At 42.9% G+C, this 112,321-nt stretch overlaps 5 protein-coding genes across 21 annotated transcripts; 2 read left to right on the forward strand and 3 right to left on the reverse strand.

Annotated features, from left to right (window-relative positions):
• Positions 1-292: 292 nt before the first annotated feature.
• LOC124045807 (AMP deaminase 1-like) lies at positions 293-26,607 on the reverse strand. Of its 3 annotated transcripts, none has more exons than XM_046365456.1 (16): positions 26,454-26,594; positions 18,995-19,000; positions 17,950-18,115; positions 15,594-15,759; positions 14,826-14,991; positions 14,486-14,708; positions 12,319-12,448; positions 11,382-11,576; positions 11,007-11,138; positions 10,757-10,920; positions 10,405-10,531; positions 9,986-10,149; positions 9,709-9,829; positions 9,420-9,593; positions 9,090-9,200; positions 293-841 (listed from the first exon to the last, which is right to left on the reverse strand). In XM_046365456.1, the coding sequence occupies exons 1-16, from the start codon at positions 26,473-26,475 to the stop codon at positions 686-688; spliced, it is 2,223 nt and encodes a 740-aa protein (XP_046221412.1). In that variant the 5' UTR covers positions 26,476-26,594; the 3' UTR covers positions 293-685. The 3 variants fall into 3 exon arrangements, with proteins under 3 accessions (XP_046221412.1, XP_046221411.1, XP_046221414.1); XM_046365455.1 differs by having other exon boundaries at positions 18,995-19,006; positions 26,454-26,574; XM_046365458.1 differs by lacking the exon at positions 18,995-19,000 and having other exon boundaries at positions 26,454-26,607.
• Positions 26,608-33,874: 7,267 nt separating this feature from the next.
• Positions 33,875-36,761, forward strand: rassf11 (Ras association domain family member 11). Its single transcript, XM_046365475.1, has 3 exons — positions 33,875-34,060; positions 34,558-34,667; positions 34,792-36,761. Exons 2-3 carry the CDS (start codon positions 34,565-34,567, stop codon positions 36,180-36,182), a joined length of 1,494 nt encoding a protein of 497 aa, XP_046221431.1. The 5' UTR covers positions 33,875-34,060; positions 34,558-34,564; the 3' UTR covers positions 36,183-36,761.
• A 37-nt stretch (positions 36,762-36,798) lies between these two features.
• LOC124045808 (cold shock domain-containing protein E1-like) lies at positions 36,799-72,189 on the reverse strand. 15 transcript variants are annotated; one of them, XM_046365466.1, is made up of 23 exons: positions 70,016-70,134; positions 55,479-56,148; positions 54,393-54,637; positions 52,410-52,568; positions 50,853-51,048; positions 50,366-50,475; positions 49,499-49,585; positions 49,311-49,408; positions 49,074-49,155; positions 45,549-45,677; positions 45,127-45,252; positions 44,766-45,005; positions 44,356-44,520; positions 42,989-43,159; positions 42,684-42,695; positions 41,613-41,720; positions 41,290-41,465; positions 41,065-41,177; positions 40,830-40,949; positions 40,521-40,699; positions 40,154-40,317; positions 38,377-38,509; positions 36,799-38,273 (listed from the first exon to the last, which is right to left on the reverse strand). In XM_046365466.1, the coding sequence occupies exons 3-23, from the start codon at positions 54,516-54,518 to the stop codon at positions 38,226-38,228; spliced, it is 2,742 nt and encodes a 913-aa protein (XP_046221422.1). In that variant the 5' UTR covers positions 54,519-54,637; positions 55,479-56,148; positions 70,016-70,134; the 3' UTR covers positions 36,799-38,225. The 15 variants fall into 15 exon arrangements, with proteins under 15 accessions (XP_046221422.1, XP_046221420.1, XP_046221417.1 ...); XM_046365464.1 differs by having other exon boundaries at positions 49,311-49,429; XM_046365461.1 differs by having other exon boundaries at positions 50,309-50,475.
• Positions 72,190-84,421: 12,232 nt separating this feature from the next.
• On the reverse strand, positions 84,422-86,328 carry LOC124045812 (MICOS complex subunit MIC10-like). The gene is made up of 4 exons (XM_046365476.1): positions 86,157-86,328; positions 85,504-85,551; positions 84,807-84,913; positions 84,422-84,640 (listed from the first exon to the last, which is right to left on the reverse strand). Exons 1-4 carry the CDS (start codon positions 86,218-86,220, stop codon positions 84,632-84,634), a joined length of 228 nt encoding a protein of 75 aa, XP_046221432.1. The 5' UTR covers positions 86,221-86,328; the 3' UTR covers positions 84,422-84,631.
• A 5,427-nt stretch (positions 86,329-91,755) lies between these two features.
• On the forward strand, positions 91,756-99,813 carry LOC124046862 (5-hydroxytryptamine receptor 6-like). Its single transcript, XM_046367651.1, has 4 exons — positions 91,756-92,620; positions 92,684-93,024; positions 97,270-97,404; positions 99,460-99,813. Exons 1-4 carry the CDS (start codon positions 92,050-92,052, stop codon positions 99,811-99,813), a joined length of 1,401 nt encoding a protein of 466 aa, XP_046223607.1. The 5' UTR covers positions 91,756-92,049.
• The last annotated feature ends 12,508 nt before the right edge of the window (positions 99,814-112,321 follow it).

Here is a 112,321-nt window from a genome sequence, read left to right on the forward strand (position 1 = left end):
ACTACCGTCCACCAATCTTGGACAGCAAGGAATAAGCAGGCACCAAAAAATGAGCTAGTGGCACAACTCGAACCAAGTGAGAGTTTTTAGGGGGCTCCATATTGATCCTGGGAGCTAAAACGTCACCAGCTCCTGCTGTCATCGACAACTGGATGGAGGAGGCAGATTGACACAATCACAGGAATATGTCATTTGTATCCGCTCTGAAATAAGCAATTGACGGGGCAAGGTATCAATTTAAGCAAATCAATTCAGTCATGGTTTGGTTTGACAAAAGAGATTCATACAGAAATCAAATGAAACCATTTGACATTTTATTTATTTGTTTTTAAATCCTTATTGTAATTGTGTCATCCCACAATATGGCACATTAAGCATGAAATCTGTTTTCACATAAACAAGTAAAAGACCAGTGAAACCAATTAAATGAAAAGATGGAATACATCATACAGGATGATCACTACATATGCAACACTTATGTTACATGTATGTTAAATTAAACATATGTTAAATTTAACGGGGTTGAACATAGCCACGAGATAACACTAAAAGCACACGACCCATTCTGATAAATAGACCATGTGGTTTGCCATGGAGAGAACACTAGTACACAATAAGGGTTTGTCTTAAAGAATCGATACATTTAGCAGGAGCTGTCAACATAAAACATCATATCTAAGATTTATCAGTCAGTCTTCAGACCCTCCTTGATGAGGTTGAGCTCATAGCACAGTGTCTCGTAGCGATAGGCCATACGGATCTGGGCCACATTGGTCTTGCGGATGTCGTTGCCCTCAGGGCCCTCCTTCAGATAGTCGGCACCCAGAAAGTGAGTCTTCTCCTGTAGATAAAAACCCAAGGCAACAAGGTTCAGAGGAAATTTAGCCATGGCAGTCTACGACAGTGTTGTGTAATCCAACACATTGCTTTATTGTGTATTGTAACGTAACAAAATGCTTGAAAAGCCTGAAATTAACCATGAATCATGGCATGTCTTGGTAAAAATATTTACAGTTGAAGTCGGAAGTTTACATACACCTTAGCCAAATACATTTAAACTCAGTTTTTCACAATTCTGACATTTAATCCTAGTAAAAATTCCCTGTTTTAGGTCAGTTAGGATCACCACTTTATTCTAAGAATGTGAAATTTGTCATATATTGTGGAAGGACCACTAGAGGGCAGGCTGGGCTCATGGATAGTAGCCCAACAAAGCATGGGAGACCAGGTAACCAGAGTCAATTAAGCACAGCTGACGGTACTAATGAGATACTCTCCTTCCCCTATAAAAGAGAGAATGGAACCAGCAGAGTGGGGGAAACTATCTCTGGAAGATGGCCACCGAGAGAGAGAAGCTGTGCTGAAAGAACCACGAAGATGGTGACAAACCCGTGATTTATGTTTGTTGTAGTTTAAAGATTATCCTATTGTGTTCTTGTTTCATCTGGAGAAGAAGATATGTTTTTTTCCTTGGAAGATTTTTCATTGATTATGTTAATGTTTTTGTTGACAAAATACCCTCAATAGAGAACCATGTTCAATCAGAAAAACCTACTCCTGACTCGTTTATTCCACCTTCCTGCTTTAGAGTGACGCCTAATTACTTGGTACGCTCACATTGGTGGAGGATGCGGGCATTAGGTGGACGAGTGACACAAGGATAAGTGAGTAAATTAATATTCTTCCAGAAGACCCGGAGGAACCATTCAAGAACGATGGATAACGCCCTACTACAACAATTGATCACGGCACAGCAGACAACCATAGAACTCCTGCAACAACAGCTGAGTCGACGAGAAGAACCTAGAGTTAGGCCAAGAGCGGCTGCTCACGCCATCTTACCTCGTCTCTCCAAGGAGGATGATATTGAGGCCTTCCTCATGACCTTCGAAAGGACGGCCACCTTGGAAGAGTGGCCGCCCACAGAATGGGCTAGCGCATTACCTCCTCTTTTGACCGGGGTGGCTCAGGAAGCCTATTTTGACCTGGATTCCCGCGAAGCTGCGGACTATGGGCGACTAAAAACCGAGATCCTGTCCCGGTACCTGCTGACTGCCAGAGATAGGGCTGTAAAGTTCCATCAATGGACCTATACAGCCGATCAACCCGTCCGTGCCCAGATCTTCGCCTTAATACGACTGACAAAACAGTGGCTAGAACCTGGAAAGGGAGTAGGACATGTGATAGAGACTCTCGTAGTGGACAAGATATTGAGAGAATTACCCAGTGACTTAAAAAGGGTTGTGGGGCAAGCCAACCCGTTGTCAGCCGACGAAATAGCCCAGGCGGTGGAAACATATCAGTCTACAGGGGAGTTGTTAAAAAGTGACAAGGAGGAACGGAAGGAGTCGTCCAATCCCGTACCACGACTCACCCCGGCGTGCCTGCCACCGAAACGTCCAAGCCCCCCCCGGAGGTGGGAGAAGTCAGCCACCACACAGCCGGGTCGATGTTATAAGTGTCAGTCTCCCAACCATTATGCCCCACAATGTCCTAGCAAGGATGAGCCCATGGTCACGGAGTCGTCACTGCCTACCCCCACACATCCCGTTTTGAGAGGGCAGGATCAACACTGTTGGTTAGCAGAGATAGCCCCAGCCTCATAGATTCCGGTGCGAGTTGAAGGACAAGATGTGGTAGCTATTCTCGACTCGGGAAGTATGGTTACGTTAGTAGAGGAGCGGATGGTGACCTCCGCAACACTGCTACCAGACAAAGTAGCTGTATCCTGTATCCATGGAGACACCCACTATTACCCCACTGTGAATCTGCCTATTCTCACTCCAAAAGGAAGGTGTACAGTCAGGGCAGGGAAAGTGCCCCAGCTGAAGGTGCCATTATTGATCGGGAGAGACTGTCCCCTATATAAGGAGCTTCGGCAGATGACGTTATGCACGGGAAGAAGGGGGACAGGAAAGAAGAGAATCTCCAAGCCCAAGGTAGTAGTACTACAAGGAGACGTAGCCGCGTCCTCGTCCTCTACTGCAGAGGAAGAAATAGCGACCCAACGTTTACGACAGATATTCCAGGAAACCACCGATGAAGACACCTGTGAAGGGTTATACACAACGCAGGAAGGAAGGAGCAACCAGGCACTAAGGGATATATTTGAAGCTCCATCCGAGGAGGGAACCTGGAAGGGATTCTCCTCGGTCTCCCCTGATGGGGATGTGGAACAACCTCCACATCCCTCTACTGAGGTTGACCTGCCCCAGGAATTGAAGGGACAGTTCGGCACCTCGCAGCATAGAGACCCAGACCTAAGGGAGGCCATGAGGAAGGTGAAGGTGATCGACGGGAGGAACGTCGATGGATCAGGTGAGCCCCCTCTTCCTTACTATGCAATCAGGCGGGGTCTCTTATACTGGGTCGTACGACGAAGGGGGGAAAACCAGGAATTACTAATGGTGCCTAGACCATACAGGGATACAGTTCTACAGTTAGCCCATTCCCACGTCCTAGGAGGACACCTGGCACGAGACAAGACTATTCACAGAATCATGCAGAGATTCTATTGGCCCCGTGTCACCCGAGATGTGGCCAGGTATTGTAAGACGTGTGATCAATGTCAACGTACAGCCCCACGGCCACACCTACGTAACCCTTTGATTCCTCTCCCCATCATAGAGACTCCCTTTGAACGCATAGCTATGGACCTCGTAGGACCCCTCCCAAAATCCGCCAGAGGACACGAGTACATCCTAGTGGTTATAGATTATGCTACCAAGTTCCTGGAGGCCATACCCCTGCGTAACATGTCGTCAAAGGGAATTGCCAAGGAATTATTCCTGATGTTCTCTCGTGTGGGCCTTCCCAAGACGATCTTAACCGATCAAGGAACCCCGTTCATGTCCCGGTTTATGAAGGACTTGTGTCGGTTATATCAGGTTCAACAGATACGTACAAGCATATTCCACCCTCAAACAGATGGGTTGTGTGAACGCTTGAACAAAACAATTAAAAGCATGTTGAGAAGAGTGGTGTCCCGAGATGGGAAAAACTGGGACATGCTTCTCCCACACTTAATGTTTGCCCTGCGAGAAGTACCTCAGGCATCCACTGGATTCTCGCCGTTTGAATTGCTCTATGGCAGACCCTGTCGAGGAATCCTCGACTTAGCCAAGGAGACCTGGGAGACCCAACCATGCCCCTTTCGATCCACAATAGAACACGTTACCCTGATGAGAGACCGCCTGTCAGCAGTGTGGCCCATAGTCAAGGAGCATATGGAGAAGGCCCAAAGGACCCAAGGCCGGGCCTATGATAAATCTGCGACCCCCTGTGAGTTCACCGTGGGAGAGAAAGTGATGGTGCTTGTGCCCACAGCCGAACATCGCTTGCTGGCGCAGTGGAGGGGGCCCTACGAGGTAATGAAAAGGGTCTCACCAGTCAATTACCTCATCAAGCAACCTGACAGGAGGAAGAAGGTCCAACTCTATCACATAAACCTGCTGAAGAAGTACCATGGACGAGAGGAGGAGGTGGCTTTGATGGCCCTGGAGGGCAAAGAAAAAAAAGAGGCTCTACCACAGGTGCGCCGTGGCCAAACTCTCCTACCGGAGCAGTCAAGACAGCTAGACAAGCTGATTATGAACTTTGGTCGAATATTCTCTCCATTCCCAGGACAAACAGATGTCCTGTTCCACCATATCCACACTGAACCCGGCAAGAAAGTGCATATCCGCCCTTACAGGATTCCTGAGGCTCGCCGAGTCATCGCTAAGAAAGAGGTGAGGGAGATGTTGAGGATGGGTGTGATCGAGCCCTCGACGAGCGAGTGGTCCAGTCCCATAGTCCTGGTCCCCAAAGCCGATGGTAGTATGAGACTCTGCAACGACTTTAGGGGCGTGAATGCCATCTCTACATTCGATGCGTACCCCATGCCCCGAGTGGATGAACTCTTGGAGCGCTTAGGAAAGGCCAAGTTCATCACTACCCTGGATTTGACGAAGGGATATTGGCAAGTGCCGGTGGCTCCGGAGGATCGCCCAAAGACTGCCTTCGCCACCCCAGAAGGGCTTTTCCAGTATGTGAGGATGCCCTTCGGGCTGCACGGAGCCGCTGCAACCTTCCAACGCCTCATGGATGCCATTCTACGGCCCCATCAAGAGTATGCAGCGGCGTACATAGACGATGTGGTCATCCACAGCGAGGACTGGGATAGTCACCTCCTGCGATTACGGGCGGTGCTCGTGAGTTTGGAAGCCACAGGGTTGACAGCCAATCCAAATAAATGCTGCCTGGGCCTGTCCGACGCGAAATACCTGGGGTATACCGTGGGGAATGGGAAAATACGCCCGCAGGCAGAGAAGACCAGGGCAATTCGTGACTGGCCTCGACCCCGGACCAAGCGAGACGTTCGGGCCTTCTTAGGGATAACAGGATATTATCGCCGTTTTATCCCGGGATATGCAACCATTGCCAACCCCCTCACAAACCTCATCAGGAAAAACCTGCCAAACCAGGTAGAGTGGAAAGACGAGGCGGAAGAGGCCTTTCAATTGTTAAAAGATGGCCTGTGTTCTGATCCCGTTCTACAGGCTCCGGACTTCTCACAAGAGTTCATTCGGCAGGTCGACGCCTCGGATACAGGGCTCGGGGCCGTACTAGCTCCGGGTGAGAGAAGAGAGAAGCCGATTCTCTTCATTAGTAGGAAACTCGGCGATCGGGAACAGAGGTATGCGACCGTAGAGAAAGAGGCCTTAGCCATCAAGTGGGCCCTCGATTATCTCCGGTACTACCTACTGGGTTGGAGGTTTGCATTAGTTACTGACCATGCGCCCCTCACGTGGATGGCTGGTAAGAGAAACAATAACAACAGAATAGCCAGATGGTTTTTGTCTTTACAACCGTTCTCTTTCCATGTCATCCACAGGGCCGGATCGAGGAACGGGAATGCAGACGCGCTGTCCCGATGCGACCAAGACGGTGCGTCTGGCGCCCGACCCTCCGGTTCGGTCCTGGGGGGGAAGGTATGTGGAAGGACCTCTAGAGGGCAGGCTGGGCTCATGGATAGTAGCCCAACAAAGCATGGGAGACCAGGTAACCAGAGTCAATTAAGCACAGCTGACGGTACTAATGAGATACTCTCCTTCCCCTATAAAAGAGAGAATGGAACCAGCAGAGTGGGGGAAACTATCTCTGGAAGATGGCCACCGAGAGAGAGAAGCTGTGCTGAAAGAACCACGAAGATGGTGACAAACCCGTGATTTATGTTTGTTGTAGTTTAAAGATTATCCTATTGTGTTCTTGTTTCATCTGGAGAAGATGTGTTTTTTTCCTTGGAAGATTTTTCATTGATTATGTTAATGTTTTTGTTGACAAAATACCCTCAATAGAGAACCATGTTCAATCAGAAAAACCTACTCCTGACTCGTTTATTCCACCTTCCCGCTTTAGAGTGACGCCTAATTACTTGGTACGCTCACAATATATATATAAATATTCATACACATAGCTCATATATCAAGCACACTCAGGCTGCTTTAAGAGCCTGTTTGTGACCATAGAATTAAAGATTGCACAACACACCTCATGAGCGCCAAACTAATCCGCCTGACTCAAGTCATTGCACATACCCCTGCTAAAACAGGAACCAACACACACAGCCAGCCACCAAATGCCCCTCTCAGTTCTCCTTATCTTATGACCCCGGGACACACAGACATTCCATTGCACGAACACACACACTTCACTCCCCCCTCTACTGGTCGAGTGCCCAGAGCAGAGGACTCTGCTGTGCACCAATGGGGCTCCTACTCTGGCTAGAGCAGGTCCGCCTCCAACCCTTCGGGACCATTCAGAAGGCGACACAACAAGACTCTACCTACATTATTCAATGTATAAAAACTACTGTAACCTCTGTTTAGGTCCCTTTTTCACCTGACTCCCTACTGAGTTATATGAATAAGGTCCGTGCACGTAAAAATGCAGGACAAGATATCTTTTGACTAAATAAACTGCCTTTTGTTACAACTGAAATCCACTCTGTCCAGCGTCATTGTTTTGCATTCCCTCTCCAGTATGATAACACCAACAGAAGTCAGAATAATAGTAGAGAGAATGATTTATTTAAGCTTTTATTTATTTGATCACATTCCCAGTGGATCAGAAGTTACACTCAATTAGTATTTGGTAGCATTGCCTTTAAATTATTTAACTTGGTCAACCGTTTCAGGTAGCCTTCCACAAGCTTCCCACAATAATGAGTGAATTTTTGCCCATTCCTCCTGACAGAGCTGGTGTAACTGAGTCAGGTTTGTAGGCCTCCTTGCTCGCACACACTTTTTCAGTTCTGCCAACAAATTTTCTACGGGATTGATGTCAGGGCTTTGTGATGGCCACTCCAATACCTTTACTTTGTTGTACTTAAGCCATTTTGCCACAACTTTGGAAGTATGCTTGGGGTCATTGTCCATTTGGAAGACCCATTTGAGACCAAGCTTTAACTTCCTGGCTGGTGTCTTGAGATGTTGCTTCAAATATATCCACATACTTTTCCCACCTCATGATGTCATCTATTTTGTGAAGTGCACCAGTCCCTCCTGCAGCAAAGCACCCCCAAAACATGATGCTGCCATCTCCGTGCTTCACGGTTGGGATGGTGTCTTCGGCTTGCAAGCCTCCCCCTTTTTCCTCCAAAAATAACGATGGTCATTATGGCCAAACAGTTCAATTTTGTATCATCAGACCAGAGGACATTTCTCCAAAAAGTACGATCTTTGTCCCCATGTGCAGTTGCATACTGTAATCTGTCTTTTTTATGGCGGTTTTGGAGCAGTGGTTTCTTCCTTGCTGAGCGGCCTTTCGGCCTGTCAAATCAAATCAAACTTTATTTTTCACATACGCATAGTTAGCAGATGTTAATGCGAGTGCAGCAAAATGCTTGTGCATCTGGTTCTGACAATTCAGTAATTTCCAACTAGTAATCTAACCAAACAATTTCACAACAATTACATTAAACACATAAGTGTAAAGGAATGAATAAGAATATGTACATTAAAAAAAAATATGAATGAGTGATGGTATAGAACGGCATAGGCAAGATGCAGTACATGGTATAGAGTACAGTATATACATATGAAATGAGTAATGTAGGGTATGTAAACATTATATGAAGTGTCATTGTTTAAAGTGGCTAGTGATACATTTATTACATCCATTTTTCCAGTGGCTGTAGTGGAGTCAGTATGTTGGCAGCAGCCACTCAATGGTAGTGATGGCTGTATAACAGTCTGATGGCCTTGAGATAGACGCTGTTTTTCAGTCTCTACCTTATATAATGTTACTTACCCTACATTATTCATCTCATATGCATACGTATATACTGTACTCTATATCATCGACTGCATCCTTATGTAATAGATGTATCACTAGCCACTTTAACTATGCCACTTTGCTTACTTTGTCTACATACTCATCTCATATGTATATACTGTACTCGATACCATCTACTGTATGCTGCCCTGTACCATCACTCATTCATATATCCTTATGTACATATTCTTTATCCCCTTACACTGTGTATAAGACAGTAGTTTTGGAATTGTTAGTTAGATTACTTGTTGGTTATTACTGCATTGTCGGAGCTAGAAGCACAGGCATTTCGCTACACTCGCATTAACATCTGCTAACCATGTGTATGTGACAAATAAAATTAGATTTGATTTGATTTGTTTTAGCCTATCAGAAGCTTCTAAAGCCTTGACATATTTTTCTAGAATTTTCCAAGCTGTTTAAAGGCACAATCAATTTAGTGTATGTAAACTTCTGATCCACTGGAATTGTGATACAGTGAATTACAAGTGAAATAATCTGTCTGTAAACAATTGTTGGAAAAATGACTCGTGTCATGCACAAAGTAGATGTCCTAACCGACTTGTCAAAACTATAGTTTGTTAGTGGTTGTGGTTGAAAAACAAGTTTTAATGACTCCAACCTAAGTGTATGTAAACTTCCGACTTCAACTGTATATATATACATATATATATATATATATATACTGACAATTCAGGCCACAGTGTGGATAAATTGTGGGTCTCTGAGGCAGTGTATTGTTTATCCTGTTTGTCGTCTGTTGGGTTTGTTACCTCATTAGACAGGCCACTCTGCAGCACACTATTCCTGGAGATCTCACACATGTCACAGGTGCTGAGCTTGAACACCTGGGCTGCAATGGCGTACTCCTCCATCAGGGGCTCCTGAGGACACAGTCAGAGCAGAGTGAGCTGGTGAGCTGGGCATCTTGCTTACTCTCTATCAACCATTGCCATTTTGAACTTAAAGGTTAAACTGATGAACGGCACCCTAGGTCAGTTGATTGGCACGTAATGCACCAACATGAACCAAGAGAGCCCCAAACATACATATCATCCTACACAACACAGACAGTACCGGACGGGAACCCAATTTGGCCTCACCTTGGTGTAGTGGAACTGCATAGGGTCATCAGTGGACAGGGAGACGATCAGGCCCTTCTTGAGGAACTCCAGAACAGGATTCTTGGCATACTCCAGGAAGAGACTGTTGTTGCTGAGTGGAGACATGGCAATGGGAATCTGGGCCAGGAAGTAGAGGTACTGCAACACGGGGCTCTGTTGGGTGGGAGTGTTAAATACAAACATCAACATTAAGACCGTAGGAGTTAGTTGTGTCATGTGTTGATGGTGCCAAAGAGAGAAGGCTATTTTGTTTGGAGAGGTTACTAACCTTCTTGAGATTGAGGCCATGAGAGATGTTGTCAGCGGTCATGAAGGAGGCCAGCAGATGGGTGACGGCTCCAGCCTCTCCACAGTGGGGCCTGAACTGGAAGGTGTTCATTCCCCTAGCTCTAGGAAGCAAACATAAACACAGACTCAGAGACAGAATGATGGTCATGCACTCTAAGACACTGATAATGACACGGGTGTATCATGTCTGATTTGTACTTTTTCTGAAACAATTTCTTGAAGGACATGTGGATTGTGATTTGACATGTGATACTCACTTGCGTAGCTGGTTGATGATAGTGATGTTGGCATACATGTAGTAGATGTAGTAGCTGTAGGAGGGGTTCTTGACAATGTCCCACTCCTCTGGCTTGGGGCTCTTGGTGCAGAACATGTGACCACTGTGCTTGGACTCGTCATCCACACTGTCGAAACCTGTCACCTACAGAACAGAGAAAGATGGAGAATTAAGAGATTGCCTTGATATTCAATGCATTTTCGACATACCAATCTTTCTTTTTATAAAGTGATTGAAAATGTCAAATTTAAAAAATCGAATTTCTCCCTTCTGAAAACATTTCCATCAAGGCTGTAAAACAATCATGAATTAGGACATTCGAGTGAAATACCCCTTGAAATTATAAATAAAAAATGTAAACCTCCTTTATCCCTGGTCTCTTATGCCAGTCTCACTCACATGCTTGAGGAAGATGCTGAGCTCAGGGTTGGCGTGGGGTTCGATGGTGGCCTGGAAAATAGGCATGAAGATGTTCTCCAGCATCTTTCCAAAGTGGGGCACAAAGTTCCTGCCTCTAAAGATGTCACTGAGGTGGAAGTACAGAGAATGAGCAGTTAGAAGTTAGTCAGACATTATTTGAAATGCACAAATATCATTAATTAGAGAGCCATTTAAAAATATATTCTGTTCAGGTTTTGTTTTTTACTTTGAGTGCCAACATAACGCTCATAAACAAGTATTTCTAACACTTCCTGAAGAATCTAATGGTAAAAAGGGTACATTCACTGATGAACAGAGGGATAGAACTTACTAGATCCTGGGCACTTGAATCATCCACTTGAGTTGAGGGGAGAAGACTCTATGCTTGTTGAACCAGCCGGAGAGCTTGGTCCACTCGTTAGGATTACAGCCATAGATGGAAAGACGGGGCTCGGCATATTGGTACCTGGCATCCTCCAGGTCAGATGCCACTTCCTGGGTGCGAAAAACATGGAAAATTAGCTGATTGTAATTAAGCAGTGTTTACAAAAGGGATACTAACTCAGCCATAGCAGTCTAACCTTAATGATCCTGGCAAAGTACTCTCCGTCGATGTGGTTCTCTGTTTTCATGTACAGGTCACGCAGCTCACTGGCTCCCACAGGGTTGTACTTGGCATTGAACTTGTCAAAACGCTGAAAGGTTTGTCTGCCCTTGAGAGAAGAGGGTGAGAGAAGCATGTAAGACCAGGGAATGTACACACTGGCAATGGAAAAATAATACAAATATCAAAGCTGCATATTGTTTCACTATATGGATTTGACTATATAAGCAATCTACAGCTTCTGCCAAGAGGTCTGGAACTTTATTACACAGGAGGTCGTATCACACTTTCACTTTGGCCACAGGACTGCATTTCCCCTTTGAACGCTACACTAGCTAGAGGTAGGACTCACAGCGTGCACATCCAGGGAATCGACAGTGAGATCATAGGGATGTAGGTTGAGGTTGGCAAACAGTTCCTTCATGGTCACATCTTTGCCCTTAATATTTTGCACTACACGGTCAGCGTCCACCCTGTATGACTTCTTGATGAAGCGCAGGAGGTGCTTCTGGTTCATGCAGGCAGCTGCATGGATGTGGGTGTCGACCTACAACAGCACACACAGGAGTTATGAGACAAAAAATAGTTATTATGAGTTCTCTTTGTGGTGTACTGACACTGCTTGAACAACAGGGGGAGAAGAGCACACAACATTTGCTATTTGCGAGCAGAAGCGGAAGTCGCACCCAGGTTGTAGGAAGTTAAAGTAGCCTACTCTAAAGCCCATAGACGTCTTTTGCATTCACAAATATAAGATATCTGTTGAACGGTCTTTTTTGTAATTTTGTTATTGCTGTCATTTTTATCAATGAAATGAAACTGGTGTAAACAGGGTGAATATTTCCCTGTTACAGGCAGTTCTTTTCAGTGTTGAATGTGCTCTGTGATTGACAATGTCTAGGGCCTTACTTTTAGGTGCAGAAATGGAGGCACTGTGCTTTTACGTTCATGACTAGGGAGGATACAGCTTATGTCAAATTGATGCCAAAAATGCCAAAAATGTGATTTTCATAAATTTAATCTAATTCTCCTAACCGGCTACAAAAAGTACACTCTGACAAACTGTATACTACCTAGCCAAAACCTGCTTTTACCGGTATTTTCAGCATTATCCACTATTGTTGCTACAGGCAGAAAATCCTAGTAATTGTTCTGTAATTTCCGATCAATAAATCAATGTCTGGTTGTGCGTGTGTGTTAAGCCAGCACCTTAACCATTACACCAAGAGGTCTTAGGTTTAATAAGCTAGGCCAATACTAATATGTTTTGTAAGGTGGCAGCTGTCTACCTTCCTGCAGTTGTAGAAGTCCCTATGGGGGTTCAGCTTCAGCTCCTTCATCTCCTCCATCTCGTTCAGCATCTCATGCACGTTGAACTTGGACATGAGGAACTTCAGACGACGGTGACTGTACGTCTTACTGCCACCCAGGAAAGAAAGACAAAAATGTAATGTGGATCTTGTAAAGTTGTTAGGCATTTCATGGTGTGATATGTAGTCCGTATGTTGGATTATTTGTTCCAGACCAGCCCTAAGGCTGCATTTATACAGGTAGCCCAATTCTAATCTTTTGCCCAATTATTGGCAAAAGCTGATCTGATTTGTCAAAAGACCAATTAGTTGAAAGAAAAAAAAGATCAGAAATGGTCTGCCTGTGTAAACGCAGCCTAGCTCACTTGATGCAAGTGTTTAAGCAGGGTTGGATCAAAAGCCACCACATACACACTACTGTGACTCTGCTGGGTTGGAGTTAACCTCGCTCCCAGGTTATTGCACACAGCACATATTACCAAATTCATAGATGCTAACTACCTTTAGCGTCTATTGATGAAGGTATCCTCTTCTAGGGAGACTTATGTGTTAAAATGCTCAATGCTCTGTCTGAACATGAACACGCATAGCTTGTGGAACATATCTTTGATATCATTTTCAAAAAAACAATTACTACACACCTTTATGGAGTTAGGATCTTATTAAGGAGTAACGCCTACATTCCTTAAGCGTACATTCTTGGACTAAGTGCAGATAAGCATAGGACATAGTCCCATGAGCTCAGTTGGTAGAGCATGGCACTTGCAACGCCAGGGTTGTGGGTTTGACTCCCATGGGGGCCTCGTATGAACAAAGAGGAAAATGTATGCACTCAAAGTCGCTCTGGATAAGCACATCTGCTAAATGACTAAAAATGTAAAAACATCAACGTTTAAAAGTTAGCTTAGTGGGAATGACAACAGAATTCAATGGGTGTGACCTGCCATTAATACAGGTAACGAGTGGAGGACAGAGGAGCCTCTTAAAGAAGAAGTTACAGGTCTGTGAGAGCTAGAAATCTTGCTTGTTTGTCGATGACCAAATACTTATTTTCCACCATAATTTGCAAATAAATTCATTTAAAAATCCTACAATGTGATTTTCTAGATTTGTTGTCTAATTTTGTCTGTCATAGTTGAAGATGATGAAAATTACAGGCCTCTCTCATCTTTTTAAGTGGGAGAACTTGCACAATTGGTGGCTGACTAAATACTTTTTTGCCCCACTGTATAAGTGATCCTGTACGAACCTTTGTGCTGAATACATTACGTTGTTACAGGTGTCAAGCTTATGGGCATGTGGCAGCAGTGTGTAGGAGGGAGGTTCCTAGGTGTGAGAAGTGTGCAGAAGGACATGAGACAAAGGAATGTATAGCATTGGGGAAAGTAGTGGTATGTGTTAATTGTAGGGGTGCCCATGGGGGTGGGGGTCAGAAATGTCCTGTGTGAGAGAGGCAGGTTGAGGTTTCCAGGGTTAGAGTAATGCAGAAGTTGTCATATGCTGAGGCAGTGAAGAATGTAGAGGAAGATGGGTCAAAGAGGAGGGATCCTGGGAGGAGTGGTGTGAGTAGTAGATCTGTACCAGTACAGAAGGATAGGACAACAAGTGATATATATTATTCCGTAAGATTGGATTTTTTTGCATTTACAGCAATGGTTATCAACTGTCCTGCAGGAATGGAACGTAAGTCACAGAAAGTTGAGGTTGTGGTGGCAGCTGCAGAGAGGTATTTGGGTGTGCGAGACTTGACATCAGAAGAGTTACAGGGTGTGTTAAGTGGTGGTGCCCCATCCTTTCAGGTTGTTGGCCTGAGGTAGGACTTAATAGATTTAAATAGTAGAGAAGTGTGGTGTCCTTTTGTATTATTTGTATTTTTTTGTGAGTGTAGTGTTAGATGGTAGGTTACTTGTTTATTTATTTATTCTTTCAAGCAAAGTATAAGGGAGTTGTACTCCAGTCTAGTAGGTGGCGGTAATGCAAAATGTATTGGATGCCAACCGCCGTTAAACCTCATCGAATAAGTTCTGTATTGGCTAACCAAGGCCAAGTTTTCCGCTTTGGTCCACCAGACTCTTCGCATTTGGCAGGAAGTGTCTTGTAATGAGATTAGGTTGGAGTTGACCTCTCATTGTGCAGTAAAACTCACGTTGGGCCCTGTGCAATCAGAGCAATAAGGAAGTTCATGTCGTCGATGAAGGTTTCGTAGTGGGGGGCGGGCATGTTCTCGATGGGTTTGTGTTGGTCGGCCTCTGCTGCGTCTTTGTACACGTAGATGACACCGTCCTTCATACGCGCTACCCAGCTCAGGTTTTCGGGCAGGCACTTGGTGTTGAAGGGGTCCTCGCCCTCCTTGGGTGGGGATGTGAAGACTGGCAAACAAAATGGTAGCTGTTAGATACTTTCTTGGCAGTAATCATCTGTCATGAGAAACTACTGCATGCATACCCCAGGCATTTACATTCACACTTGCCAGCCTATTCACTTACCTGGTTGCACGGAGTGTTCAGGCTTAAAGGGCTCTCCCTCAATGTCCCTCAGGTACTGGGATGTGGTGAGGGGGAAGCGCTGGTAGGCCAGCCTCATGTACTTCTCTCTGATGGTCAGAGCACGGTACACACCCTTACAGGAAAGCTCAAAGTCATCCATGGTCACCTATGAGTAGCGAGGGGAATGATGGAATAAGTGCCCTGTTCCCATACTTAAAAATAAAAAAATGCATCCCTCCATCCCTTGAAGTAATCACTGATCTAACACAAACGGATAATTGTCAGCAAGTTGTCAGTTTACAATGGGACCAAATAATTTGATAATATTCATAAGTGGGTTAGGTAGTAATGCTTAAGTTGGCAGAGGGGAAAGTGAACAGTTTGATAAGCAGGCCCCACATCCTCCTTATGATTTCTCTCTGTAAGTGTCAGAGACATTTTTTTAAACTTATACCCAGGCATCTGCTGTGGGCTCCTAGTCTCCAGTGTAGAGGGATCTATTCCTTGAGGAGGCTTCCCTACAAGAGGTTAATGACCCAGACCCAGAGACACATACTAGCCATAGTCGTCAAGTTCACACCCGAGCCACAAGACATTTGCTGCTTTTTGAGGGGGAGAGGGAGGAGGCAGCATAGATAGTGTGTTATGTATGCGTTTATGAGCGGGTCCATCCTGTTGGACCAGGTCTCTCTTGCAAAGGGGATTTGATCTCAATAAGTCTAACCTGGATAAGAGAGAAACATAGGCTACATAGCTAAGATATAATACCCCAGAGGCGTAGTCTCCAATGATGGCCACTCTCTGGAAGTCAGGCACTTCTAGGTAGGTTGGGGTGTCCATCAACACCTCCGCCACAGGTGCCAGCACCTTCCTGGCCTGGTCACTCATGGACTGTGGCAAAGTCATGGTGCGACACTTTTGTAGTCTCTTCTTACTGCCGAGCGACAGGGGAGGTGCGACAGACAAAGAGTGGATTTAGTGATAAGGTAAAGGGCGAGACTATATGGACATGCCTGGTACACCCAAATTGATGACATATGTCACCTAGCTGAGACGAATGGATTCGGTTCAGTCAGTCATACCGTCGTCCTGATGAGCCCATCCCAGCTAGTTAGCTTATGCTGGTTAGCTGCCTTGGCAACAACAGCAGCATGGCGCTAGATAAAACTGCTAATATGAAGTGATATTTAGTTCAATCGGTGAGGGAGAAATAACTTGTATTGGTCACCATCTGGATATCACCGTGACATGCCAATTAAAAGTTCTACAGCTGCACCATCAAGTGCATCGTGAACGGTTGCATCACTGCCTGGTATGGCAACTGCTCGGAATCTGACCGTAAGGTGCTACAGAGGGTAGTGCATACAGCCCAGTACATCACTGGGGCCAAGCTTCCTGCCATCCAGGACCTATATAATAGGCAGTGTCAGAGGAAAGCCAATAAAATTGTCAGAGACTCCAGTCACCAAAGTCGTAGACTGTTCTCTCTGCTATCGCATTGCAAGCGGTACTGGAGAGCCAAGTCCAGGACCCAAAAGCTCCTTAACAGCTTCTACCCCCAAGCCATGAGTTTGCTGAACAATTAATAAAATGGCCACCTGACTATTTAATTTGACACCCCCTCTCCATTGGTTTTGTACACTGCTGCTACATTGACACTCCAACCTACATGTACAAATTACCTCAACTAACCTGTACCCCAGCACACTGACTCGGTACCCCCTGTAAATAGCTTTGTTATTGCGTTACTTTTTACTTTAGTTTGGTAAATATTTTCTTAACTCTTCTTGGACTGCACTGTTGGTTAAGGGCTTGTAAGTAAGCATTTCACAGTAAGGTTTACACTTGCTGTACTCGGCACGTGACAAATAAAGTTTGATTTGATTAGCTAACATAACGACAAGCTGGTGCGAATGACCAGTGCAAAGGTCTGTTTTCTAAGTGCTTCCCGCTGGGCATTTGTATCATGTCGCTGGCGGTAGCTAATGTATTTAGAACGACTGACTGAATTGAATTTGTTCATCACCATTCAAGCGTGACATAGAGCTTGTTGTAGTCCTAAAAAACAGAAACGAGTTACCTCTATGGTTCAGCCATTCGTATGGTTTTTGAGATAAACGCCGAGGTTAACACAGGCTTAGGAAATCTTATAAGTTTTGTCCTTTAATATAAGTCAGCTACAATGACCTTTATGAATTATGAAGCCTTTGTGCTTTACGTGCTTTTCACAATTACGTACATGCTTCAAAATTCACAAAAAGTTACGTTATCTGATGAAGATGATCATAGAACAAAACGTATAAGATCTAAGCCTGTGTTTACCACAGAAATGAAGGCTATTCCATGAGAGAAATTTACAAGAAACTGATGATCCCGTGCAACGCTGTGTACTACTCCCTTCACAGAACAGTGCTTTATCAAACTAGACACTCGAATGTACTTGTGCTCTTGCTCAGTTATGCACCGGGGCCTCCCACTCCTCTTTCTATTCTGGTTAGGGCCATTTTGCGCTGTTCTGAGAAGGGAGTAGTACACAGCATTGTACGAGATCTTCAGTTTCTTGGCAATTTCTCACATCGAATAGTCTTCATTTCTCAGTTCAAGAAAAGACTGACGAATTTCAGAAGAAAGTTCTTTGTTTCTGGCCATTTCAAGCCAATAATTGAACCCACAAATGATGAGGCTCCAAATGCTCAACTAGTCTAAAGAAGGCCAGTTTTATTGCTTCTTTAATCAGAACAACAGTTTTCAGTTGTGCTAACATAATTGCAAAAGGGTTTTCTAATGATCAATTAGCCTTTTAAATGGTAAACTTGGATTAGTTAACACAACGTTAACACAATGATTAGTTAACACAACAGGAGTGATGGTTGCTGATAACGGGCCTCTGTATGCCTATGTAGATATTCCATTTAAAAAATCTGTCGTTTCCAGCTACAACAGTCATTTACAACATTAACAATGTCTACACTGTTATTTTAATGGACAAAAAATGTGCTTTTCTTTCTATAACAAGGACAAACTTTTGAACGGTAGTGTATATAAGTTGATGAAATGCCATGTGCGTCCACTTATATCAGGAGTAAACCCTCTATTTCACATCTTCCTCTCTGCTAATACCCACCGTTTCTCATTATCTTCTTCAGTCTGCAGGTGGTAGGCCATTTCCTGTTTAAGGATGGGACAGTCATCTTGCTCTTCAAACAAGGAAATCTCATCGCGGACGCCCTCACCTTTGGTCTCCGATGCAAAGACTTCCTCTGCAAAGGCACGCATGTGCTCATCGGTCTCTGGCAGAAACATTTACAAACGTGTTACCCACCCCATTTTTCTGTAAGGTAATAGCAAGTTACTAAGTGTGCACTTTTCTTATGTCATATGCCACATCACATTTTGTTTCCCAAAAGCTTTTAAGTGTACTACACAGGACAAGATGCAATGAAATGGACAACATGGAGCGCTGACCTGAAACAAGCACTGAACATGAAACAAGCTATCAACAGCATAGATACAACAGGTGTGAATGATCAAGAAAGCTAGGATGGTCAAATCCATCATGATTTAAATTATTGGTTGAAATGATCTTGTAAACAACAAGGTAGTACCACAGAGGGAAACATTAGACATACCTTACTGCCGTTGAAAACACTCTCCAGCAGCGCATGCTTTGTGTGTGTATAAGACCAAGCAGAACTTGGTCCAACGTCAACTCACACAGCTCTGATCACTAGCTTGGACTGGTAACACAAGGTTCCATGCACACAGAGCTACAGTAATCCAGCACAAACAATAGGGCCCGACGACTCACATAAACACTCAAAGGCTTGCTCTACTGATACATCCAATATCTACAGTACAAACAAAACAGCCTTCTAGAGCCAAACAAGACAAAAAGAGGCTGTGATACTACACAACTGCAGAAACGCTTGGCCTATCTTGTTCATTGGAGTCAGAGTATCTCTGGACTCAACAAGGCCCAGAAACCTCATGCGCCATCAGACTGATACATTTATTGACTTATTCATTTGTCTAGCATCCACTGCAAACTCTATTCTATGACAAATAAGTGAGTAAATGAATGTTGGCAGTCACACATTTCAATGGTGGGACATAGACGAAGGGTCAGGCTACTCTAGCATTGCTGTCTTCTTCTCACCCTTCATACTTACTTTGACCTGATACTCCATTCCACAGCGGGAGAGAAGAGGATAAACCAAAAGGCAACCAATGAAACAAAATAAAAGTCAGGTTACGGATTCAATTAATGAGTTAGATCATGTTAATACACATTCAAATGAATGAGACACCCTTCCCTGGTCTGTTTTATTTGATCAAACGACGGAAAACCCTTTTCCCATTTTGAGATGCAACATGTAACCATCCAAGGATTCAGCATGAGATAATGAACATGATAGTCAATTGAGTTAACTCATGAATGTGTTGATGAAATACTAACAATGAATCACAACATGACTGAAAAGACACAACAAAATCAACTAAAGTGGCAATGGATGTTTATCGAGGTTAAACATGAATTAACAAGCATGAAATTACTTACAGAAAGAAGTAAGGCAACCGGTCATTGTTTTTGGTAGAATATGAATCACGATTTTTAGGGAACATGTTACGTTTAAATTAAGGTTATTGCAAAACAGTATGTCATGGTTCTAAAATAGTGGTCAGTCAGACACTGGTTAATTTCTAATGTTTAGATGTTTAGGTTCCTCCCCCTGACAGTAGCATATGGGCCAAGATGAACTGTAATCTATGGTTTGCTTGTTTGTTTTTTACCAGCTATTAAAATTGTAAGTTAAATTTAGCCAATGCTAGATAAAATCAAATGATAGGGGCATGCGTTCAATGTTCTAAAATCCATGGCCAAATGATTTCAAATCAACTTAGTTTGACGTGGTGATTTGGCCTTTTCTTCTTTTTTAAAACTTTTTTTTTTTACATTGCATGAATGTACCCCTATGGAATGTACCCCTATGAATGTATCCCTATGGAATGTACCCCTATAAATGTACACCTATGAATGTACCCCTATGGAATGTACCCCTATGAATGTACACCTATGAAATGTACCCCTATGAATGTACCCCTATGGAATGTACCCCTATAAATGTACACCAATGAATGTACCCCTATGGAATGTACCCCTATGAATGTATCCCTATGGAATGTACCCCTATGGAATGTACCCCTATGAATGTACCCCTATGAATGTACCCCTATGAATGTACCCCTATGGAATGTACCCCTATGAATGTACCCCTATGGAATGTACCCATATGGGATGTACCCCTATAAATGTACCCCTATGAATGTACCCCTATGAATGTACCCCCATGAAATGTACCCCTATGAATGTACCCCTATGGAATACCCCTATGGAATGTACCCATATGGAATGTACCCCTATGAATGTATCCCTATGGAATGTACCCCTATGAATGTATCCCTATGAATGTACCCCTATGGAATGTATCCCTATGGAATGTACCCCTATGAATGTACCCCTATGAATGTACCCCTATGGAATGTACCCCTATGAATGTACCCCTATGAATGTACCCCTATGGAATGTACCCATATGGAATGTACCCCTATAAATGTACCCCTATGAATGTACCCCTATGAATGTACCCCTATGAAATGTACCCCTATGAATGTACCCCTATGGAATGTACCCCTATGGAATGTACCCCTATGAATGTACCCCTATGGAATGTACCCCTATCACTTACATGGAGTTTTAGCTAGCGTTGGCTAAAGTTAGCTGAAGTTTGTAGTTTAATGAAAACCGAACCATGGATTACAGTATCTCCTAGCCCATAGACTACTTTCAGGGTGAGGAACCATCCAACGTTGAGTTGTAAAATACTGAACTTCTCCTTTAAACCCAACTTTAAATATAGATTCTCTATTGAGCATGCATTTTAGTCCAGTAATAGGCTTAATGGAATTATTAATGTTGTATCTCTAAGATCCATGCAAAGAGTAGAATCATCCATGAGATTTCCAACATTCAGGAGACGGGGGAAAGAAAAGATTTACTCATCCCTTCACAGCACAAACAAGTCTGGAGAACCAAGAGGATCGTGTCTGTTGAGTTTCCTGTCATGCATTCCCATGTACAGTGACTCACTGAGACAGGCCACCTTTGATTAATTTATTCTCTATACCCCCCTATACTCAACTGGCGGACCGGATCCGGACACAGAACAGGGTCAATAGGCCGGTAAATAAAACAATTAAAAATCATATAAACACACCACATTAGACATGGAAGAATGCATAGAATTGCAGAAAATGGGCTTTAAAACAATAACATTTTCTCTCCAACAAGAGGGGTGTGAAGAGTTTGGGGTTGCATGGGTTGGCGAGGTGGGGGTCTGTTACTACGCCGATAATTGACATTATCCATCCAGATGTTTGCCACCTAGGAAATGTGTGTGACTGGAACTTCTCAAATAGTACTTGAGTACTCCTGCTATATACGTTATCCTTGGATGAAGAAAAAATGTTTTTCACCTCTCTTGTGCTTGTCTCCACCCCCCTCCAGGTGTCACCCATTTCCCACATTATCCCCTGTGCATTTATATCGGTGTTTTTTGTTGGTCTGTTGCTAGTTTGTCTTGTCTCGTCAAGTCTACCAGCGTGTTTTATCCCGTGCGCCTTTTCTCTCTAGTCCCTGTTTTCTAAACTCAGCAAAAAAAGAAATGTCCTCTCACTGTCAACTGCATTTATTTTCAGCAAACTTAACGTGTACTTGTTTGTATGAACATACCAAGATTCAACAACAAAGACATAAACTGAACAAGTTCCACGGACATGTAACGAACATGAATGGAATAATGTGTCCCTGAACAAAGGGGGGGGGGGGTCAAAATCAATAGTAAAAGTTAGTATCTGGTGTGGCCACCAGCTGCATTAAGTACTGCAGTGCATCTCCTCCTCATGGACTGCACCAGATGTGCCCGTTCTTGCTGTGAGATGTTAACCCACTCTTCCACCAAGGCACCTGCAAGTTCCTGGACATTTCTGGGGAGAATGGCCCTAGCCCTCACCCTCCAATCCAGCAGGTCCCAAACGTGCTCAATGGGATTGAGATCCGGGCTCTTCGCTGGCCATGGCAGAACACTGACATTCCTGTCTTGCAGGAAATCACGCACAGAATGAGCAGTATGGCTGGTGGCATTGTCATGCTGGAGGCTCATGTCAGGATGAGCCTGCAGGAAGGGTACCACATGAGGGAAGAGGATGTCTTCCCTGTAATGCACAGCATTGAGATTGCCTGCAATGACAATGAGCTCAGTCCGATGATGCTGTGACACACCACCCCAGACCATGACGGACCCTCCACCTCCAAATCGATCCTGCTCCAGAGTACAGAACTCAGTGTAACGCTCATTCCTTTGATGATAAACGCGAATCCGAATATCACCCCTGTTGAGACAAAACCGCGACTCGTCAGTGAAGAGCACTTTTTGCCTGTCCTGTCTGGTTCAGCGATGGTGGGTTTGTGCCCATAGGCGACATTGCTGCCAGTGATGTCTGCCATACAACAGGCCGACAAGCCCTCAGTCCAGCATCTCTCAGCCAATTGCGGACAGTCTGAGCACTGATGGAGGGGCTGTGCATTCCTGGTGTAACTCGGGCAGTTGTTGTTGTCATCCTGTACCTGTCCCGCAGGTGTGATGTTCGGATGTACTGATCCTGTGCAGGTGTTGTTACACGTGGTCTGCCACTGCAAGGACAATCAGCTGTCTGTCCTGTCTCCCTGTAGCTCTGTCTTAGGTGTCTCGCAGTATGGATATTGCAATTTATTGCCCTGACCACATCTGCAGTCCTCATTCCTCCTTGCAGCATGCCTAAGGCACGTTCACACAGATGAGCAGGGTGTTTTTCAGAGTCAGTAGAAAGGCCTCTTTAGTTTTCATAACTGTGACCTTAATTGCCTACCGTCTGTATGCTATTAGTATCTTAATGACCGTTCCACAGGTGCATGTTCATTAATTGTTTATGGTTCATTGAACAAGCATGGGAAACAATGTTTAATCCCTTTACAATGAAGATCTGTGAAGTTATTTGGAATTTTATGAATTATCTTTGAAAGAAAGGGTCCTGTAATAGGGACGTTTATTTATTTTTGCTGAGTTTAGTTCTTCCAGTTTTGACCTTTCTACCTGAGCCTGCCTGCCGTTCTGTACATTTCTGACACTGCCGTGGATTACTGACCTCTGCCTGCCCCGACCCCGAGCCTGCCTGCTGTTCTGTACCTTACTGACTCTGCCCTGGATTACTGACCTCTGCCTGCTCTTGACCTGTCATTTGCCTGACCCCTATTTTGTTAATAAACATCGGTGAGTCGAACTGTCTGCATCTGGGTCTTATCCTGAGCCTTGATAGTACGAACTGGCCATGACTGACCCAGCAGACTCGGACCAGCTCCGCAACGCCATCTCCTATCTAGGAGCCACCACTGGGAGACACAAGGAGTTACTTCGAGATCTTATGGAAGGATTCCAGACCTTGGCGGAATGCCATGACCATGCCTTGAATACATTGCTGGAGCAATTCTGCAGATTTTCTGTTAGGCAGCAATGCCCTCTTATGATTAGAATGACAGTAATTTGTTAGTCTTACAGGGTGCTGAGGGTGATGATACAGTTCTATTCAGTACCGGTATTCCAAGGAAGACATCACATGACCCAGCTGTTTAACATAATGTTTGGATAACAATAGCCTAAGAACAAAAAAGATTAGAAATGGGCTACTTGTCTAAACACACCTTAAAAGGCATCACACACATACAGTTGAGTCGGAAGTTTACATACACTTAGGTTGGAATCATGAAAACTCTTTTTTTTCAACCACTCCACAAATTTCTTGTAAACAAACTATAGTTTTAGGAAGTCAGTTCGGACATCTACTTTGTGCATGACACAAGTCATTTTTCCAACAATTGTTTACAGACAGATTATTTCACTTATAACTCACTGTATCACAATTCCAGTGGGTCAGAAGTTTACATACACTAAGTTGACTGTGCCTTTAACCAGCTTGGAAAATTCCAGAAAATTATGTCATGGCTTTAGAAGCTTCTGATAGGCTAATTGACATAATTTCAGTCAATTGGAGGTGTACCTGTGGATGCATTTCAAGGCATACCTTCAAAACCAGTGCCTCTTTGATTGACATCATGGGAAAATCAAAAGAAATCAGCCAAGACCTCAGAATTGTTTTTGTAGATCTCCACAAGCCTGGTTCATCCTTGGGAACAATTCCCATACGCCTGAAGGTACCACGTTCATCTGTACAAAACAATAGTACGCAATTATAAACACCATGGGACCACGCAGCCGTCATACCGCTCAGGAAGGAGATGCATTCTGTCTCCTAGAGATGAACGTACTTTGGTGTGAAAAGTGCAATCAATCTCAGAACAGCAGCAAAGGACCTTGTGAAGATGCTGGAGGAAACAGGTACACATGTATCCACAATAAAAACAAGTCCTATAATGACATAAGCTGAAAGGACGCTCAGCAAGGAAGGAGCCACTGCTCCAAAACTGCCATTAAAAAAGCCAGACTACGGTTTGCAACTGCACATGAGGACAAAGATCGTACTTTTTGGATAAATGTCCTCTGGTCTGATGAAACAGAAATAGAACTGTTTGGCCAAAATGACCATCGTTATGTTTAGAGGAAAAAGGGGGACGCTTGCAAGCTGAAGAAAACCATCCCAAACAGGACGCACGGGGGTGGCAGCATCACGTTGTGGGGGTGCTTTGCAGCAGGAGGGGCTGGTGCACTTCACAAAATAGTTGACATCATGAGGAAAGACAATGATGTGGATATATTGAAGCAACATCTCAAGACATCAGTCAGGAAGTTAAAGCTTGGTCACAAATGGGTCTTCCAAATGGACAATGACCCCAAGAATACAATAGGTTGTGGCAAAAATGGCTTAAAGACAACAAAGTCAAGGTATTGGAGTGGCCATCACAAAGCCCTGATCTCAATCCTATAGAAAATGTGTGGGCAGAACTGAAAAACCTTGTGCAAGCAAGGAGGCCTACAAACCTGACTCAGTTACACCAACTCTGTCAGGACGAATGTGCCTAAATTTACCCAACTTATTGTGGGAAGCTTGTGGAAGGCTACCCGAAACGTTTGACCCAAGTTCAACAATTTAAAGGCAATGCTACCAAATACTAATTGAGTGTATGTAAACTTCTGACCCACTGGGAATGTGATGAATTAGATAAAAGCTGAAATAAATCACTCTCTACTATTATTCTGACATTTCACATTCTTAAAATAACGTGGTGATCCTAATTTTTACAAGGATTAAATGTCAGGAAGTGTGAAAAACTGAGTTTAAATGTATTTGGTTAAGGTGTATGTAAACTTCCGACTTCAACTGTAGTGGTCCACATGCATATTGGTCCACATCCATGTTCAATGTAACATATAGTCATGTCTATATATAACAGAAATACTGGACCTGGAAAGACTCCCCAACACTCTGAAGGATTTTGTCATTTTGGATTGCTTGTCCATAGGTAGAGGCTCAAATTACGCCTTAATGACTTCGTATTAAAGCTGTCAAGCCAATTCTCTGCCCACCAATTATAACGTCAGTGTGGTACTGACAGACAAACAAGTGCCTCAATGGGAATTTATCACCTGAACAGTTGGCTAGTCTGTGCTCATGACCTGGTGCGACTGGATTAGTCAGTCAACATATCAAAGCTTTCTGATATTGAGTCAAATTGAGATTAGGAACTTTTATCCTGTATAAATCTTTACAAGTAACATTTCTGAATGGATTGTCTGAAAGAAAAATGATCCTGACAAAATCAGCAGAGGTAAGTGACCATCAAATTTGAGTTACCAACACATATTTAGAGTTTGACGTTCACAATAAAATATGGGTAGTCCATTAAAGGTCAACTGCCCTTTACTGGCCTTTGTGGCATCGATAGGAGCCAAACATTTATACTAGTGTCAAAATGTACTACAAAGTGTAAATAGGATCATTTTGGTTATACAGTCAGTCTCGTCCAAAACGGAGTATGGTTAGTCACTGCTTCATGACTTACTTGAGGATTTGGTTTGGATTACAATTATGTCAACAATTAATTCCCCCTTTTGCCTATTTACATGTGTGGTAGTTTTCTGTTAAAAGACAACTCAGGTTTGCTTTGCATGGCCCGGTGCCCCGGGTGGGCAGAGACCTCTCCTTAGGATGACCAATGGAATGGTCAAAAATAAGCAAACCCAGCCCACCCAGGTCACGCAAAATGAACTTGCTAGCATTTCTTAATGATCATTGTTGAAACACTAGGTTAAATCAGGAAGTGCAGTCACCCTTTAATAACAAGCTTTTAAATAAATATAAACCCTGGAAGATTATGATTAGAGCGAGAAATCATTGTACTTGAATAAAGGCTATTTACGAAAGAACTACATTTTCATATATAAAATACTGCACTCTGGAAACCTGTGTTCTACTGGCTACAATGCTGCATGACAGGACTACCAACAATCTCAGGCCTGGGCATGGCTTGGAAGTGGGGCAGCAGTCTGTGGCAGCAGTGGCACCCACCAGACGACTCACCTGGCATATTGACTTTAGGCATGGTTCCCTTCCACAAACTCGATCCCTGAGGCCTGGCAAAGCTGGTCAGCTACTGGTCTGGTGTAGCGGGAAGTGTGGAGCCCTCTGCCTCTCCAATGCAATATGAAACTGTGCTTGCGCTGTGTAACCAGAGCTTGCTGTGCCCACACTGGATGCATGACAGAGGATTCCGCATCACCACTCTATTTTAAGTTTTAACATGCCAATTCTCACTGACAAGTACACATAGCAGGAGAGAGGGTGAGGGTCTGGTGTTACAAGTTCAAAAGCACACACTCATTTGCGTCACTTGAGTGGGTTGAGTCACTGGCGTGATCTTCCTGTCCAGGTTGGAGCCCCCCATTTGGTTGTGCCGTGGCGGAGATCTTTGTGGGCTATACTTGGCCTTGTTTCAGGATGGTAAGTTGGTGGTTGAAGTATCCCTCTAGTGGTGTGGGGGCTATGCTTTGGCAAAGTGGGTGGGGTTATATCCTGCCTGTTTGGCCCTATCCGGGGGTATCGTCAGATAGGGCCACAGTGTCTCCCGACCCCTCCTGTCTCAGCCTCCAGTATTTATGCTGCAGTAGTTTGTGTCGGGGGGCTAGGGTCAGTCTGTTATATCTGGAGTTTTTCTCCTGTCTTATACGGTGTCCTGTGTGAATTTAAGTATGCTCTCTCTAATTTTCTCTCTCGTTCTTTCTTTCTCTCTTTCTTTCTCTCTCTCGGAGGACCTGAGCCCTAGGACCATGCCTCAGGACTACCTGGCCTGATGACTCCTTGCTGTCCCCAGTCCACCTGGCCGTGCTGCTGCTCCAGTTTCAACTGTTCTGTCTGCGGCTATGGCACCCTGACCTGTTTACTGGACGTGCTACCTGTCCCAGACCTGCTGTTTTCAACTCTCTAGAGACAGCAGGAGCGGTAGAGATACTCTGAATGATCGGCGATGAAAAGCCAACTGACATTTACTCTTGAGATGCTGACCTGTTGCACCCTCGACAACCACTGTGATTATTATTATTTGACCCTGCTGGTCATCTATGAACATTTGAACATCTTGGCCATGTTCTGTTATAATCTCCAATGGGCACAGCCAGAATAGGACTGGACACCCCCATAGCCTGGTTCCTCTCTCAGTTTCTTCCTAGGTTCTGGCCTTTCTAGGGAGTTTTTCCTAGCCACTGTGCATTGCTTGCTGTATGGGGTTTTAGGCTGGGTTTCTGTACAGCACTTTGTGACATCAGATGATGTAAGGGCTTTATAAATACATTTGATTTGATTTGAGATCACATGATTTGATGGGTGTGTGGATCATGCAATGGTCCTGCTTGTCTTGCACTGCAGAATTGACATCCTCCACTTCCTGACAGGGTAAGGGTTAAAACATGTAAGAAAATGTTCACTGAGGAAAAGACAATGTAATCTGAAGTATAAAATATTCTCCTTTCGCCTACTGTCATGCTCTGAAAGGACAAAACTCAACAATTGAGCTAATAGGACTTAAACTTGCTCAGCAAAGTAAACCAATCTGACCAGATACTTTTACAACATAAAGGACGTATTGAGAATAAACAAAACGTTCTGAAATGTATTTTGAGTAACCTTGAAAAGACAAGTTAACACATATCTCCGAGTTTGGAAATTTGTTTGGAGTGGCAGCTCATGGAAGCTTTTTGAGGACATCAGGTTTTTTTGTACACTTTTGAGATGGTACTGGGATAGAGGCCAAGAACACACTGAACAACTGAGCCCCTGCCCCAACCTCATGCCCGAATCTCCAATGCCACCCCCTCCCCTCCCCCAAAGACACAACCAATCTATTTAGGGAATGCAATCCCAAATGTCAAAGCTTATTTCCGTGTGCAGCCAGTTAAAGACATCAAGTCAGAAAGATGAGGAGGGAGGTGGGCAGTGGGGGGCACTGGGTAAAGAGAGGAGGGAGGTGGGCAGTGGGGGGCACTGGGTAAAGAGAGGAGGGAGGTGGGCAGTGGGGGGCACTGGGAGAGAGGAGGGAGGTGGGCAGTGGGGGGCACTGGGTAGAGAGGAGGGAGGTGGGCAGTGGGGGGCACTGGGTAAAGAGAGGAGGGAGGTGGGCAGTGGGGGCACTGGGTAAAGAGAGGAGGGAGGTGGGCAGTGGGGGGCACTGGGTAGAGAGGAGGGAGGTGGGCAGTGGGGGCACTGGGTAAAGAGAGGAGGGAGGTGGGCAGTGGGGGCACTGGGTAGAGAGGAGGGAGGTGGGCAGTGGGGGGCACTGGGTAAAGAGAGGAGGGAGGTGGGCAGTGGGGGGCACTGGGTAGAAAGGGAGAGGAGGGAGGTGGGCAGTGGGGGCACTGGGTAAAGAGAGGAGGGAGGTGGGCAAGGCAGAGAGAGGGAGGTGGGCAGTGGGGGCACTGGGTAAAGAGAGAAGGGAGGTGGGCAGTGGGGGGCACTGGGTAGAGAGGAGGGAGGTGGGCAGTGGGGGGCACTGGGTAAAGAGAGGAGGGAGGTGGGCAGTGGGGGGCACTGGGTAAAGAGAGGAGGGAGGTGGGCAGTGGGGGGCACTGGGTAAAGAGAGAAGGGAGGTGGGCAGTGGGGGCACTGGGTAGAGAGGAGGGAGGTGGGCAGTGGGGGGCACTGGGTAAAGAGAGGAGGGAGGTGGGCAGTGGGGGGCACTGGGTAAAGAGAGAAGGGAGGTGGGCAGTGGGGGGCACTGGGTAGAGAGGAGGGAGGTGGGCAGTGGGGGGCACTGGGTAAAGAGAGGAGGGAGGTGGGCAGTGGGGGCACTGGGTAAAGAGAGAAGGGAGGTGGGCAGTGGGGGGCACTGGGTAGAGAGGAGGGAGGTGGGCAGTGGGGGCACTGGGTAAAGAGAGGAGGGAGGTGGGCAGTGGGGGCACTGGGTAAAGAGAGGAGGGAGGTGGGCAGTGGGGCACTGGGTAAAGAGGAGGGAGGTGGGCAGTGGGGGCACTGGGTAAAGAGAGGAGGGAGGTGGGCAGTGGGGGCACTGGGTAAAGAGAGGAGGGAGGTGGGCAGTGGGGGGCACTGGGTAAAGAGAGGAGGGAGGTGGGCAGTGGGGGCACTGGGTAAAGAGAGGAGGGAGGTGGGCAGTGGGGGGCACTGGGTGGGCAAAGAGAGGAGGGAGGTGGGCAGTGGGGGGCACTGGGTAAAGAGGGAGGAGTGGGGGGAGGTGGGCAGTGGGGGCACTGGGTAAAGAGAGGAGGGAGGTGGGCAGTGGGGGCACTGGGTAAAGAGAGGAGGGAGGTGGGCAGGGGGGCACTGGGTAAAGAGAGGAGGGAGGTGGGCAGTGGGGGCACTGGGTGGGGGGCACTGGGTAAAGAGAGGAGGGAGGTGGGCAGTGGGGGCACTGGGTAAAGAGAGGAGGGAGGTGGGCAGTGGGGGTCACTGGGTAAAGAGAGGAGGCAGGTGGGCAGTGGGGGGCACTGGGTAAAGAGAGGAGGGAGGTGGGCAGTGGGGGCACTGGGTAAAGAGAGGAGGGAGGTGGGCAGTGGGGGGCACTGGGTAGAAAGGAGGGAGGTGGGCAGTGGGGGACATTGGGTAGAGAGGAGGGAGGTAGGCAGTGGGGGACATTGGGTAGAGAGGAGGGAGGTGGGCAGTGGGGGAATTGGGTAGAGAAGGAGGGGGTGGGCAGTGGGCAGTGGGGGACATTGGGTAGAGAGGAGGGAGGTAGGCAGTGGGGGACATTGGGTAGAGAAGGAGGGGGTGGGCAGTGGGCAGTGGGGGACATTGGGTAGAGAGGAGGGAGGTAGGCAGTGGGGGACATTGGGTAGAGAGGAGGGAGGTAGGCAGGGGGGACATTGGGTAGAGAGGAGGGAGGTAGGCAGGGGGGACATTGGGTAGAGAGGAGGGAGGTAGGCAGGGGGACATTGGGTAGAGAGGAGGGAGGTAGGCAGGGGGGACATTGGGTAGAGAGGAGGGAGGTAGGCAGGGGGACATTGGGTAGAGAGGAGGGAGGTAGGCAGGGGGACATTGGGTAGAGAGGAGGGAGGTAGGCAGGGGGACATTGGGTAGAGAGGAGGGAGGTAGGCAGGGGGACATTGGGTAGAGAGGAGGGAGGTAGGCAGGGGGACATTGGGTAGAGAGGAGGGAGGTAGGCAGGGGGACATTGGGTAGAGAGGAGGGAGGTAGGCAGGGGGACATTGGGTAGAGAGGAGGGAGGTAGGCAGTGGGGGGACATTGGGTAGAGAGGAGGGAGGTAGGCAGGGGGGACATTGGGTAGAGAGGAGGGAGGTAGGCAGTGGGGGGACATTGGGTAGAGAGGAGGGAGGTAGGCAGGGGGGACATTGGGTAGAGAGGAGGGAGGTAGGCAGGGGGGACATTGGGTAGAGAGGAGGGAGGTAGGCAGGGGGACATTGGGTAGAGAGGAGGGAGGTAGGCAGGGGGACATTGGGTAGAGAGGAGGGAGGTAGGCAGGGGGGACATTGGGTAGAGAGGAGGGAGGTAGGCAGGGGGACATTGGGTAGAGAGGAGGGAGGTAGGCAGGGGGACATTGGGTAGAGAGGAGGGAGGTAGGCAGGGGGACATTGGGTAGAGAGGAGGGAGGTAGGCAGGGGGGACATTGGGTAGAGAGGAGGGAGGTAGGCAGGGGGACATTGGGTAGAGAGGAGGGAGGTAGGCAGGGGGACATTGGGTAGAGAGGAGGGAGGTAGGCAGTGGGGGGACATTGGGTAGAGAGGAGGGAGGTAGGCAGGGGGACATTGGGTAGAGAGGAGGGAGGTAGGCAGTGGGGGGACATTGGGTAGAGAGGAGGGAGGTAGGCAGGGGGGACATTGGGTAGAGAGGAGGGAGGGAGGCAGGGGGGACATTGGGTAGAGAGGAGGGAGGTAGGCAGGGGGACATTGGGTAGAGAGGAGGGAGGTAGGCAGGGGGACATTGGGTAGAGAGGAGGGAGGTAGGCAGGGGGGACATTGGGTAGAGAGGAGGGAGGTAGGCAGGGGGGACATTGGGTAGAGAGGAGGGAGGTAGGCAGGGGGACATTGGGTAGAGAGGAGGGAGGTAGGCAGGGGGGACATTGGGTAGAGAGGAGGGAGGTAGGCAGGGGGGACATTGGGTAGAGAGGAGGGAGGTAGGCAGTGGGGGGAATTGACACAGCAGTTTCCCTTAGGACTGATTCCTGGCCCCAACTGGTCATCTTGAAGCAGATTAGAAATAATGATACACATGATCTCTTTCCGCATTATTGGCAAAGTGATATTTATTACATTTTTTATTTACCCTTTATTTAACTAGGCAAGTCAGCTAAGAACAAATTCTTATTTACAGTGACGGCCTACATATAAAACTGTACTGTATATTGTATTGTCATTATCATGAATCGTGGATGATATACTCAAATTAATTTCTAATTATCAAAGGAATATGGCATGACATTGTAAAAATAAGCATATACAACGGAGCACAGCCTTATGAACAACGGTTTCTTGGAAATATTATGTCCAAAATGAGACAAGTCCTGAAAAAAATGTATTTCACAATTTCCCATAAAATGTTTAAGCTATAGCACTAAAGAGCCACACTAGCCCAACATACATCATTATGCGAGAATAGTACCAATTAGCCTATTGCATATTTGTATAGAGGGCCCATATTTTTGCACCTCAACATTCTGGAGTTAAATTTACCATCTCACTTCTAAGCAACAAATCACAAACGTCAGAATTTGTTATGAACAATGCAACTGAACAACCAACTTCCCCCAAAAACGGAACAATTGATATCAAGAAGTAGTCTTTTAATTTGGGTTAGATTTAATTCTATTACATGAAATACAGTCCTCTAATCTTCTACTTAACACTACTGATTACAGCTCAGACACCACTTAGATTCAAGCAACCAAGTGCAAACAAACACACATGAACAAACATGACCTCTTTCAACTATCTGTCCTCCTTGTCTGTCCTGGTCTGTAGCTCACCATTAAGCTACGAGGCTGGGAGCAGCTGGACATGTGGTTTGCGTTGCAGAATGGGAAGGGTTCTAATTTTCAACTCTCACATTTCTCCTAACATTAACCCGCTTCGGGAGGAGGGCCTGGCAGGCTGAAGAAAAGTTTGACAACAGGTGTTCCACTTCTTTTACTCCAGCAGTTTACATTATGTATTTAGTCTAGTGCACATTCTAGCCTAATTCACTCCTGTCCCAAAACTATCCAAAACAAAAGCACATGTTGCCTACTTAAAATAATATACAACCTCAGTCCCAATAGTTTTGGCGCAGGAGTGAATTAGAATGTGCGCTAAACACAATGCAAACTACCCATTTTTATTTGGTATACAAACGACTTATCTGTTGACTAATGAGACTAAGAATTTGAGTGGAAAAATGACAAAACCTTTGCTCCCCCTTGTGGGGTGACCGAGCTTAGATATCCAACACCATATTTTCAGTTCAAGCTTCATTCAAGCTTCATTCATTCATTTGTTAGTGTCCCCATTCAAGTCAAATATGACATAATAGGTGGATTGGCGGCCATTGGGAGTGTACACATAGAAGCAAAGCAGGAAGTAAAATCAGGAATTGTACCCATCAATCTGTGCTGTAATTTGTTGAATCAACTCAACATTACAAAAAAATACATTCCAATGCATGAGCCACATTTGTTGGCATCATTTCAGTGAACAATCTACATTACCATGGAAATGATTGCATCACAATTCCAGGCAGCCGTTGCAAGTGTACCACATGAGTTTACCAGTAAAATTGCCAGCATTAGAGGTTCCAAGCCTGTTCTATTGATTCTATTTCTATGGTATGATCGTCCTATTCAGTTGAAGGTGTTATTAGCAGTAACAAAATGTATTTAAGAATATCCATTCCCTACAACATCTAATCAGAGCACTAGTTTGGATAACTTGTCTGGGGTGCTGTGGAAGTACATTTACAAGCATTTTGCTGTCAAGATTCATGATGAACAAGTGTCAGTAGCTAATAAGGGATTACTGTACTGTTCGACAAGGCTGGAGACTCAAAACCAAAAGTATTTGGTCAATTGAAGGCAAATCATATAACAGTTGTGGAATGCTCTAGAACTTGGCGTACTGGAGCTCTGGACAGTTTACCAGACTGTTTATATTTTCTGTTCTGATAGGGATCCCCCTTCCTGTCAGAAAGATACACAAAAACACCCAGAGCCAAAAATATCTGACAGTTTACTGATGCAAGTGAAACAATGTTGATAGTATTTGGTTAGCTCGAACAAACCAAGTAGCTAATAGTTTATGTCAACTTGGATTTTAATTTACACCCAAATTAGACTATTTATTTTTCTTGACGCAACAATGCCATTTTGAAAATAAATAACACAATGCATACAAAGTTGTCAATTTATCCATTGTATTCGAGTATCGTAAAAGACAAAAAAAATGCCATTTTAAGCATAAATATAGCAAACCTACTGATAAACTTTCCGAGTCTAATCTGTGCAATTTTCACACAGATCAGCCCTCAATCTTTTTTTGAGAGGAGTGGGATAATAAACTTCCCTGCAGTCGTAGTTACCCAGGGGAATTCAAATTGGCCTTACTCACTCCACGGTGCTCCTCACAAGACCGTTTCCATCCCTTTCAGAGCATTGTGCCTTCAGTATAGTGGACGGCTCCCAGCATCGGATCTAAGAGGTAGGTAGCGAACTTTATTCAGTCTATGCATGTGATATTCTGGCATCGGAACCAACGGATTATTACATTTATCTTGAGAAAATGTCCAACTTCGAACCATCTACTTTTGACGCCAAATAGGTGAATTTTGCTGGCAACTGGATGCTTTGTTCATTAATGCCTTTGATAACATTTTATACAACTATTAAGTTTTACCCTCAATATATGAATTGTTTGTTTACATCCTTGAGTATCGTTAAGCATTATTTGAAAATACTGTAAATTCCAACTCGATGATTGCATTAAACGTACAAATATGTCATTTTGACTGCCCTCAAGACACAAAGCTGGCCAAGACAGTGAGCAGACAAACTATTTACAGAGAATGGTAATGAGGGTCATTAGTCTGTCCCCACCACATCCCCTGTTTGTACAGTAATGGAGGCTCTTACCTAGAGATATCAGCACCTACAGTAACACTTCATTTTTGTTCTCATCCCTTAATTTTCTGAATACAGAATAAGAATGGAGGTTAAGGTATCAGTGGAGGGAGTCCCACGTGTTGTCTGTGGAGTTACTGAGAAAACCACATGCCAGGAAGTAGTCATAGCTTTGGCTCAATCCCTTGGTGAGTACACATCTGGCGGCATTTACATTTTAGGGTCTCATTTCACTGTATACTTTACTTGATTTCTCATACAAATCAATCTTTTCAGGTAATAAATTCATCCTAATTATCTTCCTCTGCTTAGGTCGTCCTGGGCGCTACACACTTCAGGAGAAATTCAAAGAGTTTGAGCGAAATATGACGCCTAATGAACGGCTTCTGGAGTCTCTTGAGAAGTACGGCCAGCAGGCCAGAGAGATCCAGCTCACCCTGCTGCACAATGGGCCATCCCTCTGGGAAGGGCCTAGCAGAGGGAAAGGCGGCAGATACGAGGCTGGCCCTCAGCTTAGGAGAGCAGATGCTGGGGGCAAGGTACAAAGGGTTAGCGGTGGGCTTAGTTTACACCGTCAAAGCCTACCTCCCTTATCGTGCCTGCGGCAGCAAGCCGAACAGCGACCGGAAGAACCAAAAAAGCCCAAAAGAAAGTCCCTGACCCTGATGGAGGAGGCTTGGGGATGGCTGGAGAGCATAGGAAGGGGCACAGTGAACCAATCAGGCCGCAAAAAGGGTAGCAGGATGGACACGGTTAAAAGGGATGGTTGTTCCCTGAATGTTACGGTCACGGTTGCCAAGGATCCCTCCACTCCTGGGGTTTTGCAGAGCAAATTTAGAGAAAAGAGTGCTAAGTCCACTGAGCACCAGCGAATCTCCTGCTGCATGGGAGACCAGGGCAGGGACAGAGAGAAAAGTAACCTTTTCAATTCTGATGAAGGTAATGATATCCAACATGTTAAGAACCACCCAGAGGTTAACATGGCAAAGATAAAAGCTGAGGGCCAGCAGAATCCAACCAGTGCCCTTAAGATGGTTGATGAGAAAAGGAAGTTAAGAGCACTAGTTGCTATCCAACAGGCTAGTCTGAAAGAGCTGCAGGTCCAAATAACCTGCACGGATAGCCAAATTCATGAGCTGGAGGAGCAACGAAAGGCCAGGCAAGCTGACCAAGAGGCCCAGCAAAAAATAGTGGAGGAGGCAGAGCACCTGGAATTTTGGAAAAATGAGCTGAAGGCCGAGGAGGGATATGAGAAAGACTTGCAGGAACAGTTCCTGGAGATGAAGGTGAAAGCTGTGGAGTGTAAGGCCAAGTTAGAAGAGTACAAACGCAAAATGCAAGGTCTTGATTCTTCAAGGGACAGGAGAACTGTTCAAGAGGAGCAAGTGAACGTTCCAAGCCAAGATGCCACATCTCCTGCTGCTGCAGGGTGGACAAGGCTGAATGAGGCCCTGAATCAATCAAGATCTCTTACAGTCAGTGTGGTAAATACTGACAGGAAGTTTGCGCCCAGAGTGGACACCAGTCATCCTCATGCTGTAGTTCTTCCAAACCAGATCAAGGAATTGCAGCCCTCAGGGCCAAGTCAGCTAAGGGACTGGTGGACATGCTGGTCTGAAGCTCAGAGTCCAAATCCAGAAAAACAACCAAGGGTTGTGCATATCTCTGAAATAATGATACATCTGGGCAGCACCAGAGTTTGAAAAGAGGTTGAGGAAAAACAGAAACTTATCTGTAAAAACCAAACACAATAAAGCCTTAGCGTTCAACGAGGACTGTGAGGCAACAAACATGGGCACAGACATGCATACACACACGTACACATGGATTTTGTACTGTAGATGTGTTAATGGTGGAGTAGGGGCCTGAGGGCACACAGTGTGTTGTGAAATATGTGAATGTAATGTAATGTTTTTAAAATTGTATAAACTGCCTTGGTTTTGCTGGACCCCAGGAGGAGTAGCTGCTGCCATAGGGATCCATAATAAATACATTATTTGTTTGCAGTTTCACATTTCTATACTGACTGTTCTGTTGCTGTAAAAATAAAAAGGCTAAATATTTGTCCTTACCAAGAGTTTCTTAATATCTTTTAAATCTTAATTTTGTTCCACTGTTCAGGCATCTTGGTTTGAAAAGAGGTAAGGACAGCATTTCCTTTTACTGCACTGTCAAATGATATTTTCAAGCCTATACAAAGAAAACATTTTAAATAAGTATCTTACTGCCATTGAGTAAAATACATTCTACAAACTATATATTAAGAAATAAAGATTAAAATGCCTGGATTTTCTTTTAAATAAAGACAAACGCCACATGTAATTTTCATAAAACTTTAATTCAATTGTTTCATTCAAGACCATTAACAAAAGTACATAGGAGAGCCTCTATGCAGTTCAGGAGGAACCCAGTGATCGCCAGTTTAAATTCATTTAGACTAACTCCCATATGTGCATTCAGGCACAACAGATCACCCACCAATGCCACTAAAGCACAATAATAGATATCCTGATCCTTAAGATTAATTCTAATACTTTTAACTTTTCCCCCTATTTTACTTAAGTAAAATTTATTTTTGTTATATTGTGATGTTTTAATCTTTCACTAAGAAAAAAAGCACACATTACATACAGTATATTTCCACCCACAGGTATTTGGGATGCAGACCAGTATTATTTCTACTAGAAAAAAAAAGCCATCCCAAGATTGTTGTTAATAGTTTGGTGGTTGGCTGGGGTCAGAGGATACATCTAATTTTTTTGTATTCTTTGTAGTTTTTAGGCACCTTATTTTTACTTCATTTTATTAATTAGCAGATAGAGATTCAATGGAACAAAAAAAGAAATATGTGCAAAAAAAAGAAAGAATACATTGTATAAAATAACTGCTGGATATAAGATGCCATTAGGAATTCTGCACCTGGGGAAATTGCTTATGGAGCGTGTGAATACTGAAAAGGTATTGAAATGCTCCAGATTTGTCAAAGTAAATCCTAATCATAGTCACTTAAACATTCACATACATCACAACACCATGCTTTCACTCCAGCTCTTGGATAAAGTGTTTCAAAACTGCTCAAAAAACCGAGCAGAGAAATAGCCTCCGTGTTTTAGCCCACACATATGAAAAACAGGATCCTCCTTATGAAGGGAACTTTGCTTTATCCATTTTGTAGGAAAGCATACTGGAAACCATTGGCAAATGAGAATCATTTCGTTTCCTTAAATGAGGGAGAGCAAATGGAAGAAGCAGGTGAGCTCTAATACATGCCCACACTCACACATATCCACATACACAACAGGTTGCAGGTGCAGAATTCCAGACATTTAAGCAGATTCAGCAAAGATGAGGACAAGACAATGCCACACAACCAGCACTCTGATTTTAAGGGGAGCAGAAACCCTTTAAAACAAATCCTCTGTAACTTCTACCATTTCTAAAACACCTTATGCACAACAATCACACACACACTCAGAAGAGAAACCTGCAATGTATACTGCAGTATGAAACCGTATCAAGTACATATGTGGGTGGCAGGGAACAAATGGAATGAGAGGGTTCCATTGCAGGTGATGGAACAGGGAGAGGTGTTACACATGCTTATTTCTGTGTGCCTGTCAAGAGTATGTATGTGTGTAAGAGCATGTTTCTGCAAGACAGCAAAATTCCCTTTCCATTGTTGTCCTCCATTCTGGGATTGCATTTCTAAATCTGGGCCCACCTATTCCAGACGGGGTATATACTGTTCAGTCAATTACACCCGGTTGACGAGTCTTCCGCTCCACGTTGAAGCCCTAGGTACAAAACAAAGACCGGTCATTATAAGCAACACACTTAACACACCTGAAATATAAATCAGAACCTATTATACAGCATTTTGCTACCAAATGTGTGTACCTTTGAGTTGTCAGGGCCACGGGGCTGTCTCACAATTACTAGGCGGGGGGCACTAGAGTCATCCAGGGTGATGCTCTTGAGCCGGTTGACCAAACGATCGGGACGGGGGGTTGCCACCGGTTTAGGCCCTTCACTGTGGGGGTAGAGAAACAAGATGGCTTTTAACCAACACTATACCGTCTAGGATAACTGGGTCATAAATGAGACATGACTAGTAAATCTGGTGGCTTGAGGTTAAATTTAACTTATTTACAGTGCCATCGAAAAGTATTAAGACAACTTGACTATTTCCATACTTACCTTACAAGCCTTATTCTAAAATTTATTAAGTAGTCCCCCCCCCCCTAGTATACACACAATACCCCATAATGACAAAGCAAAAACAGGTTTTTAGAAATGTTTGCAAATTTATAAAAAAATAAAAAACATAAATATCTTATTTACATAAGTATTCGGACACTTTGCTATGAGACTCTAAATTGAGCTCAGGTGCATCCTGTTTCCATTGATCATCCTTGAGATGTTTCTACAACTTGATTGGAGTCCACTGGTGGTAAATGTAATTGATTGGAAATGATTTGGAAAGACACACAGCTGTCTCTATAAGGTCCCACAGTTGACAGTGTAAGTCAGAGCAAAAACTAAGCCATGAGGTCGAAGGAATTGTCCGTAGAGCTCTGAGACAGGATTGTGTCGAGGCACAGATCTGGGGAAGGGTACCAAAACATTTCTGCAACACTGAAGGTCTCCAAGAACACAGTGGCCTCCATTATTCTTAAATGGAAGAAGTTAGGTACCACCAAGACTCTTCCCAGCAGGCTGCCAGGTCAAGCAATCGGGGGAGAAGGGCCTTGGTAAGGGGGGTGACCAAGAACCCGATGGTCACTGACAAAGCTCTAGAGTTCCTCTGTGGAGATGGGAGAACCTTCCAGAAGAACAACCATCTCTGCAGTACTCCACCAATCAGGCCTTTATGGTAGTGGCCAGATGGAAGCCACTCCTCAGTAAAAGGCACATGACAGCACTCTTGGAGTTTGCCAGAAGGCACCTAAAGACTGTCAGAACATGAGAAACAAGATTCTCTGTTCTGATGAAACCAAGATTGAACTCTTTGGCCTTAGTGCCAAGCGTCATGTCTGGAGGAAACCTGGCACCATCCCTCCAGTGAAGCATGTGGTGGCTGCATCATTCTGTGGGGATGTTTTTCAGCAGCAGGTACTGGGAGACTAGTCAGCATCGAGGCAAAGATGAACAGAGCAAAGCACAGAGAGATCCTTGATGAAAACCTGCTCAGGACCTCAGATTGGGGAGAAGGTTCACCTTCCAACAGAACAATGACCCTAAGCACACAGCCAAGACAACGCAGGAGTGGCTTCGGGATACGTCTCTGAATGTCCCAGCCAGAACATCTCTGGAGACCTGAAAATAACTGTGCAGCAACACTCGCCATACAACCTGACAGAGCTTGAGAGGATCTGCAGAGAATAAATGGGAGAAACTCCCCAAATACAGGTCTGCCAAGCTTGTAATGTCATACACAAGACGATTCAAGGCTGTAATCTCTGTCAAAGGTGCTTCAACAAAGTAGAGAGTAAAGGGTCTGAACACTTATGCAATTTCAGTTTTTTATACATTTTGTATACATAGAATTTCTAAAACCCTGTTTTTGCTTTGTCATTATCAGGTAATGTGTATAGATTGAGGGGGGGAAAAACAATTTAATCAAAACATTTTAGCCCACTTCATGGGTACTTGTACACCCCCATGCAGTCTTTACCTGACTCTGCGCACATTGCAGGCACTACATTTCCCTGTGCGTTGGTTGAGAATGACTGAGAACTCCACCTCATCCCCAGTCTGGAGCTCCAAGCCATCCTGCACCTCTTTGACATGGAAAAACAGCTTCTTACTCTCACCAACTTCATATGTGATGAAACCAAACTGGGGAGACAAGACATTACAGACTAAATAGGCATAGCACTCAACATGGGTAGCCACACTAAGAAAGTCCAAAAATTATACGTCCTTATTTCTTCATATTAGGTTTCCTTAGCAAACTTGAAAAATACTTCTATAAAGTATTATTTTGAAAAGCAATTAAATCATGTGTGCCTGCACCCGTTTCAACAATCATGATCACATACCTGGTCCTTGACGCACTCCACCAAGGCTTTGCGTTGGGGGACAACGTTGCAGGCCATCTTCTGTCCCGTCTGGGCCACTGTGCACAGCTGGAACTTCACCAGCTCTCCTTTCTGCAGACAGTCTGCCTTGTTTGTCATGCCCATGATGCCAAATGAGTAATTCTGGCCCTTCATGCCCTCTGAATGGTTAGAGGGACAAGGTGGGAGAAGAGCAATGGTCATTTTAGCCATTTGGTTATTGTAGAGTATGTGCAAGAGTAAAAACATTGAATTGATGGACATAACCCTCCACTGCCAGTGGGGACTCGCCTTCCTCTGAGTGCTCGATGAGCCCCTGGTACTCTGTCTGCGACGGGTCCACACTACGCAGAGGGCGCACCACCTTTCCCAGCATCACCGCCTCACCAACATCCTGTCCCACACTATTCACTGCAATAACAGCACACCATTAGCATAGACACTGATGACTAATATAGAAATGCTTCACTATAGAGCATACTGTAGCGCAAAATCAAACAAATGACTAGAGCATTGTCTTGCCTACCTGCTGCCATCTTCATAACCTTCTCAGCACTGACTTTGTTTCCTTTGCCCTTGGACAGGGTGTATTCCACAGTGTCACCCAGCTCCAGGTTCTCCATGTCTCCACACAGCTCACTGGTACAGAGAGGCAGTATGAAAAACTTGGGACCTCCCCTTTTGGACACATCTGATGTGCCAACAACCAACATATTTTACACTGTAGCTTGCCTATCTTGAATAGTTGTACCTGTAGTGAAAGAAGATCTCTTGATCGTGATTGGCCGTCTCAATGAACCCAAAGTTGTCTTTCAGCGTGGCAATGTATCCCAGCAGCCTTTTGGTGTTGACTGTGCGGTTGAGGATCTTAATGGTGACCGCGCTCTGCTGGCCTGTCCTCTTTACCTCATTGATGGAGAACTCCACCTTGAAGACAAGGTTGGATTTACACCAAATAGAAACAACCAACTGCGGGATGTATTTTTGGAGTTGGTACGTTGCCATTTTGACAAACACATTTGAGCCAGTGTTGATTTGTTTTACTGGTTTAACTTGTAAACTGGTTTTCAGTACCTTGTCTCCTGCCTGTGGCTGGGCAGCTCCCTCCAGATCTTTGACATGGTACGACACAGTCAGCTTCACTCCACAGTCCTCATAAGAAATCACTCCCTCTTCTGCTTCCTACAGGAGGACATACCAGCAAACTGATTAGACTGGCAGTTCCAGTCAAAGGTTGGCTAATGCTCTTCTCTCCAGAACTCAGGCATTGAACTGTAGCACCCTACTGTGGTTCTGAGCATTGGGAAATGTTAAAATACTTCCAGAGAGGAAAAGGCACCATTCCTGGCATTTGTTTTGTATTACTGATCTGAACAGGCTGGATAGGTGAAAGTAAATGGGTAGGGGGAAAATAATAATAATAATTCATCCAAGCCAGTGCAGATCAGTGATTACTTCAGAGGAAGGGAGGAATGCATCTTTGATATAAGCTTTGGAGTAAATCAGAGGCAGTAGCAAGTCCTTGAAAAGCTAATTGTGCAGATGACTGGCACACATTCCAAAGCACCCCTGGTAGTATTTGGTTAGCATTAGCCTTAACTGTGTGAAATCAACACCTTTGTACAAAGTGTTGAATGTCCTATCTCCTTAGGAACTAGTAAAGCAAATAGCATGACTTCAAAAGTGAAGTGTTTTTACAGAGGAATTGATTTAAAGTTTAATTAGTGGACTGAAACCATGCCGTCAACTCTTGGGTGAGGAGCACATTTAGCAGGACATAGACCCACACCACTAACCTTTTCTACTACTTTATCCTTGAGAAATAAGATAAATATACACATTCAGACTACCTATTTGAGCGTACATGTCAACTATGCATGTGTGCCGAAATATGAAAAAGAGCGAGTAAAAAACAAATCATTGTGAATTTAAGATAACTAGGGGAGCTTCTCGCGGTAGCCATGTAAAAACTCTGGCAAATCAATGTTAGATCTAGCCAATTTGAGGAGACTTATCCAAAACAAGTGGTTAGTACTGTGCCGCAGTTTGTGTCAACCCCGTAGGAAAACAATTATATAGAACGGGCGTATTGGCATAAATAAAACATTGATCAGGGTGATGGCATCATGCAGACCGAACGCCTACCTTGTCTTTTTTCTAATGGAGAGAAGTAGCATGAGGGGGAAAGGGTGAAAGGAGAAAGCAAAGAGGAGAATTAGAACTAAAAGAGGGGTCATCAAAAATTGGTGGTCTGAAAAATGTGCAAACACAATGGGAAGTGTGTGTGTGTGTGTGTGTTTGTGTGTGTCGTCTCGGAGAGGTTTTCAATTTCAATACTGATCAGACTAGGAGGCGAGGGAAACGGGGAAATAAATGTAAAAGAAAAACCAGGCAGGGAAGTTGACAATGTTGCTGTGGGCTTTCTAGTGCTCGCCTGGGTGCTCTCGTACCTTCTCTTTGGCCTTGCTGGGGCTTGCGCTCTTGTTGTTGGTGATGGCTGCCGTGGCCTCCTTCTCCACCACACCCACAAAGCGCTGCTCAGACTGGGTATGGAAGGACACTGTGCCTTTAGGCAGCTTCTTGATGCGCACAGCGTGGTTCCTCTGGGCAGACAGCATGTCCTGCACAGGAGAGTGGTGGGAGAAAACACCCCTTTCAATTAGTGATGGTGTTCGTTAAAGCTCTCATTGAGATTGTCTGGATTATATTGTGGAGGTAGCCAGAGACCAAAATATATTTTGAACAATGTGCCTAGGAAATTTGAATGTGTTCAAAGAGTGAGAATTGTTAATATTTAAAACAATTGACTGCATGTTCATTCCTAAAGCAAGACTTCCCTACTAAAGTAACACCCTTGGAAGAGCAGAATTCTGTGTTTTTCACAACAAAAAAGATCAAACGCATAGAAGAAATATCTTGCTGCGTTTTGTAAATACAGATCTAAAATGCTTCTTATTGTAATTTCTGCTCGACAGACTTAAGCGTAAATCACAGACACTAGGAAACGATAGTCCGGCAACCCATTGTGACATAGATGCATGGCTACAAGACCACCAGCCACGGGGACATAGAGCCCGAATGCACAATTCCCAACCAAAGCGCCGCAACCTCTATTCATTGGAATGTGTTGGCAGTTGCAGCGCTGCGTTGAGAATTCGAAAAGCATGAATGCCAACGGTCCAAAATTCTAAAAACACTACATGTACACGTTTGGTACTCTGACAGACCCTTCCGTTTGTGCTTTAGTTGCACTTCTCCACTTGGATGAGAATTCAAAAATGGGCATTATATCAGAAGACTTACTCATGTGTAATTACTTTTCTCCTGTACTTTCCTCATTGTAGCCTACTTGTCTCTGGTAAAATGCAACATTAACTTCTACCAAAACATTAGAAAGAATGTAGCCAGCTACATTTCCTATGATCAACAGACATGCATCGTAAAATAAAAGACTTAGCTTATTCATTGTCAGTTACATTTACTTGTTTGACTGCTAGCCAAATAGCGCTGCACTTCTGTTGTCATCTGATGAAAATTAAGCTTTTTCTGCCAAATGTGTTGCACAAATTTTCTGTGAAGGAAAACTATAGTTACAAGTCCCTGATCACTATTGAAGAGAAGAAAAATATTTAAAAAATCCACTACTTTCAAATATAAAAACAAAAGTGAAATGATCTAAAATGCAGATTTTTTTGTATGGTCTCCATTTCGAAAATGTAGATTTCGGAACGCTAACACAACCCCTGAAGATGGACAGAAAGAGGGCAGGCGAGAGTAAAGGAATTAAAAGACAACATTTTTATGTTGAAAAACGGACCATGGATTTTTTCCCTGGACTCACGGGCACAACGGTGAACTCGACTTCGTCAGAGATGTGCAGCTGGCTTTCCTCCAGGACCTCGCTAAAGTGAAAGAACATCCTGGCATCCCGGTCCACACACTTGATGAAGCCAAAGCCGTCGCGCATGGCAGCGATCACACCCTATAGGACAGAGAGGAGAGGGAGAGCCGTTACCACAGCAGAGATGCTGTAGACTCTATAATATTTAAAGGACAGTGCACTGCAGATACAATGTTGAAAAGTTCCAATCCAGGTTTCTGCTCATGCATTTTGTAGGATTTACACATCAGTATGGAATATGGACCAACATCAGATAATTTAACTAGGTTGCCATATTCAATTAAAACCCCACAAACAAGCTTCCTCAAATGAACTAGAGGGCGTACCATGGATCTCCTCAGGGTCCTTACCATCTCACGGGACTCCTTGGTGAAGTGGAAGGTATCAGGCAGGATGTCGATGTTGGTGGCCCGCTCCAGCTTGTCCCTACGGTCCGTGGAAATGTTGAACTGCACATGGTCGCCTTCCAGCAGGGTCACTTTGGACTTGGTGTCCTTCTCACCAAACAGGAGCTCCTTGTCTGTGTAACTGATCCTGGCACAGATGCGGCCTGGTAGTGGATCATTCTGAAATGGGGAGGAACAATTTTAAAAGATTTATAATTTATCAAAATAATCTATATGATTTCAGTAAATACCAAACACTCAGGTTACTTATGAGCATAGAGGCATGGTTTAAGTTTCTGACCTGGTTCTTGGTTGGAACTTTAGGGATGACCTTGATAACAGTGCCTTCAAACTGCTCGATGCTGATGTCCTCAAATATGACTGTCCCCTGGGCGAGCAGCCTCACGTCAGTAGCCACCTCTTTCCCCTAAATGAGAGAAAACAAGATGCTTTAGTTACTTCAATGTTGCTTTCCCTCCTCTATTAGGATATTATTTTGCATCTTTACAGGCTTATGGCATCAATATGTGTAGAGAACATATACATGAGCAGGAATAATTTCTGTTGAATGGCTTTTCCTATTGAGACACATTGACTGCCATTAAACCTAAGCCTGCTTTGACATATCCCCAACATCTTAAGAACAACAACTTGATTCCAATGATTCAATACTGGCCTAATATTCTATACTTTGCCAGAACGGTTCCATGTGATGCCACCTACGTTTCTCTCTTTGATGGTGAACTCCACGTCGTCGCCGGCCTGCAGGGCCTCCAGGTCGCCCTTGAACTCGCTGTAGTGGAAGAAGATCTCCTTCACCACATCAGCCCTCTCAATGAACCCAAAGGCCTCCTGCCAGACACAACACAAGGGGTTATAGAGCATAATCAGGCACGTAGACTACACTAGCGGTTCTGGGGGGGGGGGGGGGTAGTAGTATGAAATGTAGAGTATGAAATCATTTTTACATAACATTTTTGCTATCGTTCTTTTTTTACATCCGGTATTAGACAGTGGCAATGCGGAACACTAATTTAACCCAACAGTATCGTACCACATGCATCTGCAAGTTTTTTTCTATTCAGAAGTTGTAAGAAATTCCACACAAATATTATAGTTCAAGCACAAAGGAAATATAGAGGTGTGTAAAATTGTTAATATGTTGTATTTGTATCAAATGCATTACAGAAGTGTAACGTTAGATCAGCTTATCTTAACCTGGCCGTTTGTTACTTTGTGGTAGTATGAAAAAGGATCAAATATATGATCAACAAACTCATGGTGCTGAGTGGTTTTACTTAAACCACACTCCGTAAATGAATTGTAACGTAAAACGGTTAGACATAAAAGGGTAGTTACCTAGCAAGTCAGTTATTTTAAGTAAATTAATTAATAAGCGTGGTCCCCATCGCTTTTGCTTTTTAGTTTTCACCAAAATGAAGAGAAAGGACATCATGTCCTTCTTCCAAAGAAAATACAAGGCCGACAGTGAGACAGATGGTTCAGGTGTGGAGAGAGCAGAGAGCCTGCAGAGAGAGAGCAGGAAGACTTATCCATTGGAGAGAGACTGAGAGTGAAGGCATAGAGCAGGAAAGTGAGACAGATGGAGAGACTGAGGCTGAGGTATAGGCTGAGAGTGAGACACCAACAGAGGAGCCTCCTGCATCCACAAGCAGTGGACCATCAGGTTTGTGATGTTGAATAAATCTGTGGTTACTTGTATAAAGCAGTGCAATTAGTCAATTTATATGGTGTATAGTAATGAGTCGATTTGTTATTGAAATGAATTCTTATTTAACATGCTATTGGGCTTGTGATATAGATATCAGATGGATTTCAGAAGTTGCCTGATGTCAATGGTACATCTAAAATTACCCAAATAGATATTTTTTATTATATATATTTTTCTTTGGCAGACATCAGCAAATCCCAGGAGGAACCACTGGCGCAGCCAATGATGAACATATACCCAAGAACTCTGATGGGGACGGGAGGAGGAGCTTCAAGGCGACCTGGCACCATATCCCCCCCTGGCTTGAATAAAAAAATATTTTTACAAATCAGACTGTTCGGTTACGCCTGCAGGCATTTTAGCCCCGCTAATTCACAATTGGGTTTAACAACTTGAAGAAGGCAACTTACAAAGAGGGGGGATTTGCAATTCATGCAAGGTCTGAGCGGCACAAACAAGCAATGATTACATGGAGAGACTATTAGAAAGCTGTAAAAAGTAATGCAACACTGGTAAATGCCCTAAACAAGGAACACAACAAACAGCTTCAAGAAAATAGGGACTAAAACAATAGAAGTACTACTAATTACAGCCACACAAAAACATTGCAAAGAGGACACAATGAGTCTGCAGAGTCAGATAATAAAGGGAACTCCATGGCAATCCTAGAAACAATAGCTAAGCATGACAACTGTGAAAAAAAGGTTGACTTCCATTCATAATGCAAAATATACAAGCAAAGAGATTCAGAATGAGGTTCTGAGTTGTTTGGCAGACATGGTTCGAACAAAAATGATAGAAGAAGTGAAAGACAGTGAGGTCTTCAGCATAATGGCCGATGAAACAAAAGATGTTAAAAAAAGTAACTGATATCTCTAGTACTCAGGTACTATTTCAGAGGAGCTGTCCATGAGAGCTTTCTCCACTTTGAATGGGCTGATCGACTAGATGCAGCAGGGCTTACTGACAAAAATCATACACATATTAGAAAGTCATGGTCTTGAATACAAAAACAACCTAGTAGGCCAAGCATATGACGGTGCTTCCTTTATGAATGGTACGCATTCAGGCGTCCAGGCACACATTAAAGAACAAGCAAAGCCTTTTACATCCACTGCAGTGCACACTGTCTAAACTTAGTTTTAGTGGATACAGTCAAAGCCGTCCCTGAGGTCGGACAGTTCTTCTCCTTACTAGAAAGACTTTACATCTGGGTCATATGTGCATCAAAAATGGCTTAGCATACAAAAAGAGATGTACCCAGGTGCACCTACAGAGCTTCAGAGACTAAGTGACACTCGCTGGGCATCTCGATATATGGCTTTACATACTATTATTGTTAGATTACCTGCGATTAAGCGAGTCTTGCAAGACATAGTCCAAGAACACAATGGTGACAGATCTGTTGAGGCACGAGGTCTGCTTGCACAGATAGATTTACAATTCATTATGTGCCTTGTTACACTCCATAAAGTGTTTGGAGAAGCAAAATGTATATCAGATATGCTACAGTCTTCATCACTTGACCTGTCAAAGGCTGTTGATTTAGTTGAAGCCTTAGTTCAAACTCTGAATGACTACAGGAATGAGTAATCTTTTGATGACCTGTGTTGAACACAGCTGAGCAACGTGATACTGCAATACACCCCCTGCAAAACGACAAAAAAGGTAAGCTCAATTTAATGGAGACTGTGTACTCAGTACAGTGGGTCAGAGGTCAGATTCAGAACAAGAAAAGGGCAGTTTTTATACAACCCTTTTATACCCTGTTTTAGATCATATGCTCAATGAGCTTAACAGAAGGTTTCCTATCAAAAACTGTGACATAATGAATGACATCCAAACCCTACAAGTGATGTGTTTCTCAAAGAGAAGTCCCTGTTTCCATTTGCTAGAATGTATGAATCAAATATTGAGGACTTGGGGCATGAACTACATAAGTTCAGAAGAATTTTAGAAAGGAAAATACAGAGTGGCATGCAGAGACCCTCCAGTGTAGTAGAGCTAGCATTATTCAATGAGCCTTATAAAGAGGTTTTCTTTGAGCTCTTTAAACTGTGCAAGAGAGCTGTTTCAAACCCTGTTAGTACTGCTTCTGAGTTTTTCTGCATTAAAGCTGGTGAAAACTTCTCAGGTCCACAATGTCAGATTAAGCAATTTAGGTGTAGAGTCAAGGAGGGCAAAGGCCTTGAGTCTAGATGAATTTGCTGATCTTTTTTGCAAAAAAAACACAAAAACCGGAGAATGCAGTTGATGTGACCTGATACTGAATATGTAATGCAAATGAAAATTATAATGGAGATGCAAATAAATTGTTTAATGATTATGAACATGGTCTTTTGCCTGCTAATGCAGTGAAGAAAACGATATGACAACAATAACATCTAATGTAACTGGCCTCTCTAACAGTACAACTGGCCCCAGCTTGGCCCTCCCAGTTGAAATGGTCTAGAACCACCACTGGTAGACTAGCCAATGTCCAGCCAGGGATCCACAACAGTGTAGTGTGGCTTTACCTTGGTGGCACAGACAACCCCCTGGCACCTCATCTGTTTCTTCTTAACCAGGACAATGTTGTGTGCACTGACTGCACCGGTGCTGAAACACACATAAGATGATAGGCATGAGGAAAGGGCTAAGGTATTGTGCAAAAGGGCTAAGGTATTGTGCAATCAAACATTGTAAAAATTGTGAAACGCAAGATAATTTGTTTGGGAAACAATAAGACAATTAAAGAAAAAAAAAAAACTTACTGCTTGTTGGTTTCCATGTAGAAGCTGACTTTGTCTCCCGTGTCCAGGTGCATGTTGCCCTCTATGTCGTCTGGGGTGTAGGTCAAGTAAAACACCTCCTGCGTGGGAAGGAATCCATACTTTACATTACATTGACTACCAGCCTTGACATGACAAGTATCTTTCTTTAGGCCATTTGACAGTCTTACCCCATTTCTCTCATAGCACACACTGCCAGTGGGCACCTGCCCTGGAGCAGACTTGCCATCCAGGTGAGTAGGAATCGCTGAGACGACCTAACGGACAGAAAGAACCACATGGGGAGGAGATGGTTAAGAATGGCATTTGGTGAGTCAGACAAACACAATTACCTAACTACAATCATTGTAATTAATTAGATTGCATACATTAAAATAATCAGGTAAGTGAAAAGACACATTTTATTTTTATTTTTGGTTGATTTTCAAAAGTATATCAAGAAAGCAAAGGGCTACATACTGTAGATACTACTGCATGAGATGTGAAAAGCTTGAGAAGCCAAATTGAAGAGAAGGCAAATAGAAAAGACTTTAATGGATATCAAAATATTACATCCAATCAAGCTTATTCAATTGAATGACTTTCTGGATAAAGATTTATGCTATGTACAATTCTATATTTTCTATTTTGTTTAAACATCAAATCCCACCTCCACCCCTGAACACCACACAAATTGTATTTCAAGGAAAGTTAAGCCCATTGTAAATCGCCATGGAAACAGATGGTATTCCTAGTGTTTCAGACAAACGGAGATACTAACAATAACATAAATAATGGAAAGAAAAATGTGGATTTAGAATTAGATTCAAATCCTTGGGGAAAAAGGTTTAGTATAAAGAATGTACGCATCTATGAAACTATTAATGAACAAAAATGAACAAAGATTTACAATGAGCTTGAACATAAACCCAACTGACAAACACCAACATTGAGGTGACACGGACAAGAACAGAACCAAAAGTAAAATGGTGTTCCTTAACTGGATGAATATAACCATGCAGCACAGTAAATGGAGAGGCGTGCGAGTCTGGCCCCACCTGGCCCGAGATGCGCTCCTCTGGAAGCACCTCTGGTTTGATCTTAAGCAGCTTCACTGCTATGGGCTTGCCAGTACGCCTGTCTGAGGAAACTTCAAACTCCACATCATCTGGAGAGGCAGAGAGAGATGTAAGAAAAACGGGTTTTGAGAAAATGTGTGCGCCACACCAAATACTGACCGGACAGTATTTGTGAAGAGACTGAGGCAGAAATCAATTGTCACCACTCAGCTCCCAGGATATCTTAGGGGGATTTTTTTAAATTTCTGACCAGATAAACATTAAGGAGCAGTTTCCCAAACACAGATTAAGTATAGTCCTTTACTAAAAAACAAACTCAAAAGGAGAATTTAAATTAAATGCTTTAGTCCAGGATTAGGCTTAATCTGTGTCTGAGGAAACCACCCCTAAAAGTTGTGTTGTTTAGTAGAAGGCTGGTGGATGAGACTAGACCAGTAAATGACTAGAAGAAGCCCTGGCCTCTCACCTCCTATCTTGAGCTCCTGCAGGTTGCCGTTGTACTGGGAGCAGTGAAAGAATAGGCGCGCCTGCCGCTCCGAGCACTGGATGAACCCGTAGGAGGTGAGCAGCTTCTCCACCACGCCAGTCTCCCTGATGCCCACCGCTGTGCCATTGGCAAACGCAGTGTGCCCATTGTGGAGCATGCCAGGGTCAAAACTCATCTAAACAGAACAAGAACGGAGAATGTTACTCATTGAACAAATCAAAAAGGTCAGTCAAAACACAGCTCTTTGTGATTGAGAGCGGATGTGAGTTTATGAGTGGGATTGTGTAAATGTATGATAGAACAATTAATTGACAAATTAAACTCCCACATACACAGAATGGACCTATTTTACTCAAACATGGATTTAGTGAACACACATCTACAAAGACCAATCCCTACCCAAAATGTGCTTCCCGACAGGTGGTTGAACCAAAGTTTGGAGAGACTAACCCAAAGAGCTTTCTGGTGTTACCTGACACTTTCCCCATCTTGTGAATTCCAGGGGAAGCACATTTGGCCAACCCCAGATTGGTCTGAATCGACATGAAAACTATTCACTATAGGCTTGGGAGGTATACTGTATATACCCTATACCGCAGTATTTGGAAAAAGCTACAGGATGGTTTTCAATACTGTTTCAATTTTTTAAAATGTTATATAAAACATTTGAATATTTGTAGTTACTTAAGTAAATACCTGCAGTACACTTGTGCAATACGTTAGGAGATAAAAGAACATTGCGTTCTTCATTTCACCAGTCACATTATGTCTCTTATGGTTGTCCCCAGTCATGCCGTTTGTTTACAAGCCCACGACGAGAGACCAGCGCCTATAGTCACTCACTGTCGTGCTGCATGCGCCAGGTGATCCACTTACATATTGAAATTCACAACTAAAGATAGATATCTTATAACTTGTCTAAAATGTGCTAAATGCTCTGCAGTTGTGCATTTGGTTTGCTAATTTAGGTCAGAAACTGTACAAAATGTTTGCAACGCTCTCGTTAGCATTCTCTATGGGGATTCTTTAGTACTTGTAACCAGAAGTGGCATTTGATTTTTTTTTTTAATAAAGCCCCTTGCGGTAACACCATATATGCCAGGATGGCACAGGCACGGTATGAAGGTATGGAAAGCTGGATACCATCCAACCCTAATTCACTACAAATAAAGGCCACACGGTAGTCATTTCTAGTTGGCTCAAGAGAAGCATGCACTTCTATTCACTCCATTTTTTACAATCACAACTGAATCCACAAGCACCCCTAAATTGACAAAGTTAGGAACATTATATGTGCAAAATCAGTTGGTTATAGAAACCATTGCCTTCTTCCATTGACTTGCACATTAAGTCAAGATGAACTGGGATGCTACAATATGACTTCAAAGCACAGCAAGAATCAGTCATCAAGAGCCACTGCAAAACAATCAAACTGTGCGGTTAGCAAACGTCACCAAAGGAGAACACAGGAGCAGACAGGGCTGTCCATCACTGTGGGTGCAACCGATGCGATGCCCACACAACATGCCCACTTACTGATCTCCGATACAGGGGTGTCCGCTTGTGTTTTTTGTGGGAAACCGAGAACGAGCGGGGGATAGCCACCACAGAGGTGGCAGAGGCAGTATTACGTGCCAAAGGGGGTTCAGAGTGCACTCTCTCCATATCCGACAGTGGGGTCAGGACTGGGTCACACTGGTTGGATGGGGAGGGAGTCAAAAGATTTGGGAATTCAGAGATACTTGGAGCTGTGGTTTTAACCATGAGCTCAGATTTCATTCCATTACACCTCAGTGTTCTAGTTCTAAGTTATATTCTTAAGCTTTCTTTAACTGTAAAAGTGAGAGGCAAATAAAAACACTGATCAATACTGAATTCCATAAGAGAAACCCATAAAACATGTAGTAATTATCAGAGATCTAGCATCCCCATCAAACTAAAATAATACGAAAGCACTTGCCATTCAGTATATTTGAAGGAATGGACAGATGGAACAAAAAGGTAGAGGAAGGAGGTCATTTAACATTGTAATTGCTGAAGTGGAAGGAAACTCGTGAAATGATATATCATTATTATTGCCTGAAATAAAGTGCAACTGTCCAGTTAATCTCACTTTTTAAGGTTAATATTCTGCCCAAATAATGTTGTTGACTCATCCAAAACCCGTGGCCAAAGTATTATTTGTCGAAAAAAAAACACATCCTCAAATGTGTATCTCAAACAGACAGTTTAAAAGATGCTTGCCATTTCCTCAGAACGTCATTATTTTATTACTGCTGCTCTTTAATTATTTGAATTTACTTATCTATTTTTTTACTTAGCCAACAATGCAGTTAAGAAAAAAATGGGTTAAGGGCTTGTAAGTAAGCAATTCACTGTGATTTTATTTGTTGGCTCATTGGCTGAGCTGGCTAATCAGCGGTCTACTTGCATTAATATTTTTTATGACTGGTTAGACAGAAGTGAATCTACACAGTAAGGTAATAGTTGGTTACATGAACAGTTCATGAGCAGCCTCGTCACCTTAGGGGGCTTTCACACCAAATGGGTTTGGTGTAGTCTTTCCCGAACTCTGGTGCGCTTACCCACTTAGTTCAGTTCGCCTGGTGTGAACACCATCCACACTTGGGGGCGCAAAAAAACAACGCACTGTGGTTCCCTCAAAAAGCGATGACAATTGGGACACAAAAGTGATGCTTCATGATAATCATAGATGGATTTAACAGAAGCATTTTGTGCAGTAAACAAAGGACTTGCATGGACATGTGGTTTTGTTCAATAATTAATGTTTAACTAAATTTCAAAAACAACCGGACAAAAAAAATAAAAAATACAAATGTAACAAATAATCGAACTGATTCTAACTACAGCTCAAAAATGTTTGTAAAAACACCCTTCCTAGCAAAGCATCAATGCTAACAGAGTTGAACTTACTAGTAGTTAGTGATCCGGCCTCAATGTTTTGATTTGCTGTTTTGATACCTAAGATTTCAGATTAAGCAACCTTGTTTCCACGCAGTTCCAAATCAACTCGTCTTACAAACCAACCTCTCTTGGTTATAAATTTGCTTAATTTCAGTCTAGTATTACTTGAGGAAGAATTCCAAACAGATTTTGTCCCAAGTCTCATCAAATGTCTTCTGTACTGTCTTCACTACACAGAAGTTACTGATCAAACAGTTTGTTTATATTGTCTACATAAAATGGCAATTACAAACAACACTAACCATATCCCACACCTTTAATCTAAGGGGACATGGGGCATGTCACAAAGCATTTACAGCCTCAGTTACATAAATTGTGGTGGGTAAAACAGAATTTGAAACAAACCCAAATTCCCAGTAACCTTTAGACCACCCTGTACTTGCTACACTGCACCTGAGCAAAAGATAGTCTCGGAGTCCAGAGGAATGGAAAGGTTAAGCCAGTCAGAGCAGAGAGGCAGGACAAGGTGGGTGAATGGGTGTTCGATGGGGGGAGAAGACGGAGGGAGGAAGTGATGGGGATGATGGAACTTACGGATCGGCCGTACGGTGACAGGCTGAGTCCGACGGGGGAGGTGCTGCTCAGGTCAGCGCTAACGAACGCGGCAGGCGGCGAAGCGGGCAAGGTAAACTCGACAAAGCCTTTCCAGGGGCTGCACATATTTTTCCATAAACTTGAGTCAAACTCCACCCCTTTGTTGTACTTGATTACTGGTTTGCTTGAAAGCCTTGCTTTTTCTAGTTATTTTTCCTCTTTTTTAAAAACCACCCAGTAGATGTCTGCAAGGGTGAAAAGGGGGAAAAAATGTTTTAAAGGAGGCAAAAAGGTCAGCCAGTGAGCAAAGTGTCAATCATGGGACAGGGTCTGTGGGTGTGAGGAGACAAAGGAACATAAGGCTAGATGGGACCAGGTAGAGGGGTAGGATAAAGAGGCAGAGGAAAGCCTGCTAAAAACAACTTCCAAAATTAAGTACGCCTATGGCTACAAAAGAAAAAAGGAACTACTTCACAACTGCGCTAAATCTCTCTGCGAGAGTTGGTGCAATTAATCTGGCTTGTTACCAAGTGACCAAAAGCAAGTTACAGAATAATACCATCTTCGTTAAAATTATACAAGAGCAGCATATTGTTTTGTCAAGAAGAATTTCTGGGACATTTAGTGGATAATTTGTTTTCATAGTCAAATAAATATCTACATTGCTGCCCTATGACAGCCCAGCAGGGAACCAGAGTAGAAATTGGGAGTGTATGTTTTCCCCTTCTTAGATTTAATTTCAAATGACATCTATACCAAATGTAATTTCATACATGCATTTGTGAACTGCTGGAATAGTTTATCAATTGAGTCCTATCAAGATCAGTCCTTGATATGTGTAGATAAGTGAAAGCCTCATGCAGGGTAAAGGATATTTTTCAGTTTGTGTAAATTTCTTTGGAGATGGACAAGATGGCTGGGCATATAGAGGATGCCTTTACAGACCTTGGACACATTCAAACATGCACCATAAAAAATAAACTAAAGAGTTTTTCAAAATCCTACTAAGCGTTGCAATAGAAATTCAGCTGCCCTAACACATTTATGGAATAAGTGTGTAAAAAAAAAGAAAAAAAAAAGACCTACCTTGATTTGGCGTCTTAAAAGGTGTGGTCTTGAACGTTAACGACTGTGCAGATGTTGCAGATCTTCTCTTCAAAACACACACACACACACACACACACACACCCCCCACGTATTTGTTGCAGGTTTCTGGCACAAGTTCTGCATATAAGTTGCATATATAAAAAATAAAAAAGGAGGCAAACGCAGGTACAATAACACTGCTTGAAATCAACAAAATGAACAGAGCACAAGGAGATAGAGAGACAGCTAAAGGGATGAGAAGGAAAAAAACTAGCAGACAGCAGCCCTCTAAGCACCCCGGGGTGAGTCGGTGGTGCGGTGAGGTGAGGAGGGCTGGGAGCAGCGTTGGGACGTGTGCTTTGTCAAAGCTGTTGAGTAGGCACAAACTTCTGGTCTCAGATCAGTTATGTTCTCGGGTTTGCAATTTTGGCAAAGGATAGTTTCTCTTGAGCGTGTTTCGATTGGGCAGCTGTGTATCTTGTCTTTGGTTGTTTCTTCGTTTTGTTTGCTTCTATATTTTCCTTTGAAGTGAGCCTTTCCTTTTATTGAGTTGTTGCGACTTTGTTCATTTTGGGATGTTTCTCTTGAATTTGTTTCTTCGTTGTGATCTGAACTTGAAGAAGCAGTTGCGGATAGTACAAAAAAAAATTCAGTTCCGTTTCACTTCATACTGTTGAGAAAAAGAAATACACTATTAGTTGAAAATAGATCAATGTAGCCTACATATTTCCTACTGATGTGAATAAACAACTATAAAAACTGGGTGAAGCCTGAAACTAAAAATTCTTGCTTGAGAAATTGGTCTTTGTTTCTTTTTTTATTACCATTTTAAAAATTGTACACAAGTCACAGTAATTGTTACCCAGAAATGATTTGATATATAAATAAAAACAGCTGCATTGGACCTTTAATGTTTTTATCTTCACATGAGAAAGTTAAAGCTGCCTGTGTACTTGTGCCCTGGGTCATTTCCTTTTCATGTGAATTAAACTCCAGATTCTTTGCACCCAGGCTAACAGGCCTAAAGATAGACCATCTTCAGCTGCCCGACTAAGTGCAAGTCCTGTGGATAAACAAGTCCCTGTGCATATCTTTGATCATATTGATATTTAGGGCACAGTTTCTGACCAGGGAGGTGTGTGTAATCATGTTAACTATGTAATGATCCTAACATTCAAGCTAACTGTATACACAGTAACAAGAAGTAGGGACACACCAAGTTTGGCTTTTGGGACAACCCCCATGGCTGGGCATTGCTGGCATTATTGACCTCAATGCAATTGGCTGAACAGGGCCACGTGAAAACTAATCTGACATGGCAATGTCGCAATGTGGTGGCATCCCACCTGGTTTCCAGAGTGTTCAAAAATAATGTTGTGAAAGGGGTCAAATTTCATTCCAAGGAGTGGATAGGTCTTACTTGGCAATCAGGCTAGAGTTGTTTATTGACAGCAGTGCTCAGTTGAACCTCTTTGAAGTCAAAGTTTCAGTGAAATTATGCAATCTATGGCTTAAGGCGTTCGCACCCTTACCAGCCAAAACTCTTCGGAAGACTTTGTGCAAACATAATTTTAGTTCATTTTGAACTTTAGTAGGAGTTTTAGTAAGAGGTTTCTCAGCTGTTCAGACACGCACATAAAAAAAGTCTACGCCCCTTTGTTGGTGATTGGTGGACTGTAGGGATTTTTCAATTAAGTCTTGAAATTCAGAGAGAATACTTGTTTTCTTGCACATTTTTTCATTGAGAAATACCAATCTGAAGCAAGCGGGTGCCTTTTGTTTATCTACATATCTACGTTTATCTACTGGGTAGTTTGAGCCCTGAATGCTGATTGGCTGACAGCTGTGGTATATCAGACCATATCCCATGCTTATGGAAATATATAACTGCTCTAATTACGTGCACAACCAGTTTATAATAGCAATAAGGCACCTCAGGGGTTTGTGGTATATGGCCAAAAATACAAGGCGAAAGGCTGTATCCGGGCACACCACGCTGTGTCGTGAAAACCTAAGGATGTACTCAAATCTAACTGCCTGTAGCAAGGATATGCATATACCATTTGAAAGGAAACACTTTGAAGTTTGTGAAAATGTAAAAGTAATGTAGGAAAATAACACATTAGATCTGGTAAAAGATCATATGCGTTTTTTTGTTCCATCATCTTTGAAAATGCAAGAGAAAAGGCCAATATATGACTTAGGAATCTAGGCACAATTTAGTATTGGCCACTAGATGGCAGCAGTGTATGTGCAAAGTTTTAGACTGATCCAATGAACCATTGAATTTCTGTTCAAAATGTATCAAGACTGCCCAAATGTGACTAATTGGTATATTAATAGATTTAAATTCATAACTGTGCACTCTCAAACAATAGCATGGTGTTGTTTCACTGTAATAGCTACTGTAAATTGGACAGTGCAGTTATATTGGCAGAAAGTTTAAATTGTAAATCTCAGATATGTCTATGTCCAGGGAAATGTTATTCATACTTAAAACATCATGATGGTCACATTAGTGCACGTTAGCTCAACCGTCCTGCGGGACGGACACACACCAATACTGTGGAGGTTAAGAACAGCCTTGGTATATTGGCCATATACCGCACACTCCTGGCCCTATTGCTTAATCATAATGCCTTGCCATTCAGATGCCAATTGACATCTGCATTAACATGTGGCTTGATAACACTCATCACCCTTGGTAATATGGTCACGTTGATTGAAAGGAGTGGAAGAAACGCATGTTCACTCCGACAACAATCCTTACTGAAACCATTGAAGGGGTACCTCAGCACCATGCCTGGGGCCAAAAGGCTCCTGAACAGCTTCCAAGCCACAAGACCGGTGAACAGTTAATCAAATGGCTACCCTATTTGCATTTACCCCCTTTTTATTTGAACAGACTCTTGCACCGGTTCCATGTACATTCACTGACTCTACCCCAACACACATACATACTGATGACACACACACTGCTACTCTGTTTATTATCTATCCTGATTGCCTAGTCACTAAGGAATTTAATGACTAGCCACCGAAAATACATTTGACCACTCATGCTTACCAAGCTTTAGGTTAATTTTCATACATTTTGTGGAATCAAATTGGCGTGTGTATTTTCATTAGTTGTGATAAATAAAAGGCATGACATGCGCACAGCATACAGAGCCTAGTTTGAGGAGCTGAATAACCTATCACCTGTCAGACAGAGTGAGAGTTGCTCCTCAAAGCCTATAGGGTACTGGAGTGAAACTTGCTTTTGAAAGTCCAGTCATTGCGCAACAAATGACAATTCCAAATGCAGTCGCGTGTAAACTTTGCTGGCCACGAATAAAAAGGAGCATTTTTTTTTATCTCAACTCGTAAAGCACGCCTCCCATTCGGATGCATAGGCTATAGCCTGCCTACCGTTGACTATCAGCACGCCTCCCATTCGGATGCATAGGCTATAGCCTACAGGGCGCCAGTGGCGAATTTGCCAATCTTGGTGTTCTCTGGCAAATGCCAAACGTCCTGCACGGTGGGGGATGTAAACACAACCCCCACCTGTGGACGTCAGGCCCTCATACCACCCCCATGGAGCCTGTTTCTGACCGTTTGAACAGACACATGCACATTTGTGGCCTGCTGGAGGACATTTTGCAGGGCTCTGGCAGTACTCCTCCTTGCACGAAGGTGGAGGTAGCGATCCTGCTGCTGGGTTGTTGCCCACCTACGGCCTCATCCACGTCTCCTGATGTACCGGCCTGTCTCCTGGTAGCGCATCCATACTCTGGACACTACGCTGACAGACACAGCAAACCTTCTTGCCACAGCTCGCATTGATATGCCATCCTGGATGAGCTGCACTACCTGAGCCACTTGTGTGAGTTGTAGACTCCGTCTCATGCGACCACTAGAGTGAAAGCACCGCCAGCATTCAAAAGTGACCAAAACATCAACCAGGAAGCATAGGAACTGAGAAGTGGTCTGTGGTCACCACCTGCAGAACCACTCCTTTATTGGGGGTGTCTTGGTAATTGCCTATAATTTCCACCTGTTGTCTATTCCATTTACACAACAGCATGTGAAATGTATTGTCAATCAGTGTTGCTTCCTAAGTGGTCAGTTTGATTTTACAGAAGTGTGATTGACTTGGAGTTACATTGTGTTGTTTAAGTGTTCCCTTTATTTTTTTGAGCAGTGTATATATATATATATATATATTTTTAATCAGCACCCCAAAATACAGATTTCCAATTGTTATGAAAACTTGAAATCGGCCCTAATTAAATTGCCCATTCTGATTAAATCTGTCGACCTCTAGTTTGAAAGCATTTATTCCGAAGATCCCACTCTGTCAATATAGTGGATAGTGAGGCTATTAAGGCTCTGACGTGCGACTAGACCACATATCGGTAGTAGCACCAAAATACGTCAAATCTGTCTTGAGCTGTTCCTCAACTTTGTCCCTACATTCGGCAAGGAGTTTAGGCAGTGCGATGTGAGAGAAATGTGTGGCCAGGGAGCACGTACCTGGGGTCAATTGATAAGTCCCGTGAATCCTTCCTTATCGACTGTGCTAATTGGTAGCATGTCCTTAGCAATGCATAATAGCATGTGTGATGTATTTGTGTCTTTTCGATGTTTGCTCGTAAGGCATAAACCCGGTCAGTCAGTGTTGACTGCGTCGGGCGAACATCCCTAGATTGGTTGGTGCTTTATCAATACCGTGGCGCAAACTCTAACTTTCTGCATGTTCCAAAGAGTGATTTTGCTTCAGATGGTGAAAAAGGTTTGTCGTATTACCAGACTTGGTAGCCACCAGTCTATGGCACAATTTTCACCGAACATTGCTCTGCTCTTTGTCAGACTTCAAAAAGCCAAACCACTTCCAAATAACTAATAATAATTATCAATAATTTCTTTGTTGGAAGCCGTTCCTTCTCCATGGCTATCACAGACACGGTTTCGCCTACATCACTAATTGTGTGTGGTTAATAGTGGGTACTTCATCACTCGAGGTGCTAAGTGGTTTTTAGTGGGCGTATACCTATCTACATGCATATTGTCACTTCTCCGCACGTTCCTATAGGTCCACAGACGATGCAATTGCCATCACTGCCCTATCCCATCTGGAAAAAAGGGATACCCATGTTCATTGACTATAGCTCAGCATTCAACACCATAGTACCCTCAAAGCTCATAATTAAGCCCAGGGCCCTGGGTCTGAACCCCATCCCGTGAAACTGGGCCATGGACTTCCTGACAGGCCACCCCGAGTTGGTGAAGGTAGGAAACACCACTTCGCTGATCCTCAACACAAGGGCGTGCTCAGCCCCCTCCTGTACTCCCTGCTCACCCATGACTGCCTGGCTACACACAGCTCCAACTCAACCATCAAGTTTGCAGAGAACAACAGTAGTAGGCCCCATTACCAACAATGACATGACAGCCTACAGGGAGGTGGTGAGGGCCCTGGGAGTGTGGTGCCAGGAAAATAACCTCTCGCTCAACAAAACAAAGGAGCTGATCGTGGACTTCAGGAAACAGCAGAGGGAGCACCCCCCTATCGACATTGACAGGACCGCAGTGGAGGTGGAAAACTTCAAGTTCCTCGGCGTACACGTCACTGACCAACTGAAATAGTCCACCCACAGACAGTGTGGTGAATGAGGCTGAAGAAATGTGGCTTGGCACCTAAAACTAAGCATGCACAATATATAAAAAATAAATAGGTAAGCATATCAGAAGAATAGGACGATATTAGCTAAAAATGCCAACATCGGCGCAACGTCTAGTTTAACGGCGATGTGAAAAACTGATGTTAAAGCTGCATACCTATATAACGTAGGTAGATGACGCCACAAAAAAATACCCTAGCCCACAATGTCTGCTGTGTGGATCTATTTTGAAGATTCAAAGGAAGATAAAAGGCCATATGCTACATTTGTTCTGCTATTATTTCCAGAGGGGAGAAAGTGAAATCTTTCAATACCACAAACCTAATTACACATTTGAAAGTGCATCACCCCCAGAAGTTCAACGACTACATAGAACAAAAGCAGGAAAAAACCAAGCGCACACTTCCAACAACTAAACAAGTTCAAGTCGAGCAGTCATTTGAAAGAGTAAGAAAAGATCAGCAAGACAACCCAAAGGCAAAATCCATTAACGCCAAGATAATGGATTTTTGCCCTTGACAAGCAACCGTTTTGTCGTGGATGATGTTGGCTATTGCCGACTGGACGACCACCTTGAGCCCCAGTACACTACCAAGTAGGTACTATTTTTCAGACGTTGCCCTACCGGAGTTACACAGTACTGTTGAAACGCACATCAATGAGCTACTTGCTATGGTCATCACTGCTATTAGCTTCACATCTGACATTTGAATCAGCGATGTCAGCCCCATGAGCATGCCGAGTCTAACAGCACAGTGGGTCGACGAGGATTTCGTACAGAGGAAAGCCATATTGCATGCTCAAGTATGTGCTGGTTCTCATACGGCTGCTGCCATTTCAATGGCATTAGAGAACATGAACACACTCATAGCGCCATTCGAACTACTGATGTATGATGAAATGGTTGAGAATGAAACGACTGAAAAAAATGAACAATACAGCAAGTATGTGAAAAAAATATCCACATAATTTTCTTTCCTCATGATGCCATCTATTTTGTGAAGTGCACCATACCCTCCTGCAGCAAAGCACCCCCACAACATGATGCTGCCTACCCCCGTGCTTCACGGTTGGGATGGTATTTTTCAGCTTACCCTTTTCCTTCAAACATAACAATGGTCATTATGGCCAAACAGTTCTATTTTTGTATCAGACCAGAAGACTTTTCTCCAAAAAGTACGATCTTTGCCCCATGTGCAGTTGTAAATCTTAATCTGGCTTTTTTATGTTGGTTTTGGAGCAGTGGCTTCTTCCTTGCGGAGTGGCCTTTCAGGTTCTATCAATATAGGACTTGTTTTACTGTGGATATAGATACTTTTGTACCCGTTTCCTCCAGCATCTTCACAAGGTCCCTTGCTGTTGTTCTGGGATTGATTTGCACTTTTCACACCAAAGTATGTTCATCTCTAGGAGACAGAATGAGTCTACTTCCTGAGCGATATGACAGCTGCGTGGTCCCATGGTGTTTATACTTGATTACTATTGTTTGTATAGATAAACTTGGTACCTTCAGGTGTTTGGAAATTGCTCTCAAGGATGAACCAGACTTGTGGAGGTCTGCAAAAAAAAAATTCTGACGTCTTGGCTGATTTCTTTTGATTTTTCCATGATGTCAAGCAAAGAGGCACTGAATTTGAAGGTAGTCCGTGAAATACATCCAGAGATACACCTCCAATTGACTCAATGATGTCAATTAGTCCATCAGAAGCTTCTAAAGCCATGACATAATTTTCTGGAATTTTCAAGCTGTTTAAAGGCACAGTCAACTTAGTGTATGTAAACATCTGACCCACTGGAATTGTGATAGTGAATTATAAGTGAAATAATCTGTCTGTAAACAATTGTTGAAAAAATTGTGTGTCATGCACAAACTAGATGTACTAACCGACTTGCCAAAACTATAGTTTGTTAAAACTTCTTGGTGACAGGGGGCAGTATTTTCACATCCAGATGAAATGCATGCCCACATTCAAATCCCCAGAAGATATGCATATTATTAGTTGATTTGGATAGAAAACACTGACATTTCTCAAACTCTGAATCATGTCGGAGTATAACAGAACTTATTTAGCAGGCGAAACCCCAAGGACAAACCATTCAGATCTTTGTTTTCTTTAAGTCACTCTTTTCAATGGGTTTTCATTGGGAATCCAGATTTCTTGCAGTTCCTATCGCTTCCACTGATGTCAACAGTTTTTAGAAATTGGTTGAGATTATTCCTTTGTGTATTGAAGAAGTATGGCCATCTTGAACGAGGGTCACTTGAAGTGTACTGTTAGATAGAGGTGCATGACCAGAAAGCAAAAGCATGCTTCTGTTTGTTTTCTTCCTGTATTGAACACAAATCATCCAGTCTTCAATTTTATCAATTATTTACATTAGGTATTTTTTTAAAGTTGTATCACAAAAGTAGTTTGAAATGTTTTGGCAAAGTTTACAGGTAACTTTTGAGATATTTTGTAGTCACGTTGAGCAAGTTGGAACCTGTGTTTTTCTGGATCAAACGCACCAAATAAATTGACATTTTGGATATATATAGACGGAATTAATCGAACAGAAGGACCATTTGTGATGTTTATGGGACATATTGGAGTGCCAACAAAAGAAGCTTGTCAAAGGCATGAATTATATTTTTATGCGTTTTGTGTCGCGCCTGCAGGGTTGAAATATGGTTTCTGTCTTTGTTTATGGAGGTGCTATCCTCAGATAATAGCATCGTTTGCGTTCGCCGAAAAGCCTTTTTGAAATCTGACATGTTGGTTGGATTCACAACAAGTGTCGCTTTAATTTGCTATCTGGCATGTGTGATTTAACAAAACATTTGTGGAGTGGTGGAAACAAGTTAATGACTCCAACCTAAGTGTATGTAAACTTCCAACTTCAACTGTATGTAAATCACAACAAAATAACTTTTTGGTCAGTGTGTATTTGAACTATACTTGAATCCTTAAAAAGAAAAAAAAATTGTAAATATCAGTTACCGTTATGTGTATTGGTTCTTTTTGGCAAAGAAAATATCAGATATCGGTGCATCCCTACCTAAAACCCTCAAACTTTTACAGATGCACAATTGAAAGCATCCTTTCGGGCTGTATCACCGCCTGGTACAGCAACTGCACCGCCCACAACCGCAGGGCTCTCCAGAGGGTGGTGCGGTCCGCACAACACCTCAGCGGGGGCAAACTACCTGCCCTCCAGGACACCTACAGCAACCAAAATCACGGGAAGGTCAAAAAGATCATCAAGGACAACAACCACACGAGCCACTACCTGTTCACCCCGCTATCATCCAGAAGGCGTAATAATGTTTAGATATTTTGCATTACTCATCTCATATGTATATACTGTATCTTAGTCTACGTCGCTCCAATATTGCTTGTCCAAATATTATATTCTTAATTCCATTCCTTTACTTTGGATTTGTGTGCATTGTGAAATTAGACAATACTGCACTGTTGGAGCTAGAAAAAAGCATTTCAAGACACCCACAATAACGTCAGCTAAACACGTTTATGTGACCAATTTTATTTATACTATTTTCTATTAAATCCCCCATCTTTCTAAGTTTCTAATATAGATTTTCATTTTTGTCACTCATGGAATTTCTGGCATTAGGTGCACTATTTAGAACTGGTTTCCGCAAATTGTACTTTGGCAAATTGAAAAATTACATTTTATTAGCTGCTTCATTACAGGAGTTGCGTGATCAATAATAGGCTATAGCCTTTTGGCTGTAAGACGATATGCAACAATAGTAAGCCTGTTTCCATTAAGCTCTTAATGACAAATGTCCGGTCCTTGTATGCATGCATAGCGTAAGAGAGGAAGAAGCAAAGCGAGAGGTTTTTCTGGCTCCAAAAATCTTGCCAAAATAGGTCCAATGCATTTATAAGGCATTATTTTGGGCCTGAACTTGTCGCCTGCATTCCCGCCTTGGGACGACTCCCATTGTTAGGGTGGAAACATAAGCATCTCGTCATTATATACAGTACCAGTCAAAAGTTTGGACATACCTACTCATTCAATGTTTTTTCTTTATTTTTTACATTGTAGAGTAATAGTGAAAACATCAAACTAATAAATAGCACATATGGAATCATGTAGTATCCCTAAAAACAAGTTTTAAACAAGTCAAAATATATTTTAGATACTTCAAAGTAGACACCCTTTGCCTTGACAGCTTTGCACACTTTTGGCTTTCTCTCAACCAGCTTCATGAGGAATGCTTTTCCAACAGTCTTGAAAGAGTTCCCACATATGCTGAGCCCCTGTTGGCTGTTTTTCCTTCACTCTGGTCCAACTCATCCCAAACCATCTCAATTGGGTTGACGTCGGGTGATTGTGGAGGCCAGGTCATCTGATGCAACACACAGGCACTCTCCTGGAGGCGTGTTTTGGGTCAAATGATCGTCCTACTAGGCGCAAACCAGATCAGATGGCACATCGCTGTAGAATGCTGTGGTAGCCACGCTGGTTAAGTATGCCTTGAATTCAAAATAAATCACTGAGTGTCACCAGCAAAGTAACCCACACCACCACACATACGGAGATCATCCGTTCACCTACTCTGCGTCTCACAAAGACACAGAGGTTGGAACCAACATCTCACATTTGGACTCATCATACCAAAGGACAGATTTCCACCAGTCTAATGTCCATTGCTCATGTATCTTGGCCCAAGCACATCTCTTCTTATTGGTGTCCTTTAGTAGTGTTTGCTTTGCAGCAATTCGACCATGAAGGCCCGATTCACAATTGACAAAAATTTGCATCCCTTCTAGTTAATCTTACCCCTACCTACATGTACATCAGGGTTTCCGTTATGAAAATGTAGCGCCGGACATTTGACTGGCAGAATTTTAATTTACCGGACATTTGAGTAAATTCACCAGACCCATATGCCTATGCAATGGATGCGGAACCTGATTAGGAAGTCCGCCCATATTGCTCAGAATGACAGAAATCACATTTAGCTTATGGTAATTCATCTTAACAGGTGACAAGTTGAAGATGCAATAACGTGTCCTTACCACACACTTTTAAGATGTCCACGTTTACTTTTCCTCAGCCAACAAAACAAGTAATGAACAGTAAAATCCCTCACTATGCATAGGCGGTGTGTGAGTTCCTAGTTTGGAGAAGCTCATTTTCACCATCAATAAATAGCACCTTATGATAGAGCATTCCATGCATCATCATATTTACAGACTTATGTAAGAGCCTACTATTTCATCATGTGATGAGTAGATTGGGGTAGCCTAGTGGTTAGAGTGTTGGACTAGTAATCGGAAGGTTGCAAGTTCAAACCCCTAAGCTGACAAGGTACGAATCTGTCGTTCTGCCCCTGAACTGGCCCCTGAACCCACTGTTCCTAGGCCATCATTGAAAATAAGAATTTGTTCATAACTGACTTGCCTAGTTAAACAAAGGTAAAATAAATAAAAAGATTGGTTAGGCTAATAATATAACTCAGTCACTGTTTGCAAAAAATAATTCAATACATGGCTGAGCGTGTAGAGGCCTAGGCTATATCAGATACATTTTATTTTTTTACACAGGAAAAATGTGGCCTTTAACACACTTTATATGACTGCATACATTAGCAGAATATTTTTTTAGAGAAAATTACAGTAGGCTACCGCCTACTCTGCTGACACTGATAAACAGATCAATAAAAAAAATGTTGTCCATATAGTAGGTCCTACAAGAAGGGGAGACAAATAGAATATGACGTCAATCTAAACTGGAGGAAGAAATTGTCCATAAACAAACTTAAGTGGCACTGACCAAACAATGATAGAGTGAAAATGAGCGGTGATCAGGCACATGGCCAATGCTCTCCGCTGGTGATTATAAGCGAGGCCTACTGTTGTTTCCTCAATTAAGTTTTCAATTACATTTTTAACTAAAAAAAAGACAGATTAGAGTCTTTTCACTGTCTTCTCTTTACAGCAATAGCTATTTGCATTCCCAACTGTTTTTCCGCAATTGAATTTCAAAATATTGCGATATGCCTGGCTTGGCCTCTTCACTGACAGTCGCAACTCTACAAACCTCTATTTGGTATTTGCTGCACGCTCCCTTTCCTTCCGACTGTAGACAATGTGATTTAAAACTTTAAAGCTAACGATCCGCTGTGGCCAAATCATGCTTTAGTAGCCTATTATTAATTAATTTCTATACTATCAGTAGGCCAACTAATTTAATTTACTTCAGGAAAGCTTAGCTTCTCCTAGCCTTATGGACACACTGTCTATGTCAACCTTCTACCCCTCATAGTGGAACATTTGACCTATTCTATTAGTCAGCTTGTCAAGAAATATCCCAAGCTGACACTGGGACAGTTGTGGGACGATAGATCCCAAATTCATAGACACAGTAGGCCTAGGCTACACACATATATACAAACATACATACATATATTTTTTTTAAGCACCGAGTTTGATGCAACAGATGACAACATTTAGCTTAAAATGTGAATGTGCATTTGGCTACTGGACAATGAAAGAAAGTTGAAAAACAATAGCACATAAGAGATATATATATAGACTACTGGTTTCAAAAGCATATGGAAGTTTTTATAAAATAATTGCCTCCGCTTGTTAAAGTATTGCTTCCGTCCATGTCCTGCCCCCAACCTGGGCTTGAACCAGGGACCCTCTGCACACATCGACAACAGTCACCCTCGAATCATTGTTACCTATTGTACCACAAAAGTTGCGACCCTTGCAGGGCAAGGGAAACAACTACTTCAAGGTCTCAGAGCGAGTGATGTCACCAATTGAAATTCCACTAACGCATAGTTGGATTTTGTCTAAACTACTTTGACGAATGTAAAACGTCCAGGTTTCAAACAATTAAGTAGCTATACGTTTCAAAAGGCATACTGCCTCTAGTTCATTGCAAATTGGTGCGTGACGAGCTGATGAAGCCTGCTTTCCGTTGCCTATGCATTTGAATGGTGAATGGAAAACGCGCTTCAATTACCGGTTGAAATAAATAAATAAAATAGCCCTTCTTAATCTTGGTCATTTGAACTATTTTTAACGTACACTGTCTGACATATTTTCTGCTCAAAGACTATCTGTCTGCTATGCACGTGTGATAAATAAGATGCATAACAAATATACACATGCACCAATTGAATTCCAGTAAATTGTGCACATTTACAGACCGATAAGGCCAAATATATTTAATTCAATTCGTATTTTGTCAATGAATATGCTTAAAATAATTATTTCGCAATGGGATTTCCCCTCCATTTTAAATGTCCCGTGCCATTTTCAATTAAACATTTTAAACTGGCTTTTTATACACCAAAAGCAGGGTGTTTGCTTCTAACAGAAACCCTGAGGTACACATTACCACAATTACATCGTACCCCTTAACCGTTTGGGTAACTATTTTCTTTATTTTTTAAACTCTGCATTGTGGAGAAAGTAAGCATTTCACGAAAAGACTACACTGTCGTATTAGGTGGATGTGACGAATAGAATGTGATTTGAAGAGCATCAACATTGTGAAAACAAAAAGGAACTTGGGAGCGTCTGCTTTTCAGCTGCTTATGACGCAGCGATAAAAACATTTGCCGACCGTGCCCACCCACTAAAACTACTAGCTGTGATTGGCTCTTTAGCACATATTTCCAAAACAAGTGGTCGAACACATTGTCGAGTTCAGAAGCACTTAACTAGTTTACTTACTAACGTTACCTAGCAATTATGTTTAACCAAATAATACATGTCAGTGATTCAATGCTGAAGTATGCAACATGAACACGTATATACGGCCTTGTCTCTCGCGGCCTTCAAGCTGGTGGTAGCCAGCCAGCTACTGTATCGGCTTTCCGCTAGCTGACTAGAACTGCGACGTTCATTAATAAACGCAAAATAGTTAGCTAAGTCGTTCATTATAGTGCCGAAGTAACGTAGATAACCAACTGTCCCGGATGGTTAAAACATTGTTTTACAAGTTAACGGCACAAACAATACCATTAGTTACCAGCTATGCACAGCCATAGCATGTGATTTGCTGTCAAGCGACCATGCTTTGCAATGCAGTAACGTGGCGTACTAGCCAACGAACGCATCATTCGTTTGCATAAGTAACATGCAGTGGTTTGCTAACAAGCACTTTAGCCAGCTACAAATTAGCAAACTACCTAACTAGCTACGTTAGCTATACAAACAAGGGTATTAGCAAATCGTCAAATACATCAATGTCTAACTAACATTAGTTTTACTTCGCTACCTATTATGATCACTTAGCTAATCATACATTGTTTCTTCTTAATTCCGGAACTTGTCAAAACGAACATGTCAATAGTGCCAATTTCAACAACCATGGCTAAAACATGTTAAGTGCTGGCAGGCGCCGTAACAGTGTTTCACCTGACAACAAAGTAACTGCGACAGATGAGGCTAAATCTGCTAGATTGTGGCTAACTAACTAACACTTGGTAAACTCGTGCCAGTCCAGATAGTAGGTAACGTTAACTAACAAATGCAGTCGTCGGGTCAGCTAGTTTGCCACTTCAGCAAATTAGTTTAACGCCAAACATAGTTGGTATACCGGTAGGCATTAAATAATTAAAATGTTTAGACAGTACGTTGGCTTCCTATTAATACGCCGAAACGTTTGTTAAAATAAGATAGCTAACTCCCCAGCTAGTGTAGGTATGATTTATGACGAGCAAAAACACCGGCGCCCGGAGAACACTGCCCCCGCCCAGGCCTAATATTTGAAGGGTAAGAACATTGGTTACAGATGATCTTTACAGATATAATTTGAATACAAGGAACATCATCTCCCACACTTATATTAAGGGGTTCTCAACCGTAATTTTCAATTAGTTAATTCTACAAAACTCACCCCAACAGCTTTCAGCACTGTCACCAGCGCCGCTAGAAGCAGCACGGCACATTACGTAGTGATCTAAGTGGAGTCCTACCGCGAGATTTCATATGACAGCAGTACAGGATAAAACGTTGGAAATCATGCTTTTGGGGGTTTGTTCAAGAGCCAAACACCAGAGCCCAAGTTGAATGGATCAAATCAAACATATTTTTGTCACATGCGCCGAATACAGCAGACTTTACCGTGAAATGCCTACTTACGAACCCTTTCTCAACAATGCAGAGTTAAAAAGTAAGAAACTGATCTAATAAAAATAAACAATAGTAACACAATAAATAACAATAACGAGGTTATATACTAGGACTACCGGTACTGAGTCAATGTACAAGGGGTACGAGGTAGTTGAGGTAATATGTAGGTAAGGGTAAAAGTGACTCGACAGTTAGGATAGATAATAAACAGAGTAGCAGCAGCGTGTGTGTGGCGTCAATATGCATATGTGTGTGTTGGAGTGTCAGTGTAAGTATCTGTGAGTGTGCATAGTCAGTGCAAAAAAAGGGTAAATGGGGCCAATATGTGACATCAGGGTCAACATTTCAAAATGGTTTGATATACATTTAAATGTGATTTTCTTGCAGCTCATTAAAGGAATAAGAGTCTAGATAGGCACAATGAGACCATAACTCCTAGCAACATCAAAACATTTACATGCAATTCAAAATGTCGCATGAAACATGGATCATGCATGTTTCTTTGTCATGCCCAGTAGCCAGGTCTGTTTGTGCTTTAGTCAACTTATCTATCATGTATAGCCATGCTAAACATTCCACAAGAATGTAAAAGACAAGCAACAGCATTTCTATATTTTGTAATAGTTAATATTGTCATTTAGTACAATAATACAATACAATGGGTTCTGTCAACAAAATCATTGATAATTATTAATAACAATAACCAATAATTACAATTTTATAATCAGTAAACTTTTCAAGCAGTGTGTGTGTGTGTGCGTGTGCGTGTGTGTGTGTGTGAACTCGACATCACATTCATCACACTCTGAGAACGCGCCCGAGTAGTCTGTCTGGCCCAGCAGCCTTGCCAGTATTAACCTGTTTAAAAGTCTTACTCACATCGGCCACAGAGAGCGAGACGGTCTGGGACAGCGGGGGCTGTCATGCCTAGCTCAGTGTTGTTTGCCTTGAGGCAAGCATAGAAGGCATACAGCTCATCTGGGAAGGTTGAATCACTGGGAAACTCACGGCTGGGTTTCCCTTTTTAATTCATAATAGTCTGCAAATCCTGCCACAAATGATGAGCATTGTAGCCGTTGTAGCAGAATCTTAATCCTATATCGACCTTTTCCATGTTTTAATGTCTTGTCGGAGGTCGTAGCAGGCTTTCTTGTAAGTGTCCATGTCCCATTCCTTGAAAGCTTTAGCTCTAGCCTTTAGCCCGGTGCTCAATGTTCCGTACTGTGTGCATCACTCATACTTAGAGTTTTTGCTTCTAAACAGGAAGCAGGAGGATGGAGTCATGGTCTGATTTGCCGAAGGGAGGGTGATGGAGGGCCTTTTATGCATTTTGTGGGTAGAACAAAAGTATGTGTAGTATATGTATGTGTTGGGTACAGAGAGGAAGTAGTCATTCAAAAATCATGTTAAAAAAGATTGTACACAGTGTTAAGCGGAGCAGCACAGGGGAACCCAAGAGCAGACTCAGACCAGGAAACAGGGATGAATGAACCAAGATATTTATTGTAACACAGGGAGAGATGAAATGCAGATCCAGGGAAGCTTGGATGAGTTGTAGGAAACCAGATGAGGAGGCTGAGGTTGGAGTGAGCTGGGTTGAGACAGGGTAAACAGGTCTGGAGGGGAATCCAAGGGAGTGATGAAGAGTTGAATCCAGAACAGGGTAGCAGGGTGGTGATATGTGGAACAGGAGAAAGGAACCAGCGTCAGAGCAGCAAAACTGCAGTGAGAGGAGAAACAGCGTCAGGCAGGGAAATAGGCACAGCAGGATCTTAAATGCTAGAAGCATGACTGACTGAATGGAGCTTACAATCTTGCAGAGTGTAAGTGGCAGGACTGAGTATTTGTAGAGGTATTGATTATGGAACAGGTTGCAGCTGGTGGGGAACTGCTCTGACTCCAGCACACCTGTCTCCAACCACACACACACACACACACACAGAGAAGAAGAGGGAGAGAACTAGGGGAATGGCTGCAGGTTAAGGAGACACCGGATGTCCACTAGGGGGTGTAGCAGGAGCAGATGTGACACAGTGAGTCTATGCAATTTATGTGACTTGTTAAGCAATTTTTTACTCCTGAACTTATGTAGGCTTGACATAAAGGGGTTGAATACTTATTGACTCAAGATATCAGCTTTTCCTTTTTAATTACATTTGTAAATATTTAGAAAAACATAATTCTACTTTCATTGTGTGTAGGCCAGTGACATTTACATTTTTTAAAATCAATTTTAAATTAATCACAACCACCTCCAACTCAACCAACTCAATCATGAAGTTTGCAGACGACACTACAGTGGTAGGCTTGATTACCAACAACGACGAGATGTCCTACAGGGTGGAGGTGAGGGCCCTCGGAGTGTGGTGTCAGGAAAATAACCTCACACTCAACGTCAATAAAACAGAGGAGATGATCGTGGACTTCAGGAAACAGCAGAGGGAGCACCCCCCATTCACATCGACAGGACAGTAGTGGAGAAGGTGGAAAGTTTTATGTTCCTCGGTGTACACATCACGGACTGAATTTGTCCACCCACACAGACAGAGTGGTGAAGAAGGCGCAATAGCGCCTCTTCAACCTCAGGCAGCTGAAGACATTTGGCTTGTCACCAAAAACACTCAAACTTTCACAGATGCACAATCGAGAGCATCCTGTCGGGCTGGTACGTCAACTGCTCCGCCCACAACCGCAAGGTTCTCCAGAGGTCTGCACAACGCATCACCGGGGGCAAACTACCTGTCCTTCAGGACATCTACACCACCCAATGTCACAGGAAGGCCAATAAGATCATCAAGGACAACAACCACCCGAGCCACTGCCTATTCACGCCGCTATCATCCAGAAGGCGAGGTCAGTACATGTGCATCAAAGCTGGGACCGAGAGACTGAAAAACAGCTTCTATATCAAGGCCATCAGTTTTTTATTTTACCTTTATTTATTTTTTAAAGGTGTCTTTTTTTAAGCCCAAAATGTATGTGTGGTGTATATACATTTGTTTCAAAGTAGATTTTTTTAAGACTACCAATAAACACTCTGTGTGACCCTGGTTTAGCCCGCAGCTTTTGTGGAGCGATGGGTAACGATGCTTCGAGGGTGACTGAGCAAGTGATGTCACCGATGCGAGGGGACGGTCTAAAGTTATACTGTTACATTGATGCTGTTGACCCGGATCACTGGTTGCTGCGGAAAAGGAGGAGGTCAAAAGGGGGGTGAGTGTTTAAAAAAAAAAAGGTTAACCCACAGCCTAGGAACAGTGGGTTAACTGCCTGTTCAGGGGCAGAACAACCTTGTCAGCTCAGGGATTTGAACTTGCAACCTTCCGGTTACTAGTCCAGCACTCTAACCACTAGGCTACCCTGCCGTCCCTGTTAAACAGCCATCACTAACATTCAGTGGTTGCTGCCCAAATCTCTAGCCACTTAATAATAAAAATTGGATGTAATAAATGTATCACTAGTCACTTTAAACAATTCCACTTTATATAATGTTTACATTACTCATCTTATTTGTATATACTGTACTCTATACCATCTACTGCATCTTGCCTATGCCGTTCGGCCATCGCTGATCCATATATTTATATGTACATATTCTTATTCATTCCTTTACACTTGTGTGTATAAGATAGTTGTTGTGAAATTGTTAGATTACTTGTTAGATATTACTGCACGGTTGGAACTAGAAGCACAAGCATTTCGCTACACTCGCATTAACATCTGCTAACCATGTGTATGTGATCACATTTGTATTATTTGATTTGATGAGGTAGTCACCTGGAATGCATTTCAATTAACAGGTGTGCCTTGTTAAAAGTACATTTGTGGAAATTCTTTCCATCTTAATGTGTTTGAGCCAATCAGTTGTGTTGTGACAGGGTAGCGGTGGTGTACAGAAGATAGCCCTATTTGGTAAAAAACAAAGTCCATGTCAATCCAGAAAATTAAGAACTTAGAAAGTTTCTTCAAGTGCAGTCGAAAAAGACCAGCAAGCGCTATAATGAAACTTTCTCTCAATGAGGACCACCACAGGAAAGGAAGAGACAGAGTACCTCTGATGCAGAGGATAAGTTCATTAGTTACCAGCCTCAGAAATCTGTAATTAACTGCACCTCCGATTGCAGCTCCAATAAATGCTTCACAGAGTTCAAGTAACAAACATCTCAAAATCAACTGTTCAGAGGAGACTGAGAGAATCAGGCCTTCATGGTCAAATTGCGCTATGATGAAACTGGCTCTCATGAGGGCTGCCACAGGAGGGAAGACCCAGAGTTACCTTTGCTACAGAGGATAAGTTCATTAGTTAACTGCACCTCAGATTGCAGCCCAAATAAATGCTGCAAAGAAACCACTACTAAAAGGACACCAATCTTGGGCCAAGAAACACAAGCAATGGACATTAGACCAGTGGAAATCTGTCCTTTGGTCTGATGAGTCCAAATGATTGATTTTTGGTTCCAACCGCCATGTCTTTGTGAGACAGAGTTGGTGAATGTATCATCTCTGCATGTGTGGTTCCCACCATGAAGGAGGAGGTGTGATGGTGCTTTGCTGGTGAAACTGTCTGTGATTTATTTAGAATTCAAGGCACACTTAACCAGCATGGCTACTACAGCATTTTGCAGCGATATGCCATCCCATTTCGTTTGTGCTTAGAGGGACTATCATTTGTTTTTCACACACCTCCAGGTTGTGTAAGGTCTATTTGACCAAAAAGGAGAGTGATGGACTGCTGCATCAGATGACCTGGCCTCCACAATCACCCTACCTCAACCCAATTGAGATGGTTTGGGATGAGTTGGAGCAGAGTGAAGGAAAAGCAGCCAACAAGTGCTCAGCATATGTGGGAACTCCTTCAAGACTGTTATTAAAGCATTCCAGGTCAAGCTCATTTAGAGAATTCCAAGTGTGTGCAAAGCTGTCATCAAAGTAAAGGGTGACTACTTTGAAGAACCTAAAATATTAAATACATTTTTGAAATGCACTTTTTGGGTTACTCCATGATTACATGTGCTATTTTGTAGTGTTGATGTCTCCACTATTATTCTACAATGTAGAAAATAGTACAACATAATGTAAACCCCTTGAATGAGTAGGTGTGTCCAAACTTTTGACTGGTACTGTAGGTTTAATTTGGATAAGCGCCTAGATGGGTGGATTGTTTACACCAATCCAATGCTTTTTTAAACTTTAGTAGTAGATGTAAGAATTAGGTACCTTTACCTGACATTATGCTTATGTAAAATGAAACCTTTATCACTGACTAACCCTTTCAAATAGGGTTAATAAAAACAGCTGACACAGCAAAAACATCTATCAGTTCACAGCAAGCCAGCTTGTGTGTGTGTGTATATTCTGGTTTATCTTCAAGTAGACTATGCGTTCCAGAGAGGTGGTCATTCGGTTTCTCAACCCTGATGACAGTGTGTCACAGACGAAGAATATTCTACGAACGCATGGGCAGAAACCAGTTCCAGTTCCACAAGGCACAGCTTTGGATAAACAACAATCCTTGACTGCCAGAACTGGAGAGCTGACTGTAAATATGACACCCTTTACCTCTTCCAGATATTTCTGCAGCTCCCACAGGGCACTTAATGCCCTGCCAGGTTGACCCTCCAGCTGGACAGTGACCTCAGACAAAATCTTTGATGTGAGGAAGTTATATTTCTAATGCACTGTGGTTGGGATGCTTGCTGGATTCATCATGCTGGCATGACAATTTATGATGGTTTGTATTTATTTTGCACTCAGATTATTTCCAAATGTTTTTCATTTTGATTCATAATACATGCCATTTAGCAGTCATGCGTGCATACATTTTAAGCATGGGTGGTACCAGGTATCAAACCCAATACCCTGGAATTTCAGCACACTTATAGGGAAGGTCACTCAATAAGCACAGCACTTACACAAATTACTGATGATTTGCTGAGAGATGGATGATTAAATGATAGTGGGGGCTGTTTTGTTAGACTTCACCAGAAGTACAGTATTGTTTGTGCCTGTTTTTGGTCATCTTGTGAACCTGTTTAGCTGATTCTCTGTAAATGCAGTGTTGTATTTCAGGAAGCCATCTAGTGGAAGAAACAGATCTAAAGTCATTTTGGTGTATTCTTGTTAATGTGTTATTTATCGGTGTCAAACAAGCAAACCTAATCTTCCAAGCTTTAATAAACATTGCTTGTTCTTTATACTGTATCTGCCTCGGTACTGTTTCCATTTAATGGGTCCAGAACCAGCCTAAAACACTTAATGTTAAAATTGTAATAAAAAAAAGAAGAATATTTTTGCTAAGGTGTTGTCTGGACCATTACATTGCTCAGAACTGTTTACCCAACTCAATAGGTGGCCTGTCACGAACCTGTCTTATGTTCTGGTTGAGGTGTTCCCCTCATTAAACAGTAACTGGCGTAGTAGTTGTGCCATTTTAGCTAACCCTAATCAGCAGGTGTTACTGCAATATACTAGTCATGTCAGCAAAAACACTACAGTGAATAGTATATACATATGGGAATACTACAGTATTTAGACCGTAGTATACTTATATCACTCATCAGACAAGTTTTTGAAAAGCATGGAATATTATAGCTTTTCAAATCATGTTGGTAGGAAACTCTCCAACGGAGCTCAACCAGTGATTCATAGTGCTGTAGTGATTCATATGTTGATGATGTGAAGAATATTGCTGGTCTGTGATGTGTAATGAGGAGCAACCAGAAGCTGTACTTTTATGAAATAGCTTATTCCAGTTACTAATAAGCACTCACCCATTAAGAAAATTACTATAAAAACTGTTAAATCCCCTTGGATTGATGAGGAACTGAAATATAGTATGATTGAGAGGGATGAGGCAAAAGGTATGGCAAATAAGTCTGGCAGCCCAATTTATTGGCAAACGTACTGCATACTAAGAAATCATGTGACTAAACTAAATTAAAATAAACTATACTCTGAAACAAAGATAATTTCCATAAAGAATGATAGTAAAAAGCTTTGGGGAACCTTAAATTACATTTTGGGGAAAAAAGTCAACTCGGCTCCATCATTCATTGAATCAGATGGCACTTTCATGCTAAATTGTAATTATTTCGCCTTTATTATTAATATTTATTGTGTTACTGACTGTACATTTGTTTATGTGCAACTCTGTGTTGTTGTTTTTGTCGCACTGCTTTGCTTCATCTTGGCTAGGTCGCAGTTGTAAATGAGAATTTGTTCTCAACTGGCCTACCTGGTTAAATAAAGGTGGAATGAAAAAAATTAATCACAAAGCCCACTGATATTGCCAACTATTTTAATGACTTTTCCATTGGCAAGATAAGCACACTTAGGGGTGACATGCCACCAACAAATGCTGATACTACACATCCAACTATATCGGACCAAATTATGAAAGACGAGAATTGTACTTTTGAATTCTGTAAAGTCAGTGTGGAAGAGGTGAAAAAATTATTGTTGTCTATCAACAACGACAAGCCACCGGGGTCTGACAATCTGGATGGAAAATGACTGAGGATAATAGCAGACGATATTGCCACTCCTATTTGTCACATCTTCAATTTAAGCCTACTAGATAGTGTGTGCCCTCAGGCCTGGAGGGAAGCTAAAGTCATTCCGCTACCTAAGAACAGTAAAGCCCCCTTTACTGGCTCAAATAGTCGACCAATAAGCCTGTTACCAATCCTTAGTAAACTTCTGGAAAAAAATGTGTTTGACCAGATACAATGCTATTTCACAGTAAACAAATTGACAATAGAATTTCAGCACACTTATAGGGAAGGTCACTCAACAAGCACAGCACTTACACAAATTACTCATGATTTGCTGAGAAATGGATGATAAAATGATAGTGGGGGCTGTCTTGTTAGACTTCAGTGCAGCTTTTAACATTATTGATCATAGTCTGCTGCTGGAAAAAATTGTTATGGCTTCACACTCCCTGCTTTAATTTGGATAAAGAGTTGTCTAACAGAACACAGAGGGTGTTCTTTAATGGAAACCTCTCAAACATAATCCAGGTAGAATCAGGAATTCCCCCGGGTAGCTGTTTAGGCCCCTTGCTTTTTTCCATTTTTACTAACATGCCACTGACTTTGAGTAAAGCCAGAGTGTCTATGTATGTGGATGACTCAACACTATACATGTCAGCTACTACAGTTACTGAAATGACTGCAACACTTAACAAAGAGCTGCAGTTGGTTTCAGAGTGGGTGTTATGGAAATTGGGCAAGTTGTCACAACTTTTTTTTTTTTGTATTTGTTACCCCTTTTTCTCCCCAATTTCGTGGTATCCAATTGTTGTAGTAGCTACTATCTTGTCTCATCGCTACAACTCCCATACCGGCTCGGGAGAGACGAAGGTTGAAAGTCATGCGTCCTCCGATACACAACCCAACCAGCCGTACTGCTTCTTAACACAGCGCGCATCCAACCCGGAAGCCAGCCGCACCAATGTGTCGGAGGGTACACCGTGCACCTGGCAACCTTGGTTAGCGCGCACTGCGCCCGGCCCGCCACAGCAGTCGCTGGTGCGCAATGAGACAAGGACATCCCTACCGACTAAGCCCTCCCTAACCTGGACGGACGACGTTAGGCCAATTATGCGTCGCCCCATGGACCTCCCGGTCGCGGCCGGTTACGACAGAGCCTGGGCACGAACCCAGGGACTCTGATGGCACAGCTGGCGCTGCAGTACAGCGCCCTTAACCACTGCGCCACCCGGGAGGCCCTAGTTGTCACACCTTGACTACTGTTCAGTCGTGTGGTCAGATGCCACAAAAAAAAATTACTTTGGAAAATTGCAATTGGCTCAGAACAGGGCAGCACAGAGAGCAAATATTAATAATATGCATGTCAATCTCTCCTGGCTCAAAGTGGAGGAGAGATTTACTTCATCACTACTTGTATTTATGAGAGTTATTGACATGCTAAATGCACCGAGCTGTCTATCTAAACTACTGGCACACAGCTCAGACGCATGCATACCCCACAAGACATCTCTTCACATTCTCCTTCACAAGTCCATTACAGACAATGGGAAGAGCACAGTACTACATAGAGCCATGACTACATGGAACTTTATTCCACATCAAGTAACTGATGCAAGCAGTAAAATTTGATTTAAAAAACAGATTAAAAAAACAACTTATGGAACAGTGGGGACTGTGAAGCAACGCAAACATAGACACAGACATGCACACGACAACATACACACTATACACACTGATTTAGTAGGGTAGATATGGTAGAGTAGGGGCCTGAGGGAACACAAGTGTGTTGTGAAATCTGTGAATGTATTGTAATGTTTTTTAAATGGTATAAACTGGCTGAATTTTGCTGGACCCCAGGAAGGGTAGCTGCTGCCTTGGAATCAGCTAATGGGGATCAATAATAAATACAAATACAAACCATCTTGTTCTCAAGTGACTGGACATTTGACAATAAAACTACTGGAAGTAACTAGACATTTGCCAATGATTATTTATTAAAACCAATACTTCTATTACTTGTTAACTTTACTGGAATATTTGTGTTCTTTGTAATATTGACAACAAAAAAATACACCTATTAGCAGCCACATTTTTCACATGATGTATTATGAATAGGCTACATTGGAAATCTCCTCCTCAGTCTTTATTGGCATCTGCACAGTCAGGTGCCAGGTGGTGTGTTTGCAACACCATCAAAAAGCTTTACTCACAAGCACTCCAAATAAAAAATACAGAAACAATACAAATATTTACAACATTGTGAAGTCAGGGTTAGTCCTAACTGGGGCTTGAGCCTGTGACCTTGTGACTGTCAACACCTTTGCTGTTATGCCAAGAGATCTGAACCTCTTGATGAGGTTGCTACACTACCCCCTTCCTTCTCAGAGTACTTCACTCCTGTAGATTCCTCACACTTGCTGCATGCTCTTGGGGTCCAACCCACTTCTGACAATATTGTAGAAAAATCAGGGGTTGGTCCTGACCGAGGATTGAACCCACAACGTTGTGACAGTCAACACACCACCTTAGCTGTTACACCAAGGGGTCCCTCTTCAATAAAGATGTAAAGTGAAACTATTGACATAAGTGAAAGCCTGTGTATCATAGGAATTCAGTCAGCTGTTCATTATTTCCACCGTTTGGGTGGTAGGGGATTTGCAGGGTAAACACTTGACAAGTATTTCTAGTGCAGATCAATGATGTAAACAAACACTAGATTGCTGATGCTTTGTATTGGCCAATGAGGGGCTATGAAGCCACCGTCCACCATATTGGTACTTCTCAGAAAGGAGCAGTCAAAGATTTTCTTATAACTAACCCAAGATAGACCACAGCCTGTTGTTTTCAATGGGAGCAAATTAATCATACTGGACAGAACAAGCAAGGAGGTGGGCAGAGCCTAGCACGAGCAAGCGACATTCTATTGGCGCATTCTAGCATGTATTTGCAGGTTATTGTTAGGGAACGCCAACTCTGAAGTGTGTGTGCAATAATTACATTTGGCCTTGCAATCCTTCTAAACAACATTTTTTTCAACTTTGGCAAAGGGTAAAGTCTACAAAACTTAGTCCACTCTGTTCGTAAATAGATTATAGTTTTGGGAAAAGAAAGCTGTATTGAGATCAAATGTTTCATCAATGAGAAAATTAGCAGATGGCTGAATGCTTGTGTTGTCCATGTACACACAACACCTGAAAACCAATTCTGTTTCGGCACTTTTGTCTTAAAAATGTAGGCCACACAAAGCTCACAGAACGGGACCGCTGAGTGCTGAAGCGAGTAAAACAAATAGTCTATTCTTAGTTGCAACACTCACTACCGAGTTCCAAACCGCCTCTGGAAGCAACGTCAGCATAACTATTCATCGGGAGCTTCATGAAATGGGTTTCCATGGCCAAGCAATCGCACACAAGCCTAAGATCACCATGTGGAATGCCAAGAGTCGGCAGGAGTGGTGTAAATGCTCGCCGCCATTGGAGTCTGAAGCAGTGGACACTTCCCCTGGAGTGATGAATCATGGTTCACCATCAATGAGATGAGATTGGAGATGTTGATTAGAGCTGCCTTGCCCTATAAAAACATTAACAACATTTGAGTTTGTTATTCACAAGAAGCATTGCCTGATATGAAGCATGTCTCAAACAAAAGCGATCTCAAAAGACCTAAGATTAAGAATGTGACTTACTTAAAGCTGGAAAGGGTTACAAAAGTATCTCTAAAAGCCTTGATGTTCATCAGTCCACGGAAAGAGAAATTGTCTATAAACGGAGAAAGTTCAGCACTATTGCTACTCTCCCTGGGAGTAGCCGTCCTGCAAAGATGAATGCAAGAGCACAGTGCAGAATGTTCAATGAGGTTAAGAAGAATCCTAGAGGGTCAGCTAAAGATTTACAGAAATCTCTGGAACATGCCAACATCTCTGACGAGTCTACGATACGTAAAACACTAAACAAGAATGGTGTTCATGGGAGGACACCACGGAAGAAGCCACTGCTGTCCAAAGATAACATTGCTGCACGTCTGGCAAAAGTGCACCTGGATCTTACACATACGCTACTGGCAAAATATTCTGTGGACAGATGAAACGACAGTTGAGTTGGTTGGAAGGAACACACAACACTATGTGTGGAGAAAAAAAGGTACAGCACGCCAACATCAAAACTTCATCCCAAATGTAAAGTATGGTGGAGGGAGCATCATGGTTTCAGGCTGCTTTGCTCCATTAGAGCTTGAACAGCTTGCTATCTTCGACGGAAAAATGAATTTATTTTATATTTTATTTTACCTTTATTTAACTAGGCAAGTCAGTTAAGAACAAATTCTTATTTTCAATGACGGCCTAGGAACAGTGGGTTAACTGCCTGTTCAGGGGCAGAACGACAGATTTGTACCTTGTCAGCTCGGGGGTTTGAACTTGCATGTCACGCCTTGGTCATTGTATTTTGTGTTTTTGGTATATGTTTGGGTAGGCCAGGGTGTGACATGGGTTTATATGTTGTGTTTCGTATTGGGGTTTGTATTAATTGGGATTGTGTATGATTAGGGGTGTGTCTAGTTAGGCTTGGCTGCCTGAGGCGATTCTCAATTGGAGTCAGGTGATTCTCGTTGTCTCGGATTGGGAACCGTATTTAGGTAGCCTGAGTTCGCGTTGTATTTTGTGGGTGTTTGTTCCTGTCTCTGTGTTGTAGTCACCAGATAGGCTGTAATAAGTTTCACGTTGCGTTTGTTGTTTTCTTATATCAGTTATTTCATGTACCGTCTTATCATTCATTATAGTCATGAGTAACCTACACGCTGCATTTCGGTCTGACTCCCTTCTTACAACAGACGAACGTAGTTACATTGCAACCTTCCGGTTACTGGTCCAACGCTCCAACCACTAGGCTACCCTGCCGCCACCAAGCTTATCAAGCCATTTTGGAGGAGAATATAAGGTTATCTGTCCGTCCATTGAAGCTCAAAAGAAGTTGGATGAAGCAACAGGACAACGACCCAAAACACAAAGTAAATCAACAAGAGAAGGAAATATGCCTTCTGGAGTGGCCCAATCAAAGTCCTGACCTCAACCCGATTGAGATGCTGTGGCATGACCTCAAGAGAGCGGTTCACACCAGACAACTGAAGAATATTGCTGAATTGAAAAAGTTGTCAAGTGGAATGGTCCAAAATTCCTCCTGACTGTTGTGCAGGTCTGATCCGCAACTACAGAAAACATTTAGTTGAGGTTATTTCTGCCAAAGGAGGGTCAACCAGTTATTAAATTCAAGGGTTCACATACCTTTCCCACCCAGCACTGTGAATGTTTACACAGTGTGTTCAATAAAGACATGTAAATGTATAATTGTTTGTGTGTTAGTTTAAACAGATGGTGTTTGTCTATTGTTATGACCTAGATGAAGAGCAGATCCATTTTTTTTCCAATTTTTGCAGAAATCCAGGTATTTCCAAAAGGTTGACATACTGTTTCTTGCCACTGTGTGTGTGTGTGTGTGTGTGTGTACATACACTGCTCAAAAAAATAATGGGAACACTTAAACATCACAATGTAACTCCAAGTCAATCACATTTCTGTGAAATCAAACTGTCCACTTAGGAAGCAACACTGATTGACAATACATTTCACATGCTGTTGTGCAAATGGAATAGACAACAGGTGGAAATTATAGGCAATTAGCAAGACACCCCCAATAAAGGAGTGGTTCTGCAGGTGGTGACTACAGACCACTTCTCAGTTCCTATGCTTCCTGGCTGATGTTTTGGTCACTTTTGAATGCTGGCGGTGCTTTCACTCTAGTGGTAGCATGAGACGGAGTCTACAACCCACACAAGTGGCTCAGGTAGCGCAGCTCATCCAGGATGGCACATCAATGCGAGCTGTGGCAAGGTTTGCTGTGTCTGTCAGCGTAGTGTCCAGAGCATGGAGGCGCTACCAGGAGACAGGCCAGTACATCAGGAGACATGGAGGAGGCCATAGGAGAGCAACAACCCAGCAGCAGGACCGCTACCTCCGCCTTTGTGCAAGGAGCAGCACTGCCAGAGCCCTGCAAAATGACCTCCAGCAGGCGTGTATGTGGCTGCTCAAACGGTCAGAAACAGACTCCATGAGGGTGGTATGAGGGCCCGACGTCCACAGGTGGGTGTTCTGCTTACAGCTCAACACCGTGCAGGACATTTGGCATTGAACACAATGTCGCCATCACAAAGCCCTGACCTCAATCCTATAGAAAATGTGTGGGCAGAACTGAAAAGGCGTGTGCGAGCAAGTTGGCCTACAAACCTGACTCAGTTAAACCAGCTCTGTCAGGAGGAATAGACCCAAATTCACCCAACTTACTGTGGGAAGCTTGTGGAAGGCTACCTGAAACATTTGACCCAAGTTAAACAATTTAAAGGCATTGCTACCAAATACTAATTGAGTGTATGTAAACTTCTGACCCCCTGGGAATGTGATGAAAGAAAAATATGAAATAAATCACTCTACTATTATTCTGACATTTCACATTCTTAAAATAATATGGTGATCCTAATTGACCTAAAACAGGTCATTTTTAGTAGGATTAAAATGTCAGGAATTGTGAAAAACTGAGTTTAAATGTATTTGGCTAAGGTGTATGTAACCTTCCGACTTTAACTGTATCAAAGAGTGAAATGGAACATAAAACACTACACATGTAATCTGCTGTTTTAAAAACACACACAATTTCAATTGTCTTTATTTTATGATTATTTTATCTAAATAAAGACAGACTGTCCTGTTTAGGCACATATAAATTAAACTAATACATATGAAAGGGTCAACCCACAGAAGGAAATTAGTCTGGCTGAAGGTCAGTGCAAAATGCGAAGCATCACAAAAATGTGACAGGCAGTCCTTCACTGACGTTTGGCTACTGCTCCTGTGAGGAAAATAGTGAAGATAAAAGGGAGTCAATTTTCATTTTGAATTATATCTCAGTACATTATTCAAGAACAATGTACGATATTGAGCAGAATGTAGGTCCAACATACTATGCATTAGTAACACATCCTCAATACAAAATGTGCATGGATTCTTATACTGACCTTAATGTTTCTCAGAATTAGATATGGTGCTCTCAAATCATTCTGGCAGTTTGTGTATGCCATGCCAAGTCCCATTCCTAAGCCAAAGGCAACTGGCCAGGTGTGTCCTGAGGAAAGCAAAATTTGTCCAAGCTATTTTCTCTTGAAAATACATTTACTCACAGAAATGTCTGAGTCGAACTACCGTGATGACCTAAACAATGCTGTGTGCAGATATTTTCTTTTCACATGGTCCTTTCCTAGACTGGGAACTAAGACCACGTGGTCAAGTGAGAGCTTATGTTCCAAATGGTCTGGCCACAATATTTTTTAACTCCTGTTGAGTCCCATGTTAATTGACTGAATGCACAGTTTTGGGCTATCGCACTAATTGCGATAGACCAAACAATGTAAAAGCACAACCCCCTTCATTAATGACTTAACGTGTTCACAACATCAAAAGAGCCTCCCTAGATGCAAATTTAATGTGCTAGCTATGTAACTAACATGCATCTGGTCAGGGCTGAGTATGCTCCTTTCCAGCAGAGTTGCAGGAATTGTGGTTGACTTGGTTCAGGTCAGCATGTGTGATATAGTCAAGGCCACAATGGCTGCTCCGCTGCAAATATTCCATATTTTGCATCATCAGTCTGCACCCCATAAATAATGTTTATCTCTGGCCATTGTTAACAATCCAGTGAACAGTGAAAGTACTCACGTTTGAAGAATACCACAGAAAACACGATTCCTAAGCCCAGACCAGCACCTTAAAACAAGTAACATAGGGAGAAATGTTCAGGTAACAGAACGGAGACAGGAAATATGGGGCCAGAACCTGTACTGGCAGAGATGTAGCTAGCCATCTTGTCTCCACCAATGTACATCAAAAAAGGATACACGATGAAAGCATTGTATAATGCCAAAGTATCATACCTTTAACACATTTACCTAGAAAATGCAAACGAATATCCAATGGCTTTGAGACATCTTATCCCTCTAGGCCCTACCCCCCTTTGGACAAACACTGACAGGTTATAACTATGTAGTAGCAGCAGCAACAATGTTTGCTGGCTACTAAAATATGTTATTCACATCTTGTACGCTAGCTATGTGACTAACTGGACTGACAGTGATTGTAAATTACTAACTGATACTGTAACAGTTAACGTTAGCTATATTACGAGAATAGGATGGCTGGCTGCTGCTTCTAGCACCACCTACTATTACTACTACTCGTCCTTAGCAGACCTTCTAACTAGCTCAGTAGCTAGCAGTAAGTGATAGCTAGCTAATACTGACATGTTACTTTTAGTTGTATTATCTGGCAAAGCAGACTATAGCTAACGTTCTGGAACAAATTGAGTTATTTACCAAGTTTAACAGCGCTATCTGCGAGGCATCGATCCAGCTTTTTCCCCAGTTCCTTTTCAGACATGTTTAGTTTTTTGCTTGCTAAAAATGTCAAACGCAGTCCTTGGATTTCGGAGCCGTTATCTAGATCTCGCGATAGCTCGTTTTTACTTGAAGAGGAACATAATACTCCATCTTGCGACTGAACTGGGAAATTCAAAGATAATTTTATAGCCAAGACCAGAAGCCTTAGCGGCATCCCGATTAAAGGGACATTTTCACCAAATCTATCCATCAAGCAGGTGGCCAATATCTTGCAATGTCAGCATTTCCTTTTGCTGTAAAATAAACAGTTTGAGGAATTTGATTACTATTTATTAAACATTAATACATTTGCTTATCAACACATTGAATAAATTACAGCTCAGTTTTTGCAATAATGACAAGACAGTTTTATGAGATGACAGTGTCAAATACAACTGTTGCATTATAAAACCTCAAATCATTTGAGCCTCAAATCAAATGTACTTATTAAAGAGAAGATCTGGAACTTTGGCCACTACAGAAGTCATTTTTTTAAACTCCTGCTTTGGGCTGGATGTGTCAATGCGGAATTAATTTAAGTGATCCTTCCAGAAGATCTAGTCCCAACACAAATCACTGAGGTAAAGAATGGATATTTGACAGAATGTTTCAGAATGGATATTCGACAGATATTTGCCTGTAGTTTTCCTTACATCCACCAACAGCAGTTAGGGACCATCAACATAGTGACAAATCTAATTTTTCAAATTTCAATTAGTCCTAAAATGTTCAAAACTGGTTCTTTGTCGATTTACATCTCACACTATTTTTAATTATTGATTTACATTTTTGAATTTCAATAGCTCTTTGGTCAGAATGTACAGTCAGTGGGCCTACACATTGCACACCCTTTAGTTTGTCCATTTTCATCTAACGTGTTTATACATTAATTTTTCAAACTTTAACATTTCAATAGCTCCTTGGTCATGTGACCTACTGACCTCAAACAAGGTTCAGAATGGCCACTGACTACCATTCTATATTGCACACCCTTTTGTTTGTCCATTTTAATCTCACACAATTTTACATTAATTTTCCTGCTCTACCCCCCTGAAGGACAGTGTCACTCACACACCTATTCACTTGGGCCTTCTCCCTGGGGCCTTCCTGACCTCCAGACAGGCCCCCATTGACCTGGCCTCCACACCCCTCTCCCTTGGCCTTAGAGTATAACTTACTCCCTGGAATTACTAAAACATCTATAATCCCACTGTCAGGAACCACGTGCACCTGGCAACCCGCAACAGGCTCTGTGCACCTGGTAAACCGTTACAGGCTCTGTGCTCCTGGTGACACGCCCACTTTTTTCTGCTCACAGACTAAGTCCCCACTCCAACCTCCTTGGCCTGAGTGCTGCCCCCACCCCACGAGTCCGGCCACCCATGCTTGGACTCGGGGCCTTGATGGAGGCCTCCTTGTGCACCTGGTAACCTGAAACAAGTTCTGTGCACCTGTTGACCCACCCGCTTTTATCCGCTCAGAGACTAAGTCCCCAACCCCCACAGACTGAGTGCTGCCCCCAGCCCCTGAGTCACGCCCGGTGGTATCAGAGGCTTTTCTGTCTTACAAACTGGATCAGTCTGACATTCTGTTTTACAAACTGCCTTTGCCTACTCCCTTTGTTATAATAAATATCGGAGCTCAACCATTTGCCTCCCGTGTCTGCATTTGGGTCTTGCCTTGTGCCCTTATACTGTGGACATTCTGAAATTAGTTTAAGGTCAGTAGGTCACATGACCAAGGAGCAATTGAAATGTTACATTTTGTAAAATACATGTAAAATTGTGTGAGATGAAAATGGACAAACCTAAGGGTGTGCAATATAGAAGGGTAGTCAGTGTACATTCTGAACCTTGTTTGAAGTCGGTCACATGACCAAGGAGCTATTGACATTTTATAAAAATATTGTTTAAATCATGTAAAAACCTGCAAGATGAAAATGGACAAACTAAAGGGTGTGCAATGTGTAGGCCCACTGACTGTACATTCTGAACCTTGTTTGAGTCAAATAGGTCACATGACCAAGGAGCGATTGAAATTCGAATGTAAAAAAGTTTGTACTTTGTTTACGCTCCCTAACTCATTTAACTAGGAATATAAAATGCTGCTCACATTTCCACATGTTTATTAGCTTTGGAAAGCGAATTCATGTCCAAATCGTGAAAATAAGACCCGTGCAATGTAGTGCGAAATTTTTCCAACATCATAACACTTATTTGGTCTGTGGCTCAAGTGGTTTGAAAGCGCAAATATCCGTCAAATATCCAACTTGAAACTGTCTTTACCTCTACACAAATCTAGGGTTCGGTGCAGTTGGTCATACGTTCTATCGGTTCGGTTGGTTGCCAGAGACAAGACCCAGTCCGTCAGTCTTTTTGTTCTGTATCTATGGATGCGACGCAGTCGTTCGTTCTAAATGTTCCATTGCCATACTGGCTGGCAACATTTGTATCCCTTGCTGCTAGCTAGCCATCCAGCCAACTACGGCTAACTCAGTCACGTCAGAAAGTGCAGTGACATTTTGTAGTGACATTTATTTTGATTCATCCATAACAATGAGCCGCGATTTTGCCTGGCACAGAAAATGTGCTCACTCGTCAGGACACTGTTGTTCAGAGGATCTAGCCAACACAGTTAACACAATCACTTCAAACTTAAGCTGGAAAGAGTGAAAACTAGCTGCATTTTGTTAAGTTTGATCTTTTTTTCAATTGACATTTCTTTGTATATATCCATAAAAATGATGCCAGCTTATTCATGATTTCGACTGGCTGAGAAACGCTCACTGTCTGTCCAACCTCTCCTACCAACACTTTCATTATTATGGGACAGCTGGAGGTCAAATTTGAATATTGAAACAATGTTGGAAATGTCGGAGAGGTTTATACAAATCTCCGCTGTTGAAAACAAAATGTTCGTCTAAAAGAAATGTGAGATAATGTCTAGATGCTTTTTATAGTGGAGATCAAGTTTATAAATTGCCTGGCTGGGCTGATGAGACAGTGGATTGCACAGTCAGATGGAACAGAGTAAATAGGCATTTTAATGTCATCGATTTAGCCGGTGGCAACTTTTGGAATAGACACAGTGTGGAATATGGTTTTAACCAATCAGCATTCAGGATTAGACCCACCGTTGTATAAACATGTATAAATGTAATGTAAATGTATAATCTATGAGCAAAATTACTGTTCTACTTCAATTAGCCACAAAATCCCTAGTCTTCTGGAAGCTGTGTGGCGCCATTTTGAGTAGGTCCGATCTCTCCGGAATCCTTGGTACTTTCTTACCCCATTGAAGTAGACATTTAACATGGTTACGGTAAGGGTTAAGTGTACGCTGGGAGTCAGGAAGCAAGTACAGGAAGTGAAAATTGAATAAATAGAACATACAAAATACAAACCAAGAAACACGAAAAGTGCACAGACATGAACCCGAAACAGAGTCAACGGTGCCCGAGGGAAAAAACACTGGGAGTGACAGATATAGGGAAGGTAATCAGGTAGGTGGAGTCCAGGTGAGTCTCATGAGGCGCAGGTACGCGTAACGATAGTGGCAGGTGTCCGTAATCATGAGACAACGAGGACATGAAAGGGGGAGTGGGAGTAAATGTGACAGTACCCCCTCCCTGGCGCGCTTTCCCAGCCATAGGACATCAACCAGAGGGACGGTCCTGGGGACCATGCCAGTTGCCTCAGCTGAGGCGTGGGGGCCTGACGAGCCGGCTGAGGCCCGGGGAGCCTGCTGAACCAACCGAGTCTTGAGAACCTGTTAAGCCAGCTGAGGCATCCCCGGTTGGTTCGGCAGGGGCACTTGGACCCGAAACAAGATGATCTGGTCTGATGAAACCAAGATTGAACTATTTGGCCTGAATGCCAAGCGTCACATCTGGAGGAAACCTAGCACCATCCCTCCTGTGAAGCATGATCATGGCAGCATCATGCTGTGGGGATGTTTTTCAGTGGCAGGGACTGGGAAACTAATCAGCAAAGATGGACTGAGCAAAGTACAGAGATATCCTTGATTAAAATCTGCTCTAGAGCATTCAGGACCACAGACTGAGACGAAGGTTCACCTTCCAACAGGACAATGACCCTAAGCACACAGCCAAGACAACGCAGGAGTGGCTTCGGGACAAGTCTCTGAATGTTCTTGAGTGGCACAACCAGAACCCGGACTTGATCCCGATCGAACATCTCTGGAGAGACCTGAAAATAGCTGTGCAGCAACACTCCCCATCCAACCTGACAGAACTTGAGAGGATCTGCTGAGAAGAATGGAAAAACTCCCCAACTACAGGTGTGCTAAGCTTGTTGAGTCATATCCAAGAAGACTCGAGGCTGTAATCGCTGCCAAAGGTGCTTCAACAAAGTACTGTGTAAAGGGTCTGAATAGTTATGTAAATGTCATATTTCACATACATAAAAACAAAACAATTTGCTAACATTTCTAAAAAACGGTTTTTGCTTTGTCATTATGGGGTATTGATGAGGATATATACCCTATACCCACAGAATTAAATGAACACAATTGACCAATTATATATATATTCCCCATACTCAACTGACGCACCAGGGTCCATATCCAGAACAGGATCACTACGGACCGTGGGTCCTGAATACCAAAAAATGTGTAAACATTTTTAGTCTGGCTTCGACCCGTGGTCATATAAACACATAAGAAATGGAAAAATGTGTGGAGTTGTGTAAAATATCTGCCCCATGAAAGATGAAAAATGTGCTTTAAAACTGCTATATTTTCTCTCCGCCAACAAGAGGGGTGTGAACAGTTTGGGGTTGCATGGGTTGCGAGGTGGGGATTTGTTACTATGCTGTTAAATGACTATCCATCCGGACCTTTGCCACCTAGGAAATGTGTGTGACGGATCCTTTCCAAATAGTACTTGTATTTTTTCACAGAAATAATGCAAGAATGTCAGAATGACAGGCTATTAAATAAAATTGTTCCACATATGTCCCACACTGCCTCCTTGCTGTGAATTTGCATCACCTAGCTGTGAATGTGCACCGGCATGTATTAGCAGCTCAAGGCTCAGACACGCTCCTTCCCCGGGAGCGGATTGCTCTGGCTGGGAGGTGAGCTGGAGTGGCCGGCACGGGGATTAGCAGGAGGGAACACGACAAAAAACATGATACCTGTAGTGCACTTGTGGCCAGAGCCTTGCTTACAAATGACACCCTCACAGTGGAGTATGTTCTATTCAACACGAAGACTTGAGATTCACATATCCACAAGGAGTAGCAAATAGACTTCACACAGCTCTCTCTCACACAAACAACCAAACACCAAAAGGAGCAATACCATTAACCTTGTGTGTGTGTAGTAAAGAATAACTTGGAGAATTTGTTGTTTTTCCCTCTTCTTGCCATTCCTCTCAAGCTGCCTTTGCTTTCACACGTTGTAGCCCACCTCTCAATTTGCCCTCCCCCCAGCGAGTGTCATCATGACACGCAGCTTTGAAAAATACAGCCACAGAATTGCTCACTCTGGCTCCAACGCTGAGGAAAGCAGGACTATTGGGCACGACGAAGAGATAGAATCAGTGCCGACACTTCTTATCACAACTGCAACAGGAGCCAATAAGAGGTTTTCACAGAAATGACTGATGGGCCCCTCTGTTAACCCTATGAAGAATGTGGTGAACGGATGATCAAAACAGGACCTCAGTGGCTTCTCTTTATTCTTCTCAAGTGTCAGGAAAGCTTTATCAGCACTAACTAGCACCAGAGGTCACATACATTTTGTGCTTCACAGCAATTGTTGGCATTCACAGACTGGAAGAGGAACAGGGAAGCTCTCACATTGACCAATGTCAACCACCGCTATGGACAACTCAACCTTACCTGGCTTAGAGGCAGCAACTGCAAGTGGGGATGCTGTTAACCCTTTAGGGAGTTCCAATGGCAGCTTGTCCGAAACCAGTGCCTGGGGCATCAGTGGCAGTGGTCCGTGGCTGTTGGCGTGCATGTTATCCCTCATCATCCTGATGACGGCTTGTGGCAACACTCTGTTGATCGCTCTGGTGTTTGCCCAACGCTCCTTGCGCAACACCTCCAACTGTTTCCTGGTGTCTCTCTTCCTGTCTGACTTGATGGTGGCTCTGGTGGTGATGCCGCCGGCAATGCTCAATGTGCTGTACGGGGCCTGGGTGTTGTGGCCGGGCTTCTGCCCCGTGTGGCTCTGCTTCGACGTCATGTGCTGTAGTGCCTCCATTCTCAACCTGTGTGTGATCAGCCTGGACCGCTACCTCCTCATCATCTCGCCGCTGCGCTACAAGCAGAGGATGACCCCTCCTCGGGCCCTGCTTCTGGTGGGAGGGGCCTGGGGTCTGGCCGCCCTCACCTCCTTCTTGCCCATCAAGATGAACTGGCACAGCTTGGGTCATGGGAGTGGCCATTCCCCAATGCACGGGGCTGGCAGTGCCAACGTAAGCACATACCCAGAGCTGAGCTTGTGGTACCACGCCTCCTACTTCCAGCTGTCGCAGTCCGGTGGCCTGTCCTTCCAGTGCTGTCTGCGGGTTACCTTTCCTTTTGCCCTGGTGGCGTCAGTCCTCACCTTCTTCCTGCCATCCAGTGCCATCTGCTTCACCTACTGTCAGATTCTCCTGGCGGCGCGGAGACAGGCGAGGCGGGTGGCGGCGCTAAGTCAACCTCCGTACCCGCATCATTCGCCTGGGGAGCCTTCTCACCCTCCGTCACCAGGTGGGGGCGCCGCCGGACATGCTCACCTCGAAGGAGATGACTACAGTCATCAGGAGAACCCTGTGTCACGCCACGTGCCGGTGAGAGCGTGGGGTGGTAGAGGAAATGAAGGGGGATACAATGAGGCTACGTCCCAATGCTGTATAATCCGTCCCTGTATGATCAGTGTGTGCCTGGATAGGTTTCCACCATGGTGCCTTCTCTGCCTCTCATGCCCTCTCAGATTACTTGTCATGAAGGAAAACAAATGTGGGGATTTAGCTAAAATAATTAGGACACAGCCATTGATTTGGGAGATGGATTCAAGAATTTGAGATTACGAAGGTGTTGTGGGCTGATTATGTGTGTGTACACTCCCCTACGTATTTATTTGGACTGTGAAGCTAAAACTTTCAATTTGGGTCTATACTCCAGCATAAAAAATATATATATGAGACAACAGTACAGAATGTCACCGTTTATGAGTGTTTTCATGCATATCTGTTTTACAGTTTAGAAATTAATACACTTTATCTAATCCCCCACATTTGAAATTCACTTAAAGAGTATTCAATTTAGTCAAATGTTTAGTGTTTGATCCCATATTACTAGCACACAATGATTACATCAAGCTTGTGACTTTACAAATGTATTGAATGCATTTGCAGTTTGTTTTGGTTGTGTTTCAGATTATGTTCTGCCCAACAGAAATTCATGGTCAATAACAAATCCTCTGAAAGATACAAAGAGGCAGGAGGGGCAATGGCGCCTGTTGATGGAAAACTGGTTGATAGAATAAATGGCACAGACATTTCATTGTATTTTTCTAGTCAATGACATGTGCTACACTCCTGAGATTGTGGGCCTTGGAAAGTGATTCATAACAATGTTATTCCACACGGACTTTTCAATGTTTTCAACAACCCTTCACATCTCTTTCAATGTGAGCATTACATCTTGTTAAATGCAAGAGTTAGGCCTACATACCTTTCCTTTTTTCTGAGACTCCTCGAAAAATCAGGCCAAGGATGCATCTAAATTGACATCTTCTTGTCTCTTCTCCTGAAAGTAATTTGGTGGAAGCTATCTTCCACCAAATGTGGAAGATAGCTCCAACTATAAATGTTAGCTTTTGTGTAAGTGCACATTGTTACATAGGTGCTTAAAGCTATTTATACCGGTTTGCTGTTTGTACACAAATAACTTTCTATGCATTAGATTTGTGCTCACCCTGGAAATATTGTTTTAATTCCACTTCATTGTTTTAACTCAAGTTCATTTGCAAATCCTTGAAATTGTGCATGCCGCGAACAGGTAAACAGTTTTAGGGCGGCAGGTAGTCTAGAGGTTAAGAGCGTTGTTCTTATCCCAGAGCCAACTAGGTGAAAAATGTGTCGATGTGCCCTTGAGCAAAGTCCTTAACCCTAATTGCTCCTGTAAGTCACTCTGGATAAGAGTGTCTGTAAAATGTTTTAAGAATCATGTAACAATGTGGACCTGTAGCTACCTTGTAAAGTTAAATAAATACCTAGGTTTTTTGGATACATTGAGATGCAGTCCTTGCCCGTGTCCGAATAGCTATACTAGCATACTACATACTAAAACGGCATACTATGTACTCATTGTCGCATAGCCTACTATTTAGCACCTACCGTTTAGTAAAAAGGAGGCGATACAGTATAGCACAGCCGCAACGCAGTAGCAGCTCCTGACTGGATATGTGGATTTTTCCAAATTCAGACATGCATCACATTGACCAGCATGATAATATCTCATTTCAAATTTGATTAATTTCTCTAAACTCGGAATAGAATAGAAATTGAGTTATGGGATCACTCAGGCTGGTTATTTGCAGACTATCACATTCAACCTACACTTTCGCCCATATAATCCATTTATCCTATTTAAAAAACTCTGAAGATAGAAACATATAATTTGGTTCAATTTCAACAAATGCATTAGTGAAACCAAAGTTCTGTAACATATACATTAGATCAAATAGCCTAGTAGGCACACCAAAACTTTTCAAATGTTCACATCAAAACACTATTGCATAGAAAAACCTGGAACTGCTGGACAGCAACATAAACTAAAGCACTGATCAGTGGGACCGAGATCAAAACGACTGCTAAGGCTTGATCCATAAATGACTGATGTGATTTCAACAACGCAGACACATCCCGAGATCCACGGTGCCGACAAATTCAGAAATTAAAAGATAGTTTAGTATTTACACTGAAAAAATATATAAACGCAACATGCAACAACTTCAAAGATTTTATTGAGTTACAGTTCATATAAGGAAATCAGTCAATTTAAATACATGAATTAGTCCCTTAACTATGGATTTCACATGACTGAGAATACATATATGCATCAGTTGGTTACAGACACATTTTTTTTAAATTAGGGGCATGGATCAGAAAACCAGTGACCATGCAGCATGACACATCTCCTTTGCATAAAGTTGGTCAGGCTGTTGATTGGGGACCGTGGATGTTGTCCCACTCATCTTCAATGGTTGTGCGAAGTTGCTGGATATTGGCGGGAACTGAACTGAAACACACTGTCGTACATGTCGATACAGAGCATCCCAAATATGGTCAGTGGGTGACATGTTTGGTGAGTATACAGGCTATGGAAGAACTGGGACATTTTCAGCTTCCAGGAATTGTGTACAGATCCTTGCGACATGAGGCTGTGAAATATCATACTGAAACATGAGGTGATGGCAGCAGATGAATGGCACAACAATGGGCCTCAGGATCTCGTCACAGTGTCTCTATGCATTCAAATTTTCATCGATAAAATGTAATTGTGTTTGTTGTCCGTAGCTTAAGCCTGCCCATACCATAACCCCACCGCCACCATGGGGCACTCTGTTCACACGTTGACATCAGCAAGCCACTTGCCCCAACAATGCCATACATGTTGTCTGCCATCTGCCCGGTAAAGTTGAAACCAGGATTCATTCGTGAAGAGCACACTTCTCCAGCCTGCCAGTGGCCATCGAAGGTGAGTATTTGCCCAAGTCAGTTATGACATCGAACTGCAGTCAGGTCAAGACCCTGGTGAGGACGACAAGCAGGCAAAAGAGCTTCCCTGAGACGGTTTCTGACAGTTTGTGCAGAAATTCTTTGGTTGTGCAAACCCACAGTTTCATCAACTGTTCTCAGACAATCCCGCAGGTGAAGAAGCCGGATGTGGTCCTGGGCTGGCATGGTTACACAGTGGACATTCCTGCAGTCATCATGCCAAGTGTACTCTCCCTCCAAACTTGAGACATCGGTGGCATTGTGTTGCGTGACAAATCCCCAGCACAAGGTGCACCTGTGTAATGATCATGTTCTTTAATCAGCTTTTTGATATGCCACACCTGTCAGGTGGATGGATTATCTTGACAAAGGAGAAATGCTCACGAACAGGAATGTAAACAAACATTTTAGAGAAAATCATTTTGTGCATTCCTGGGATCATTCCTGGGATCATTCCTGGATCATTCCTGGGAGAACACATTTTTGATACACTGCTGATTTTGCAGGTTTTCCTACTTACAAAGCATGTAGAGGTCTGTAATTTTTATCATAGGTACACTTCAACTGTGAGAGACGGAATCGAAAAAAAAATCCAGAAAATCACATTGTATGATTTTTAAGTAATTCATTTGCATTTTATTGCATGACATAAGTATTTGATACATCAGAAAAGCATAACTTAATATTTGGTACAGAAACCTTTGTTTGCAATTACAGAGATCATACGTTTCCTGTAGTTCTTGACCAGGTTTGCACACACTGCAGCAGGGATTTTGGCCCACTCCTTCCATACAGACCTCCGCCAGATCCTTCAGGTTTCGGGGCTGTCGCTGGGCAATATGGACTTTAAGCTCCCTCCAAAGATTTTCTATTGGGTTCAGGTCTGGAGACTGGCTAGGGCACTCTAGGACCTTGAGATTCTTCTTACGGAGCCACTCCTTAGTTGCCCTGGCTGTGTGTTTCGGGCCTTTGTCATGCTGGAAGACCCAGCCACGCCCCATCTTCAATGCTCTTACTGAGGGATGGAGGTTGTTGGCCAAGATCTCGCGATACATTGCCCCATCCATCCTCCCTTTGCATACTGAAAATACATTATTGCGTTGTTTCCCGCTATTAGTTGATTTCGGTAGCGCATCTCCATATCTAATTAACCAGCTGTTGTCAAACCGAAATTAGTATGATTTTTGAAATGTCGCACACTATTAAACCGTTTTTGTTTTTGCATACTCAAATGGCCTATTTAGGATGCAAGTATAGGTATTCGGACACGGCCCTTGTCTCTGACCGCCCTGTCCGTCCCTCTGTCCTCAGTTGTCGGTGAACAGCGAGCGGCGGCTGGCCCACCGACAGGGACGGAGGGCAGTGAAGGCCAGTCTGACCCTGGGAGTCCTGCTGGGCCTCTTCTTCAGCGCCTGGCTGCCCTTCTTCATCACCAACATGGCCCAGGTCAGTGGCTCAAAATGTATCGGCCTCTTTATTAAAGAGTGATTTAAACATACTTTTACATTAATGTCAAGCATAGAAGAGTATACATGTTCTCCTGAAATCCTAGTGACATCTCAATTTCCAAACGTTCACTTTACCTCCACATTAATAAAGAAATTGGCCTATAAATTGCACAATCGAATCTGGTCATTATTTCTCTTCGATATCAATGATATTGTTTCTTCTTGCAGCGCTTGCAGTAAACTTTGGGATTCAAAGCACATTTCAATCGAGGGCTTTTCAAAAAATTATGAGCTCAACACTAGGGGGGATCAGTTAGCTGCTCTGAGCCGAGATGAATAGAAATCTATAAATTGGTCGAAGCTCATCTTCTCAGGGTCGAAACATGCAACCCACATGCACACAGTATATTGTATAGCACATCTGTTATCATTATGTTTGTGTAAACCCTCCCTATTCATTGCCAATTATTCCCTGTATTACAGAACCTGGACCACATCCATTCCGTGTGTGACGCTCCATCTTATGGCAATTAAGTTTGCTTTGTGTGTGCTCTGAGGTTGCCTTATTCCTGTGGGAATGGTGTCAGCTAGAATAGGGTTTCCCAAACTCAGTTATTTGAACTAACTGTGTAGTGCTAAGAAAATACCAAAACGGGCATCAAAACGGGCACCAAAACGGGGAGGGGGTGGGGTCAAGTGGATACTAAATAGATTGTTTGTATGAATGGAAATGGATGTCGGTCAAGTGGAATAATAAGCAGTAGAAAATTAAAGACAAGAATTTTGCTTGAAAATGTTCCCTTATCTACTGGAACATACTGTATATTTAATGTCCACTCATCCTTCTTGATTTTAGTGCCAAATTCTAGGAGACAGACAAACTTTTTTATTTGACTTTTGCCAAAACAAATTTTTAAATTGTAATATTATTGTAAGATGTCTCACATGTAGAGTATATCTTCATTCACAGTGAAAAACAAATGTTTTGGAATCCTATTTCTTTCAATTCAGGTCTGTGGTCTTCATCTGAGCTCCATATTTCATTCGCCTCATTGACTCGATTGGGTGTTTTTACTGTTCCGTCACCCAGGTTTATCATTGCTGGAGTGTTGCCATGTGGTTCAGCATGAAAGCAATGTGTGAAATACAATTGGGGGGGTGGGGCTCATCCCAAGAATGTGTCAATACCATGGTCTTTTTGGGGTTGTAGAATTTTGGGGAGAAAAATGATAAGATGCTTGATTAGGTGAAAGAAGCCAAACATAAAATGTACCCCCCTTCACCATTTGCTCATTATCTAAAATCAAGGGGAGCATGTTAATCTTCAGGATTAAGTGTGTGACATAAAATGATTTAATCTAAATTGGTACTTATCGTTGTCCTGCTTTCAGGCTTTCAATGATCCAGTCATTTCATTTCCCATCTGTGTCCCTCACTTCACTCCTCCAGAATATAGCAGACAGAGGGCTCAAGTGTCTGCCTTCCTTTCACATGCAATGTGGTATGTGAACACCCCCCTCCCGTTTTCAGCATCTCACTCACTGCCTCCCTCATTCATCTTCATAATATAGGACACTCCAACAGCAGTCTTTTCCCTTTCTCTCTGATACACCATTGTGAGCCAGTCTTTCACCCTTCTATGGGTTATGTCCCTATATGTATAAGCAGTATATATAGGTGTATATGTATGTGTATATGTGTGTGTGTGTATGTATATATATGTTCTACTTAGGTTCTGTACACTAATGAAAAGAGCCTTTACAATATTATTTTCTGTTTTACCTCTTACTGGCTACATATTTCCTACAAGAATACTTTTCATAAAAAAAATTGTTTCACAACATCTTCATGCTACGTACATACTGAACACAACCCCGGTGCCTGCCTTTTGCTCTCTCTCTCTCTCTCTCTCTCTCTCTCTCTCTCTCTCTCTCTCTCTCTCTCTCTCTCTCTCTCTCTCTCTCTCTCTCTCTCTCTCTCTCTCTCTCTCTCTCTCTCTCTCTCTCTCTCTCTCTCTCTCTCTCTCTCTCTCTCTCTCTCTCGCTCTCGTCAGGCGGTATGTGAGTGTGTTCCCCCGGCGCTCTTTGACGCCATCACCTGGCTGGGCTACTGTAACAGCACCATGAACCCCATCATCTACCCGCTGTTCATGCGTGACTTCAAACGGGCCCTGGGGAGGCTGCTGCCCTGCTGCTCCACCCACTCGCCCCACAGACCCTCACTGGCGCTCTCCCTCTCCCTCCGCAACTCCGGTGAGCCCAACCTGCCCACGGAGCCCCCCTCCCTGACCTCCGACCCCCCACAGCCCCCCGCCACCGCCACAGACTCCGTCAACCTGTTTGACAACGACCATGCTGGGATTGAGCTGCCCCTGCTGTTGCCCAATCAGGTGGACACGCTGGACTGAAGGGGAGGATGGAGAGTAGAGTGTGAAGAGATGTTACATACTGTAACTTATTACCACCAAGGGGAACTTGGCTGAGGGGAAAGGTTGGAGGAAGGTGTAATGTTAAACTCATCAAAGCAGCACTTGTGGGTGGTAGCAAGATGGAAAAATAATCTAGACTGTGCAATTTAGTGAGCATACAGGGCAGGAGTGGATGAGAGAGAGTTAGGTGAATCACTGGGTGACTGCATTAGATGACATCACTGTGATAACAATTATAAAAAATGCCAGGGACTCATTCATGCTGCATTGTCTTCATATTCACAAAAGTGGGAGGACGGCTATAAATAGTATTGTAATTAAATGTTTTTAATTAACATCCTGCCTACATTAAAAGTACATTACTTTAACACACTATACAGTGCATACATTATTCATCACTTATTAGGCTGCCATAGTCAAATACATCTAAAAGCCCTAAGGGGTTCACATGTTCATGATTAGTTCAATTATGTTTTTCACTGGAAGTTGCCATTTGTGTCCACTAATGTCTTCACTGAGTGTTCTGGCACCTGAGTGTGCTGAGAAGCTAAAGGAGGTCTGTCCACAGACAACTGTGATGTTGTTGGTAATTCAAGTTGAGAAGAGGCAGAAGAACTGCAGTTGGTCCTATAGCCTCCTATGTTCGCCTGTTTGGTCCCATGTCTTGATGCGTTCCCTCAAACTCGAGATGGGAAGCTGCACCGTTGTCTTTATGGGCGGCATTCCCCTCAGGACTATGTTGCAGGTTACCCTGAACACTATATTTTCAGAGGAGGAAAAGTGGGCTTTCTAGACATATTTTCAACCCTTCGTAGATGGAAATGAAATATGTATAACTGGACATTATTTGACACTTTATAGATTTCACGTTGTGTAACTGAAGTTTTGTTGTGAATAAAAACACCATGTTGCTAAATTCTGCCTTATATACTGCAGCCATCGTTGACGGTGACGACATCGTGATGTGACAGGCAATGGTTTAGTTTATTTGAAATTGACTGGCACCGCGCACGAGAGTCGGGCACGAGTGACATTCCGAGATATTTCCCTATTCCTATTTGCTATAGCCTATTTCAATAAATGTTATATACAGAACGCAAGAGAGAACGGTAGGCTAGACAGAGTGGAGAACTCCACCAAAGCAGTGCAAAATGTCCAGTCAGAAAATATTATTTCTCTCTGTCGAATGCATGGGCCTTATAGCCTAAACCTATTCATTAAAAAAATATATACTCTAACAGTAGTTCCCAAACTTTTTATAGTCCCATACCCCTTCAAACATTCAACCTCCAGCTGTGTACTCCCACTAGCACCAGGGTCAGCGCACTCTCAAATTATGTTTTTTGCCATCATTGTAAGCCTGCCACACACACACTATACGATACATTTATTAAACATAAGAATGAATGTGAGTTGTCGTCACAACCGGGCTTGTGGGAAGTGACAAAGAGCTTTTATAGGACCAGTGCACAAATAATAATAATCAATAATTTTGCACTTTATTTAACCATCTAACTTTTTTTTAAACGTATTTGTTCATCAAAGAAAATTGAGTAAGAGAAAGTATATTAATAAGTACAAATTTGAGTAAGTAAGTACATTAGAGTGTCTAGCTTGAGAAACAGACGCCTCACAAGTCCTCAACTGGCAGCGAAGAGGCAACTGGGATGCTGGCTTTCTAGGCAGAGTTCCTCTGTCCAGTGTCTGTGTTCTTTTGCCCATCTTAATCTCTTATTTTTATTGGCCAGTCTGAGATATGGCTTTTTCTTTGCAACTCTGCCTAGAAGGCCAGCATCCCAGATTTGCCTCTTCACTGTTGACGTAGAGACTGGTGTTTTGCTGGTACTATTTAATGAAGCTGCCAGTTGAGGACTTGTGAGGCGTCTGTTAGACACTCTAGTGTACTTGTCCTCTTGCTCAGTTGTGCACCGGGGCCTCCCACTCCTCTTTCTATTCTGGTTTGGGCCAGTTTGCACGGGTTGGTGAAAGGAGTTTGTACGAGATCTTCAGTTTCTTGGCAATTTCTCGCATGGAATAGCCTTCATGTCTCAGAACAAGAATAGACTGACCAGTTTCAGAAGAAAGTCTTTGTTCCTGGCCATTTTGAGCCTGTAATTGAACCCACAAATACCGATGTTCCAGATACTCAACTAGTCTGAAGAAGGTCAGGTTTATTGCTACTTTAATCAGAACAACAGTTTTCAGCTGTGCTAACATAATTGCAAATGGGTTTTCTAATGATCAATTAGCCATTTAAAATGATAAACTTGGATTAGCTAACACAGCATGCCATTGGAACACAGGAGTGATGGTTGCTGATAATGGGCCTCTGTACGCCTGTATGTAGATATTCCATAAAACATTTGCTGTTTCCAGCTACAATAATCAATTACATCATAAATAATGTCTACACTGTATTTCTGATCATTTTAATGTTATTTTAATGGACAAGAAATGTACTTTTCTTTCAAAAGCAAGGACATTTCTAAGTGACCCCAAACTTTTGAACGGTAGTGTATATACAGTGCCTTGCAAAAGTGTTCATCCCCCTTGGCGTTTTGCTATTTTGTTGCAGTACAACCTGTAATTTAAATGTATTTAAATTTAAATTTAAAATTTAATTGTATTATTTTTATTTCATGTAATGGACATTAAAAAATATTTAAACAACGTAAAAGTGGTACATGCATATACATTTACATTTACATTTAAGTCATTTAGCAGACGCTCTTATCCAGAGCGACTTACAAATTGGTGCATTCACCTTATGACATCCAGTGGAACAGTCACTTTACAATAGTGCATCTAAATCTTAAGGGGGGGGGTGAGAGGGATTACTTATCCTATCCTAGGTATTCCTTAAAGAGGTGGGGTTTCAGGTGTCTCCGGAAGGTGGTGGTTGACTCCGCTGTCCTGGCGTCGTGAGGGAGTTTGTTCCACCATTGGGGGGCCAGAGCAGCGAACAGTTTTGACTGGGCTGAGCGGGAGCTGTACTTCCTCAGTGGTAGGGAGGCGAGCAGGCCAGAGGTGGATGAACGCAGTGCCCTTGTTTGGGTGTAGGGCCTGATCAGAGCCTGGAGGTACTGAGGTGCCGTTCCCTCACAGCTCCGTAGGCAAGCACCATGGTCTTGTAGCGGATGCGAGCTTCAACTGGAAGCCAGTGGAGAGAACGGAGGAGCGGGGTGACGTGAGAGAACTTGGGAAGGTTGAACACCAGACGGGCTGCGGCGTTCTGGATGAGTTGAAGGGGTTTAATGGCACAGGCAGGGAGCCCAGCCAACAGCGAGTTGCAGTAATCCAGACGGGAGATGACAAGTGCCTGGATTAGGACCTGCGCCGCTTCCTGTGTGAGGCAGGGTCGTACTCTGCGGATGTTGTAGAGCATGAACCTACAGGAACGGGCCACCGCCTTGATGTTGGTTGAGAACGACAGGGTGTTGTCCAGGATCACGCCAAGGTTCTTGGCGCTCTGGGAGGAGGACACAATGGAGTTGTCAACCGTGATGGCGAGATCATGGAACGGGCAGTCCTTCCCCGGGAGGAAGAGCAGCTCCGTCTTGCCGAGGTTCAGCTTGAGGTGGTGATCTGTCATCCACACTGATATGTCTGCCAGACATGCAGAGATGCGATTCGCCACCTGGTCATCAGAAGGGGGAAGGGAGAAGATTAATTGTGTGTCGTCTGCATAGCAATGGTAGGAGAGACCATGTGAGGTTATGACAGAGCCAAGTGACTTGGTGTATAGCGAGAATAGGAGAGGGCTGTTATGCAGGTGAATGAGGACCCAAAAGCGACTTGGCGAAAACAGAGTCTTTAATCCAGTAAAGGAAATATGCAATACTCCTAGACAAATCGGAGCGGAAAATAAAGCATAAAAAAACAATTCCACTCGTAATGACGAGAACAGACTGGAGAATCGATCATAAACTGTAGGTTGCCTCGGGAAGGCACTTGACCGTAGCAGACTCAGACACCTGCTCACCACGCAGCATCTGAGGGAAACACGACACGACAGGACGATACAAAGACACAGCACGGTGAACAATATACAAGGATCCGACAGGACAGAAACGGAAAACAAGGGGAGAAATAGGGACTCTAATCAGGGGAAAAGATAGGGAACAGGTGTGGGAAGACTAAATGATTGATTAGGGGAATAGGAACAGCTGGGAGCAGGAACGGAACGATAGAGAGAAGAGAGAGAGGGAGGGAGAGAGAAAAAAGGGAACGAACCTAAAAAGACCAGCAGGGGGAAAACGAACAGAAGGAAAAGCAAAATGACAAGACAATATAAGACAAAACATGACAAGGGCCAAGAACAGAGCCCTGGGGGACACCAGTGGTGAGAGCGCGTGGTGAGGAGACAGATTCTCGCCACGCCACCTGGTAGGAGCGACCTGTCAGGTAGGACGCAATCCAAGCGTGGGCCGCGCCGGAGATGCCCCTATACTATGAAGCCCCTAATTATGATCTGGCGCAACAAATTACCTTCAGAAGTCACATAATTATGTTGAATAACATCCACCTGTGTGCAATCTAAGTGTCACATTATCTGTCACATGATCTCAGGACATATACACCTGTTATGAAAGGCCCCAGAGTCTGCAACACGAAGCAAGTGCACCATGGAGACCAAGGAGCTCTCCGCACAGGTCAGGGTTTTACTGTGGATATAGATACTTTTGTACATATATCCTCCAGCATCTTCTCAAGGTTCTTTGCTCTTGTTCTGGGATTGATTTGCACTTTTTGCACACCAAAGTACGTTCATCTCTAGGAGACAGAACAGTTCTCCTTCATGAGCGGTATGATGGCTGCGTGGTCCCATGGTGTTTATACTTGCATACTATTTTTTTGTACAGATGAACGTTTGGAAATTGCTCCCAAGGATGAACCAGACTTGTGGTCTACAATTGTTTTTTGTTCTGAGGTCTTGGCTGATTTCTTTTGATTTTCCCATGATGTCAAGCAAAGAGGCACAGAGTTTGAAGGTAGGTCTTGAAATACATCCATAGGTACACCTCCAATTGACTGAAATGATGTCAATTAGCCTATCAGAAGCTTCTAAAGCAATGACATAATTTTCTGGAATTATCCAAGCTGTTTAATAAAGGCTCAGTCAACTTACGTCAGTGTATGTGAACTTCTGACCCACTGGAATTGTGATAGTGAAAAAAAATCTGTCTGTAAACAATTGTTGGAAAAATTACTTGTGTCATGCACAAAGTAGATGTACTAACCGACTTGCCAAAACCTATAGTTTGTTAACAAGAAATTTGTGGAGTGGTTGAACTAGTTTTAATGACGCCAACATAAGTGTATGTAAACTTCTGACTTCAAGTGTGTGTGTATGTGTATATATATACACATTTGAAATGTAAATCACATTTTTATTTGGCGTACCCCCGCCGGCATTGCCCCAGTTTGGAAATACCTGGTATATAACATCCTTAACTATCTTGTCTAGCCATTTTTTTAAACCTAGGTTGTGTTCCTTTCTCTCTCCATACCATAGGCTATGAATATGACTTTGGGCTTTCATTGCTTTATGCATGCATAGCTTTCTCCCGATCAAACAATTAATACTTGTAACAGAGTTCCAACTCAAAGTTGTTTGAATTGCCTAAAAACATGAGGTAGCCAGGGGAACAATAATGAGAGGGAACAAACAATATAAATATGGCAAATGGAAATCAAAACTGGATGGTGTTCAGAGATAGATGGGAGGGGTTGAGTGTAGCTGAAGGACAAAATGAACAGAAAAATGTAATGACAAGTTTAAACTTATTAAGAAATCAATTCTTTCCATGCAAGATTGAAAACCAAATGGGCAACCCTCCTACTAGACCTATCATAAAAGCTTTAAGACAAGTTAACGTTATGAACCATAGCCTATTTACCAAATATTCTAACAGCCTAAGAAGGTGTTGTCCTAAAGTTGAGAGATTGAACAAACAATATTAAGAGAAGAGGATGAGGCAATTATTATTGGGTCCTGAGGATAGTAAACTTTGCTTCTATCCAGCCCATGATTTATCCTAACTGACTTTGCTCTGTTATGTGTGCGATACACTAGGGCTGACCCCATTTTGTCGACTGGTTGGTGGGTTGTTGGTCGACAGATTTTTTTTTTTGTCTAGCAGCTGCAAATATATATTTTTCATGGCACACAAGACACCTGTCTGACTCACGCCTGTCTCAGTTGACTAATCCATTGCTAAGGCCACGTGGATGTCAGTCCATCACTCTAAGCAGTGGTGATTTTAGCATGTAAATCTTGGTGGGGCAGATTTGATTTTTAATGCATGCCAGCAAGCCACGACACAACACTAAACAATACATTAATTACACTATAACAGTGACCACAAACTGTCAGGGCCTACATAAAACTGTCCCAATAGCAGAGCTTTCTTTTCAGCACCATGGATTCAAATCACTTTTTATAGGTTAATTACACATGGTTAGCAGATGTTAACCTCTTGAAACGAGGGGGTACTATTTTTAATTTTGGAAAAATAACATTCCCAAAGTAAACCGCCTATTTCTCAGGACCAGATGCTAGAATATGCATATAATTGACAGCTTAGGATAGAAAACACTCTAAAGTTTCCAAAACTGTAAAAATATTGTCTGTGAGTATAACAGAACTGATATTGCAGGCGAAATCCTGAGAAAAAAATCAATCAGCAAGTGACTCTTATTTTGAAACCCCTGTCTTTCTATGCATCCCTGTTGACCATTGAAAGGGATATCAACCAGATTCCTTTTTCTGTGGCTTCCCTAAGGTGTCTACAGCCTTTAGACACAGTTTCAGGTCTTTATTTTGACGATTGAGAGTAAATGACTACATTGCGTCAGTGGCCAGCTGGGGGCTCTCAGAGTGATTATTACGTAAAAGACAGAGGTAGTCATTTTTCCTCTCGCTCCTACTGAAAATCCAATTGTCCCGGTTGATATATTATTGAATAGATATTTGAAAAACACCTTGAGGATTGATTATAAAAAACGTTTGCCATGTTTCTGTCGATATTATGGACATAATTTGGATATTTTTTCTGCCGTTGTCGTGACCGCTATTTCCTGTGGATTTCTGAATATAACGGAAGTATTTTGGGTATAAAAATAATCTTTATGGAACAAAAGGAACATTTGCTGTCTAACTGGGAGTCTCGTCAGTGAAAACATCCGAAGATCATCAAAGGTAAAAGGTTAATTTGATTGCTTTTCTGATTTTCGTGACCAAGCTTCCTGCTGCTAGCTGGACATAATGCTATGCTAGGCTATCGATAAACTTACACAAACGTTTGTCTTGCTTTGGCTGTAAAGAATCATTTCAAAATCTGAGATGACAGGGTGATTAACAAAAGGCTAAGCTGTGTTTCACTATATTTCACTTGTGATTTAATGAATATGAATATTTTCTAGTAATATGTTTTGACCGTTGCGTTGGGATTCTTCCGATGGCATTGAGGAGTACACCAGATCAGTCACTGGCTTCAACAACAAGTGCATTGATGACGTTGTCCCCACAGTGATTGTAATTACATACCAGAAGCCATGGATTACAAGTAACATCTGCATTGAGCTAAAGGGTAGAGCTGCAGGAGCGGGACTTTAACCCGGACAATTATAAGAAATCCTGCTCTGACCTCCAACAGTGGTAGGCCTGATCACTGATAATGACGAGACCGCCTATAGGGAGGAGGTCAGGGACCTGGCCGGGTGGTGCCAGAATAACAACCTATCCCTAAATGTAACCAAGACTCTGATTGTGGGCTACAGGAAAAGGAGGACCGAGCACACCCCCATTCTCATCTACGGGGCTGTAGTGGAGCAGGTTGAGAGCTTCAAGTTCCTTGGTGTCCACATCACCAACAAACTAGAACGGTCCAAACAGCCCAAGACAGTCATGAAGAAGGCACGACAAACGAAAAAGATTTGGCTAGGGTCCACAGATCCTCAAAAGGTTCTACAGCTGCAACATCGAGAGGATTCTGACTCGTTGCATCACTGCCTGGTGCGGCAATTTCTCGGCCTCCAACCGCAAGGCACTACAGAGGGTAGTGCGCACGGCCGAGTACATCACTGGGGCTAAGCTGCCTGCCATCCAGGACCTCTACACCCGGCGGTGTCAGAGGAAGGCCCTAAAAATGGTCAAAGACCCCAGCCACCCCAGTCATAGACTGTTCTCTCTACTACCGCAGGGCAAGCGGTACTGGAATGCCAAGTCTAGGACAAAAAGGCTTCTCAACAGTTTTTACCCCCAAGCCATAAGACTCCTGAACAGGTAATCAAATGGCTACCTGGACTATTTGTATTGTGTGCCACCCCCCTCCCAACCCCTCTTTTATGCTACTGCTACTCTCTGTTCATCGTATATACATAGTCACTTTAACCATATCTGCATGTACATACTACCTCAATCAGCCCAACTAACCAGTGTCTGTATGTAGCCTCGCTACTGTTATTTTTCACTGTCTTTTTACTGTTTTTATTTCTTACTAACCTATTGGTCACCTAATACCTTTTTTGCACTATTGGTTAGAGCCTGTAAGTAAGCATTTCACTGTAAGGTCTGCACCTGTTGTATTCGGCGCACATGACAAATAAACCTTGATTTGATGGACCATCAAACAGGCAAAACATCAATACAGGATTAAGATTGAATTGTACTACACCGGCTTCGACGCTTGTTGGATTTGGCAGGGCTTGCAAACTATTACAGACTACAAAGGGAAGCACAGCCGCGAGCTACCCAGTGACAGCCTACCAGATGAGCTAAATTACTTCTATGCTCGCTTCCAGCTAGGCTGAAACACCAGCATTTTGGAGCTGCTTTACTCAGGAAAGCAAAAATCATGTTTGTATGCGGCTTTATTAACTCAATAATTTTTTTTTACATTGTTTTCAAACTGATATGTGCCACATATTCATGCCAAAATAACATGTAAAATAGGTGGGACTCAAAACAGATGGGCTCTGCCCCACCTTCCCTTAAAGACAGGTCGCCACTTACTAAGACATATGGGTCTTTTCTATAAACTAGGGTACCAGTGAGCATTTCTTGTAGTGGACAACTGTTTGGAGCTGTTACAAAGTCATTAATAAAATGTGCATTTTTTTTATCTTCATGCGAATGCATTAAAATATAAAGGGGGAACATAGCAGATACATTCAATATAATGAGTTGAATCAACCTATGTTCAAACCCTCATGCTTGGGGTCTTCACAGATTTGGCAACAATTGTGTGCCATAAAACATTACTTTTCTTTCCTTACATTAATGATACTATTATATATATATATATATATATATATATATATATATATATATATATATATATATATATATATACACTAAGCATTTAGCAATTTAATTACACTTTGATCCTGTGAAATTCCTGGATATTGCTTTTTTTTGTATTTTTTTTTGTATGGAAATCTCAGAAGTGTACTGTAACCTCAGAAGTGTACTGTAACCTATCTCCCTAACTGGAGGAAACTGTGGAAACAGTTTTTATGGACACACATATCCAAAATAATGTATGTGCTTGCGAAATCCAATGCTTCCAACTGAAAGAGTAACTTTAATAAGATTAATAAAAACAAAAATGGAAACTGTCATTAATGGGGTTCTTCAATAATTACGCATTAGTTCTTTGATGCTTGTTTGTCTAGGTGTTTAGTTAGGTTGGGACATAATCATGGAGCATCAGCAATTCAAGAAAGGATTTTCTGAATGACAGTCAAGCGATATAGAGCTTGTGTGAAACTGCATGCGATTTAACAATAGCCAAAGTGCATGAATTAATGTTTTGCTCGACGATTGACAGAACATTTTGTTGTCTGTTATGGCGGTTAAGATAATTAGCCTACTTAGTGGACAACATTAAATCAAGATTCCTGAGGTAAGATTAGTCAGTGTATGTTTTGGTCATTTGTTTTCCAGAGATAAAACTGAGTAATAGGGAATGTTAAAACGGCTTGTTTATTTTTTTAATTGAATAAAAAATGGCTGTTTTCCCTTTTACATATAAAACAAAAACACAACTTGATATTTCGATGTTCAAATGTGGCTGGGGTTAAATCTGGAATGTCTGGTCAAGTGTACAGCCAACACTTCCTGTCCTTTCAAAGTAGGAGGTCCCCCTTCTAACTCCATTCTATGAATCTACTGTCTAATTTGATGAATAGCTGCCCATACCGTGCCTCAATGGTAAGGTAAGATCTCAATTTCTGCAAATGATTGAGTGTATATTGACTTAATCAACTGCTGTTACTGTAAATGGTTAGCTGATAAATCCTCGCTAACCATTGTTAATTTTATTAAATTATGCTATACAGCCAAAACAACAGTATCTATTCCTAGACTAGAGATATGCCCTAGCTATAGTAAGTCAGTGGTTGCACATCTAACTAGCTGGAATGAAGCAAGGGTGTGAATAGTAGACATGTAAATGTATCATTTCACTATTGTATATATGTATATATGCCATTTAGCAGACGCTTTTATCCAAAGCGACTTACAGTCATGTGTGCATACATTCTACGTATGGGTGGTCCCAGGAATCGAACCCACTACCCTGGCGTTACAAGCGCCATGCTCTACCAACTGAGCTACAGAAGGACTATTTATAGCAGGTCTCCAGATACCCAGACCTGTCTGATCAGACTGATAGGGTACCGTGGGTGTGTCCAGCGTACACCTGTGTGTATTACAATGGAAGTAAACATCCAACCAATGCTTCAAGTGTTGTGCTGTAGGTCCACCACACACCTGGAAGGTTGTGGAGCTTAGAAACAACCCCTACCTCCATACAGAGAGAATTGGACAGGTGTAACTCTACCAAGCCTAAGGTGGAACTGTCACCATGTCACCACCCATAAATCCCTCTCAGAGGATGTGAGGAATGAAGGAAATGCAATTGAGATTCTCCCCTTGTTTCCTCCATTCCTCACCTCCCTATCAAAGCACATTGGGGGAGAGGAGGGAAGGTTCCTCCCCTGGGGCTCCAATGCACTTTCAAGGAGAGGCAAGAAGTGACGGAAACAAGGACACAGGAAGAATGTGATGTCTAGTTTTCACATGCACCCACCCACTGTTTGAAGAGTTTACTGATTTATAATAATTTCATTATTGGTTATTGTCAGTGATTTTCTTGACAGAACCATTCTATTATAGTATTGTGTGAATTGATTATATCAACTAATATACAGTGCCTTGCGAAAGTATTCGGCCCCCTTGAACTTTGCGACCTTTTGCCACATTTCAGGCTTCAAACATAAATATATAAAACTGTATTTTTTTGTGAAGAATCAACAACAAGTGGGACACAATCATGAAGTGGAACGACATTTATCGGATATTTCAAACTTTTTTAACAAATCAAAAACTGAAAAATTGGGCGTGCAAAATTATTCAGCCCCTTTACTTTCAGTGCAGCAAACTCTCTCCAGAAGTTCAGTGAGGATCTCTGAATGATCCAATGTTGACCTAAATGACTAATGATGATAAATACAATCCACCTGTGTGTAATCAAGTCTCCGTATAAATGCACCTGCACTGTGATAGTCTCAGAGGTCCGTTAAAAGCGCAGAGAGCATCATGAAGAACAAGGAATACACCAGGCAGGTCCGAGATACTGTTAAGAAGAAGTTTAAAGCCAGGGTTTGGATACAAAAATATTTCCCAAGCTTTAAACATCCCAAGGAGCACTGTGCAAGCGATAATATTGAAATGGAAGGAGTATCAGACCACTGCAAATCTTCCAAGAACTGACCGTCCTTCTAAACTTTCAGCTCATACAAGGATAAGACTGATCAGAGATGCAGCCAAGAGGCCCATGATCACTCTGGATGAATCTCTGAATGATCCAATGTTGACCTAAATGACTAATGATGATAAATACAATCCACCTGTGTGTAATCAAGTCTCTGTATATTTCGCAAGGCACTGTATATATATCTATATATAAATGCTGTTTTATCTTTTTCATTATTCTGGAATGTTTAGGATGGCTATAAATGACAGAAGTTGACCAAAGCACAACCAGACCTGGCTACTAAGAATGACAAAGAAACATGCAGTGTCCTTGTGAGATTATGAATGGCATGTAGATGTTTTGTTGTTGCATGCCAAAATATTGACAGGTTTTATGTTTGACAGAGGAAGCTGCAGTGGCACTCTCCAAGGTGCTGAACTGAATTTTCAGTGGGCGCTTTCTCCCACGTTGGATAGCGGTTGCTGTCCGCAGTTCTGAAACAATCTTTAGTGCGCTGTTGAATTGGCGCACTCTGCTGGTTTGCAGGTTAAAAAAAATCTTCATTTTTACTTGGCCTTCTCAAATATATACACAAGGCCTATTACCAGCAACTTCAGGAGCCTAACGGAAGAACCGATGAAGGCCAGCAGCACTGGGAGGAGGAGCGTCGGGAACAATTTTTCTTCTGGTTATCTTGATCTCTGGCTCCCTCTTGGGTCATTTGT

The sequence above is a fragment of the Oncorhynchus gorbuscha genome, linkage group LG10, assembly GCF_021184085.1.
Source record: "Oncorhynchus gorbuscha isolate QuinsamMale2020 ecotype Even-year linkage group LG10, OgorEven_v1.0, whole genome shotgun sequence".
Lineage (NCBI taxonomy): Eukaryota > Metazoa > Chordata > Actinopteri > Salmoniformes > Salmonidae > Oncorhynchus > Oncorhynchus gorbuscha.

Excerpts from the sequence above, each read along its gene's own strand:
- LOC124045812 (XM_046365476.1), bottom strand. The coding sequence starts at position 86,220 with ATGTCTGAAAAGGAACTGGGGAAAAAGCTGGATCGATGCCTCGCAGAT. Across the intron at positions 85,552-86,156 it reads AGATAGCGCTGTTAAACTTG|GTGCTGGTCTGGGCTTAGGA; the intron begins GTAAATAACTCA and ends ACTTGTTTTAAG. Across the intron at positions 84,914-85,503 it reads TTCTGTGGTATTCTTCAAAC|GACACACCTGGCCAGTTGCC; the intron begins GTGAGTACTTTC and ends TGCTTTCCTCAG.
- LOC124045807 (XM_046365455.1), bottom strand. The coding sequence starts at position 26,475 with ATGCCTAAAGTCAATATGCCAG. Across the intron at positions 11,139-11,381 it reads ATTCCCTGGATGTGCACGCT|GGCAGACAAACCTTTCAGCG; the intron begins GTGAGTCCTACC and ends TCTTCTCTCAAG. Across the intron at positions 10,532-10,756 it reads ATTCAAGTGCCCAGGATCTA|TGACATCTTTAGAGGCAGGA; the intron begins GTAAGTTCTATC and ends CTTCCACCTCAG.
- LOC124046862 (XM_046367651.1), top strand. The coding sequence starts at position 92,050 with ATGTCAACCACCGCTATGGACAACTCAACCTTACCTGGCTTAGAGGCA. Across the intron at positions 92,621-92,683 it reads GATGAACTGGCACAGCTTGG|AGCTGAGCTTGTGGTACCAC; the intron begins GTCATGGGAGTG and ends GCACATACCCAG. Across the intron at positions 93,025-97,269 it reads CTGTGTCACGCCACGTGCCG|TTGTCGGTGAACAGCGAGCG; the intron begins GTGAGAGCGTGG and ends CTCTGTCCTCAG.
- rassf11 (XM_046365475.1), top strand. The coding sequence starts at position 34,565 with ATGGAGGTTAAGGTATCAGTGGAGGGAGTCCCACGTGTTGTCTGTGGA. Across the intron at positions 34,668-34,791 it reads AGCTTTGGCTCAATCCCTTG|GTCGTCCTGGGCGCTACACA; the intron begins GTGAGTACACAT and ends TCCTCTGCTTAG.
- LOC124045808 (XM_046365459.1), bottom strand. The coding sequence starts at position 54,518 with ATGTGCAGCCCCTGGAAAGGCTTTGTCGAGTTTACCTTGCCCGCTTCG. Across the intron at positions 51,049-52,409 it reads CACCCCTGTATCGGAGATCA|ATGAGTTTTGACCCTGGCAT; the intron begins GTAAGTGGGCAT and ends TGTTCTGTTTAG. Across the intron at positions 45,678-49,073 it reads GGGTTGTCTGTGCCACCAAG|GAGGCCTTTGGGTTCATTGA; the intron begins GTAAAGCCACAC and ends TGTGTCTGGCAG.